We start from the raw sequence: 121896 nt of genomic DNA, 5'->3' as shown, positions 1-121896 counted from the left end.
CTTGTCATTTTTAAGGTAATGGTTCACTCACCTTTAAGTAAAATAGCTAACCACTTTTTCTTGTGTACTTAAAAAGTAAACGCTTTGAAACTTGAAACTGGTATACGCTGACTTCATTTGACTTATTCTGACATTTTGAAAAGGCTGATGTACAATGAACTAACATGAACAATGTGATTGTTGCTATTTTTAACAAAAATCTTATTGTATAATCTTTAAGTGAGCATTTGTTGACAGCAGATGCCATCTAAATATAAAAACCCAAGAAACAAACATACACCATTAAATATATAACATCAGCTTATTTTATTAAATCTTAATGTCTAACGATATATAATGTTGTGATATAACAACTGTAGGTACTGTAATATTACCGAATGAAACAATAAAATAATAAAAAAAAGTTTAAAATCTTTAAAAGAATTTCCATTTTTATACTGTAGATACAAATGTTGCAATGATTGATGTGTTATTAGTATTTTGCTTTATAAAAAATTGCATAAACCTTTATTAATAGCCAGTTGTCAGATATCACCACATGAATTATCTAAACAACACCCATTATCATATAGAAGATCTTTTGAAAATACAGACATTGTTAAAAAATAACTACTTCACTGTATTAAGCAATGTAAAACACTATAAATTGCAACAATAATCTGTTTCAGTTTGCTAGGAAGAGTTTAATAAAGCTCCATGTGCGTGGTTTGCTGACGTCTCAAACTAAATTTGCCTGATAAACTGGATTTCTATTCCAGTAGTTGTTCGTAACATATACACATTCCAATCACTGACTTTCTGCTTCACGTGAATTCACCTTGGCCAGACAGACAAATATTCAAGATTGATTGCGGGTATGATGGCTGAAGTGTGGCCTTTCCACACCTTTCTTTTTTATCTCTTTCTCTATCTTGCTCTCCCGTTCACACATATTTAGTTTTAACATGCAAACAATACGTCATTTTAGGGAATTATTTCCACTAAACTTTATCAGCTCACAGGTGGAACACAAGAGGAGTGTTAGTTTTAACATGCTGCACTGAACGAGAAAGGGATTACAGCACTCAGATTGAAGTATTGATCCAAAGCAGCTGCTTGTGAATGAAGGATAGAGAGAGAGAGAGAGAGAGAGAGAGAGAGAGAGAGAGAGATAGCGATGCTTTATTTTATCAGATTTCTTGAGGAGTGTTTTCCACTTTACTTAAAATAACCGCAATGGGGTTTTCTTGAACTTGGTAGAACTGTTGATCATGTGGACTAAGAAATGAAACACTTTTTAAATTCCAACAATGTTCATTTGAATCATAAATTACAGAGAAATTGTCAAATTTTTTGCAGCAGCATCATCTGATATATGCAATTATATTTTATGGAAAAACATCTTAATATAGTGGCTAACTTCTTTGTCTTTCTAAGACTGGCTATTAACTATTAATACCAAAAACTTTGGGATTTGGCTTTAAAAGATGCTTTGTCAAAAAATCCTCCATTGTTTGTTGTCATTTTCATTATTCTACATATTCCCTTTGACTCACAGACTCCCGATCTCAAATAACAATTATTAAACAATTATTAGGAATTGTGGTCAAGCTACTTCTGAGGGGATACACAGTATGCAAGCAAGCAAGCAAACCTAAACAAATGGATAATGTATTTTTTTTATACCTCATTTATTCATTTATTTTTTTTACTTAATTTATCCAGCATATGTTTACCACAGTGGATACCCTTCCAGCTGCATCCCATCACTGGGAAACACCCATACACACTCATTCACACACATACACTACGGCCAATTTAGCCTATCCAATTCACCTATAGCACGTCTTTGGACTTGTGGGGGAAAAAAACTGAGCACCCGGAGGAAACCCACACTAACACAGAGAGAACATGCAAACTTAATACTGAAATGCCAACTGACCCAGCCGAGGCTCGAACCAGCGAGCTTCTTGCTGTGGCACGATCGTGCTACCCACTGCGCCACCATGTCGCCCTACTTTGTTTATAGGAATTTTTAATACATTTGCACAAAACAGAAAAACAAGCAGCAACAACAACAACAAAAATAAAACACAAAAATACAAACAAACATCCCCAACACTAATTTCCCTATTGTGGCTTTAACAGAAGAGACACGTAGCTAACATCGAAGTCTTCAAGCGTTACACAAATGCACAGCAAGTTTAAGTGTGGGGTGCATACACAACTCCAATACAGTACAAACAAATAATAAATAAACATTCATTCATCCATTCATTTTCTTGTGGGCTTAGTCCCTTTATTAATCCGGGGTTGCCACAGCGGAATGAACCGCCAACTTATCCAGCAAGTTCTTACGCAGCGGAGGCCATTCCAGCCCCAACCCATCTCTGGAAAACATCCTCACACACATTCACACACACACACACACACACACTACAGACAATTTAGCCCACCCGATTCACCTGTACCACATGTCTTTGGACTGTGGGAGAAACCGGAGTACCCAGAGGAAACCCACGCAAACACAGGGAGAACTTGCAATCTCCACACAGAAATGCCAACTGAGCCGAGGCTCGAACCAGCAACCCAGCGACCTTCTTGCTGTGAGGCGACAGCACTACCTACTGCGCCACTGCTTCGGCCTAATAAATAAACAAATAATAAATAAATAAATAGATGTAAAAAAGAAAAATGCAAAACGATATACAATACACAAAATAAGCCAACCATTCAGAGTGTAATAGAAGTGAGGTTCTGTATAAAAAACATCTTTGGTTTCTTTCTTTGGACTTGTCTCTAGACAATTAAGTAGATGAAAAGCCAGAGAGCTCTATGATTTTATCTAAAATATCTGAATTTGTATTTTGAATTTGAAGATGAACAAAGATCAAAGGGAATTGAAATGAAACAAAATATATATATTTTTGGGTGCGCTAACCTTTTAACCCCAAGTTTAACCCTAAGTTGGCTTAGATCTTATTAAGTTATAAGCATGGCCAGACAGAATCTGTGGACATGTTTTGCTATTTCTGTGGAAGAAATTGTGAGAATTTTGTAAAAAAATAAAAATTAAAAAAAATAAAGTATCATAACTAAAACCTTAATATAAATAAAAAATAATACATTTTAAACTCTTATTTAATGTTACACTGCAAATCTAATTACATCCACTTATCTGGTAAACAAAGAAAGTCTCTCAAATATCTACTAAAAGACAGAAAATAAAAAAAATAATTTACAAACAGTATTGTAGATAAATCATATGAACATTGTCAAATCAAATCCCTTTTATTGTCACATCATCAGCAGCACGAGTGCTATGATGAGTGAAAAGCTTAGAGCATATAACTATTATTATATCATAATAATATTAGTGAAATCAATGTAAAATCTGAATAAATATAAATGTACACACATTTACACAAGTAAATACATAGACTCAATAATGGGCCAAAAATCTAAGAATTTCTGCTCGTGCAGATTCCATGTGGGCCAAGTTCTAAGTAAATGCTTAAGGGCAGTTTTATGTGGACTTCACAAGAAAATATTGTTCATTGTAAAAAAAAAAAAAAAAAAGGCATATATAAATGCCTAAAATTGAAGAGAAGCCCCCTTATCGAAATGAGGTTTATTTCATCTGGACACACAGAAGTTTTAATCGTTTGTGTTTGTGCGAATTTCAGAAAACCGTGAATGAATATCTCCAGTCGGATCTGTATCATCAGTCACACGAGTGTGGCCCACACAGATAGAAATACTCACCAAACACCAACACCACATTCTCCAGATATATATGAAAGAACGACATGAATGGGCTGCTTATCAGACTCAACCAAACAACACACATCAAAGAGCTCCGATAATAAACACACAATCAAAATCTCATGCAAGCCCATGAAGAAGCTCTCAGTATATGGAATACATAAGTAGATCCACTTCGCTTTTGACATATTTTCTTAAGCCCTTTCACACACACATACGCAGTTCTCCCAGACCCTGATGGGCAGGGCAAAGAAAACACACGCTCGGTATGATGTTTCCACACAGACATGCAGATTAGATCGTAATGATGGTAGATTGAGGTCAGACAGGTAGATAAGAAGCAAACCACACGCATGCACACAGGCTTTATGGCTTGAGTATTCACTGCTCCGGAAACACACACACACACACACACACACACACACATGAACAGCACTGTAGAGGAGACCTCCCACAAAGCAGACAGAGCCAAAACCACACAACAGACCCAACAAACAAACCAGAGCACAGCGTCAACACTGTGCCTAAGCAACACACTGCCTACCATTTCAATACCTTTAAACTACTTGTTGACTTCTCTACTAATCCACAAAATACTTTCATCCAACATGGGTTAAAAAGAAAATGATGCAAAAGAAAGTGACAATGGTGGTGGAGATTTAAGCCATCAGAAACATTTTATTACAGACAAAATGTGCAGTTTAAAGGATCATAGCTTTTTTGTATGAGACAAACATTCACAAACTCTTTTTAAAGAGTGCAAATGCATATACTGCAGTGTGGATCCAAAATAATACAGAACAAATAGTCATGATTAGATAGAAAATAATACTAAACTTGTAATAACTAGATACAGAACTCAAAAATATGTAAATTAAAGTAGAAAACAACTCTCCTGCCACACAGTGGTGCAGTTTTGCAATGCTCACACGCTGAATTGAGCTCATTACTACTGCCACACTGAGGATCACTTGTGATATGACCATTTAATCTTTCCCTTTTTAATTCCAAGGCATCTTTATAGATTACTGATTTTGTTAAAGGGCTTTTTGTGTGTGGACATTATTTTTAATATTCCAACAGAGATTGATCAGACAACACAATGGGTTCTCTTTTACTGAACCATGACATTCATTCCCTGCACTGACAACAGCATTTATGTCAGCATATATGCAAGCTAATAAATATTATTTAGTTAGTATGTTCCATGTAAGTTAAATAATCAAATTATGCAGGATAAAAACAATATGAATTTGTTATCAATACTGAGATGAAACTATGTAGCTACAACTTAATATAAAATGGGCATTGCTTAAGCAAACAATTATAATTATGAAAATAATCAAGCTATTTCTGAACAGCATTGATTTGATTAGCAACACAAAATCAAACCCTGTGTGTTTTCATTCATATATAATCATTATTAAGCTATTTGTGTTTACAGCATTTAAATTTGGCCATAAAAGTTTGAGCTTTGTATGCTTGATGCACAACCAACGTCTATCCTCGCATGTCAAGCAGAACGATCATCTTCCTCAACAACCAATGATGTTTTTTATCATGTGTCAAACTGTTATAGTTGAGCTTCTGTTTGCTGGTTGGCATTTATGTGTGACTAACAAAAAACAAAAATCAATTCTGCTCATAATAAAGTGATTATTTTTTCAGAGATGTGTAATAAACCACTTGGTTTATATGGATTTCATATGGATACCTTTTGATCTCTTTCTAAATGTTTTAAATTAGCAGAACTTTGGTTAAATATACTTAAAATGAAAGGAATTTTATTCAATGTTATCTTTAAATCTTGATAAAAATCAGCAAAAGTCTTATGTTATGGCAGTATTTTCAGTTAGGAGTGAAATGTGATCTCTTTGGTAGCTGTGCATCACAATGCACTAGCTGATCTTGACAAATACATATAATATTTTTGCACAGCAAGAGGTCTAACTAATGCTTATGTGTCAATCTATGCATCTGGATTGAAAGATCAGACATGAGCTTAGACTAAATAATGATTTTTGAAGCAGTTTTCAATTTAGTACTCAAACACAGTACTATAGCAGGCTATCCGCTCGTTAAGTCGTGATGTATTGGTGACATATTGAAAACTGTATCTGAGTCGAAGCCGCAACTCATTTGAATGGAGAAAATACTTGTTTATTACCCCTTTTTAGTCATATCACACATTAAAGTCTCTGGACTTAAAGCATCTCAGACACCAATATTTTAACTATTTAAAAAAAATCAATTTCAAAAAACAAAAAAATCACTTTCTGGCCATCTGATATTAGGCATGGATTTATACTGTATATATTAGTTTGTCGAAAGTATTACATTGCTTTGTAAACGTTTATTATTACCATTTGTTTAGTCTCCCTATTCATTTTGAGTGCTTGGACCCGGAAGCCGCTTCGTGTGACATTACACTTGACAAGCCGATATGACAGTCTGCATACAGGCAGTTTCTTTTACCTCTTTCATTCAGCCTTGTCTTTCTTCATTTGAGCTTCTTTCTTACTGTTTGTTGTGCATTTATTCCAGTACATCAGGATCTGTGCAAGAATCAACCAACTGCAACAGCAGGCCAATGTTTGCATCTGAGCTGAGAAAGAAAAACCTGTGTCCTTCAGAAAAAAAGAGGCACATTGTAAATTACAGATCAATTGTAACAGGTCATATAAACATAAACTAACATCTGTTCATGAAGACCAGAACAAGCTGGCACATATCCTTCAGGTTTGCCAAAAAAGAAAATAGATATAAACAATTCTAGTATTATTACCACTTAGAAAAAGATTGCAATAGTGTGCTTAATAATATTACCGGCCACTTTTTTAGGCACACTGCTTATCCAACTGCTTGTTAATGTAAATATCTAATCAGCCAATCACATGGCAACAAGTGTTTCAGTGTTAAAAAAAGCTGATCTACTGGTATTTTCACGCACAACCATCTCTAGGGTTTACAGAGAATGGTCTGAAAAAGAGAAAATATCCAGTGAGCGGCAATTCTGTGGGCACAAATGCCTTGTTGATGGCAGAGGTCAGAGGAGAATGGCCAGACTGGTTCGAGCTGATAGAAAGGCAACAGTAACTCAAACAACCACTCGTTACAACCAAGATATGCAGAAGAGCATCTCTGAACGCACAACACGTCCAACCTTGAGGCGCATGGGCTACATCAGCAGAAGACCACACCGGGTGCCTCTCTTGTCAGTTAAGAACAGAAAAACTGGGGCTACAATTTACAAAGGCTCACCAAAATTGGACAATAGGGTATATGCCGAGCTGGTGTTTTTTCCATACTGATAAACTTCTGGTGACCTGTTTTTGTGATTTTCTTTCCAATTTATACGGTTCCTTTTACAGCATCAATGTTGTAATGTAACTAAAATACATTCAGTTAAATAAACTTTGGCATTCGTTTAGTTGCTCAAACGTAAAACAAGACAAAAAGCCTTTTACTGGCAAGCACCCATCAGAATCGACAGGCTAGCGCAGAAGCTCTATTAAATATACTATGAGAAAATAAATGCTCATATTATAATGACATGGTGGGGAAATTGTAATTTAATGCAGTGCTTCTTGTACAATCTAAGACCCACTTTATACTGGATATCACTCAGCCAGTGGAGCTCGATGATGTTTGAAGAAAACTGACCTTAAATGTGCAGATTTTTGCATTGGCATACAGTTGATCGAAAGAAATTAACCCAGGTTACTGGCAAATTCAAAGTCCTATTAGCATGCTTCGGCATATACCCTTTAAAAGATTGGAAAAACGTTGGTTGTCTGATGAGTCTTGATTTCTGTGGCAACTTTTGGATGGTAGGGTCAGAATTTGGTGTCAGCAACATGAAAGCATGGCTCCATCCTGCCTTGTATTAATGCTCTAGACTGGTGGTTGGTGGTGTAATGGTGTAGGGGGTATTTTCTTGGCACACTTTGGGCCCATTAGTACCAACTGAGCATCGTGTCAATGCCACAGCCTAGCTGAGTATTGTTGCTGACCGTGTCCATCCCTTTATGACTTCCAGCAGTATAACGTGCAATCTCATAAAGCACAAACTATCTCAGACTGATTTCTTGAACTTGACAATGAGTTCACTGTGCTTAAAGGGCCTCAGTCCAATAGAGCACCTTTGTGATGTGGTGGACCAGGAGATTCGCATCATGGATGTGCAGCCGACAAATCTGCAGCAACTGCGTGATGCTATCATGTCAATATTAACCAAATTCTCTAAGGAATATTTACAGTCCTTGTTGAATCTATGTCACGAAGGACGAGGGCAGTACTGAAGGCAAAAGCGGGTCCAGACTTTTACTATTAAGATGTACCTAATAAAGTGGCCGGTGAGTGTAGTTCCTAAAAAAAACAAACTGCCTTGAAAATAGCAACTTTTCATTTTTCTTCTGTCTTAGTACATGAGGTCTCTACAGAAGGGTCTAGCTTTAAATAGGAACATTATTGAAATTCTTTGGTAATTTTTGAGCGAGATGCTAATGGTCTAATCTGATTCAATGATCTATGCTAAGCTAAGCTAAAAGTGCTGCCACCAGAACTCGGGAACGGCTAAATGAATTAAAAAATGATAAAACTTAACTGTTTAACTCTAGGAAAGTAGAAGAGAGAAGAGAGGAAAGTGTTCCTTTGATGACAGGGTAAATCTAACTATGAAAACCAGAATAAAGTCTGTAATTTAATAAATGATTTCTAATTAAATATCATCAGATGTGAGAGCGTGCATGGGTGTATGTGTTGTGCACCTGCAAGGAACTGAAGACTCGTCCTAGAGAGCCGAGAAACACCAGGAAAACAGAAAGTATAGATAACTGTCCCGTATGTCCACATCTGAAGTTACTGACTACCTGGAAAAACTGAACACACAACATTAAATAAGTAGTTTGTATTAATAAAAGATGTACCAATACACATCCTCTATACAGATTTTTGGGGGGCACAAAGTCCTGTCTCACCCTGCTAGCAACGACAAACAGCACATTCCATTCATACAGAGTCCAAACCACTGCCACAGGGGTCAAAGGTGAAGCCAAGAGGAACATAACGCCACAGAACAGAGCAAGCAAAAATATACCTGAAAAATAAACAAACATTTAATTATGGTCAGTAAAATTATGAAACGGGTATTCTATTCACATGAAACAAGCCTTTTCTCTTTTATCTTTTTCTAACCTTTTATGGTTTTGCCTTCATGGTGGTGGATAAGCAAAGCCAGGAGAGCAATCTGGATCACTGCAAACAAACTTTCCCCCCAGGCTCTACACACAAACACATTCATGTCTTAGCATGACTGCATACACATGCAGAGTACATTCCTCTTCGGTATCTACAATTAGTTGTAAAGCAAATGTTTTATCATTGTTTAATCCATTCAGCTGATCTATGTGTCTGATGTGAGCACTTTTAGCTTAGCTTAACTTAGCATAGATCATTAAACTGCATTAGACCATGATAATCTCGCTCAAAAGGTTTTAATAATTGTCCTATTTAAAGCTTGACTAATTTGTTGCTATATTCAGGGGTGGATTTAGTGATTTTGGGGCCCTAAGCAATTTCAGCCATAGGGCCCAAGTCCTGAAATGCACACTTTCTACTTTTATTTACTTTGTTTTTATATAGCAGCTTTTTTATATCACTCAGTCTTCTTTTCAACATTTTAAATGAATGCAATCTCTACATTTTAAATGAAACTGAGATCAACTAAAAATAATATATATATATATATATATATATATATATATATATATATATATATATATATATATATATATATATATATATATATATATATATATATATAATTTACTGCTGGGCGGCTCCATGATGTATATTACATTTTCTAATATGATTATTATTACATAACATTACATTATTATAATAATATTATATTTGATATTTAATTACGTTAAATTAGTATTTTTAACTCTCACTATACAAAATATGGTACAAAGCGAAGTTATATATAGTTTATAGGTATAATTTAAACCTCTAGATATTTATAAGGGGCCCCTAGATTTCCTGGGGCACCAAGTGGCCGCTTACTGGTTAAATCTGCCCCTGGCTATATCGTGTAATAAGGCTGTTAGAAAATGAAATGTTGCTATTTTCTTCCATACATTCCTCTTCAGTATGTACCATCAACTGTCAGTAAAGCAAAAGCTGTTTTACCCAATGGGAAAGTTTTGAGTGTAGCAGAAAGCTGCATGGGTGGAGATGGCCATCAGGTCCAGAAAAACCGAGGTCAGACACAGTCCGTATGAACTTCCACACCAAAGTATTTTGCAGATCTGGGGAAGTGGAGCTGTGGAAACAAGTGATATTTAATTATCTTTAAGATACATTTAAAGATATTACATTTTCGTTTCTCATTTAAGTTTTCGCGTATGTTCACTTGCTGTGATTTTAACATTTTTGTAGTTTTGTGAGATTAGGATTCTTTCAGTTTACCTAAATAGTTTATTACATTTTTATTTATTGTATTACATAAAATTAAACCAATCTAAATGAGAAATGCTGCCTTGATGACCAACATGTTAATGTATCTCTGGTAGACTTCATTCATTTTAAGTGACAGAAGTGTTTTTAATAGCTTTAGTTTTAGGTAATAGCTGTGGAAAGAAATGCATGCTCACATTCTTAAGCAACCTCATAATACAGACCTTGGAAAAATAATGCTTTGAATAATATATGAAACATGCAGGAATGATGCCAAAGAGTCTACTTACCAATTACAATTCCCATCAAAATAAATATTCCCATAGTCTTACTCAGGACAATCTTTAGGCAGGGTACTAAAGGAAAATACAGTCAGTAAATAACGATGAAGCACAAAAATGTTTTAGTTCAGAACTGACTAAAAGCTGAATGTAGATGCCTCAGATTACAACTGGAAAGTTACAACATGTAATTTGTGTGGTAAAGAAAGTATTAGTAAAACATTAGACACTATAATATGCAGAGGACATCTATTGACAAGTCAGTATTTTGATACTCATTGACATTGTCATGCGTTAAAAGCCATGAGATTAAAACCGTGTCTCACCGTGCATGAAGTTGAAGTAAAAGAAGAACTGGTCATAACATTTTTCTGGCATAAAAAATGTCAACAAAAATTCCTTTAGCGGAGGCATCATCGTCTCCTGGTCAGACGCGTCCATAGTTCAGGCACTTCTGTTGGTGGTCCTGTAGCAAAATAAACAAGTGACTTTTGTTCCTTTTTAACATTTAGTCAAAAATATTTATGCTTGCTATTCATAACAAGTGTCTTATTTAGTAAAATCCCTCTAAAACTGCCTCTGGTATGACGGAAAAGCAAGCTTCTCCAATGATAAGTGCGTTTTAAAGGGGCGTGTATGTTTTTTGGGGTTACAAACTCGTGTTGTCCTGTTTTTAGCGCTGTCAAATGAAAAGTTCTCCTGTGTCTGGAAGTGCAAATCTACGTAAAATTATCCGAAAACAGCACTTACATTTACAGTTTTGGGCACCATTTTTGAAAATTAATGTTTTTATAACGTGGCCTCGCCACGTTAGGCAAAGTGTTATCCTGCAGGGGGCGCTCGCTGCTCACACAGCACAGTCCCCTATTTTCTATCTATTAAATTGCGACCTTAAAAAAGCGTACTTTATAATAAATTGAGGTTTATGGTATACATCATATGAATGCTAAATAAATAAACTTTCCATTAATGTGTAGTTTGTTAGAACAGGATAATGGTTGACCAAGATACAACTACTGAAATATCTGGAATCTGGGGGCTCAAAAATATATAGTGTGTTGTCAAAATGAAGTTATTAATGCAAAATATTTTTTAGAACCAAAATTAGAACACGTTTTTATATATTTAGAATGGGGAATTTACATAACATCTTCATGGAGCATGATCTTTAATTATAATGAGTTTTTTTGTCAAAAAATAACAACCATATACATTGTATTTGTGGGTTTTGCCAAAAATCTACACATGCAACATAAGAAATTTTTTTTTTCTAGTCCAGGGTTAAGGGTTTTTATTATTTTAGATTTTTTTGTCAGGCCTATTTCAAAGTCAACCCATACTGTCTCTTAATTGGAAAAATCTCGGAAATTTCCAAATCTTGGAAAGAATCAGATGAGAGAGCTGTCAGTCATACAAACACTAATATGTTTTTGTGACAGAATATTTTTTAAAATAGTAAAGCATGGAAATAATAGAGCAATTGAATTTAAACTGTATTTCACTGTTAATACTGTAAAGGCCCATTACTTACGTTTTTTTTTTTTTACAGTTTGCCTCATGCAACAAACTACCTTTTGGACACCATCCCTTTGAATGTAAAATATATTATATTAACATATCAAAGGCATAATTTGTTTTATTTATATACTAAAACTGTGTGTTGTTTTACTTTTGTTTAGGCAGTAGCATTTTATTGGGGTAGTTCACCCAAAAATGAAAGTTGACCATTTACTCATCTCCTTGATATGGGTTTCATTTTCTGGGTTTCCTTTCCTTTTTTTTGAACACAAAAGTTAGAAAAATGTTAGAAACCTGTAACTATTGACTTTCATGGTAGGAAAACATGTACAAAATAACTTATTTTGTGTTCAACAGAAAAAAGAAACTCAAACTGGTTTTGTGACAATTGAAGGTGGAGCAAAATGTTTTTCAGTTTTAGGTAAACTATATACCTTTAATACCATCAACATCAATATCATCAAAAATTGGACATGTGCTGGGATGGATAAAGTGGACCATTTACTTTTAAACATCAATTAAATTCAATTCAATTAAATTCAATTCAGCTTTACTTGTATAGCGCTTTTACAATGTAGATTGTGTCAAAGCAGCTTCACATAAAAGATCATAGAAAATTGGAACAGGGTAGTTCAGTTTTTAGTGTTTAAGTTTAGTTCAGTTTAGCTCAGTTCAGTGTGGTTTAATAATCACTACTGAGGATCCAAACACTGAAGAGCAAATTCATCGATGCGCAGCTCTACTGATTCCAAACCATGCAAGCTAGAGGCGACAGCAGAGAGGGGAATAAACTTCACCAATTGGCGAAAGTGAAGAAAAAAAAACCTTGAGAGAAACCAGACTCAGTTGGGCACGACCATTTTAATTTCTCTGCTGGTCAAACGTCTTGTGCAGAGCTGCAGTCTCAGCGGTGGAGGTTGGAAGCTGGCCTCAACGAAGATTCGTCTGTCCCTGGAGCGTCACAGGAATCAGTCTCATGCTCTCCACTCCTCCATGACCAGCACAGCAGCTGCTCAGGATATGGAAACCTTGTGATCATCTCATCGCTGGTCTTGGATTGAATCAGTGACTGCATAGTCTGAGGGCCTCGGGAAGAGTATCCCCAGGTGGAAATGTAGAATAAAGAAAATAATTAACGTAACGGCTGTTCATAGTGTATGTAATCAAAAGAGTTTCTAACCAATCACAAACATCAAACAATAAAATAAACAAACTATTGCAATTAATACGTCATATACATTTCTGCTGGAGATATAGTAAACCCCATGTTGTCTTGAGACAATTAAGCAATATCTGCTTCAGGGGTTAACAAATCTGAAATATAAATAGGATCCCCAAGCTCCCAAAAATGCATGAAATATTAAAAATAAATGTTAATTTCAAAAAGGAATAAAGATTTAATATTTGTCATGTTTGCCTTTATTATATTTGATTCAATTTCAGGTTATTGGTTTATTTATGCAATTAAGAAATGAGGTCATGTGACACTTCTTTATGTTACTATATAGATTGTTGATAATGGTTTAAATAAGTAACTAAATATGCAAATTGTAATAAAACAGTTCCTTGTTTTTATTTTTGATACAAAGTTAAGAGTGAGAGAAGCTTAAGATGGCATAATTATCATGCATAATGTGATTGTTCAAATTTTTCTGTTGAAGCATTTCATTTGACAAACAATTTGTTCGTTTGAAGGAATACCGAGATAAGAGAGCAAGATAAGAGGGCTTTTATAATCTATAATGGGTCCATATACATTTAAGAGAAGTGTTATTGTTATTATTCATACTTTATATAAACCACCAATTAATCATATCTAAAAGCATCTGTTTTGAATGTTTTCTACATAAATATTATTTAAGTTCATTTTATAATGCTTTTATGAAAGTTTTTTTTTTTTCAATCCTTTGAGTGCCTGTAAGGGTGTGTCAGTCTATGTTTTAGTATACTATGTGGTTATTAAAATCATAAAAACCTGAACACCATTAACTAACACCATAGGAAAATCTGTTTTCTAAAATCTACACTGTAATAAATGCTGGGTTTCATGCAATTCCTTCATGTTGTCCCAACACAAATCGATTAAGTTTGCTTAATAGTTTTTACAAATTTAAGTGGATTGAACATTAAACTATTAAGTTGTCCCCCCAAAAAAACTCAATTTAGCTCATTTGAAATATGTAGTTTGAACAAGCGGCAAAAAATATTTTTTAAATGTACTAAATGTTTGCTTCTAACAAAAACCTACTGAAATATTAGTAGCAAAAAAAATATTTGTCGTTTCAAAAAACTCAACTATTAATAAAAGGAATAAAACAACAGCAGTATGCAGAGAGGTCAGGGGTTTACGCAACAGGAAAGCCTTTAAAGGAGAAATGTGTTCTGTCAATGTTTCCATGAGCCTTGGCTGCTCCACTTCTGAAACGTAAACTCTGGCGAACATCAAAAACTAACTCATACTGTGTGACAAACAAAATCTGTTCATTATCAGTCACTGCAAATTTGCTCAACTCCTTTAATGGAGATATTAACACAAAATGTTCAGAAGCGTAGGAGCTTAAAATACAACAGCTTCTTACAGGGCTATCAGCGTTAATATTTTTTACAACTAAACAAAGGCTGGACTGCAACTGTCATTTAACATTTAAGGAAATGACATGAATAGTTATATAGATAGCGTTATTTGTTTTACAGTGTCGCTGTCATGGTGTTTTTCTCTTTCTTCAGAATGAGTACAAAGTCCCACGGTGCATTTGCTTTATAGCACCCTGTGCAAACATAATTTGTTCGAGTGAATACAATCATCCCACACACACATTTTTTCACAGCTCAGAATTTCTTTCATGCCAGATTTGACTCCGGCTGCAGCTGGTTGATTAAAAATGTATTGTTTATGTGATTATTATGACAACCAGTTAACACTGATACATCTCAACACACACAATGTTAAATGCATTAATACAGTAATTGATATATCTGTCATACAGACCAAAGTTTTACATTTATTTTTGTTTTTTGAAAACAGTCTGTGTGAATTTCAGAGAGTTCCCAAGCTTAGGTTTCTTATTGTGTGCAAACAGTTGTTATCGCAATACATCACAAGCTTCTTCAATAAACAAGATGAACTGAATCGATATCATTTTATGTCTTGTGGTTATGTATAAAGTCATATGTATTTTAGACAAGGTGTGGTTGTAGAAACTGGAATCCAAGGGCTGGTCTTATCTTGACTCAATAACTGACCAGCAGTGCCTATAAAAACCTCCCCACTCCCCACACAGACATGAATTCAGGGTGTGTGTGTGTGAGACTCAGAGATCAAACTTTCTGCCAGGGTCTTTTATCAACACTGTAGAGATTACAGAGGTTATTCTCAGGCGTCAGGATTAAACCTATCTCACATCATGTGTACCGGAAAATGTGCATTTTGCGTCGGGACGAGCCTGTACCCGCTGGCGGTCATCTCCATAATCTGTAATATTATTCTGTTTTTTCCTGGCTGGGATGTTAAGTACTCGCAGAATGGACAACTTACTGAGGAGGTCAAGTACATGGGGGGACTGGTCGGAGGGGGAGTAATGGTGAGTCTGATTATGATTCATTCTAATGTTGAAATATACAGTGCACAGCATATACAAGTACACCCCTCACAAATTTCTCTTTTAAATTCATATTTTTACATTAGATTATTCAGTACTGAAGCCAAATCTGGAGCTTATCTAACAAAATAACATTCAATAATGGTCCAAAAAACTAGTAAATCCAATTTTTTTTGTTATAGAAAATTACTGAAAAAGAAATTTTAAAAAAAAGTGAAATCAAGAAGCAAAAAAATAATAATTAGTTGAAATTTAGAAGGTTGTATTTTTTGTTGCAATATTTTGCTTAAATTAAATTGTTTTTTCTTTCAATTTGTAAATATTTTTGGTGTCTAAAATATTGTTTAAATCTTTTTAATAAATCTTTTTTGTTTAAATTCACCAAAATACATAGCCTATATCCACTGAAAAATGGATACAAATATTCATTTTCAAAATGGGGTCTACTCAATTATGCTGAGCATTGTATATGTACAAATATGCATTTGATTTGAACATTATAGCATATTATAGTTTTCAGAATCTTTATTAGAATTCTAAACAACATACAGAATGTCAAATTTGTGTATAAAGTGTAGACTCAGAAATAAAGGTACCCAATTCCCCACAATTTTTCTCCTCAAGTGCAATTTAACAGAGATTAACACATTTTAAAAAATAGTTTAAATAAATAACTAAATAAATTAAATGACTAATTTCTATTAAATAACATCTTTTGTCTTTGTATTTAGCTTAAATTGCAACCAAAGGGCTTAATTAGGTTAATAATAGGTTAACTAGGGAAGGTTCATTAGTCAAGTCATTGAACATAATAATGAATATTATATTGAAAATAATATTGACTTTAAAAATTGTTTAGAATTTCTTACCTGATTTAATTCCAGCCAAATCAAAATAAATAGGCATTTCTCCAGAACAAAAATATTAATAATTTCGCCTTCAACTGAATGTAAGCATTTAAGCAGTTTGTCAATAGTTGCAAGTGTGACTGAACAAGGTGGAATGTTGCACAAAAAATTCATTAGGTGTTTCTTGTTATCGCAACAGCCCTAAGTGTGCTGATTTTCAGCATGTATGTTTTGGCTTGTATTGTCCTGCATGGTGGGAAGAGTCTTTCAGAGCGCTGCAAGCTGTTCTATGGCAGCAGGTCCTGTACAGCTATGAGGAGAGGAGCTTAGAAATTAGTTTGCTAAAACTATCATGTCTAAAAATGTGTTTTAAAATTCTCTTTGTTAAACAGCACTTCGGAAACAATTGAAAATAAATGACAATTTTATTGCGGGTCTAATAACTATTGCCTGTAACTGTATAGTCTAAAAATGACTGTAAGTTTAGTTTGGGGCTTTTTCGGTCACATGCTGTGAATAAGCTGGCCTTGTAAGAATACGCCAAGTTCTAATTTCATTTGGGAAAGGAATGTGCAAAATAATTTTGTCTTGTTTTGAAAGAGGAAATACTGATGCTTCAAGGGTATTTTCATGACTGGTTTTGCTTTGCTCTTGATAAGGTATTAGAGGTGTTGCACCAAATCCGAATCAACATGAACTGAGTGTGAACAGTGTGTAATCTTAAAATTAAATAAATGTACAAAATGCATTTATTGTGTGTGTAAGTCAACTCTAAATGTAACAAATCATAACATTAAATAAAAATCCAAATCAATTCTGTCAAATATAATTCCCTCTCTCTCCCCCAGGTGCTGATTCCAGCATTTCACATTCACCTGACTGGAAAACAAGGTTGCTGTGCTAATCGCTGTGGGGTGAGTGAGCCTTATTTTAGTCTTCAGTTTATAAATATCTACAATCCACTAGAAACGTAGTTATGAAAATGGACTTTTGCAAGCAGAGGATATGTTCTGTATTTGCCTTCTTTGAAATAGCATTAAACAAACACTTAAAATAAATCTGTTGAGGAGTAAAAATAGAAGAAATTTAGGAAAAAATAAGATTTTATTATTTGGAAACTCAGATTTAAACAAAATTTTAAACCCTTAGGAGCGGAGGACAGTTCTTGCAGTAAAAGGAAAACACAAGCAATTCTATGTTGTATGTGTATTGCAAAAAAAAATAAAAAATCATTTTTCAAATGTGGAAATCTGATGCTGTCCCTAGCTTTGAAATATGTTATACTTAGAATAACTGAGATTCAGGCTTGATCCTAGCTAAAAAAAAGTTATCCTTTGTTAACTTCTTTGTCCTTTGTTTTTGGAAGAAAAATGTTAGGCCTCTTTTTTCTGACTGGCTTCTCGGACTCCCCTCCACTTTACATTTGGAAAGAATAAGATATACCACCTCTAGGAACTCTGCGAAATTTGATAAAATGTGGGATACAGTCTTTTTTTTCTGAAACACCATAAAGACTAAGGGTGTCGTTTAATTTCTGAAGATTTGTAAGTTTTTTTTTCTCTCTACATCCATCGCTGTGTCTTTTTATAGTATGTTTTGTGTCGTCATTTTCGCTTGTTTCTTACTTTTTTTTACATTTTGCACAGATTATTGTTTATGATGGGTTTGTCTGTCTGTTTTTTGTTTTTCTGACTGCAAAAATTATAATAAAAAAAGAAGAACTGAGATTCACACCAAGTGACAAATTGTCCATTTGTAACATGATTTGGGAACCATTCATATTATTTTCGCATTTTTACAAGTCACTTTTTTTACATTCGATTTTTACAAGTCTATTGTATGTTAATTCATTTATTTTATTTCATTATTTATTTTATAATGTCTTTTTTGGTTTCATTGTTCTTGTACACCTTGCTTCAATCTTTAATTTTTGTCCCAGACAGTTCCATATTATGATTGCAAATGTTATTCATGTATGCCTTTTATTTTTTATCCACCTGCGACAAACATTTTGATCAATGTTAAAGTGGGAGATTTTGAGATCTTTTTGTAATAAGCTAAATTAACTGTGATGTACTCCCAAAAGAACTTTGATATACAGTTGAAATCAGAATTATTAAACCCCCTAAATAATTTTCCCCCCAATTTTTGTTTAATGAAGAGAAGATTTTTTTCAACATATTTCTAAACACAATAGTTTTACTAACTTAACTGATCTATTTTATCTTTGCCATGATGACAGTAAATAATATTTTACAGACATTTTTCAAGACACTTCTATTCAGCTTAAAGGGACATTTAAAGGCTTAACTAAGTTAATTAGGTTAACTAGGCAGGTTAGAGTAATAAGGCAAGTTATTGTATATCGATGGTTTGTTTTGCAGACATGGGAAAAATATATATTTTAAAGGGTCTAATAATTTTACCTTAAAATGGCTTTTAAAAAATTAAAAACTGCTTTTATTCTAGCCAAAATAAAACAAATAAGCCTTTCTCAAAAAAAAAATATTATCAGACATACTGTGAACATTGTATCCCATTATCATTTGGGAAATAAAAAAAAGTTTAAAAAAATTCAAAGAGGGGCTAATAATTCTGACTTCAACTGTATGCTTCATATATTTCTTGTAAAGATTTAGATGCTGCTGTATTTTTGAAGGTTTTTCATTGAAAATTAAACTAAAAAGAAATTTAAACCCAACATGCACGATGAAATATTTTGGAAATAAAATCTAGAGATGACAATTGACATCCGTGAACAATATGCATGCGCAAAATGACTGGCAAATGAAAATCAGATTTAGAACAAGATTTAGTATAAAAACTGAAATCTGAAAATACATAAATCTGTTTTATTTTTGTATCACCGCAATCATTGTTGTTTTAGTTAAATTGTAAAGTTTTAGTAATTTGGTTGTGCATTTTTTAAAAATCTGTCTGTTTATAATTATTATTCATTTTATTTTCTACTTCTGTTTAGTTGCTTTTGTTTTACTCAAAAAAAAGTGGAAAAAAAATCTTTAACAACAAGATTACATTTTTTTAAATTTTGTTTTGAGGATTTTCTAATGTTTATTTTGTTTAAAAATAGAAAATACAAAAAACAAATTTTAGTTTCATAGTTTTAGTTTTATACTTCTGTTTAAAAATATTATTATAGTTAAAATGAGAACCCAAATACCTGGGACAGTTCACCAAATGTTTTTTTTAACTTGTTTTCATTTACTCACCCTTTACTTTTTCCAAAACAGTTCTGTCGAACTAAAAAATATATTTAAAAAAAAGTTTCCAACATTCTTCAGATTATATTCTTTGTGTTCAACAGAACAAGAAGAAAGATGGAATAAGTAATGGGTGTATAAATGATAATAAATTTATTTTTGGTGACCTATCCCCATACTTCCCAACGTTTATCTCCAAAGTTTTAAGAGATAACAAAACGGGAGGGTGGTGGGAGATAGGTGTGAAATGTGGGAAACTCACAGGAAAAACGGGAGTGTTGGCAAGTATGACTGTCCTTTTAAACTTGGATAAATGAAAAGACACAATTAGAATGTGTTGTATGAACAGGGACGTACATCTCTCACAAAACCGTTATGATACAGAGACACAAAGAGCAGTTTCTAGATCTGTTGTAAATCAGTACCTTATCAGCACCTCCCCTTTACCGGGTTAAGGAAGTACTGTCATTAAACTGCTGTTGACAGAATCTCTCAAAACCCAACGACAAATAAATGCATTCAGAATGTAACTGAGTACATGTGATGTGACGAACACTTGTCATGTGCTGTTCAGACTATTGAACAGACCTGTTCAAAAACACACAGGCACTCCTCTGTTGTGAAAAATCTATAAAGATGTGACTCATGAGTCTGACGTGTCTTGAAAAATGTGTCCTCACCGCAACTCGCAAATATTTGCAGTTTGTGACTAATAAGAAAATCAACAGTTTTACAGGAATCACCAATGACAACCTCATTGAACAGTGACAGATTTGTATGAGTTCATTTTTTGGCCAAGTTGATGCATGTTTGGGAAATTGTTCTTCAAAGATAATTTATGTCAAACATTTGGGAACAATGATTTATGAAGTAAATGCTGTCTTCTACTTGTAAATGGTAAAACACTGAAGCATGCAAGGTAGATAACTGTTTTTGAAATATTAGTAAAATCTGGAATAATTAAAAATAATTTTAATTGCATTGAACTGCATTATGGGATATTGATTTCTGTATGGAAATCTTTTGATGTTGAATATTTATAAGTTTAACAATCATTTTATTAACATGTTTAGCAGTCTAGCTCCAGTTTCCCCCACAGTCCAATCACATGAGAAATATGTAAATTGGATAAACTAAATTGGCTGTAGTGTGTGATTGGGAGAGTGTGTGGGTGATTTTCAGCACTAGAGGTTGCCACTATAAGAGCATCCACCAGTCAAACAATTAACAAAGTAATTTGGTGGTTCATTCTGCTGTGGCGACCCTTGATAAAGCATGAAATAAGCTAAAGGAAAGAGAATGAGTGTGTGAGTAAAACAATATATTGTATACAAAATTATTTATAGATATAAATCTGTATTGGCAGTTCATTACCCATTTCTTTTACCATAATCTACATGACCAAGCTTGACATATCTTGTTTTAAACTTATAAAAATGTCTATAAATCTCCCTTTGTAAAACTTTTCAACACCAAAGGTTGTTGGAAACAAGATTAAGGTTGCATGTTTGAATTTTCAAAGCGGAAATAAACAGAAAACACCAATAAATCCCATAATGCATCTGTTTGTTAATATAGTATCTGTTAGTTAACAGATTGTAGTCGTCTTTCAAGTGTAACTGTAGAGTAATTGTATATCTCCTTTTTTATTAATTCGATGTATATGTTTGTGTTGCATTAATCAGATCATTCTAATTAAATATTTTCTTTTTCAGATGTTCCTGTCCATTTTATTTGCAGCAGTAGGCGTTGTTGGCGCTCTCTATAGTTTCATAGTAGCGCTGATGGGTCTAATTAATGGGCCATACTGTTTATCTAGCTTTAGTTGGACCACTCCCTTTAAAGACAGGTAAAGCCACGCACCTTAGTATTTGAATATATTTAAATATATACATTTCAAAAATTAAAAGAGAGCTAATAATTTTGATTTCAACTTTATATATATATATATATATATATATATATATATATATATATATATATATATTTTTTTTTTTTTTTTTTTTTAATTTGTATTATTATGAATTGTATGAATGTATGAATTGTATAAATACTGTATAATGAATATTTCCCAAATGATGTTTAACAGAGCAAGAAAATTTTCACAGCATGTCTGATAATATTTTTTTCTTTTGGAGAAATACTAATCTGTTTTATTTTGGCTAGAATAAAATCAGCTGTAAAAAAAAAAAAAAAACATTTTAAAGTGCATCTATGGTGAAAAATCTACTTTTCAAGCTGTTTGGACAGACATATGTGTAGGTATAGTGTATAGACCGTCATATTGGTGTGATATAAACACACCCAGTCCTTTTTTCAATTTAGCAACATAAAAATGGTATATATATTAAAAAACATTATTGTTTATATATATATATATATATATATATATATATATATATATATATATATATTGTTTGACTCTCTCAGGAACGAGAGTTACCTTAAGGACCGTGACTCATGGAAAGATTGCACCGAGCCGAAGAATGTGGTGGAGTTTAATGTGGGTCTGTTCTCCACACTACTGGTGACCAGTGCTGTGCAGCTCGTCCTTTGTGCAGTGCAGATGATCAACGGTCTTTTCGGCTGCCTCTGTGGAACCTGCAAAAAAGACAAGGGGGTGAGGAATTCAGATGAGAAACAAAAAGCATATTTAAAGTAATATATTACATTACTCAAACACTGTAAAATATACAGTGAAAGAGAACTGATTAGTATTTCGGTTTAGAGTTAGACACGGAGGAGATGATGTAAATGATTATGTTTTACCCCTCCCTATTGGTTTGAAGGGAGCTACGTTTTGTTTCTTATTCAAAACTTGTTGTAAAGTAGTGTGTTTACACACAAACAAAAAGACTTCCAATCTATTCCTGTTCAGTTTTAAAGGAGACAAATCCGACTTTTTTTTTGCACAATGCAATTTTAGTCCATTTAATAATCTTGCAAAAAATAAATTCTTTCTTTCCCTTATAATTTACTTTATTGCAGAAAAATATTTTAGATTTGAGTATGTTTGTAAACACTCAGCAGTAAGTAGGACACTATAGTGCAGTACAGTATATTGTAAACACTGTCAGCAGTACATTATCTGTATTAAAGTAAAATAATAATAATCAATAAAATTACCCCAGTGCATGTGATAATTATTTTTTATAGTCTAAAGCAGAGATGCCAAAACTAGGGCTGGTGGTAACCTGGTAGCTTTTAATTTGGCCCGCCTTCTCATCTGAGAAGAGAGGGAGAATAATGGGGATGGTTAAGAGACTGTCATTTCATATTTAATGTAACCTTTTCTTAGTTTGTTTTATTGTTAAGCTACACAAAAAAGCTAACTGAAAATAAACGTTTCAATTTAAATGGTTTAAATAAATCAGAATTAGTTTAAAATGTACATACTGTCACCTGACGGATAGAAGACAATGCAGAGACTTGTATTAAGCATTGAACTCTGCTGTTATACATGTGATTATGTTTTTATTGCATTTTATTGCAAATATATATATATTTTTTATTATTCTGCATTAGGTAATATAATTTAAAGTAATGTTTCTATTTATTTATAAATAAAATTGGCAACTTAAATGTAAAAATGTTTGGTATCTTTATCTTCGGCCCATGGCTCTCAATGATATTTGGCTTTTGGCTCTTCATACAAAAAAGTTTGGGCTAAAGTAATAATTAAGAAAATCTCAATTATGTCATTCATTTGTGTTCCAAACAAGGGCAACTTTTCTATTAAGGGACAAGAATTACATTCACAATGATTCTGCAAAACCTGTGCCTTAAGTTGTATATACAAGTAAAAACTTACAACATAAATTCACAGAGAAAGCATACGTTAGCATTATATTGAAACATCTGTTTATATTTTTATAAAACAACTCACCACAGAGTTAAGGGATCAGAAACTATCAATCTGTAAACATGCTTTGTACTTTAAATGAAGAAAATAAACATGCGTTATTGATGTGATGGAAAAAGTTAGCGAGTTTACAGTCTACAACATACTTTGTAGAAATTCTGTGTATTAAACTGCACAACCCAAAAGAAATAATGGTGATCAACAGGATGAGAGTCGGCTCTCTATAGAACAAAAATGACAAAAAAAAATGAATTATTTTATTTGACATTTTTTGCATTTATGAGGAAAAAGCTTCGTTATGGATGTGACAGATGTAAAATTGGCACTTGTGTGATTTTGGTAAATCAAATATAATAGCTTAAAGCCATCGACAGAGACATTTTGAATGGTTTTAAAGCACTGTAAAACACTTGCTCACACAAAAAGCGCAGAAACGTGAAAACTTAATTCTTTTCATAGCAAGGCATAAAATTGCTCATATTTCATTTAAATACATCGAACATATTCATTAAACTTATTTATGTTTTAGTGTTTAAATAGTAATATGAGCATATTCTGATCTACTGTAACCTCTGATTGGCTATTTCAGCAGATGAGTGATTTTAAGATGACCCATTTTTAAAAATTCTGACATTATTTTCCAATTTGTGTCCACTTTTCCAAACTTGTTTGAGTTTCTTTCTTCTGTTGAATACAAATAAACACTAACTAAAAACCAAAACGCCATCAACTTCCATATTTTTGCTATGGATGTTAATGGCTGCTTTTTCCCCAGCATTCTCTAGAATATTAGTTTAGAAGACAAAAGTGTGTAAGTAAATAGCGAGGACATTTTTATTTTTGTGTGAACTATCTCTTTAATATTTTATTGGAAATTTTAAAAATGCTAAGAAAATTGTGAATTTTGTGACAGGTAAAAAAACAACTTACAACTCTCCAATCCGATGACTGTGACTAACACAGAAATAGTTAATTTTAAACAAAGTGACTCAAAATCTAAATAAATTCGTTTTTATCTGTTGAAAACAAAAGATAATGGGAAGAATGAAGGTTACCTTAAATCAAAGTCAACGACTACCCTCAGCTGTTTAGTCCCTTCATCACCAGCGTCGTGCGAGTGCTGCAAATGTCCCTTCAGGAGTTCCGTAGTTTTACAATTGTTATCATTAAAAAAAATCATTGAAATTGCTGGTATTATACTCAGAAATTAGAGTAGGGTTAAGTGGTGAAAAAGCGGTAATTGTTTTCTTTGATTTATCTATCATGCTATTATTGTTGCTTTTTTTTAGCCGCTGTAACTCCTTACTGCTCCAAACGCCCGGGAGACCATATCCATCACACCTGCCACCCAGCCTCCCAATCAGCTACCGAGCGCCATCTTCTGGAAGATGTTGAAGAATTTAATGGAATGTGTTTGTACTTTGTGTGTGTACACGTAAATCTTTTCATATTTTGATGTTTATTGCTTACATTTTTTCTTACTACTGTTTTTTAAGTAAAGGCATATGCGTAATGACTTCTAGAGCCAATCATATTTTTTAAAGAAAGTTGCGTTAATTAATGGCATAACACTCGTTTTGTATGCATCTGTTTTTTATAGGTTAAAGATTAAATGAACATACTAAGAATAAAATCCAAACTGTTACACAATGTGTGGAATGTGTGACTTTTTAATATTACACAATATAATTCTTCCCAGAAATATGAGAATTTCTATCAAGTTAAATTAATATCTCTGTAAAACATTTAAAAGACAAAAATACACTGGTAAAAATACAATTTTTAAGATGAATCATGTAAAAGAATATGTACATTCAGTAACATTTCAAAAAAGTTCCGTCTGCCCACAGTGTGAGTGTTCTTTGGGACAACTATTATTTATTTGCGCAACACTCACATACAAGTATGATAGCCACATTGACAGCACTTAGAAACAGTTAAAACAATGCAGCATTTTACTAAAATATATTTCATCTACACTATTTGTAATAACAATTATTGAAAAAAAGCATTATGAAAAGGTTGCCTCTGGTTTTTGAAACCCACTGTATTTAACACTTTTACAGTCACATTTTAAGTTCACACTTGAAAATTATGTTACAGTGATCGGCATATATAACTAAACCTCTCATGAATCTATAAAATTCATGTTTTAAAAGGAAGCAGTACAATATTATATTTGTGCATATACATTAGTCAGTACTAAATCTGGAGCTACTCTAACAAGATAACTTACAATAACGGTCCAAAAACTATAGCTCTAAGTTATTCAGTATGTTATAGAAAAACATTAAATACAAATTTAAAAAAAAAAGAGAAGCAAAAAAGAGAATTTAGTTGAGATTTTGTAGGGTGTTTTTTTGTTTGTTTGTTTGTTTGTTTTATTTGCAATATTTTGCTTGAATTTAATTTTATTATCTCTCAATTTATAAATATGTTTGGTGACTAAAATATTATTTTAATAAATATATCTGTTTACTAAATCTGTTTTGTTTAAATTAACTAAATACATTGCCTATATTCACTGAGAAATGGGAAAAGACATTCGTTTTGAAAATGGGGTGCACTCAATTATGCTGAGCATTGTATATGCATTTTATTACTTATGGTTTATCAAGAGAAGATCAAGTTTAGACTAAATGCTAAATATGTACTGACAAATGTCCCACCTGTGCAATGGTTCCAGCTAGGGGGTTAAAAGCAAATTACAGAATTTTGTTTAATTAAGAATAAGCAAAAATACATTTCTGATTGAACAAAATTAATACAAGTTTCAAATGAACTGGGATTAGAAACAGATTAGAAACAGTTTTGATCCTATATGTTTATTTTACCTACTAGTGCTTTCAAGGCAACATCGGCTGCGTCCAAAAGTACGCAAATAGCTAGCACCAAAGCTCTCTGTATTTTGATGTACATACATTAAATAATCATTTTGTCTTAGAACCTTAAAAATCAATGGTGCAATACAAAAATATCCTTCATTGGAAATGTATTATACACACATCATCTTTTTGAAATCAACAGCATATATTGTTTGACTGCAGGTGAACTATGCATAAATACAATCCACAATGTACACAACTCTATAACTTTACTGATTTTGACTGTAATGCAATAGTGTGCAACATTTGTAGAGCTCAAATTAAAATTATTCATGAGATATACACTACCTGACAAAAGTCTTGTCGCCTATCCAAGTTTTAGAAACAACAAATAATAACTTGACTTCTAGTCGATCATTTGGTATTAGAAGTATCTTATATGAAAGGCAAAGGCCTCTAGATTACGCTTATCTTACCAAAATAAAATATGATCATGACAAAAGTCTTGTCACTAAACAGAAATAATATACAGTATAGAATATAAAGTCACGATGCAGTGGAAAAAGAATTAATATTGTGTTTGACTCCCATGAGCTTGGAGGACTGCATTCATACATCTCTGCACTGACTCAAATAACTTATTAATAAAGTCATCTGGAAGGGCAAAGAAGTATTCTTGCAGGACTCCCAGAGTTCATAAAGATTCTTTGGATTCATCTCCAATGCCTCCTCCTTCATCTTACCCCAGACATGCTCAATAATGTTCATTTCTGGTGACTGGGCTGGCCAATCCTGGAGAACCATGAATCCTGATGAATCTTCTGAAAACTTTACCCACTGTTCAGGCAAGTTATTATTTGTTGCTCTTACAACTGGAATCAACGACAAGACTTTTGTCAGGTAGTGTATACACTACAAATGAATGCGAGTTGAAATCAGTGGTGCCTTCATGTGCAATTGCTGCCAACAGAGTCACTGCCTGACAAGTCAGTAAAGCTTTCAATCGCAGTCATAATTTAAGCTGTTGGCACACAAGAGTACTGCACGTTACATGGAGTCATTAGTTACAGAAATCCAGGAATGCTAAGATGTTTTATATCTTTACTGCATAGCTACAATATATTTTACAAGACTTTGAGATTTTAATTATGAGCAAAAAATAAATAAGTAGACTAAAAATGTAGTATTTGTAAGATATAAGGTTACAAATAAAAATGATTGATATGAAGGAGTGATGAGACCAGTGTTAACAGTGCAATAAACAGATCACTTCTGCTGTGTCACAAAAAGTTCAGTCATCACTGAGAATACACTACGGTGCAATAAAGTTTTAAGACCCTCGGGCCAAGGTCTATCCAATTTAAAATGCTAATAAATGTGTATATATATATATATATATATATATATATATATATATAGTTCAGTATAATTATTTACTAATTTAGAATTTTTTTTTATATTTTGTGTTGTGTGGATTATGAACAAACACAAATTAGCAATGGCTAAAAACAGAATATTTATAAAGTAACAGTAACCTGGAGTATGTACTGCCTCAAAAAGTATTGTTCACTGATAGGTCATGATATATTTGATGTGTTAATTCAATTGAATCTTATTTTAAAGCGTTAAAATAAATAAAGCCTTGTTATAAAACTGACTGTTAGTGTGCGCACAAACCATGGCACAGTAAATACAAAACTGTTTAATGCTAATAAACGAGACTGGAAGGTCAGCTGTCAAACTGTGCCATCATGACTTTCCGACTGGCTTCATAACCTAAGAACAGTGCACCGTTTGCTGGAAATGTCCGAATCATAGTGGGAGTCAGACCAGAATATAGAGCTCTTACACCTGAAAATAAACAAGACATATTTAAATCTGGTTTCAGCAATTGTTATTGGGTAAATCATAATATCAATGCTCAGATCTTTGTCTTACCTTCGGTTCTGAAGATATGCATGAAAGTCTTGAAGAAGCCTGATTGTCTGCCTGTCATCGACATGACCTGTATCCTGGATTTAACACAGTCCATTGGGTAAACCACCAGCCAGAGACAAGCTCCACCAAAACCTCCACTGAACACGATGGGTGCGACACCTACAAAACACAAACACACGTCACAGCCGATAACACAGGACATCTTAGATCTAAGAGTATATACACCGACCGCAATCATGAGCAAAATGATGCAAAACAGAGAAACTGAAGTATTTCAAAACAACTAAAAACACTTTTTAAAATATTCTCTCTGCTCTCCAAGCCCACATTTATTTAGCAGAAATCATGAACATTTATTCAGTTTAAAGTGTAAATTAAATCAAATCAAATCAAACCATATAATTTTGTAAGCTCACATTGCTCATTTTGTGGTGATCAATTCATCTGTGTATGACATAAAAAAGTTTAATAACATAAAAGTTTAAATAAAAGTTTAAAATAAATAGTTTGCCCTCATTGTCTAAAATTTAAATCTTAAATTGCACTTCCTGTTAGTTTTTCGTTAAATTCTAAGATTTCGTCTGTCTGCAGTATTGGGGTGGCTAACATACTTAACCACTCCCCCAACAAATAGAAATGGTGAGGAGGAGGTGTCTGTTTGGTTATAAGAACTCTCCCTAAACCCTTTTCCCAATAGTTCCAAAACAAAACTTTACTACATCCAGTCAGCTCACAGCAGAAAAAACATGCCACACCCATTGTTTTCCCATTTAATACTCCATTTCTCTAGGACAGAGATGGCCAAACAAGGGCCTGTGGGCCAAAGTTGTAATCTTTGATTTGTTTGTTATATTGTTAAGCTACAAAAAAACTAAATGAAATTACATGTTTTAATTTAAATGCTGTAATTTACTTTAAAATGTACATACTGTCACCCAACAGAGAGAAGACAATGCAAAGACTGTGAGCAAATCAAGGCAAAGACAAACTGTGCTTGACTAGTGTATTCAGCGTTAAACTCCATTGTGCTTTGTCTATTTTTTAAAATATTATGAAATTACCTATGGCAGTTTTAATGTCAAATAGTTTGGTATATTTATCTTTGGCCCACAGCTATCAATGATATTTGCTTTTTGGCCTTTTATCCGAAAAAGTTTTTTTTCTTTTTTAATATAACAATCTATTAATTTAAATCAAATAAAATCTGTATCAAATTTCATTTGTGCCATTAAAATACTGGTTAAGGTATACAATGAGTGTTTATTTTTGTGATTGTAGTTAGGGATACATGTGATTTTGAATGTAATTGTGAGGTGAAACCAAGGACTAATTTTTACTTCTGGACAATATAGAAAGTCAAAATCTTTTGAAGTAATATAAAAGCTGTTTCAGGCAAAGCAGTGTCGCAGTAGGTAGTGCTGTCACTTCACAGCAAGAAGGTCGCTGGGTCGACCCTCGGCTGGGTCAGTTCAGTTGGCATTTCTGTGTGGAGTTTGCATGTTCTCCCTCCGTTTGCGTGGGTTTTCTTTGGTTTCCCCCACAGTCCAAAGACATGCGGTACAGGTGAATTGGGTAGGCTAAATTGTCCGAAGTGTATGAGTGTGTGTGTGTGTTTGTGTGTGTGTGTGTGTGTGTAAATGAGTGTGTGTGGATGTTTCCCAGAGTAAGGTTGCGGCTTGAAGGGCAATTCGCTGCGTAAAAACGTGCTGGAAAAGTTGGTGGTTCATTCCGCTGTGGCGATCCTGGATTAATAAGGGGACTAAGCCGAAAAGAAAATGAATGAATGAATAAAAGCTGTTTCTGTCACATTTACTGTAAATGCATCACCAGGAGCCACATGTATTTATTTTATTTTGTCTATATATATATATATATATATATATATATATATATATATATATATATATATATATATATATATATATATATATATATGTGTGTGTTTCTTTGAGTCTGAAAGTGACAGTTATCCACTAATTAGCATTTTATGAATAAGCAAGCACTTTGGGTTCTGCTAAAATTGTTGATGCACTGCTGAGAAAAATTAAAATTGCATAATGGATGCTCAGAGGGTAAGAAAATTAACTGCAAATGTTTATTATCACCCTTGCTGTATTCATTTATTCATTCATTTATTCATTCATTCATTTTCTGCGGCTTTTGCGGGCCGGGTCGTGGGGGCAGCTTGGGTAATGGTAGAGTCCACCCCTGAATCCTCAGTATCGGCTTCCTCAATAGAAGATATGTCGGTGGAGTTAAATAATTAAATAAAAAATACAATTAAATAAATTTAAATTCATATGGATATAATTATCCTAGACAAGGGTGACACGATGGCTCAGTGCATAGCACTGTCATCTCACAGCAAGAAGGTTTTAAGGCCTCGGCTGGGTCAGTTGATATTTCAGTGTGGAGTTTGCATGTTCTCCCCGTGTAGGTGTGTTTCCTCCAGGTGCTCTGGTTTCCCCAACAAGTCCAAAGACGTGGTATAGGTGAATTGGATAAGCTAAATTAGCCGTAGTGTGTGAGTGTGTTCGAGTGTGTATGGGTGTTTCCCAGTAATTGGATGCAGCTGGAAGGGCATCAGCTGTGTAGAGCATTTTAAAACATTCCGCTGTGGCGACCCCTGATGAATAAAGGGACTAAGCCGAAACAAAATTAAAGAATAAATAAATTTTATAAATAAATTAAATAAATTCTGTAATAAATAAATATAATAATAATATAATAAATAAATTCTATAATAAATAAACAAAGTATACTGGCAATTTTACCATTCATTTAGTATTTAGATTTCTTATTTATGTGAGGTACATTTGAAATTTTAATTATTTTCCAAATATTTTTCAAGTGCTTTTAAATTTAATAAAACAATTTTAAACACATTTTTAATCATAATACTTTTGATAACTTCTAATTTGTCTTGGCCATGATGACAGTGCATTATATTTTATTAGTTTTTTTTCAAGGTACTAGAATTCAGCTTAAAGTGCAATTTAATAGCTTAACTGGGTTTAATAGGTTAACTAGGCAAGTTAGTTTGATTACGCTAATCATTGGACAACAATGGTTTGTTCTGTAGTCAATCGAAAACAAATTTATTATTTATTTAATCTACAAAAGGATTAATATAATAATGGCTGAAACTTGCCCTTGTTTTGTTAAAAATCACTTATAAACATTTAAAAAAGACTTTAAATTTCACAGGAGGGCTAATAATTCTGTCTTCACCTGCATGTGCCTGTTTATTATCTCTGTCGCTATCAACAGGGTTAACAAGGGTCAGCTCTTTTTAAAAAAAACAAAGACTTCCTTGTTTACTGATTGACAATAATAAATGACTCAGGTTTGTCATTTCATTAAACACACACAAAAAAAACAGACCAATCAATACATGAGAATCTAAGTATGCTGTTAGTCATCATGCTGTCAATATTTCAGATAAGGTCATTATAATGATAAACTGTAGAAACTGTCCTTCTGAATGTTTCCATACCTATGTCATCCTTGCCACAGTGCATGTAGTCGGCAAAGAGAGAGCGGCAAAGCTCGTACGCTCCAAAAAAACAGAAATACCCAGGCACCTCACGGGCAATGGTTGTGGTCAAACCCTGGAAGAAACCTGCAGGACCATCATTATGCATAATGGACTTCATCACCGACCAAACTGTGCTGGAAAATACAGACAGTCAGACAGAATGAATCGGTAGTAATGCAAGCTCTCAAAAATAAAAATAATTATGTATAAAGTGTCTGCAGAGAGGCTTAAATATTAGTTCAATACTTACTTCTGGCTTTGGGTGATCTTGCCGGAGGATGCCATCTCATGCATTGCCTGCAGTCGACACTTCACCAGCTCAGTGGGACACAAGACCAGAGAGGAGAACACAGAGGCCACAGAGCCCGCGCACGCTTTCTGCATATCACTGAACACAAATAAACATACAGAGCAAAAATTAGCTCAACTGATATAGATTTTGATCTACTTGATTGTTGATTTTAAACAGATTTTTTTTACTATTTTAATTCTGCAGGGATTATATAAATTAATCAAAAAACAATTATATTGTTACAGAAATGTATATATTAATATACACTCACCGGCCACTATATTAGGTACACCTGTTTAACTGCTCGTTAATGCAAATTTCTAATTAGCCAATCACATGGCAGCAACTCAATGCATTTAGGCATGTAGACATGGTCAAGACGATATTCAGCAGTTCAAACCGAGCATCAGAATGGGGAAGAAGGGTGATTTAAGTGACTTTGGTCTGAAGGCACAAGGGTCTAATCCAGTACAAGTAAGGTGTACCTAATAAAGTGACCGGTGAGTGTACACATATTAATTTTTGTGAAATGTTTTTGTATTTATCTTAAAAAGTTGTTGTATTTATTTAGAAATTAATTATTGTTTTATCTTTGTAAACATGATTGTGGTTTATCTGTGTTTCTAAAATTGCATCCATTTTTATCACACATAAATTACAATATATTTGAGAAAACATTGTAAATGAAACTAAATATTTCACATATTAGTTATAGTTCAAATCATCCAAAGAAATGTATAGTTTGCCTTTTGGAAGAATAGACTAAAATAGCTAAATTCACGGATGTCATTCTTAACATAATAAATGTCTTTGTCAATGTCAATTTTACATTCTTTCCATTCAGAAAATGTATAAGATACATAAACGCAACCTTTTGTTCAGTATTAGTAATAAGAGCACATCTTTTTTGAACACATGATTTCTCAAAGCCTTTTGAAAGACTCCAGCTTCCATCTTAAGAAAACATTACAGTCAAATAACATTAAATTCAATCAGCAGATGTGAATTGTTGAATACTGACACAAATAGAAACATCACTTAAACTGAACGTGCCTCAGCTCAGCCCCTTTCCCCTGTCCAGAGACAAAGCGAACCACCTCCTGGCAAAAGCCGTAGCACATGAAGAGCACAGAGTTCTCTGCGATGTTGGCCATGAGGGCCGGTGTGGTGCCTTGATACAAGCCTCGAAGGCCCACCTGTCTGTATGTGGACACGAAGCAGTCCACAAAACCTCTGTACAATGTGGGAAACGTCTGCATTTTCACCTTCGCCGTGTCCAAAGGTTGACCACTAAATACACAAGCTGCACCCCCTAAAGAGGAAAGAAGTGCGGGAGAAAGAGTTTTTGTTGTTGTTAATAAAATGTATCGTAGATTGTAGGATTGTAACATTTTTAATCATCAATATATATATAAATCTTTTAGCACATTGTTCTTTTCATGGTTAGAAACTTTAATAAATTTAGTAATTGATACCAAGCACAATACATTTAACCCCACCATTTAAAATGATGGAGAAATGTTTTATTATGTTAAAGAATACTTCATTTATTAGGATATCAGTATTATGAAGCAATGATCTACAACTATTCCACAAACAGTAGCATACGCTAGATACTAGATCACACTCTTATCAACATGAATCTAAACAAGACAGATCGGGTCAGTGAGTTTGTGTGTGTGTGTGTGTGTGTGTGTGTGTGTGTGTGTGTGTGTGTGTGTGTGTGTGTGTGTGTGTTGTGGGGACTACTGAGACAATAGATCCAGACTGTGAAACCACATTGGTAAGCAAAAGCACAGCTCAAAGGTCACACAAGGACTGACAAAAGAAACGTTGCAATGCAAACTGTGCTGAAATCTCTATCATCACAGTGGTCTAAATTATGTTACTAATTTTCCCCTTAAATGACCCAGACAAGAAGTGAAGTTACCTATAGCGCCAGCAGAGAGGTCTATAACTGCCTGAACCACCGGATGTGGCGCCATCGTTAAAAATGTCCAACCGATCCAAGAAGTCTTAATTCAAAGATCTGTGCAAAAGATCAGACAGAGATAAAAATATATGTTAATCTATTTAAAACACTGATTTCATCATTGCAGATGCACACAGCAAAATAACAGATCAATCACTGCATAACCTACATAAACAAATGTTTTGAAAACAAATAGCATTAGATTGGGAGCCTTGTCTTATGTGAAAATGTTCCCTTGATTCAAACAGAACATTTATTTTCATATAATCAATTTTCATACAAAAAAAATAGCTAAACAGTTAAAAATATGATTAAATCATAAATAATCTCATATCATACCGTTCAATTTCTAAAAACAAGACTAACTTATTTTTCAATTTTGTTTCATTCATTAATTAATTTTCCTTCGGCTTAGTCTCCTTATTCATCAAGGGTGGCCACAACGGAATGAACTGCCAACTTATCCAGCATATGTTTTACACAGCAGATGCCCTTCCAGCTGCAACCTAGTACTAGGAAACATCCACACACAGTCATTCACTAGGGCCAATTTAGTTTATTCAATTGACCTGTACCGCATGTCTTTGGACAGTGGGGGAAACCGGAGCAACCCAGGGCTCGAACCAGTAACCTGCTTGCGACAGTGCTAACCACTGAGCCACCATGACACCCTTGCTTCATAAATTTAAGTAAATATATCTTTATTTAAAAATAAATTATTTATTATTGTTGTTTGCTGTGTGTTCAACATTTTTGAATGTAAGCCCTTTTCTTTTGATACAAAAAGGGTTTAAAGGTTTGAAATGTGAAAGGGTGATTTAAGACCCTCAGTTAAGTGTACTTTCCCCTCAAGATTCCTAGCTGAATTAGTTACAGCATGTTTGAAGAACAGGCTATCCTGGAGAGAACTGAACAATGTTACATAAGCAGAGCACAGAGCTGAATCTCAAGTTTCATGTGGCAACAAAGTTGAGGGCGCCGACTAGAGAAAGTCGCAAGCACATGACACCATGTGGCACTGAGGGAAACTCACACAAACCCTGACACAAGCCCACGCTCTTCGTTTATCTTCACTGTACACAGTGTCCTGATGCGCTATCTTTGATATTGTGTAACTGTCTATTGTGAGAGGCTAAATAAAACACCACAAACGGCTGCTTACAGACAGACAGACGAGTTTTGCATCACTGTGGATAGAGATGAACATCTGTGAAGTAAAACTGACAACGTGAATTTGACAATAAAACCCACCAAGCACGCTTACCTTATTTGACGAAAGCGCTTACAAAGGAAATATGTATCGCGGTGGTTTGATTCATGTTGTTAGCCTGCTGAACTGACACATATTGCGATCGATTGATAAATGACCTCTCGCCACAGATCCGTGTGTAAATGACAGAGGGATGTAGCGATATCTCGCGAAAGAATTGTTCAACTGTGTCGAATCTTTTCAAGGAATCGCTTAAAACAGCGGCCACGAGTCGGTCAGAGCGGTTCGTGAAACGACTCGTCTAAGACATCGAGTTTTTGGAAAAGTAGCAACAGAATTATGTAACTCCTGCATATTAAAAACGGGAAACACTAAGTGCATATGCAAACGTGACGACGTTTTCAATTCAAATCATGTCTAGATTGTTTTAAGACAAAATAATTCAAAGTAAATTCTTAATTTGTGACCATGACAATGTTAATATAATTACACAACAATACGCAGACAGGATAACACTTTTATAATTATTTGAGATCATTGTAGTTTAAAATTTGATTTAAAATTATAGTTACTATTAAAATAAATACATAAGCAAATAATTTATTATACTACGTGAGGTCATGACTTAAAGAATCAATTGAGTTGCTTTTTAACCACTCTGTTCAAAAGAACCAACTCGCATAAATGACTCGCTCGGGCTTCCCATCACTGAAGGGATGGAGGTTGACAGCAGCAACAGCAGACCCCTCCCCTGGACCACTTTATGAGTTTGTCCCTGTTCCGATTACGATCCAGTTTAATCGCATTGTATCTGTATCTAAAACAGACCAATTAAAAAAAATAAAGTCGCAAAATTGAAATACTTTTAAAAATGATAAATTAGTAAATTCACATTAGTGGATTCAAGAAAAAGCCCGGAACTTGTATACGTCTCCGGCGCCGGTCGGACAGTTGTCAGCGCTGCACAGGGAAACGTGCATGGACGACATTGAGGTCTTGTAAGAGGGGCAAATATGTACAGAAGATTGTTAATAAATATACATCAGGTTCGAAATGGATTAATTCATGCACAGAAGACACGAACACCCTCCGTAAAATGTAAAGAAAATGAGGGTTTTGCTCACACGTTTTGGTAAGTTGCAGATTTACGAAACTGACTGATGACAGATTTGATGGTCAGACTAGTATTTTATTTTGGTTATTGGTATCTGCAAATCTTAAAGTGATCTTAAAACTAAATAACGCACATATCAGAATTAAAAAGTGCTTGATTGACATGTATATTTTCATTGTATTGAACATGTTTATGTCATGTCTAATACGTGTATAAATGTTCATTTCAGCACATGTATTTATTTATATAAATATAAACAAACTGTTTTCAGGACCACAGGTTCAACAAGCCACAGGCCATTAGGAACCAGTAGCATCTGTTTTAGTGACAATAAAGAGAGCTCCACATCCCTGTCAGATGACAAAGAAAAGAGACGAGAAGAGAATGAGGCTAAAGCTGAAGTTGGCACTGATGGCCAGAGGAACACAGAAATTAAAAAGGGCCCGGATATATCAAATACAGCTTTGACATCAGAACTAGAGACTGAAGTAGAGTTGAAACCTAAGGAAATCAAGAAACCTGAAAAAGAGAAAACTGGGAAGGAGAGTCTTCTGGAGCTGCTTGGGGCAATGAAGGTGGATGTCACTACTGTGCGTAAAGTGAGACCCCCAAGGTTTCCTCGAATCAGTGAAAAACCCAGCACAGACCAAATGGAAAGCACACAGAGCATGTTTCAGGATGCCATGGCTGAGGGTTCGAAACAGCGGTGAGTTATACAAATACACATACAGTTGAAGTCAGAATTATTACCCCCTTTGACTTATTAGCCCCCCTGTTTATTTCTTTTTTCCAAATTTCTGTTTAATGGAGGGAAGATTGTTTCAACACATTTCTAAACATAATAGTTTTATTAACTCATCTCTAATAACTGATTTATTTTATCTTTGCCATGATGACAGTAAATAATATTTTATTTGATATTTTTCAAGGCACTTCTATACAGCTTAAAGTGACATTTAAAGGCTTAACTAGGTTAATTAGGTTAACTAGGCAGGTTAGGGTAATTAGGCAAGTTATTCTATAACGATGGTTTGTTCTGCAGATTATAAAAAAAAATGCTTAAAGGGGCTAATAATTTTGTCCCAAAATTGTTTTTTTTTTTAAATTTAAAACTGCTTTTATTCTAGCCGAAATAAAAAATAAGACTTTCTCTTGAAGAAAAAATATTATCAGACATACTGTGAAAATTTCCTTGCTCTGTTAAACATAATTTGGGAAATAAGAAAAAAAAGGGAAAAAAATCCAAAGGGGGCTAATAATTCTGACTTGAACTGTATGTGACCCTGGACCACAAAATTAAGTTTTGATATATTTACAGTAGAAAAAGTACAAAATGTCAGATTTTTTTTTACAAAGAAAAAAATATATTATTTTGACTCGTAAAATGTATTTTTTACTATTGCAACATAAAGGTTTGTGGTCGAGGGTCACATGTTACGGTATCATTTTTTTTTTGTTAAGGTAATTAATGAAGCTTTCATTATGATATGTAGCATTATTACAACTACTGCATTAACTAACCTATTTTGAACTAAGAAATAGCTTGAGAAATAGCTACATTTGTTAGGTATGTTATGTTAATGTGAGTTTAACAAAATATAACTCAACTCTAATAGTTATTAGTTTCATTAAACAAGACAGTTTGTTTAGATTTCTTAAAAATTACTATTATCTAAGAGTAATAAGTGCTTTACAAGTAGATTTATTATAATCAGCATTTCAGTTTAAAAACAAAAACCTTTATAGACCTTTTAATTAAAACATAACACTCTATAATGTACAACATGTATATATGTTTTATTTCATCAGTTTAGTTGCATTGCTTTATTTCATGACCTTCATTGTAAAGTGTGCTATAGCGAATCAGAATATTTTTAGTCAATATCTGGGGCATGCCGTTGAGAAAATTAAACATTTATTCGAAAAAATGACCAATTAAAGGGATAGTACACCCCAAACTGAATACCCTGTCATCATTTTCTCACCCTTCACTTGGTTCAGACCTGGTGGAGTTTTTTTTCGACTGTTAAACTTAAGAGAAGAAGTTTTGAAGAATGCTGAAAACCTGTAACCATTGACTTCCATAGGAGGAAAACAAATACTATGGAAGTCAGTGTTTACAGGTTTTCAGCATTCTTCATAGCTTCTTCTTTTGTGTTCAACAGAAGAAAAAAATGAGCGAGAGGGAGTAATCTTTCATTTTTAGGTGGACTATCCCTTTAAGTCTTAAAGCATTTGGTGCTGTGATGAATGTCACTGCCAATAAAACAGTTTGAATATTTTCAATTAGTGTTCTAAAAACCAGAATAATAAATAAAAATTGTAAAAAAAATAATTTGATGTGCCTATGATAACAATGTCATGCATGCTTTTTTAACTTGTTTTTTTTATTAAACTGTTTATAAACATAGTATACACAAAACATTTACTTACAATGTTTACATTCACAAAAAAATAATCAAATAAATAAAATTAATAGATCAATTATAATAATAAATAAATAAGAAGAAGAACTTGAAAAATGATTTAAAAAGTAGATAAATAACTAAATAAATAAACTCCAATATAAAGACAATAACTAAAACAATGCCCCATGGTAACATTTCAAAGTACAAATAAGTATGTTTCAATTAATGGCCAGGTCTGTTAAAAAATGTCTGATTTCAACTGCAAATCTGCAGTCATTTATTTATATGATTCAGCCTCTGTGTCCATTTTGTCAAAGTAGATCAGCGGGTCTTCATATCCAGTTCACTGTAATTATGTAGTACAAATAGGTAAGACATACTGAACTGATCAGAGGAAGCCATCAAGCAAAAAATAAAATAAAATAAAAATAATGGGTGCATTTTGTATTCCAAAACTTTTCTAATCTCCCTTTTAACCTCCTGCCAATACACTTATATTTTGGGACATTCCCAAAATATGTGAACATAATCTACAATCTCTCTAGCATTGTGATAATTGTAAAGATCTATAGAATTTGGCGACCACTAATGGGACTCTGAAGAACCTCATCTTCATCTTCCAGTATCATACATGCTTTATTTAGCAAGATCTGTTATATTGGAGTGTAAGCACTCACATATTTCATACACAAACGCTGAAGCAAAACGTCTGATAACGACACTTCCATGTGTGTATTCATTTATTAAGAGGTAAATAACTAGAATAAGTTTAGATTAGCTTTCAGTTTAGACATTATAAACATTTGTGATGTCTGAATAGCTCATTACCTCTGAAATTAAAGAGAAGGCTTTCTCTTTTTTTGCATGTATTTCAGCGAGACCTTGAATCCAGCGCTGGTTGCTGCAGCTTCTGCAGCTGCGTCCACGTTGCCAAACAGCCAACAGGTGGAGTCAGAGCTCCTCCAGCAGCTGAGGAAACATGAAGCAGAACCGGACGCTCAGAGAGCCGACAGACAGAACATAGGGTGGGTTATGAAAAGTCAACCTATTTTCTGAATGAATACTTTTATTGATCTTGAAATAAATGATTGTTTCTGGTGAATTACACTTGACTTTTCAAACAGTTATTTTTGTTTGACGGGATAGTTCACACAAAATTGAAATGCTGAAAACCTGTAACCATTGAATTCTGTAGGATTTGTTTTCCTTACCGAGGATCAATGGTTACAGGTTTTCTGTTTTCTTCAAAATATCTTTTTTTGCGTTCAACAGGAGAAATAAACATTCATGACCACTTGAGGATGAGTAAATGAGTAAATAATGAGTGAAATTTCATTTTTGTGAATTTTCAAACAAACATATACAGGCAAAACAAAACTAACACCCCTGGCTTCTGACGATATATTGCGGTCTTTTGAAGCGATTGATTTGTACGAGAAATTGACTGTTATTTAATGCATTATTATCTATAATGCTCCTTAAGACTTCATCTTCAGGTGCTATAGGAAGTAGTTTTGTTTGTGTGTATATTTTTTGAAACTTAAAGTGATATTTCACCCTAAAAATGAAAAAGACCTCATCATTGATTGAAACTCAAGTGTTTTTATAAAATTCCTTCTTCTGTTGCACACAAAGAAAGGTTTTCTGAAGAGCATTGGGTAAAAGCAGCCGCCACTCACATTTATGGAAGGAACAAAAATACCATTGAAGTCAATGGCTGTTTTTCCCAGAATTTTTCAGTATATTTTCTAGAGGTGTGAACCTACACTGGTCTTACGGTTTGGTTCGGTTATGATTATCATGTCATCGATTTGGTGCAATTTGATATCTTGATGCCTTGACGATGCTTCGCATACACAATTTGATATTTAATTTATATATATATATATATATATATATATATATATATATATATATATATATATATATATATATATATATATATATATATATATATATGTATATGTGTGTATATATATATATATGTATGTATATATGTATGTATGTATATATGTATGTATGTATATATGTATGTATGTATATATGTATGTATGTATGTATATATGTATGTATATATATATATGTATGTATATATATATGTATGTATATATGTATGTATATATATATATGTATGTATATATATATGTATGTATATATATATATATATATATATATATATATATATATATATATATATATATATATATGTATATATATGTATATATATATATATATATATATATATATATATATATATATATATATATATATATATATATATGTATGTATGTATGTGTATATATATATGTATGTATATATATGTATGTATATATATATATATATATATATATATATATATATATATATATATATATATATATATATATATATATATATATATATGTATATATGTATATATATATGTATATATGTATATATATATATATATATATATATATATATATATGTATATATATATATATATATATATGTATATATGTATATATATATGTATATATGTATATATATATGTATATATGTATATATATATATATATGTATATATATATGTATATATATATATATATATATATATATATATATATATATATATATATATATATATATATATATAATTTTGTCCTGTTTTGAACTGTACCTTTAAAAACTCAAGTACATGCACAGAACAACATGAGCATTTATAGTAAATAAACGAATGTAAATCTCCCGCTTGCTTTCTGAGCATTGTCGAGGGAGTTCTGACACCCCTATTATTGGTCACGTGCTTAACTTGCACTTGTATATTCAGAAGTATCACTGGAACAGCCAAGAGAAGAGGAAAAGTTACCTTACACCAGCAGGACAAAGGTCCACAGTGAGAGAGAGAGAGAACTAGAGTTTACTTTCATCTTCTCCTTAACAGTAAGCTGTATCTTTAGTGTCTGAGAAAGACTGTCCAGCAAACGCACACGCAGTGAATAGTTTCTGCGTTTTTAAGAAGTTGGAGTGTTTTAATTACTTGCGCTCGCCTCCCTCACCATAGTAAGCTACTGCAGTATAGCGTATATGTGATAAAGGACGTCAGTATGTAATAACTGGTTAGGATCTAATACTGAACCGATACCAAATTGTCTGCATCTGCATCGCGGTGCACTGAAGAAACAATTAATTTTGACACTCTCCTTTCTGTTCAGTAGAAGTAAGACAGTCGAACTGGTTTGGAACAAGTGGAGGATGAATAAAGGATGACAGAATTGTGTCATTTTTGAGTGAACTATCCCATTAAATCTGTGACAAAATATGGATAAAGAATTGCATTGGAAAAACATGAAGTAGGATTATATTTGTTGATAAAAATATATATATTCATATTTAAATGTATGAAATCTTTAAATAGGACAAAGTGAAATATTCATCCATTTGTTGAAGCTTTTATGTGATAATCTCAATCTTTACTTTCAGAGACATAATTGCTGATATGAAAGTTGGGAAAAGGCAGATGGGCAGATCAAACAGCAGGCCCAGCAATCAGATCCGCTTTGATGATGACGGACAGGGCTATACAGAAGACAGAAGCATTACCAGTGAACTGATGAATGGAATTCACAGAAGGTAATTAATAAAGTTATCTATACATGCACTCTGATGACAAAAACAGATTTTTGAAAAGAAATGGGGTAATGGCTGGCTTTCTCCACAACCACAATATAACTATTCATAATTTAACATTCATGTAATTATAGAGGTTATGGATCAGTAATTGAATTATATGCATTAATCTGAATAAGACAATACTATGATTAAGGTGTTTACATCATTACATCACCACGCTATCCACATTTCCTCTGGAGTTTCATGTAATTTAGGTGTTCGTTTTATTTGTTGACTTTAACTGCAGTTTGGCACTTTCACTTTCATTCCGCAACATTTCATGCCCTTCATTCGATTTCTATTTAGTTTTATTATGACCTTAATCTGATTTAGTTAATCAAAAATCACTGTTTACATGGTAGATTCTTAATTAGAGTATTGTCTTAATCATATTTAAATTAGATTATTGGTGTCCATATAAACATACTCATTGAGAGAATATGTTTGGCAACCTTGTATTTTATTAATTTTTTTGGTGAAGTTAATTTAAGATTTTTTATGTGTGTGTGTGTGTGTATATATTTGTATACATGTGTGTAGTGGAAAAAAAGCCACTTACTGTGTGTATTGCTTTGTTTCAAAGGAAGAACTCCTTCACTGGCAAGAGGTTAAACATCTTCTCTCCAGGTATGGAGCAAGAATCGTCAGAAATGGGTAAGACGTTCCGTTAATGGCATTAAACACATTAGTACTGACATATTTGTGTATGTATTTACTTATTTTGTCCTGCTCTGAACATTAGGCCCGACCCTTTGGGATATTGATTTAGCGAATCAAATTGTTCAGTCGACAAATCAGATGCCTCGTAATGGCTTTGAGGAGATGATGCAGTGGACCAAAGAGGGCAAACTCTGGCAATACCCAATCAACAATGAGGCTGGTGAGTTTCAGTTTAAGAACAGGCTCCAGCTCCCTGCACCCTAACTTTGGCTGCATCTTAGTCACCTCCCATGTTCAATGGTTAGGGCAATTATTGAGAAGTCAGCCGTTTTAAGGGCTGCCTCAAAAGCAACAATGTTTGAGTGCACTGAATGTTCATGGCTTAAAATGTCCCTCAATGTACCATGAAAATCAGGGCCCATTGATGCTCTGTATGGTCCCTTAGAAAAAGTTCAGACGCATGAAACATAAATTATGTAAACCACCCCATTCAACATAAACCGGAGAAGTTTTTCTAAAAAAAACCCTGCTATTTATTTATATTTAACCCGAACCAGCAGGTTAAGAACAATCTAGCAGAGATTGTGTAATTCTTGAAAAGGTTACTGGTGGATGAAGCAATCAAATAATTTTGATTTAATGTGCATACTCGTGTTGTTAATCATTTAACAGGTTTCTGCACACATCATATACACTAGAGATGTTCAAACATCAATGTTTCCCCATTAAGATTTATTTTTCAAAACATCCCTCTTTCCTGGGAGCTAGGCTAAACGAATAATCACTGTTATTGCACTCCTGACTGAAATCAGACCCTCAGTCACCCCACAGAGGTTCAAATCACAGAAATTGGCTGTTAATTTTACATTATTGTTGTGTCATACGCATAATACATTCTGCAAAACATTTCCTCAATCAGTTACAAATCACTAATACTCTAAATCATTAGTTAGGAACACGTTGTTGTTACTGTACTCTTAAACATACGCCACATTTACACTCTTCTCTCGATTTTCATGTAAATGATCACTCCTTTAACATCAATTACAGAACACATCAACTCATGCAGTTTTTGTTTGGACAGGCCGAAAATACATATGAGCAAGCAAATAGTCTTTTCATTCTCAAAAGGTCACCTAATTTTACTCTTAAATTGTTTACGGTTTTTCTATGTCCACATAGCTGTCGCTATCATCAAAGTCATAGTCTTTAGTCATAGTCTAAATCATCACCCATGTCAATGTTCATACCCCCTTCATACAGTCATTTTCACTATCTGATGTGATGTTGGCGCTGTAACTAGTCTATTTACTGATTATCATACAAATCGAAATATACACGGCCAACAGCATAATATCATTAGACTTATCCCCAGTACAGGTAACACTACAGTACAGGCCGAATAAATCCAATCTCCCCATTTGAATGACAAACCAGTCTAGCCATGAACTACTAGCTCGCTTAGGCACTTTTACGGCCATTCTCATCTAGGCTACAGTGTCAGAAATGGTTTACTGGAATCAGGTAAATTCTAGGTGACACTAGCAGCAATGCCAGTTTTGTTCTCCTCAGACCACATATTCCATGCACATGGAATGAATAGCAATGTAATTTCTCCTCCCTCTTCAGCTTTGATTTTCAAGCACAGCAATTCACCTCTCTTTTCTTGCTCCCTCTTTTGCCGGTCTGTGCTTCTGTTGGTGTTAAAAGTTGCAGCTTCACACACACACCTCTTGACTTTGTTGTTGTTTCTCCACAGCTGTGACCTTGTTCCACTCAGATAGCAGCCTGCTGTTTTCTTCATACAGTTTCAAAGCCTCCTTTTCTCTTCCACTCCTACGCTGTTTTCTCTTCAGGTGATGGAATTTTCCTGCCGTGTCCAGCATGAACCCACGTTGCCCGCTCTGTGACCTTCACCACTGTTTCAGTGGCCAGTAGCACTTGGAACAGACCCAACCAGCGCTTCGGTCTCCAGCTCCTCCTCCTTAGGTCTGGGATCACCATGAAATTGCCAGGCCTCAAACTGTGCAGCGGTCTCTCTGCAGCCTTTCCCTGTGCAGCCTTTAACTGTACACAAACATCGGACAACACATAAGACATTTTTTTACAATAATTCAACGTGTCATTCTCACACACATCTGCCGAGGGCAGCTACTGTTTTCCCCCATTCACACCTACATGCGGTGGTTTACCAAAGAGAATTTCAAACAGGCTCCAATTCATTTTTGTTCTTTTTCTCATTCTCATATACAGCAGGACAATGGGTAGAGCTTGAACCCATGTAAGTTCTGTGTCTTCACAACATTTTGCCAATTTGTTTTTCAGTGTACTATTTTCTCTTTCAACTGCTCCACCTGAAGCTGGATGGTAACTGCAATGTGTTCTCAAATCAATTCTCAAATACTGGCCCACTTGTTTGATTGCTTCATTAACAAAATGAGTACCATTATCTGAACTTATTTTTCGTGGAATTCCCCATCTTGGTAAAATTTCAGTCGGTAACGCTTTTGCTACCGCTGCTTAATCTTGTTTTGAGGTTGGAAAAACTTCAACCCATTTTGACCACGTCAACCATCACAAAACAATACCTCTTTCCATTAAATGGGGACAATTCAATGAAATCCATCATCAAATATTCATAGGGCCCTGTTGGAGGTGGGTGAGATGTCAGTGGAACTTTTATCGCTCTGGCCACATTATGTGTATTGCAAATTACACCTTGTCTACAAAAATTGCCTGCAAATGTGGTGAACCCCTTTGTGAACCACAGTTCTCTCATTTGCGTAACCATTCCTGTCTTTGACGCATGATCTTTACCTTGAGTCAATTTCGCAAAATGTTGGAAAAAATGTTTTGGTAAACAAGCCTTGCCCTCAGCACACTTCCACACATTATCTTTCATCACACAGCCAGACTGTCTCCATATGTTTTTCTCCAGTCCCTGTCGCAAATGTTTGCAAATCCTGTAAAAAAGAATAGACATCGTTGTTATTGTCAGCAGATAGCAAAGTAAATTCAGAACTCTCGTCACGGGACGCTGCCACTTTTGCTGCTTTCACTCTTTTTTCAGACAGAGATTTGCTTTGTGAGGTATGGACGTGCCCCAAAAATGTTACTTTTTATTTAACAAATTGTAGTTTTGCCAAACTGACCTTGTGGCCCTGCGCAGCTTAAGGATAGACACAGTGTCATTCACACATTTTCAGCACATATCAACAGGTCATCAACATACTGTAACAAAGCAGTTCCAGCTGTCAGGGCCAAAGGTTTCAAACTTTTTAACAACGCCTCATTGTACTGTCCTGGAGTTACTTACAGATAGAGAATCTTAGTTATTAGGATGCGATGCGTATTTACAAATAGCCACTTTATCAGTTAATAAAATTGAGTCCGGTAGTGCAGCCACTAAAGGAGCATGGAGTATTGATCGACTATCAGATTTTAGAAGTTTTCTGTTTCCACAGAGCCCCAAAATCATCAGCTACCCCAAACGCATATCTTGAATCAGTATAAATTGTGACTTCCTTTTCTGTCATCAGTTTACATGCTTCTGTCAACACCACAAGCTCTACGGCCTGTGCAAAATAATGCCCTGGTAATTTCCCAGAGGTCACCACAGCAAATTCAGTTGTCAAAGTGTAACCAACTTTATTCTGGCCTGTTTGTGGATTTTTAAATGCCGAACCATCCACAAAGAGGACATTGTCTCAATTTTCAAGTGATTCGTCCGAGAGGTCAGGTCGTGGTGTACACACCTGCTTGAGGGCTGTTAAACAACAATGATGCTCCTCCCCATCTTTCTCAGTAGGAAGAAGAGTAGCCGCATTAAACCCTGTACATTGTTTAACAGTCACATTTGGCATATCTAACAAGATAGTGTGATATCTCAGCCAGCGAGCTGTTGACAAAAGCGATATTTTTTGTACTTGGAGTGTCATGGACACTGCATGCGGCACCATCAGTATTTTTCCACAGCTGCCACTGCTCTTAAGCAACGTGGCAGGCCTACTAATACAGGGTCAAGTTTGCTTTAAAATTTAGGCCGCAGGTCGCAGCCTACCTCCATGGTCCTGTAAGAGTAATAACGTCATAAATCCACTCTTTTCATCTACCATCTGAACGAATGGTTTTGTTCAAACTGGTAAGACTAAAGTAGGCACCCCAGCCATTTGTATTTTCTTGTTTACAAATGCCTGTTCTGCCTCTGTTGTCCAGGTTAGCTTATCTGTAAATTTGATCCCCTTCCCTAAAGTTAGGGGCTCTCAGGGGCTGTTCAAAATTGCATAATTTGGAATAAATGTACGACAGTATGAGCACATTCCCAAAAAGGACAACATCTGTTTTTTTGTAAGTGGTTTTGGTACATTTTTTTTTATACCACTCACTCTTTTTTCAGACAGAGATTTGCTTTGTGAGGTATGGACGTGCCCCAAAAATGTTACTTTTTGTTTAACAAATTGTAGTTTTGCCAAACTGACCTTGTGGCCCTCCGCAGCTTAAGGATAGACACAGTGTCATTCACACATTTTCAGCACATATCAACAGGTCATCAACATACTGTAACAAAGCAGTTCCAGCTGTCAGGGCCAAAGGTTTCAAACTTTTTAACAACGCCTCATTGTACAAAGTTGGAAATGCTGTGAAACCCTGACACAAACGTGTAAAGGTGTAGCCTTTGCCATTGAAATTGATTGCAAACCAAAACTGGCTATCTTTGTCCGCTGGTACGCGGAAAAATGCATTTGCCAGATCAACCACTGAATAAAATTGGGATTTTTCGGGAATTTGTGACAAAATCGTGTACGGATTAGGAACTAATGGAGCATTTTGTTTGGCAGCTGCCATTCTGTCGGTATCCCTTATATTTTTTACAGGAAAAATAGGGGTGCGAACCTCAGAATTGTTACATGGCACGATAACACCCTGTTCCAGTAAAGCTTTAAATACTGGGGTAATGCCATCAATGGCTTCTTTTTCAAAGGATATTGTTGTTGGCAAGGTCTGTAATCAGATTTTGCAGTGATTGTCACTGGATCACAAGCTTTAATCAAACCAACATCATATTTGCTTTTACCCCCACAATTCATTTGGCATTTTTGCTAAAGCCGGTTGTATGTCTGCTGTGTTAAAGACTACCATGCAAGAATTCTTTACACAAAGTTTGTCAATAGCAGTCACAGTTCTTGAATTATCTATTTCATTTACACAGTCACACCTGAACGCTTTCAAGTGCTCGCTCCATTATACCCCACCCTCTCTGCTCTCACAGTCTCCGGCTTCAACGCATAATTTCACAAACTAGCCCGACTCCACACAGTGATACAGCCTGTTCTGACATAAGATAAAGTGGACGCTGCTTCTCAATCAGACACAGATATTACACACAAACTTTCTGTTCAGTACATCTTTTCTGAAGTTTTATTCACTTCTCTTAAACCAAGTTTTCTCAAATTCATCATCTGTAAATTACGACAATGACGTACAATGCAGTTCACCAGGAGACACTATATTAATGTCAAAAGTTTTTACTCGATCTTTAGCCAATTTGCAGATTAAATCAGCCCATTCATTGTTTTCAGTCAGCCATTCATAAGCCCACTGTTGTGTTTATGATTCAAATAGCAAACAACAAAACTCCTCTCCTTCTTCCACTCTCACAACTAAGGAGTCTGCTGTTAGAACTAAGTTTAATTTATACAAAATATCCCTTTCAAAAAGTGGTATGAGACATTTTGGCAAACAAACAAAATGCGTGGTTGAAAACGTTGCCCCCCTCTGTCTCACAAATCAGCGGAGCTGTAAATTGCTCAATCACTGTATGACCAGATGCAGACAGAGACTCGTGAAGTTTGTTTGTTAAAGGTATTTCACACTGTAGGTCACATGGTCGTATGCAAGATCTGCTAGCTCCACTATCAGCTAGAAACTCAACCAATGTACTTAATCATCATAGAGTATTTTGGCATATTTAAAAAGGCTTCGTTATTAAAGAACAATGCCATTTCATCAGAAAAATGATCAACTTTACTGTGATCAAAATTACAGTGGGAAATGCAAGCTTTGTCTTCATTGCAGAGAGCTAAAAGTATGTCAGTGTATGTGTATATGTGTGTATACAATGTGTCTGCATTTAAACTTGTTTGTAAAAAATGTTCACTTCCTTTTACCGCTTGGGCTGCTTGCCCAGACCCACTCCGTTCTGCTTTTCCCTCTCCACACATCAGCTCCTCGTTGTTGATTTGCGCCTTTCAGGTCAATTCTTGACCAAAAGTCCATCTAAGTGGCAAGTGCAGACATTTGGTACAGTTTTTCGTCACATGCACCACAGGCTCTGCAGGTTTCATCGCCATCCGTCACATTCCAGTTTCTCCATCTTCTGGTATCTTTCTCACCCTTGACACCTTTGTGGCCTTTGAACTTGCGATGTCTTAGGTTGTCAGGTCTTGGTTGGATCTTCGGCCACTTGTACCAGAGCCATGTGCAGCTCGCTGTCAGCTTGTCTTCAGCATGTTGAGCACACAACAGAATGTCTGTTAAACGTCCATTTCTCCAGTTCAAACAGATATCCTCCACTCGCTCGAGGTGGGAATTCGTTGGTGCGGTCGGAGGTCTTATGGGACAGTAGCAGTTGAGGTCTGGGTCAGTTCTCAGGCCTCGCAGCTCAGCCATGGGATAGTGATGGTACGGCGATACATGTATGGAAACAGATGTATAGAAAGGATTAGTAGCGCTAATTACTCTTTCATTCTCACTTTAACATTTTTCATTTGCTTTTTCCTTCACTTTATCTCCTTCATCCTTTTCCCAGCTGCCTCTGCAGCATTTTCCTCTTTGCCTCTTATCTGCCTTCCTGAGCCAACAATCAACAGTGTCTCCCCACGACGCACACACATGCCTTTCGCAACAACAATCTGCTTTTCCTTCTGCCTTCTGAATCAACTCTTTCATTATGTTTAACCTAATAACACTCAACATTTTCTTTCCCTCAGAAACTTGTGATACTTTAGTGGTTTTCCTATATCTTGCATGCCTTTTTTCCCTTCTTTTTCCATATAATTTTTTCCCATATTTCAAAATACGTGTATCATATTTTCTCACCTTAATTTTGGACTCCCCCATGCTGGCGATACCCCTCTCTTTTTACTTTTTTGGTACCTATTAATCTGTTGGACGTCTCCAACAGATTTCGACTTTTCACCTAAAATCAAAAGGTTAATCTATCCAGCTTTAATTGCGTGCCCCCCAATTTCAACCTCCTTTTAGAAGTAAATTGCACAGCCCCTGATTTCAACCCCCTTCTGGGAGTAAATTGCAGTTAGCTAGCCAAACATGTTAAAAAGGTCTTGATCTTAGTCAGGCGCCAGATCTCACTTACTTAAGGTCTTGATCTCAGCCAAACACCAGATCTCACTTTTAAAAAGGTCTTGATCCCTGCCTGATGTCAGATCTCAATTGCTTTAATCACGCTACTATCCCTCAGAGACAGAAGTACCAGCATAGTGATGGCCCAAATCACAGTGAAAATGTTTTGACTGCCCAAAAAAGGCCAAAAGCTACTCAAATCTCATTTATTAAACAAAGAATTTGTCTCTTACCAGAGAGTTCAGATGCCACTTGAGTTCTTTTTCCCAGATGTCAGTGGGGTTCCTCTCCGAGCCTGGTGGTCGGCCTCTCAACCGAGCGAGGCAGGGGTGTGACACGAAGTCCCAGGATGATCAGTCATCGTCCGCAGGGTCCGGAAAAGTTCCTCTAAGACATCCCGCTATTCTGACACCAAATTGTAGGGGCAATTTTCTTTAACGAGGCTCTCTCAGTGTTCAAGAAGACAAATTCTTACCCAAAGTGTCTTTTAAGCTTTTATTCTTTGCAAAGAAGGTCACAATCATACAGCAACGACAGTTTCTGCAGAATGGGACCCTGAAAACAGAGTGTGCTCTCCCTTATGTCTGGTTTCTCTCTTGTACTGCTTACGAGGTCACTTCTAATCAGGCCATACCATGTTTACGTTAGCTGTCTCTCCGCTCTGATCCATGCCACTTACAAACCATACCATGTTTACATCGGGTGTCTCAACCTTTCATGATACAAGCATAGGATGAAGGACAAAAACAGGGTAGTCACGCACAGTAAAGTTAAGCAATATAGAAAATGCATATAAATCTGAAAAATGAATATAAATGAATTTCCATTACACTAGTGAACCAAGCTCATCCCTACCAGTGCACAAATTCATGAAAACCAGGCATTGCCAAACTTTTCAGGCCGCGACCCCCAAAATAACAATTACCCCCAATTTCCTCTGAGGTGGTTATAAATACAGAAACCTTGCATGCAATGGCGCACACACACACACACACCAATGGACATCTATGTCAGTGCTGTAAATGGGCCATAAAGTTTAACTTGGTGTTATAAAATTAATCTGCTGCATCTGACGCTATTGCTGTGTCTTTAATATAATGTAATTACCCCAGGGGTCGCAATCCTATAGAACTAGTAACTATAAGCTACAATAGTAACTATATAGTATATGGCATAAACGACTAATTTCCTCTTCAGTAGGTTATGGATAAAAAATGGTTTAATAAAAATAAATAGATTTTTGGAAATCACCAGGCGACCCCTGATTGAGACGCACTTTTTGTCTTTTCACATATCATGCAATTTTCCTCAGGTCTGGATGAGGAGGCGAGCGTACCCTTCCATGAGCACGTGTTCCTGGAGAAGCACCTGGAATCGTTTCCCCGGCAGGGTCCAGTCAGGCACTTCATGGAGCTTGTAATCACAGGCCTCTCAAAGAATCATCACCTCACAGTTCAACAGAAACAGGAGCATATCGCCTGGTTTAGAGACTACTTCCAGCAGAAAGATGATGTAATGAAAGAGGCTCAAGCGTAACTTTACTGAAGATCAAAACCAGAGAGGAATAAAGTCCGTTAAGATGCTTACTGCAGTAATGACTAATAGAACTAAGCAACAATTGCATCCATAATCTGCTTAAGTCTCCATTGTTGTTGTTGTTGTTTCTTTTTGGTCAGATGGATTAAATATACAACCTGCTGCAGATTGTCTGAGTTTGTGTTATATTATTAAGACATATTAAATCTTTTTCATTAAATTGTATGCTGCTCGTTATTCAGTTCACTGGTATGTTTTATGTGTTGCTTTAAAGCAACATAAAGAATTTTACAAAATAATTGAGACAATTACTATTTTCCTTATTAACACCAACTTTCAAAGCTACAGGGCGTCTGTGGGCTCTTAAAAAGTATTAAAAGTTAAGTCAATGTAGAAAAAATTAAGACTCTTAAAAAGTATTAAAAAGTCTTAAATGCTATTTTGCAAGGTATTCAATTTTAGTTCAGTTTTGATCATGCAATCTGTGAATATCAGGATGCGGTGTAGTTTATGAAGTCTGACTAGACTTGACATCATGCTGCTTTGATCACGACATCAACCAAGGCAACCATCATTTCTGCAGTTCTAAAGGCGCCAACCTGCTGCATTAGCTACATTTAATAGATTTGTGTTCAGTATATAAATAATGTTTAGTTTTGGATTAGTGTCTTGCGTTAATATTTAGTAAATATACTGTAAATCATAGGTCTTAAACTCAATTCCTGGAGGGCCAAAGCTCTGTAGTTTTGTTCCAACCCTAATCAAACACAGCTGATCCAAATAAATGAGGTGTTCAAAAGTCATGAACACCTTCATAAGTTGGATCAGTTACATTTGATTAGGGTTGGAGCAAAACTGCAGAGCTGCAACCCTCCAGGAACTGAGTTTAAGACCTATGCTGTAAGTTCAAATATCACCAGTGTTTCCAGTTGAAACCTAAAGTAGTTAGAAGGTTTTAAAGTGTATGGAAAGAGCCTAAAAAGTATTGAATTTCACTCTCTGATTCCTGTATATACTCTGAGGTAGGGAATATAATTAAAAACCCTCATGTGCATTATTTAGCAACTGAAGCTGATGTATGCAAGTATTAAGCAAGTGTTAATGCATCTAATTTGTTGCGCAAAGCCTTACAGGGTTTTTAAATGACCACATAATTAATAATTTGCAACTAATATAAATTTAAGGAAATTTATGGAAAATCATGCTTGTCCAATTTAATATTAAACTTATTCTTAACATTTCTGTAATACTGCATAATGGAATTACAAACTCGTATTTGGAAGTCTTGTAAATACATGAAGGCTCATCTGTAATCCATTCATAGTGAGGAAATATATTCCCATTATACAGTATATGTGTTCTTCACTGCTTATTTATATTTTTTCGTTCATCACACACAATCCACCATAGCTCAAGGCTGTTAAATATGGACACATACACAACCAGTGTTGCCAATTTACCAATTTTGTTGCTAGATTTAGCAACTTTTCATATTTCCCTTGCAACTTTTATTCAAAAAGCACCTAGCAACAAATTTAGCTATTTTTAACATTCATTTGGCTACTTTTAGCAATTTTTAAACAGTGACTCAAAAGAGCAGTGGCTGCAGGCTTCACTCAGTAGAGAAAATCCCTAGCTCAGATTGTTTTTCATAACTGTTAATTTACTGATATTTGTTAACATGTATTATTGTTGGTAATTTAGGTTGCAATAAATACCAATAGTGCTATAATTGTCACTTTTGCAAATGTGTCAATTTCACAAGTTAAAAAAAAAAGAGTACATAAGCTGTGAATGTTTAAAATAATGTAAATGTTCATTATCAATTTTATATTTAAAAATAACAAATTCTTATCAAAGTGTTTGTATTACTTTTACAAATATTCAACTACATTTTTCATACAAATTTAAACTGACATTTTAAATGTTTTTGCTGAGATGGCCAGTCAGTTTGAGAAAACATTTATTTATTATATATATATATATATATATTACATAAAGTAACATGTTAATAGGAACCTATTTATTGTGCATCTGGATGTAATGTTTCAATAAAATATAATGCACAGTACCTCAGAGAGTAGAAACATGACGGGCTTAAGCTCGTCAGCAATATCCATTTAATAATGGTTAAAGGCAGGGGTGTCAAATTCTGTTCCTGGAGGGCCGCAAGCCCCGCACAGTTCCATCCCTGCTTCAACACACTCACCTGTAGGTTTTTACTCAATAAGTTTGATCAGGTGTTTAATCAAGGTTGGAACTAAACTGCGCAGAGCTGCAGCCCTCCAGAAAATGGATTTGACCTGTGGTTTAAGGCTTTAACATTATCACCTTCTAACATTCACAGGGTTGCTGCAGGTTCCAGCAAGTTAAATTTAGGACTTTAAGAGCATTATTAATTAAATTTTAAACTCATACAGGGATAAAACACTGAGTTTTTCAAATTGCCCTATTAAAAAAAGATTTTGCCCTATCAAACTTTAAATAATTTAATGCACTTAGAATATTTTAGTTCATTCTAAGCAAAATATTAAAATAAATAAATGGAGAACTGTTAAACAAGGGTTATTGTAGAACAAATAAATAAACCATTATGGTAAAAAGTTAAAATAGCATTCTTAAAAAGTTCAAAGTTTTATTTAGATGTTTTGTTGGTGATTGTATTGGCGTTTGCCTGATTGGATAGCTATAGATAACAAAGGAAAATTATGACCTGTTCAAAATAGATTTAAGACCTACAATATTTCAGTAAAATTAAGACTTTTTAAAGCCTAAAATTTTGTTTTTGAGATTTAAAACCCTGCAGATTCCCTGATACATGTGTACTTGGCCTTTCCCTATGAGTTCTGTAGAAATCCTGCCTATTAGGATAAGTCATGATCCTCAGAGAATTATCACCTTTACACAAAACTGGGGTGCCCAAGCCTGTTTTTCAGGAACTACATTCCCGCAAAGATCACTCCACCTTTGATCAAACAAACCTGAACCACATTAATGTTCAGAAATACTTGCTAATTACAGATCGGCATGTTTGAGCAGGGTTGGCACCTGATTCTGCACGAAAGGTAACTCTAGAAACAGGACAGAGCACTACTGTATTAAACACGAGAATAGCTACCATCACTGCTGTATAAAAAACCAGTTCGAGACTGCAGGATGTCTGAAATGCATGTGGCAGGCATATTTTGGTTAGTGTTTAAAATAATGATTTTGATTTGAAGGTATCTGACAACTCCAGTTTTATTCAAAGTATCTGATTACAAAGAATGTACAGGTGTTTTATGAGCTGCACAAACAAAACTCTTCAGGGACGTCATTTATCAGCACATGGAGCTCAACAAAAACTCTCAAAACTCTTCATCAAATGAAAGCTAGTCTTTGTACATCATTCAGCAGGGATCAGGTCGCATGATACGCGTCTTTTAACAGTCACTTTCAAAAAGCAGCTATTTAGACACTGATGTTTGAGCTACGACTACATGTGAAAAAAACACTATTCTAACCAAAGCTAAAAAATAATATTTTCACAAAATTATGGCAAAAAGTACATATATTTGTACAGGTTAAATTTAAATTACAAAAGAAAAAGCAACTAGTCTCTGTTTTTCCAAACTCTGATAAGACTAATGCACAAGTCGAGACGATTCAATTGACCTCTATAGCACGCCAACAAAACAAAAAACATTGCTACAGAAGAAACGAAAATACTTTGGTGATCTTTGTGGTTTTTACAGAGATTAGCTCAAACTATCATACAGCAAAAATGTCAGGTGAGGAAGATGGGCAGCTCTGGAGAGACGCTCAACTCTGGACACTCGCCTCACCTAATGAAATCTGCAAAAAAAAATATATATATGTATTATAATTATTAATAACGTTGAAAACACAAGTACACTAGCAGATTTGATGACTAGTTTGGATAATTTGGCAGTTAATAATGAAATTAATATAAAATTACTGATAAAGGAAAAAATATTTATATCGAAGTGTGTGATTTGGGACGAACCGTTCTGGATCACCACCGGCGATAGCTAGTGGCTTGACGCTGATGGGGCACTTTATGCCGCAGTGTCTGCAAGTTCTTGTATTTTGACATGATACTCTGACTCTTTTTGAAGACGGACTTCTGGTTGAAGGTTGGTCTTGGAATCAAAGTACTCTTAAATAACAAAAAATGTTTGATTTACTTGAAATGATTATCATCATTACTATCAGCATTTCAATTTGGGACTCAATGGAATTCACTTTAGTACCATCAAAGGTTTCCTGATAACTCCATCAGGTGCCGACGGCCTCTTCACTCCAACAGCTGGGCGGAAACCAGGCCTCTGTATACAAAAGTATTCATATAATCAAATAAAACAAGACATGCCATCAACTTATACAAGCACTCTCTAATTCCAAATCTCCTGAAATCTACAACTGAAGAATTCAGTCACCTGAAATGCAACCGGCTTCCGGGTTTTTGGTGGACTTCCAGAAGACCTATAAAAAATAAACAAGTAGATGGTTCAATCAAGTAAACTTTTTAGGTTCTGAGATCAGATCAAGCAGCAGGAAAGATTCTTATTTACCTTCTTTCTTTCTGTTCCTGTGAGGAGCTAGGAGGACTTTGCAGCTTGGTGAAACGTTCATTCAACGTCAAATTTCCACGAGATTCTGATTCCTCTGAAAGGAGAATATTTAGAACAAGAAAGGTTAGAAACTGAAACAATACCACTATTTACACCGGCCAGTGTCCTGGAGAGTTTAGCTCTAACCCTAATCAAACACACCTGAACCAGCTAATCAAGCTCTTACTACGTATACTAGAAACTTCCAGGCAGGTGTATTGAAGCAAGTAGGAGCTAAAGTCAGCAGGACACCGGCCCTCCAGGACCGACTTTGGACACCCCTGATTTACAGTTAAAATTATGACTCTTACCAGACTTGCTCCTGGATGCCTTATTCCTCCAAGGTGCACTGTTCCTGGGACTAGTACTGGGCTTGTGGCCTGCCTCCCAATGGGAAACCACAACAAGGTCACGTGAAAGTCGCCTGTCTATCGGTGAGGAGCTGAAAAGAAGTCAACAATGCGTGAACTATTGCTGCTTATGGTCTGGATGCAAAAGCATTGAATAAACAATCATCAAGCATTCAGAAAATGCAAAGGCATGCACAAATGTTATCTGATTTCAAAGTGGAATAGACTTGTGCCTTGTGTAACATTTTCTCTCCTCGGTTCACTTCAACTAAATTACTCAAACAGTCTTCATGAACCCAATTGTATTGCTGTAAATGCAGAAGGACCAATTTATGGATTAACTACATGGGTACTTACAGCAAAGCAAGCCCAACATCTCCATGGTTCAGTTTGAATTGGTAGAATAATTTTCCCTGATTCAACTTGGCCTTTAGCAGCCATCCTTTTGCTAATGTGAATAACAGACCTTGGCAGACTCAATGAGTGGACTGAAGGACGCCATGCAGGTTTTACGTTCCAAAAAGTGAATCAATTAGCAGGTGAGCGCTTCCTTTTTCTCCAGAGTTGACAAGCCAGATGCGTTCCTCTTGACCTATCCTCTCATATTGAAGACTGAAAATATTTTTTCCTGCTGGAACACTCATTTCTTGACTTAAATGGAGGTTTGCAGTTCTGTATTCGGCGTTGAGAGAATCTTCTGAACGTTGTTGATTTGTACCATTTTTGGCCAGTTCTCCTTGATGAAACTTCACACTGCTTGTGCATTGCTGGTGTTTCAATTATCTTCTCTGTATATGCATCTTCATGAATCTTCATATAAATCCTTAAGCAGATCTTCTGTTCCAAAACATCTATTGAGGGGACTACAAATGAATGGTTGGTATCTGGTAACCATATTTCACTAGACAAATCTGTATTGTGTCTTCAGCACAACCTCCATTTCAGTGAAGAGAGTTGTAGAGGTACAAGGGGTCTCTGCAAGTCATCAACATGGCAATTCAGAGCATATTTTGTGAAAGTTTAAAGATTTCATAAAAACCACCCATGTGATGACTGGTTCAGTGTGTTCCCATCTTTGTTGATCTGTCATGAATGCAAGTCTTCTTTCTCATCGTGGTTCTTACTTGAAGAGGTCTCTTGTTACAAAAAGTTACTATGATTATTGGGTATTCATTTTTGGAAAATGGTCATCTTATTAGATGCTGACAAAATCTTTCAACATCTATTAGGTAAATGTACATGCCTTTATAAAAGGAGTTATTTTTGTTCTTAATCTGATTTCCAGCCACAGAGTCAATCTGTTTCCTTCATCCAGCCAATCATGTCAATTCTTCAGAGGGTACAACTTGATAAGACACATCAGCAGTATTTCAATGTTGAAAATGCTCTGCTGTGTAAAATTCTTCTCCATTTAAGTCCATTGAAATATTTCCATTTTCCAAGAAATTCCTATGCACTGTCCATGCCCCACACTTGTGAGATTGATTTGTGCTTGCGTTACTGCAGTGAGCTGCATACTGCGGCAGAACATTGTAGGTATATCATGACAGACTTTCCTTCAGCAAAAACGTAAGAATAAGGATTAAAAACCATTTCCCTCACCGAAAGAAACTTTAATCATCCCTTTTGGATCAAAGTCGATGTGGAGGATGCATCATGGAACAAACTGCATGTGACTTTTGGTTAAAAAAAAAGACTTTTGAAAGAGCTTGCTTATCTCTTATCACATTCTCTTGTTGAGGACAGAAGTATTCTGGACAATGACAGGTTTAACATCATACTGTTGAAAATAATGAGGAAAACGGGCATGATTTTCTTTTTTTCTCTCATCCATTTCATCATTCAGGTGACACCCATTTGTTGAAAGTTGTGCCATTGTAAAACAGGAAGCTTGACCTTCTAAACATCACGCGCCCATTGCCACAATGTGAGGGGTGATACCATACCTGTGTGCGCTCTCAGAGCGACGGGATTCCACCTTTGATTCAGAGTCCCTCTCAGCAACTGCAGTCTTGGAGTCGGTGTTGGGGGATGACTCTCTAGAAGATGGCATCTTTTTGAGTGGCATCTTGCGTAGTGGCACTCCTGAAGAATCTTTGCCATTTTTTGGTGTTGTCTGAGGCTTGGGTTTCTGGACTCTGTCTGATAATCTTGGCCTTGGTGGTGGGAGTTTGAACTGCGTCACCGACTCTGCTCTGAACCTTCGTGCCTTAAGCAGTCGACTCTTATCAACAAGGGTCAAACCACGACCTCTGAAGCCCCGAAGAGGAAGAGGTCTCACAGACAGTTCCCTGCGGAAACGCTTTGGCGGCCCATGCTCCAAACTGCTAAGTGGAGGCGGCCGTCTGAAATCTTGATTCCTCCTCTTCATTGGTCGTCCAATCTGCCTGTCTTGTAGTCGCATAAGCGGATAAGGTCTGATCGACGAGCCAGGTGGGGGTGGGCCAGGTCTTCGTGCTGGTGATCTGTAAGGGGGCCGAGAGTGTGGACTGCCTCCTCCTCTGTGTGCAAATTCCATGCTGGGGCGCCGAACATCCCTTCTAAGGTCTCCATGCGGTGCACGTTGATCTCTCTCTGCAGACCACCTACATATCCATTACAAACAATACAAACATGTTGGTTATAATGCCAGTTTGTGCAGCTTGAGCTGTGTGGAAGCTCTTAACTTCTATTAATTTAGATCCAGCCCCAGGCTACTGAATGCCATATCACTTCTGTGGTGGTATTACTTTAAGTGGGAAATGCCTCAAATGGTTTTTACATTTTCTCCAGACAGACTGTTTGACTTTAGGGGCTTTATTATTAGATCCTGTGGTACTTTACAGTGACAAAAAGCTGAAGGCAGCTGGGATTTACTCTCACCACCCTGCAGTGTGTACTTGACTTCGCAAACTAACACATAATTGTATAATTAAATTACCCAGCTTGTACAGCTTCATTTGTGTACCTCTCTGGATATGAACTCCTTCCATGAAATTCTCTGGGCTTTCTGTGGGGTGGGCCAGGGAACCTCGAATCCCCACTGTGGGGATGAGGGTAACCTCCTGGGCCATTCCAGTGGTGCCCACCAAGTGCTGGTCGGCCAAAAGGCCTCTCCCGGGGAGTGGGACCCCAGCTCCTGTCATGATCCTGAGGGCTTGGGCGTCGCTGTGGACCCCTGAAGGAATTATGAGGTGAAGGAATCCGTCGATCTGATGGAGGGCCATGAAAAGATCCGTGTCTAGATGGAGATGTGTGTCTAGGGTGGTTTCCATGGAATACTGGTGCTCTGTGGCTAGGCGGTCCATGTATAGAGGTATGAGGGGATTGCCTGTGCTGTACTGGGGGAGGGCGACTTGAGCGGGGTGGTGATGGCCTCCTTCGGCCTCTCTGTGAATCCTGCGAGTTGGGATACGGATGGAAGTGATCCTGGTTCTGCATCCACTGTCCGTGTGGTCGCTCTCTGCGTTCACCCATGAGTGAGGAAGGCCTCTTGGGGTAGGGCTGGGATCCACTACTGTTGTGAACTCTCCAACTCGGAGGGGCTTTTCCAGGAGGCCCTCTGAAACCTCTTTGGCTTCTTGAAGGGGGGCCATATCGCCCTTCATGATTCATGCTATTGTAGTTGTCTGAGAAAGGCCTGTATGAGAATAAACAACATTTTAGTCTCACTTATAATGATAAACTTAGTTCAATCAGAATTAAATATTACATATCTAAATCAAACCTGTGTTTGGAACGAGGAGATCCTGATTGTGGTCTCACCATTTTTTCAGTTTTATCACCTATCTTCAAGTGAAATAAAAGACATTAAATATTAATCTTCCAGTTAAGGTAATGCAACATGCCTCACGTACAAAAAACAATAAAAATATAAATAATTGCGAAAAAATAAGAAATATTGACTTAAGGTTGTAGTATCTGAAAATAAAACAAAAAATTATAACACAAAGAAGTTCTTATAATTAATAACCAATAATACTTCACATAATTTTAAGTCCATACAAACAAATCCAAGCAATCAATCTTAACGTGTCAGTGCTTTGAAAATGTAACAAAAGTTAAAACGTTTCATGCTCCTCGGAGAGTGTGTGTGCTATTTAAAACGTTTGAGGACATGTAACGTTACCGTTTCTACAATGCATTTCAACCCCTTTTAAACAAACAATACAGTACGACACTGCAGGAAGTCGATACAAATAAAATCACTGAATGCGTTTGCCAGAGACGTGGTGGTTGGATGAAACAAACTAACATGCAAGTTTTAGTAGTTTTCCACGACCTTAATTAAATCATGTTAAAAGTCAAAAGTTGAACCGAGCTCGACGACACCACATTCCTGGCCTAATGTTACATGAACGCGTGTCTGGGCCGACAAGGCCGTGAGTCACATCCAAAATGCTAACTCGAAACAAATGTACCAGCACGACGTTTCACTAGTAACATTACACAGATAATGCAACAACACTTCTAAGACAATAGAAACAACATTAGCGGTACGTGTAAATGTAAAAACACATCGAACAAAACAACACTCCTTCGTTTATCGCGCTAATGCGAAACTACGACAAAGCGAAACCATTTTCACTACAGTGCTATGCAACAATATCAGTTATGCTAATAATTCGTTTAATCTTTTCACTGTTAAAGGTCTACGTTACTAAAATCCGACAAAGTTGACTGGCTGTGTTGTTTTGACATACCCGATGTAGCGCGATACTGAAAACAGATAGGCCGTGATAGCAAACAAACGTCTTCTGTTAAGCGTCGGTCCACATCTGACCAAAATAGAACCGTAAACGTTTCCAAAAAACAAACACTCCGTCGCTTTCGTCGTCACATCTAGGTTTCTCCGTCGAAAAAAACGAGTGGTCTCCGTGAAATTACATTCACACCGACTGAACAGCTGCAGCCGTGACGTCACCTGAATGGGGCGCGTTCACGACCAGACTGGGACAGGAACTGACTAGGATAGGATTATTATCGAATCCGCCCATATCGTTGCTTTGTTAGTATGTTATAATATTTTTAGCACGTATATTTAACAGTGTTAATCATTAATTCAGTATTAGATACTGGTTTGGGTAAAATGCATAAATCATATACAAAAATTATAAATTCTCAAAATAGACTGGGAATTAAAAATAGGCCTAACGTTACCAACATTTGCCCAGTGCTAAAACCTCAGCTGTTGTACCGTTTGTCTCTCTCTCTCTCTCCCTTTGTTACTCCAGACTATTACATAACTTGGTTTAAATAAGATAGCATGGACACTTTTAATTACGTTCACTTGTCCTATGCCTAGAAGTTGGTATTTGACTACACTGACTTCATTGCACTGAAGATATACTTTTCAAGTGATTGGAATAATGTGAATTGACAACATTAAAATACAAATTAGCATTCTTTTGTTCCTGCACAGCATTATATATAGGGGGTTTGTCAGGCACGTGCACACATAGGGCTCAACCTGTGAAGTGCACATGCCCTTTTTAGTCTTGGATAGAAAGTGCCCTTCCAAAGAGATCTGAAGTGCCCTAGCGCCCCCCAACCTTTACCCCCAATCTAATTTTCCCACCTTTAGCTGTTTCTGGGTCCTGCTGAACCCTATTTAAAAAAAAAAAAACATGATATGGAAGTCACTAGGGACCAGTCCAGCACAATTTCCAAAGTGTGTTTTTTATCTTATCTAATTTACACAGGTTTGTTGAGAGGCAGATCTATATCAGACCCTTATCATCAAACATGGTTTTATTAGGTAACTAATTTACTTTTTAGATTTTATTTTCTGTGGACCCATAACCAGATTACAGATGATCAAAGTTAATGTTAATCTACTGACCTCTGCTGGTTCACCACATAATCTCTTATACAGTACGTCCTCTTTCTTACAGCAATGGGAATGTTTTTCTTATGTTGGTAAAAATAGACATGTTATAATTCTTACTAAAGCTTCAAAGTATACCCACACATCATACTCATACAGTATTATACTATAATAAATGAGAAATCAGATAACATTGACACTTTTAACTCACACTTTCCATCGCCATATGTTCCATTGAGAGATAGATATGAATCATAATAATAACCCTGTGATCTTTAGTGCTGAACAGCTCACATGACATTTGTTTACCTAAATACTGGAGTCCTGCGATACAATAAAGCTTCAGCTCATCAGGCTGCATTTTCAGACATTGTTATTTTGACTTTTCACCACCTTGTCTTTTTCCCCTCACTTTTTCCGTAAATGACATGAGCATGTAGTTAAAAGGATGAGTTGCTTGTGTAGTCAAAAAGAGATGTGTTTGCATACAGTGTGTTTGCAGCAGATGTGAGATGCTGATGATTAGACTCCCCCTGCGGCTAAACATTTGGTTAATACACTTTTGTCCATCCAACCAAGAGCTTCACACAGTCAATGCCTCAATAACTGTTTGGCCTTTGTAAGTTACCGAGGGGTAAATAGCAGGAAGTTATGAGGCAAGTCAGTCAACTGTATATGCAGAAGAGGTGGTTGTTCAGGCAGCTGTTACATTTAAGAGCTGTCAGGAGCTGGACTGACATCAGCAAACACTGTTGCATTAAGGTAGGAAATTCATATTTCAGCATTTTGTGACTTTCTGTAAAAAAAAAATAATAATAAAAAAGAACTTTAAAATACATTCATACTAATATACATCATCGGTCAAAAGTTTGGGGTCAGTTTTATTTATTTGTTTTTTAAAGAAAATTTATTATTAAACGGTTAATATTTTTTACATTTTAAATAACTGCTTTCTTATTGTATATAGTTTCAAATGAATTTATTACTCTAGTCATTATTGCTTTTATTACTATTAATAATAATAATTAATATTAGAGTGACTTCTGAAAGATCATGTGACTCTGAAGACTGGAGTGATAAAGCTAAAAATTTGTCATTAAAAATCACTGGAATAAATGATAAATACTTTTGAACAGTTATTTTATAGTGCAATAACATTTCACAATTTTACAATTTGTGCTGTATTTTTGATTGAATAAACACAGCCTTGGTGAGCTGGAGAAACTTATTTTAAGACAGATTAAAATCCTACTGAGCCCAAACTTCTTACGGGTCGTGTATATTTATAAATATTATGACAGATCATATAGTATTATGACATGTGACACTTGACCACAAATTATGATGCAACGGTATTTTGCCAAAAACTATTAGAATATTATGAAAATATCTTGTACAATGATGATATTTCATAAATGTACAACTGTAAAATGTATCAAAACCTAATTTTTAATAGCAGCAAGCATTGATAAAAACTTCCTACAAATATTAAGTTTGTTTTTTTAACCATCAGATTCCAGATTTTGAGGTAGTTACATCTCAGGCAAATAAAGTCCTTTCTAATGTGTCATGGTTGGTTGCAAGAAAGCAAACCCAGCTGCAGCAATCAACAATATAAAAGGTGTTTGAGAGAATTAGGCACAAGTAGACAGACAAGGTACAAACAGTATAGGGGCAATAACACAGTGAAGCCAGTGGTAGAGACAAGATGGCACTAAATTGAACAGCCAGCCAGGGGAAGAGTGGTCAGAGCTAGATCCTGGAGCAAGCTATGTAAACTCACTGGCAGGCCAGGAAAGTCAGGACACAGGATAGGACTGGAGAAGTATAACACAGCAAATAGGCAGCAATAATATAGACAATTAAACTTCCTAAATATAAAAACTATGAAATTAAATATAAACTTTAGTAGAAAAAGAGAACTAGACTGACTCAGACAACTGGAAATAACAGAAACTGAAAAAGACTAGAATCTTAAAGAGAAATTTAATAATCAAAAAAAAAAAATCTAACAAAATTAATTAGAAATACAGGACTGGGATTGACAAAAAAAAGGATTAAACCCGAACAAAGATTAACACACAAAATTAGGTAAACACTAGGAACAAACAAAAGAAAGTTACAGCAACAAACAAACAGTAAGTAGACAAGACAACTAACAGGCAATACAAACCATTCAGTAAGGATATAAGACAAGCTCATACAGAACAAACCAGCAAAGAAATGAGAACACACAGCACAATATATATAGAACAAAGCACATGAGAGACAGGTGCAATCAGGATAACAAGGAAATAAGAGGGCGTCGGGGTAACTGAAACAAGGAGGAAAGACTTTTCAATCATCAGAGCACGCGTGCTGAGGATGATGTGACAATAAAAGTTATTTGATTTGATTTGACAAGAGCACATGGCCAACACAACTTAAGGCAAAGCAATGCAAGCAAGCACAGGGCAAACAAGGAATCATTAAACACAAGACTGTCAGGTAAGGACCATGACATGATTTCCAAAAATGGATTCTTATAACTGGTTGCCACATTAACATTAGTTTTTTTTTAACTTAAGTTTTTTCAGTAAACTTCTGATGACATTTTTTTTTTCAATTTAAATAATTAGAAAATAGGGTTAACAGTCCTGTTTTTAGAAGAGTTATAGAAGAAATAATTAACATGGTGGAATGACCCTGGTCATTTCTAAATCTTACCAATGTCACTTTCTAAAAAATGCTATGAATGACAATTTTTCAACAAACATTTTATTCAAACCCACGCCTAATAAATCCAATACGGAAACTAAAAATCTTCAAGTGTTCATTTTTTTTTGCATCCATTAGGTCACGGCTGCCCCTACAGTTTACAGTGGTGTACAGCACTTCTAAAACCCTGGCATTAGTGAATCTGAACGTGCAGCTGTTTTGATTCACTTTGATACTATATTTGAGGGAAGTGAAAGCAAGTGCTGTCAGCAGATATTTCTAAGCAAGTGTTAGACCGCTTCACTAATTCAAGAGAAAGCATAGATTGTCACCCCATACTCAAGATGGTTGATGTTGACTTGGGAACTGTTAAACATTCAGATATTAAAAATCATGTGAGACCAGTCAAAAGAATAAGAGTCACCCTTGTGTGGTTTATTTCTGTTTGTAACCTCACATCTGACCGCTTGATGCAATTAAGTAATCACTGTAAACGCAGTCACTGGGGGAGATCTCACTCTTTTGATCTGTCTATCTGCCTTTGGTGAACGTGGCTGGGTGTGTGTAAGCCCTGTGTCTTGTATGGCTGCGGAACAGTTGGCCTTATGAATTATTTGTGTGGTAAAATTGCATCTCATTTTACAGCTCTATTATATGTGATCTCTCTGCTCTCACCTCCCACCGTCCTTCCCATTGTGCATTTCTAATGAAGCATGCAATCCCATGCTCTGCTTCCATATCTGACCCCTAACCTTCAGGGTTCTCCGCCTCCACTGTCTGGATCAAGCGAACCTCATCATACCTGTCAGATCACACTGTCTGTTGCTGCTTCTCTCCCACCACTTCCCATATTTCCACTTTCTGTTCCTTTATTTTCCTTCCCCCCTTCCATATGCTATTTCTTTCTTTGCATTCTATGACTCTCATTATCATGTTAAATTATTCCATCATTTCTCTTCTCCAACTTTTTAATTTCTTTGCTTTATCAGAATCCATCTTATGAGGTCTGTACATACTTGATATTTTAGTTTCCCTCCTCTCTCCTTTTCCTTCTGCATCCATTCTCTTCTTTCTCTCATACACTCTCGCTTTCTCCTCGCTTCATTCCCCCTTTTCTTGTCCACCTCCTCCTCCTCTCCTTGCTTGTTTCCTTTCCCAGTGAAACCCCAAACCTCGTACACACTCTTTCTCCTCTTCCTCAGCAGGATGCTTAATCTGCGGGCAGCTCAGAGCCAGTTCACCCATGAAGTGCGAGAGCCTGGGCTATGGGTTTGGAGGGTGGAGAAGATGAAGGCTGTGCTCCTTGACCCTTCGCAGAGGGGGATCTTCTACAATGGAGATGCGTACATCGTGCTCAGCAACCGTGGAAAGGATGGAAGTGACCTGCACATGTGGATGGGTTTGTAGTAAAATTTAGTGTTCAATTAAATGAAACAGTACTGTAGTTTGGCATTTTTTTGTTTATTACTGCTGGATTTCTTATTTTGGTTAGGGGAAAAGTCTTCCCCGGATGAGCAGGGTGCTTGTGCCATGCTTGCCACTCAACTGGACAGCTTCTTGGGAGGAGAGCCAGTGCAACACAGACAGGTGCAGGGCTTCGAGTCACATGAATTCATGGGACTTTTTCCTAAAGGAGTCAGCTATAAGGTGAGTGTAAATGCACAACAGTGAAACAAGAAGCCCCTTTGTTTTCTCTTCCAAAATAATAAAAATAATAAGATCTTTCAAGCCATTTAAGGTTTGTTGTTGTAAAGAAGGAGCTGCGTTCCAACTCTCGTTCCAACTCTCGTTCCAACTCTCACCTATGGTCATGAGCTTTGGGTCATGACCGAAAGGACAACATCTTGGATACAAGCAGCTGAAATGAGTTTCTTTCACAGGGTGGCAGGGTGCAACCTTGTAGATAGAGTGAGGAGCTCTGTCACCTGGGAGGAGGAGCTCGGAGTAGAGAAGTCAGCTGAGGTGGCTCAGGCATCTATTTCGGATGCCTCCTGGATACCTACCTAGGGAGGTTTTCCAAACATATCCCACCGGGAGGAGGCCTCGGGGAAGACCCAGGACATGCTGGAGGGACTATGTCTCTCTGCTGGCCTGGGAATGCCTCAGGATCCCCCTGGAGCTAAAGGAAGTGTCTGGGAAGAGGGAAGTCTGGGGTTCTCTCCTAAGATTGCTAACCCTGCAACCCAGCCCTGTAAAAGCAGTTAAAAATTAATGAATTAATGAGTCGTTTAAGCTGTTTTTGCATCAATAAATCCTTAAATCACAGTTTTCAAAATAATCTATGTTGTATAAAATAAAAAAATGTTACGTAAAGGGTGACATAAAGGTTCACCAAAAAATTTTAATGGACCTTTGTGAGTTTCAGTAACCATTGATATCTATAATAGGAAAAACGAACACATTTGCTTTTAACTGCTTTAATGTTCAACAGAAAAAAAAAACTCAAACTTAAACGTTTATGATGAAAAAAAAATTATAACAGAATATTTAGTTTTGGTTTGATTATGGCATTTATGATTAAATTATGACTGATTAAGTGTCAAAACATTTTCATAGAATTATTGTTGGGGGACACATTCATGCACTCATTTTCCTTCGGCTTAATTTCTGATTTGTCAGCGGTCACCAAAGTGGAATTAACCACCAACTACTATGCCATATGTTTTACACAGTCAATGCCCATGAAAGGACACGTGCATTATAATATATAACTATGTAAAGATTGAATTTATGACAAAATTAGGAAAGAAATAACTAAATATGTAAAGTAATGTGTTTTGTATAGCGCATTTATCCTGTCATACACCTAAAGCACTTCACAATCATGAGCGGGGTCTCTCAACTCTACCACCAGTGTGCAGCATCCACTTGGATAATATTATGACAGCCACAGGACAATGGCACCAGTGTGCTCACCACACACTTGCTAGGGGGAGTGGAGAGACAGTGACAGCAGATTCGGTGGATGGGGATGATTGGGAGGCCATGATGGGTAAAGGCCGATGGAGGGAATTTGGCCATGACACTGGGGTTACACCCCTACTCTTCATGAGAAATGCCATGGGATTTTTTATTAACCACAGAGAGTCAAGACCTCAGTTTAAAGTCTCATCCGCAATAAATAAAATTAATATATATTTTTTTTACAATTTCCAAATATTTAGTTTCAACTATGTTTTTGAGTGTACTAAAGAATGTGCCTCTAAGAATCTATGGGTTCTCTGGTTTCTCCATCTTGTCTCAGGAGGGTGGGGTGGAGTCAGGCTTCAAGAGTGCCAGGTCTAGAATTGATCCTGTTAAATATCTGTACCAAGTCAAAGGAAAGAAAAACATCCGCGCAAGAGAGGTGGAGTTTAGCTGGGGGAGCTTCAACAAGGGGGACTGTTTCATACTGGACCTGGGAGAGGTTTGTAAATGTCTTTATATGCTATACATGCTTGTGTGTTGGTGAGCAACCTTTATGATCCTTTTATGATTGTGTGTTTATGCTCAGAATATAGTCGTATGGATTGGTTCCAAAGCCAACATGTTTGAGCGACAGAAGGTGCGTGAGATAGCAATGCTGATCAGAGACACCGAGAGGAATGGCAAAGCTCACATCATTGATGTTCGAGAGGGAGAGGAACCAGTAGAGATGGTCAAGGTGACAAACAACACGTCTATTCCTTTATTCCTTTAAAGATGCATAAAACAAATCATAAAACATGCCACATCACATGGCAATTAGGTTCAAATTAATTTGTTGTCCTTGGTGATTCATTAAAAACAAGGAATATGTATGTATGTGTGTGTTTATATATATATATATATATATATATATATATATATATATATATATATATATATATATATATATATATATATATATATATATATATTTGCAGGCAAAATGAATGACTTCTGTTGAAACACTGATGTCTTGAGCATGTTCAAAACAACCTGAATATGATGATCAACTCTCAGAATCTGAAAACTTAATCTTCCCAATAAAACATAATCATACTTTTTATATGTAAGCTGCAGCACCCAACATAAGAACAAATAAGTACCATTTTGTTAACAAATACAGGTAAATTAAAGATAATAATGTTGTAAGTAATGTTTGTATTTTGTACTCTAGTTTAAAGTTAACCCCAAGGAGTCAGAGATAGGCCTACAATTAATTAAAGGCAATTATTTACTGAAAAAAATAGTTAGCAGAAGCCAGCTTCCACACTCACAAAGAGTCCATAGGGCGCTCTCTGTGTTGAGTCTCAAATCCAGAGCAATTATACTTTTACAGAAGGTCACCAACTACGTCATGCTCTTAGGTAGGAAGATTCTGGTTGGTTGAAACAGAGATAACCTTAGATAATCTCCACATATGGACGTAAAATTCAAAGCATAACTTTCAATGACTATTTAGGTGACAAGCAAACAAAGGTCAGACTTAACAGGTCCTCCAGAAGGCTATTTTGAGAGTCAGAATGATCACAGAGATGAGATTCAGTCCTTAAGGAAGAGTTTAAGCAAGTGTCTTATCAGTATAGTATATTGCTGACAGTGTAAGAGCAGCATCTTACTGAGCATTAACAAAATACAAACTACAACAGAATTAACTTTATTTCTAACATGTAATATCAGTGTTGTCACTATTGTGGTTACAAACTTGGCATACAAAAAGAGCAACAAACACATTCAATTACAGTTTTCCTCAAAAGAGGGATGACACTATGACATGAAATAATGTAGGCAGTTATTATCAACTTTACTTATAATCATATCAAAGGAAAGATATATCCAAATATATGTATATGTTTGCCAGTTTTTGATTTAGTTTTTAGACTACTGTTTTAAAAAATGAATGCCAGTAAACCACTGAGTAGCATTGTATAAATCCCCAAGGACCATGGTTTCAGCAGAAATCGTCTTTAATGCTCTACTGAGGAAAAAATTAACCTACATCTTCAATGGCCTGAGGGAGAATAAATTAACAGCACATTTAAATTTGTTAGGTAAACTATCCCTTTAGGGCAAAAAAGAAAGACTAATTAAGGTATGATTAGTAAAATACCATCTCTATCATCACTTGTAAGGCACTTGGTCCAGTTCCAGCTCTGAAGGACAGCTCAACAGAGGAAGACTCTGAAGCAGATATCACCAATTCTGCTTCCCTTTACAAGGTCAGCCCTCTTTCTTTTACACTAAACGTCATATATTATAAAAAAAAATCAAAGTACCTAATCTAATCTTGTGGTCAGTCAATCTCCTTCAATGTTATAATGACACAATATTACAATTACAACTACAAAAAGGACACAATTAATATGATATTGTCACAATACTTTTGTCATGGGAAAATAAGTCTGCATAAACCAGATATTGCTGAGACCTTTATATCATTATGTTGATTTACTTCCAAGTTCCAACTGAAATGAAATATTGAGTAGAGAGTGGGGCTTTTTTGTGCATCATACCCTTAGCAAACTAACGGTAAGGAGGTTGTGGTTAAGAATATTGTGGCTGAAGCCGTCAAACAACTGCCACTCCAAAAATTGACCAAAACAGACTTTTTTAGTGCACAGATTAATTTTTCACCTAAAGAATAACAGTATGTGCCAGCAAAATTAACATTGTACATTTTTATTTTACATGGACTTTTAAGGGCACCTATGATGAAAATCATCTTTTGCAAGCTGTTTGCACAGAGAGATATGTGTAGGTATAGTGTGTCCACAGTCATTGATGTAAACACAATAAGTCTTTTTTTTTTTTTTAATTACTGACATTAAAATAGCACTTAAATCCCAGTGATTTCGAGGCCCACCGCAATGTGATGCAGGAGTGTGGTTTTCCCACCCACCAAATTGATTGACAGGTGCCATATCTCGATAATAACACGTATACACATTTCCACAAAACATTTTTTTTGCAAAGAAACTGAGATTAAATTTGTTACAACGCTCTGTGTTCAGCTGCACCTTAATAATTAATTTTATAAGTTTAAAACGTTTCTAAAACATAAAATAAAATTACTATTTAATTCTTAACTGTTATAATTACCATGGCCACATGATGTCAGTAAATGCGCACAAATGTGTGTGTGTGCGCGTATGTGCAAACGGCATTTCTCATCATTTCAGAAAGGCTTGAATAATCTCCACCACAAATACATGAAATGAAATTACTTGGTAATTCTGACGATGAGCTGCATTTCAGCTTCATCACATTCTAAAAAACCTTAAGTTATTTATTTAACCCAATAGTTGAGTTAAACATTTAGTGCTTTTGTTGGGTTATTTTTAACCTTTTTAAATTTATTTATTAATAACTCAACCAGTTGAGTTAAACATTTGGTGCTTTGTTGGGTTATTTTTAACCATTATTGGGTTATTTATTTAATAACTCAACCAGTTGAGTTAAAAATTTCAACAGTCAACTGATTTAACTGACACAAAATAGCTTTATTAATATGCATGTGTGATGTTGTTTTTGTGTTATAAAGTTTATTTAAGCTATAATGCAATATTGTTGTAATATCAAATATTTTATCAAATTACTTAGCCGTGTCGTGTTTTTTATATCTGTTTCACCATTCAAGAGCATCTTTTAGAAGCGTTGGGTTGTGGTTCAATGTAATGTACATTGTCGACACTGAGTGAAGCCTGCTGCAGCTGCTGGACAGCCTCTACAGCACATTCCTTATTTCTGTTCAATCAACACAAGGTTTTCTGCTTATAACTGTCTGTACTTTTTTCTGTTCTTCATTGTTTGTGATTCTTGATTTATTTTAACAAAAGTGTCTGGAACTAAAATGTTATGGAAATAAAGCATTTTTAATATTTTTGAAAACTGTATGCTATTTATTTACACAGCAACAATTAAAAAAAAAATAGTAGCACTAGTAATAGTTGCAATATTAATACTAGAGTGAAAAAAACAATTTAATCAAAATAACCCAATGGATTGGGTTTAAATAACCCATAGTTGGGAAGGTGCTATAATAACCTATAGTTGGGTATTATGTTGGGGTAATTTTAATCCAAATATTTTAATAGAGAGAGTCTGCCTCTGTCACTGTGGATTTATCTGATGTAAGGCATGATGAGAATGTCAGATATTGTTGTAGATATGCATGTCAGAGTGGTGGGTGGGAAGAAGCAGCTCATTTGCGTTTAAAGCCACAGGCTACAAAAACAGCTACATAGCCCTCACGTTTTGAGTTTGTGTATCTCACTTTAGTTTTATTGCTGGAGAGCAAAATGGGATTATCATGCTGACAAAATGACCAACACTTTAAAGAAAACCTCTTGAAAATGTTGTATTTTGTTGATGCCGCCATCTTTATTTGACATTAATTCTTTGTTTTATGTTTAAGATTTAAAACTCAGTGTTATAAATGACCAGCTCTGTAAAGTAATATATTTTATTATTACACCAAATAGTGTAATAAAATCTTGACTATATATCATATGGGCATCTGTGTATTGAATGGGCATCAAAGTATTGCCATGGAAAATATTTCTATACTCTGCTAAATAGGCATGGGATGATAATCGTTTTAAAGGTATACTGCGGTTTGGAAAAGTCAAGGTTTTAAAACCGTCAATTTTCTGCTATATCATTCCTTTGGTATATGTACGATTTTTTATTTACTTTTTTTTTTCAGTATCTCCAGCAGAAAAGATGATGAATCGTAATAAAATCTGTGTTCTTGAAGTCATTGATTCATTTTCATTATTTAGCCTAATGTTTACTGCTCCATAATATTATAAATGTTTCTCAAAAGGAAATATATTTTGTTGAAAGGGGAAAAAAGTTTTTTTTTTTACCCAGACATTTAAAAATAATTGATCTTAGAGCAGTAATCACAATACTGTGAAACCGTGATATTTTTATCCAATGTTATCATACCGTCAGAATCTTATACTGGCCCATGCCTACTGCTGAATCAATATATCCTCACTAATAATTCTCTTTCTCAGGTGTCTAATGCAACAGGCCAAATGACTTTAACAAAACTGTGTGACAAAGGACCTTTCGGTCAAGAGCTGCTGGAGAAAGACGACTGCTTCATACTGGACAATGGATCCAATGGGAAGATCTATGTTTGGAAAGGTGCTTATTCAATCCATGTGTGTCACGTAAAATCATAACTTTTTAATCATTACCTTTCATTGCGGACAAGCAGGGAATGGAGCTAATGCAGAGGAGAAGAGAGTCGCCTTGAAGGTAGCAGATGAGTTTATTACCGAGATGAATTACCCCAGGATGAGAACGCAGGTACAATAACCAGCAGTTCAAGCTTTCATTTTCACATCTGTGCAAAACTATGACCTCCAGTCATCCACTTTTATTACACCCTCAGGTGGAAATTCTCCCTCAGGGTCGTGAATCGGTGCTCTTCAAACAGTTCTTCAAGAGCTGGAGTTAAACATCAACACCAGCAGGATGTATGATACTCTTTTTGTATTATCGCACAGCATACTAGCCTTGAGTGGTGTAGAAGACTACCTGTTGAAACTCTTTGCTGTTAGCCAAAGGATTGCTTGTTTATTATGAACGGGACTGTTGTCATTTTTATTTAAAAAAAAATGCCTATTTAAGAATAATGTTTTTAAAAAGGCCATTTAAATTGTTCAATAATTGTCTGTCAAATGCAAAATTAAAAGTATAAAACATAACTCAAAGTTCTGGTATTATGTGAATTTGAAATTTCCGGGTTTCTCAGTAGCAGATTTAATCACAGCTGGGTAAACTTCGAGAGTAGTGAATGGCAGCGAGTGGGAGAGCGGGGCACAAAGTAACACTTTTTGGTTGTGGCCAAATAATGAACAAAGTAACGGGAATAGACAGGCCCGGATTGGCTAATCGGGAGGACCGGGAGAATTCCCGGTGGGCCGGTCCGTTTTTTGGCCGTGAGGGCCGGTGTCACTAGTTCCAGAATCGGTTGCTCTCAGCAGTCACACTTTTTAAAAATAATTTAATTATTTACTTGACCACAGCCTTCTTATTAATTATTTTACCGCAGCTCTGCTCTTTTTATCTATTTTCTCTTAGCCTCGTGAGCAGGATGCAGGTTAATGATGATATACTGTAACTAGATAAGTCACCATTAAACGTACAGCAGTTGTGGTACAGTGGTTAGTACGTTAGATTTTGAGGCGGCCAACCTGGGTTCGGTCCTTCTCTGAGTAACAATTTTTTTTTTTTTTTCATTTTTATTGTTAAGACATAATACTGTAAGGGTTGTTGAACATTTGAAGTTCTAAAAGTGCTGTTTTCTCAAAAAAAAAGACGTGATAGTGTAATTAGAAACTGAATTGGAAATAACCTTATTTTAATATAGTCAGTGGTGAACTGAGATGGGCCGGTCTGAGGCTTGAAACTCCAGGGCTGAAAAAGAGTCCCACTCCGGCCCTGGGAATAGACAAACCATTTTACCAACAAATAAGCCTCTCCTACAAATGAGCACTGGTTGTATGATCACCAGACCTATGGTTTCTGTGCAGTATTGCCAAAAGTGCCAGGAGTAATAACTGTACTATTTACTCCACCTCCGGGGCTAGTTGTAACAGAGGGTTAGTTGTAACATGTGCTCAAAAAAGTAAAATTTCACACAGTTAATTTAAATGTATTAATTTATTCATTTCTTTTCGGATTAGTCCCTTTATTAATCTGGGGTCGCCACAGCGGAATGAACCACCAACTTATCCAGCATATGTTTTATGCAGTGGATACCTTTCCAGCTGCAACCCATCACTGGAAAATCATTTAAATTCAGTTTATTTTAAATAGTATATTACCTCAGTAGTTGTGTCACACCCTCGTTACTGCAGCTCCAGTCAGCACTCTCCCTCACCATCCACCACTCACCACACCCGTAAACAATCATCTGATTACTAATCACCTGCATCTACAATCACCCATGCACCATATATACTCACTTCCTTCATTCACTCACTGGCTGGAATCGAAGTCAGATGGTTCTGTCATCGACTCTCCCTCTTGTACTCTTCCGTGGATGTCCTTCTTCTCCTGTGGATGTAAACACAACCGCTTAAGGGAGGTGACTAAGCTTTGATAGAGTAATCCGGAAGATCTAAAACTTACCATATTAACTGTGTGTGAGATCGCTCTCCCTCTGCTACACCCCTTACCTGCTTCATCTCTTAGCATCTGTTGCATAGCACTAATAAATACTCTTAAAGATTTATCCATCTGTATTCCTTGTGTGACTGTGACAAACGTGACTAAAATTATACTAAAATACAGCATGTTTATTTATTTGTCTATTAGAAAAACACATTTGGATTCATTTGCATTATTACCCATTATTTTACAATGCATTAATTTGCAGTATTAGCATTAAATTCTAATTAAAAACACTTATATAAAAAGTTCCCAACATTACACCCAAATTATTTTGTTAGTTTAATTGTTGTCCAACAGTGTGGGGCTATTTGTAACACCCTGTTAAAACTGTGTCGTGTTTCCTCAATTGGCTAGCAGTAACTGTGTCTTTTTTTACTTTTAAATGGTTCCATCTTTTAGCGCAGAAGACTGTATTTACAGCAATATAAGATTTTAGGTGCATACTTTTTAAATATTTATTTTTAAATAAAAAATATATATATATTGAGTATATAAAAAATACCTTTATGCTGAAAAAAAATGGTTTCTCCATTGTTTCTCATCCAAATTTTGCTGAACTTTTTAAATAATTGGCAGGAAGACATCTGCCAACACTGTGGTAAAAAACTCAAAGCATGCCATGGTTAACCCTGAGCAAATAGCTTTAAACCCCTATTTTACCCAACGTTACTTTGTCCCCTGCGCTTCCCTACAACAAATCAACTTTTTTGCAATCCCATTTGCTGAAATAATATTAGAAAAACTCCACAATGGTGTTATCAAGACTTACAGAAAAAGTTATACTTTTATTTACTTTGCTGCTTTTTATTTACAAATGCCTCACACAAGCGGTAATTTGTTGCAAAGACGATATATGTAAACATAAACACAAAAATGCCCATAAGTTCATTCATTCATTTTCCTTCAGCTTAGTCCCTTTTTAACAAGGGTCACCACAGCAGAATGAACTGGCAACTATTCCAGCATATGTTTTATGCAGCGGATGTCTTTCCAGCCGCAACCTAGTACTGAGAAACACCCATACACTTGCGCATTCATACACACTAATACAGTAAGGCCAATTTAGTTAATCCAATTCAATGTTCATACATTTTTTACAAATCTAAATGTTAAAAACTTTCAAGGATTTAAGATGCTGATGACTATACATAACAGCGTTGTGAATAGGGTCATGATGTGTGGTGATGACTGTTCTTCATATATTGAGGCTCACATTAACTCAATATCATACATGCACAAACAGACACCAAATAAACTACTAACGCTTATGTAATACATACGTGACCTTTAGTGTGATCAGAATTTATCTTGGACATGCACGCAAAGATAAAGGATGAATCTGTAAATTAATCTTAGGGCTGATCCTCCACACAACCAAGCCAAATCAGTGGAAAGGACAAACGACTGGACTTTTGGCTATGAAAATAAACACTACATAAATAAGAACTTTGCCAATAGCAGTTTCTCAGTTGAAAGCACACCGATGTTCTTCCATCTTCTGCCTTAAAAACTGCTTTAAATGTTGAAAAACAGGCCTACAAAAAAACGCTGTTTCAGTTTTAGTGAGCAAGGCTTTAATGTCTGTAACTGCATCTTTCATTTGAGATGCAGTTCTTCGGAGGGTCAAATAGTGACCATCTTTGTCATTGCATTGTTTCGACAACCTTATGCAATGAAAGAAGTTATTTCCATTAATTAGTTGCATTAATTTCTATGCCCAAGATCTTGTATTGGTAATGGGAACCCATCCACTATCTAACTGTGAGGTATACACCATCTGCTCCAGCACATCCCAGAGACATTTAGCAGGCTTTTTTTTTGTTTGTTTTTTTTTTTTTTTAACAATTTGTGCCTGATGAATTATGACATTGTTATGTGGTAATACAGTTATGTGAGACTTCACATCAGAAGCTACACACACCACATCAATAAGGTTTAAAGAATTGTTTACAAATCCATAACAAGACTGTAATCTATTAATCATTGCATTAAACTTACATCCATAGACTTTGATGATTACTCACCCTCAAGTGGTTCCAAAGCTTTAAGAGGTTCTATTTTCTGTTGAACACAAAAGAAGATATTTTGAAGAATGTTGAAAACCAGTAACCATTGACATCCATAGTAGGAAAAACAAATATGCAAGTCAATGATTACATTTCTAACATTTAAACAGATTTAAAAAATTAAAAATTCTCAAACTGGATTTAAACAAATGATTTGAGTAAATGAAAATCATGTTCATTTTTGAACATTCTGAAATATCTATTTAAATTAATAAATTAATGTATTAAGTTACTACTATAACTGTAGTTGCTAAGATATTTTCTATTTCATGCATGTTTCAGATGATTTTCCAATTAATCCACATTTCAGACCATTGAACAGCGTAACAAACAGTTTACTGCCTAAATATGGAGGTTAATAATTGCCACTTGAGTCATTTGAGAACTTGTGTAATGAGAGTGCTTCATCTTGAAATGACAACCAGGGAGCAATACCAGTTTCATTATGCCTGTTGATTTGATATTTTATAATACAAAAACACATAATCAGCATGTACTTATATGTCTATAGCCTACCAAACCAATGAATCATCAGGAAACAGTTTCGAGCTTTGGAGCAGGAAAGACCAACTTGGCCAAACACAGTGATAAAGTTTTGATTAAAAAAAAACTTCCTGTAGTTATAAAGTCACCCTTAGAACTTGGCTAGCTTGTAAGCTTTTGTGGTATAACAAATCTAGAATAGATTTATTTATTTAAAAATGTTTAGCATTCTTACTTAAAAACAAAATTAAAACAGTTTTGCATGCATGTTGTTTTATTTAAGTGAAGCATATAAGCACATGAAGCATCTACATCTGTTTCAATTCCACATAAATAGCAATGCTCTTCCTTCTCACAGTTAACAGAAGTTTGAACGAGTTGATAGGTGAGATATCATGTCTATGATAGGGCGGATTTAAAAATCAAAGGTCACTGTCTAGTCTATAGAGATGACATGATAGGACAGAATTGGAGTGCGCTGGTTCTGCAGGTGTGCACAACAGAGATCTCTTTAGCTGGCCTGTTACCGCGGTGGAGAAGGTAAGGGCTGGAAAATATGTAATATATGTGTTTAATGTTTTAATGCTTAGACATTGGGAACAGTTTGATTGCTTTCATAAAGGATAAATATGTTTTGGTTTTTAATATGTTTTACTACATCAGAATTGTACAAACCATGTACATAATTAAAAAGCTTAATAGCGGTCAGAAATTACAGTATTGGAAAATCTTTGGAAATGTTTGATTCAGTGCCCAAACAAAATCTGACAAATATTTTGAACACAAACTGTTTAGACTTCTGTCTTTGATTGTTTTTAGGTAACCTTATACAACAACGTTTAATTAGTTAATGTTATTGTATTTACTGATGAACTAAGAATGAACAATACTTAGTTATTAAGTTATACAGTAAAACTTCACACAGAATCTGCACGTGCAAAAATCCACAGATTTCCGCAGATTTTTAGCCCATAATTGAGTCTGTTTATTTACTTGTGTAAATGTGTGTACATTTATATTTATCCAGTTGTTAAATTCATGTTAAAATAATATGATTTGTTTACAATAAAATAAAGTTTGTAAAGTTATATTTTCTGTCTTTTGGTCGATATATTATATGAGAGACTTGCTTTCCCAGATAAGTGAATATAATTGGATTTGCATTGTAAACACTAAATAAAAGTTAAAAATGCATTATTTTTTATTTTATATATGAAGTTTTTAGTTATGATACTCCTAAAATCATCACACAAAATCCGCAGCTTTTTTACAAAAATCTCCACAGAAATTGCAAAAAATGTCTGAAGATCCTGTCTGGCCCTAATTATGACTACTTAATTATTTTTTAATAACTTATTTAGTATTAAGTTAGTTATACAGTATTTATTAATCATAGTTCAACCTTTACTATTGCATTATTAAAACCCAAAGTTGTGCTTAAATAGTTCATGGACTGTGAGTTAACATGAACTAACAATGGACAACTTTATTTTCATCAACTAACGTAACAAAGATGATTAAATTCTGCATTAAATGTATTGTTCATTTTTTGTTTGCGTTAATGAACACATAAACATTAACTAATGTAACATTATAGTGAAATGTTACCATTTTTTGCAGTTTTTGTGAAAAACCTAATTTAGAAAACATAGATTTTATATAATATTAAAATAGTGTTTATGTGTAATTTTCATAATAAAAAACTATTTTAATTTATAAGGTTTAAAATTCTATTTTCAACCCTTTTGTTAAGACATGGATTAAAACATACATTTTATTTTACAATCTTTCAAATATACAATTACTTTTTAAAAACATTATTGAACTGAAATATACTATGTTACACTGAAACAAAAACAAATGATCATTTCTAAATGAATATGAAAAACAATTACTCAAAATCAATTTGTAGCTTAGTTGGTTTATGTAAGTACATTTGGAATATGACTGTGTTTTAATCACTTCAGCCTGCTAACAATTTGTTGAAGTAAATGGCGTTTTGAACAATAAATATTCATATGTATTTTGTATTTGAAATGTTTCAAACATTTGACGAGCTGACAGTTTATGCTTTTCTTAAGGCTGAGGTCCTCAAAAGTGCAGCCACTATGAAGAAGAGTATCTTGAAAGCTAACCGTAAGTTCAGAGATTATGATTTCAAAAACAATTTATACCATGTCTTTAAAATGCAGAGAGTAAATATGTTTGTGTATAACAGGATATGAGGCGCCTGAAGCCGGTTTGAGTAACTCTATTGGAGCTGTAACCTGGACTCTTCCTGATGAAGGTCTTCAGGCTCACAGCTCAGTTCCCAGCAAGAGCAGCCAAAGCCCCAGACAAAAGGTAAACAGAGATAGATGGACGGACAGATGGATGGATAGATGGATATAGATAAATAAATCAGACAGACGGACAGAAAGACGGACAGAAAGACAGACTTTTGCTAATCTGTTGTATTGCAGGATTTGAAGGATCTCCGCAGCCTGCAGGAATGTGTGAAGTTTATCACTCAGTGGAAACAGCAGGTCGACCAAGTCTGCAAGGTAATGTGTCATTTATATACATGAATCGATTTTAAAAGTTACACTGTAAAAACTTACAAGCTTGCTTTAAACATTTACATTGAATCAAATTAACTTTGTGTGTCACTGATTCAATAAAAAAGAAGTTAAGGGGTTAGTTAAGCAGTTATTCCACCAGTTTGACTGTTTCTTTTACTGTTGAACACAAAAGAATATGTTTTTGAGGAATGTTGGAAACTATTACCCATTGGCTTTCATAAAAAAAAAAAACAAAGACTATGGGAGTCAGTGGTGACAGGTTTCTAAAATTCTTCAATATATCTAAATATCTTTTGGGTGAAAAAGAAATGTAAAAACCTTTAGAACAAGTTTAGTAAATGACAGCAGAATTTTCTTTTTTGGGTGAACTATCCCTTTAAAGGTCTGATGAAGTGCTTATAAATGTGCAGTTTTTATGTGATGTTTGATGTCATCTCAAATGAAAAATTAAGAGAGGGTGGCACAGAGTAGCTCCTCCCCTTTTCAAAACAGCCAATAGTGTTTCGTTTATATCACAGCTCTGCCAATGAGACGAGAGTGTATGAGATCAAGCACGTCAAATGAAAAGCAAATAAGAAGCGTCTTTAATGGGGCTGGGCATGTCAGACACTAGAGAGCATTCGATTGATTTGTCATGATTTGATGAGAAGCTGAAATATGAAGTGACATGAAAAAAAACCCGTTGATCCATTAAAGTGACAAACTGCAAGCTTGATGTTTATATAAGATGTTTATATAAGTTTTATATTTTCTAATGTGAATTTTGTCACTGTTTTGGAGCAATCTAGCAATACTTAATTAAAACTAACATCTAAAGTCTTTTATTTTAATTTCACAGGTCATTTTAAACTGTATTGTGGTTTCATTCCTGAATGAATCAAGGTGATTGATCAAATCAGTTAAATGACTGAAGGAGTGACTTGTTGCCTTGTATAGATGTAAACACCCCAACAAAAATGTTTCAAATTGCGCACAGTATGAGGGCGAGTAAATGAATATATGATTTTTTTTGGTAAACTGTCTCTTTAAATGTTTAAAAAAGCCCATAAAGGTTGCTTGGCAACATCTTAAACACAGTAATGGTTTATTGCATATTAATGTATCATAAAGTTATAAGTGATAAGACAGTAACTCTGGGAATATGATTGAACTATGCACAATGGAACGGTAAGGAATGATTATTGTGTTTCAAAGATGTTTGTTTTAGACTTTTTTTTTTTAAGAGTTGCATCACCTTTTGGATGCCTAGAGAGTGATGTCGATGCAGAAAGTAAAACACTTGGGTTAGTTCACCTAAAAAATGAAAATTCTGTTATTAATTATTCTCCCAATCCTTTGTGGCCTTTGCTTATTTTCTGAACACAAATTAGGATATTTTACATAAAATCGGAGAGCTCTCTCATCCTCCATGGACAGAATAGTCCCAAGACGTTCAAAGTCCAGTCAGTGGTTCAAAACAGCTGTCTTCTTTTCCTGTTTACAGGCAATATGAAACTTACATGTTGCACCGCTGACTACACTGAATTTTCATTTTGTGATGTGTGAACTGACCCTTTAATGTCTAAAAATGTCACAATAAACACTGACCGCTTAAATGTGTCTTCTAGCCTGGTGCCAATGCTGATGAAGGCCCGGGTGCTAGTGTGCTTGCAGAGCCACGCAGTCTGGAGCAATGCCGCAAACTCATCCTTGAGTGGGCACAGGAGCTCAGGAAGGTGGACAGTGTGAGTGCATGACTTAGAGACATTTTGACATATGCTGCATCCCAAATCGCATACTTATACTGCACCTTAAAAGTATGTACATTTTTTTTTTTGTGAAGGAAAAATATGTACTTTTGAGTGTGTAACTGAGAAATTGAAGAGTATGCAAGCTTTGGGAAGCCTACAACTTCCATGTTAACAGATCGTTGTTGCTTAGTTATGAGCCCTGTCAATCATCCACACATCATCCACATTTCTGTCAGATTTAATCTCCTACCTTATTAGAGAAGCAGCAGCAGCAGGTTAATCTCCCATTCACGAGTCTTTCCTGCAAATAAATCTCCTCAGATCTTTGGGTAATGCATCTAGACGTTAATGTCCAAATACGTCTTTATAAACGTTTAGTATTGTTGTTGCAGATGAAATATAACACAGAAAACGCGATTTAAATATTTTCCAGTTGGCAACATATTAATTAACAGTCATACAAACATCTTTACCGAAGTCTACTTGACGGTTGGTCTCGTGCATCCATCATGTTTGTTGTTTATTTACACTTTTCACCCGCGTTTGTCGTTCTAATCAAATTCACGTCCAACGATGCACTGTGGGCAATATTAGTGGTTAGAGTATGAACGCTTCTTTTTTTTTCTTTTTTTTTTTTTTTTTTGCAAAAAAACAGTTGACAAGTTTGTAGCAATATGTTTACAATGCAGAATATGAATTACATTGTCAATGAAAAAGAGATACGAGAGAGAAAGACAGAAGAAAAAAAGAATAAAGAACATGATATAAACTTGAGGGTAAGACATTTAAGAATAAAGAACAGTACATAAATTAAAGTCATTACAAAATGAAATAGTTCTGTTTGCTTTCTTATTTTTAGATAATGAAATTAATTGTATATAATGACTAAATTCTTGCAAAAACACAGGAAAATATGGTTTAGTATTAGTAAATTTGCATTTGTGGATATGGAATTTACAAAGAAAATATATTAAATTTATAACAAAACAAGCATTTCTCTTAGTAGGGGCAGATTCATAATAACCAAAAATAATTTCTTTAAAAGTAAGAGAAACATCTTGTTGTATATTATCATTAATAAATAATCCAATATGTTTCCAAAATTGTACAGCATAATTAAACTCCCAAAATAAATGAAAAACAGTTCCAGAATGAAATTGACAAAATGAACATTTTAGAGTATGAACGCTTCCAGTTCTACACTTAAATTTCTTTACCGGAAATAGTCAACCATCTAACAATAACCTTTGGCATACTCTTCTAAACATACTATGCTTTGGGACATACAAATTATATTTTCAAATACTGTTTAAGACGGATAGTTTGTTATTTGGGACGCAGCATTTTTGGAATTAACAATAATTTTTGCATAAGTTGAAGTACCTTTAATTTAGGTACTTCAAATGTCTAACATACTCCTAATATATTTGAAAGTGTAGTCCCCTCCTGCTGAACGCAAAAGAAGATGTTTTGAAAAATACTGGTTGCCGGCATCCATCTACTTCTATAGTAAGAAAAAAAATACTATGGAAGTCTTTTTTTTTGGCTTTGCGTTCAACAGCTCAATTTTCTTTTTGAAGGGTGAGTAACTGATGTCAGAATTTTTATTTTTGTGTGAACAATCCCTTAAAAAAATACACCAGAAACCTAAAAGTTCAGTGATCTCACTTTGCGATCACTATAAATTACCCATACAGTTAAAAAGACACCAAACATCTGTAAGCAAACAGACATCATGGACTGTTCTCATGAAGGTTATTGCAAATAATGATAAGTTTCTTTTCTCCTACCTCTAGTTGTTTAGTGAGGGTACATGGAGAAAAGAAAGAGACACCTCCTGGGAGCAGAAAGAGAGCCAGGCTGACTCTGCCAAGCATATGGAGCAGAAGATCATGGAATGGGCTAAAGAGCTGCAGGCCGTGTCAGAGGTGTGGACACTGAGTTTGACCTCATAAACATAATTGATAATGTATGTGTATTAGGCATGGGCCGGTATACAATTCTGACAGTATGATAACCTTGGATAAAATGATCAAGTTTGACAGTATTGTGATTACTGCTCTAATATATTCTTTTTAAATGTATGGGCTAAAAAATAAAAATAAAAATTCTCCTTTAAACACAATATATTTTATTTTGAGAAACATTTATAATATTTTACAGCAGTAAACAAGTCAGGTTAAATAATTCAAATGAATCATTGACTTATGCTAGTTTCAAAAACACTTTCATGGAATTTAAAATGACATCTTTGGATATCCTTTCTGCTGGAGATACTGTTGTCCTAAAAAACCTTGACTTATCCTTGAAATTGGTTATCGTCCCATGCTTAATTTGTATAAAGTGTGTATATTTATACCTGTGTGCAGCGCTGTGGGGTGATGAGACAAGAATTGGCCCAATTTCTCAAGCAGCTGGAACTGAAGAAGAGGAAAATCTTGACTCTGTTGCCGTTTCTGGAGTTCATAACTTGGTCTTTGCTGAAGCAGGACAGCCAGGTATGAAACAACAACATCTAGCTGGAGTCCATAGTTTACGACCATAAACTGAATCAACTATTTTATCAGGAGATATTATTATCGCTGCTTATGTAAACAGTTTGGCATAGTTTATGAACAGCTACAACACAGCTCTTGCAGTGCAGTGGTTATTCTATAATAATTGGTGCTTTGGGAAGTGTGTGTTTTGGGATACTCTTTACCAGTTATCAGTTTTACTCTTTAGAAAAAAAGTTGCTGAGACAGTTATTGATGAATTAGATAATCATTGACTTCATGTCATGATAAAAAAAACATTTAAAAGTTTTAAATATAGATTTAAATATTTAATAATAATAAAATTATAATATTCCAGTACAGGGTTGCAGCTGAATAGTGCATCAGCTGTGTAAAACATGTCAATACTTACCCCTTCAATACTATAATAATATTGGTATATAAAAAATGTAAGCAGTAAATATCACTCACTCACTTTTCTTTTCGGCTTACTCATCTTTTTCAGTGGTCGCCACAGTGAAATGAACCACTAATTACTCGAGCACATTTTATAACTGCATAGCAGTAGATTTACTTTTGAAATAATGTGTGTATTTTTATGTGTGTTTAAGGGTGTCGTTCCACAGCTATGGCTCCTCAGTAAACATCGTACTTGGAAAACAGGTGAATCTTTTATTTTCAACCTTCAATAGATTGAAATACAAATTAATTTACATTAAGTTCAAAAGTGATCATTTACACTTATGACTGGTCACAGTGTTCTTGATAATGAATAAGGCTACACATAAAGGTCTGGGTACAGATAAGGCGGTCATCAATCTTGCTCTCGTAATTATTCTGTATAACCGCAGCAGAAATAAAGATTTATTGACTCTGACAAAGACCAAATTGATTTGGAAAGGAGACTAGCATATGGTTTTTCTGAAATGGCAAGGCTTGTAAATTATTCCCAGTAAGCATGGGTGAGAATTTTCCTTCTTTGATCAAAGGAGCTGAATGTTGGGGGCCCAAGACTCATCATGGGCAACAATGGCTGTCTCGACACATCCAACCCAACAAATCTGCTGTGGCACAAGTCGCACTGATTTTACTGAATGTTATGGGAAGGACATAGCATAACTCCTTTCACAGCAAAACCGCCAAACATGGCCACAAACAAAAGTGTCTATAATGACCATGTGAGAGTCAAATTTGGGGTGCTTTCACATTCTGTGGTTCGGTTCATTTGGTCCAGACCAAAAGCAACAAATGATACACTGTCGTTTTTGGGTCCTTTTCACACTACACTGATTGCTTTAGTCCGAACCAGTTGAAAAGAACCAAAATGCAGTCATGTGACGTGATGTTATTGAACATATTTCCTAAACTGCTTTTCAATTTGTCAGAAATAACGTGCTTGAAAATGCCAATGGAACTCCCGCAAGTAAACAAACCGGCAGACACAAAATATACTATATAGTTTACATGCATCAATTAAAAAACATATACATTTCGAAAAATGAAGCGCAGCTGGAAAACAGTGTTTTAATGCATTGCAAATGGCGAAGGCGCATCACAAGTCACTTCAGGAGAAGGCGTGAATTAATTTAGCTAAACTGCGACAAGGTCATCTTCTGGACATATTACCAATGATCTATCAGGTAATGTTTTCCCCTCTCTCTCTCTGATTAAAATAGTTGGTTTAGCACTGCAAACAAATATTTTTCCTCCTCATCCCATCAGACTATGGCAACCTGATTAGTCCAAAAAGGCGCAGTACTTTTTGCGGTTGGGTCTGTTCTAGTTTGGATCATGCTCTCACCACAAATGAACCGCTCCACGTTTCGTTTGAAAGTGTACCGAGATCACCTCTTAAGGTGGTCTTGTTTTCCTTTTTTTGGTCCGGTTGCTACATTCACACCTGCCCAAGGAACCGCAAGAGGGAACACAAACTTTAGTGCGATTCAAACTAAATAAGGCAGGTGTGAAAACACCCTTAAACCTTGGAGCAATGGTAGGTGATCACCAGTCCAATGAGTCTGTCCTTGTGCACACTTTACATAGGTAAGCGATTAGGGCCTGGATGAACTGCAGTGTTCTTTTGAGAAATCCTGGGTCAGGTGGACGTAAATTTGACAAATTGTTGCATATCAGGAACATGCATTAATGATTTGTTTCACTGGTGAAAGTGTCAAGATAACAGACTTTCAGCAGGATAATGAACTTGGCCATACAGCACACATTATTCAAGAATGGTTTGAAGAATTTGGACTCCAAATTTCCCAGATCTCAATTTAATTGAGCATATGTGGGTTGTTTTGGATAAACTCCTTCAACCTACAGCACCTCCACCTCCCTACATACAGCACTTGAATGATCTCAGTGGCAGGTACCATGGGACATCTTCAAGGGTGGTTCATGCCTTTGAGAATCAGCACTGATTTGGCAAACACTAACACCTAACTACACTAGTGGTCATAAAAATGTACTATTAATGTAAATTATGATGTAATTTTTACAGTATTTACACTTTTTAATTCAGTACGCCTGATTTGTTTTGACAGAGACACCAAAGTACATTCCAAACTCAGGTACTGATTATCTTCATTGCATAACTTGACATGGTAACATCTAAAAATATAATTATGTTAATCATATCACTGCGGTAATAATGTTTATTACTGTTTTCCATAGTGTGGAGATGGATCCGCAGTGCTTCAGGTATCATTGACTCAGCTATTTACTGTGATTCACCTACCAGTTAGTTTTGGATGAAGCCTAACCTTCGCACTTGTTTCATTTTAACACATGCTCTGTTCAGTGGACATCTCACTGGACCCAATGACTAACCACCCATGGTTACAGCTCTCAGATGATAAGAAGAAGGTACAGGAAGCTCTGAGTGAAACTGAAGTGTCGTTCAGCAAGCAGCGCTTCGACAGCTGGCCGTGTGTCCTGGGTTGGGAAGGGCTCACCTCCGGTCGCTACTATTGGGAAGTAGATATTGCCAACAAGGGCTACTGGCGTATCGGAGTGACCACTGCCTCCTCTAAAAGGCACGGCAGGAGCCCTATGAACCCCTCTGAGGGCTTTTGGACAATATGGAAAAGCACAAGGCAGTTTTATGCATGCACCAAGCCGGAGACCGAGCTGCCTCTGACACTTGTTCCTAAGAAGCTGGGAGTCTACCTTGACTACGAGGAAGGACAGGTGTCTTTCTACAATGTAGAGACACGCACTCATATCTTCACATTTACTGCAAATTTCCGTGAAACATTGTTTCCACTTTTTGCACCGTTGGATGGACGCACACTTATCACACTGTCCACCGCTGAGGTCAATCCAGAAACGGCTTCTCTCTAAATATGCCATCTTTTAAGCTTGACTCCTGTCCTCTTAAGGTGTCAAGCGCAAATTTGAAAAGCACATGTGCACTACCTTTTGAGGTTTACATTCAATTAAAAACACAGGATCTAATCAGATAAGACATTCAGGAGAAAATAGCGTTTTCAATTCATTAACTTAAATTCGCCAGTGATTCCCACATAGACCTTACATGGGCAGGCCACCCAGGTATATTAACGGCTGCTCAAGAACATTTGGTGACACTTATTCTTTTATCCTTTTACACTTTTTTTTTATATCCGCCCAATATAATCGAACATCTGCGATAGATTACGTAGTGAAAAATCTTCTCTTGCTTACATGTTTTGTACTGCGCAAGATCTGTCAACACTCCCACAGAAGTCTCACGTGCTCTGCAGACCCACAGAGGCTTCCCTTTTTGAGATTTTGATGTTAAAGACCTTCTCAGAATATTTTTAGACCTCATCGCCACTTCAAGTTCTAATCAGTATTAAACCTTTACTTAATAAACAGCTGTGGTTAAATGAATCAATGGAGCACAACCATGAAACAGAACTCAAATAAGCTCGGAAGAAACAAAGCTCAAAATAATAAATTACGCAGTTGTTTTCAGCGACAGGATTCAGCCACTGTGTAAACTCGTCTTTCTCCAACCGGGAGTATACAAGCTTTCATTTTCCCATTTTGCCGTCTGTTTCGCTCTATGGTTTCGCTACATGTAGAGAGCGTCACATCATCTTTCTGCGTTTGTTGCAAATTACGTGACATCACCTGAACGAAGGAGGTTGGCCTTACACACCCTAGCCCAAACCAATGGGGTGGATCTAGCATGCCGTTAATATTAGAAGCCTAGGAGGAAAATAAATGTAATGCTTTTTTGGAGTCAAACACTTCGGACAACAGTTGAAAAAAAAACATGATTAGGACCTTTTAAACGCGTTACATTTTCTCATAATTGATTTATCAACTTTTAATACTTTTTAAGATCCCGCAAACACCCTGTAATACTCAGAGGATGAAATCTAAATTGGCTGCAAAATATTTGTACAGCATTAGAAATGATTCATCAACTCATTTTTAAATAATCTACACATTTTATTCTTGTAATTATTATACATTTTAAAGATATAGTCTGTTTTTATTCTTTTTTTCACTAATTTATTTCTCATTTGTTGTATATTTTATTAATTTGATGATGTCAATATATAGCATATCTTATACATCTAAATTGCTTGGCAATACTGTCAAAAATGTCATGCCAAAAAAGCAACCTGAATCTGAATGCAAAAGAGAGAGAAGCAGATTTTACCTGTCTGGGTGCATATGCGGTTCTGGAATACCATAAAAGAATTGGAGAAATAATGGATGTCTTTTTTAATTTATTTAATAGTATTCTTACTTTTACCCACTAAAAAGATACATTTTATAATTGTTTATTAATAAACAAAAATATTGTTAAAAATGTAATTATGTTATGTTTGTTGCATATAATTAACCGTTTATGTGATGTGGGTAAAAGGTGTTTTATCCGGCTACCACAGCAAGTATATTTCAAACCTGTGTGAAGCACTGTGTGCATTTTGGAATATCGCATGTTTGGATTAATTGTTCAAAACTTTAAAAAAGTGCATGAACTGAGTAGGATTTTTTTCTACAAGACAAAAATGCACAAGCTACAATATAAACATTTAACAAACCATGTGTGTCAAAAAATCTTTCAAAATTTTGTTTTAACAGATTACAAGATAACAAAAATGAACATGATGAGACAGCATTAATGGACAAACTAGATCACCGACCACATTAACATCTAAAATGCCTCAGCCAAAGTCTGGTCATCACATGGTTGAGCATTATTACTTACCAGAATTACCTTTTCAAAAGCTTTTCACCTTCATCTTAAGGCAGATGTCATTTAATGAAGAAAAAGACCTACAGTTACTCCTACCATGGCTAATTCCATTTTTATATATATATTTGTCAGTAAGCAACCACTTTGTTTTCTTTGACACATTGGAAACATAAATGGTCTACAAATGTTTTACGCAATACAGCTTTTCTGCATATAAATTTAATCTGCATCTTTGTAACAAACTAATCACAACTAATATTTTACCAGAACAATATGATCAAATTTACCAGCAGGGAGATCCTGTTTTGATCCTGTTTGTTCTTAACTCTCATTTGTCACACATTGTCTAATGATCCTGATTTCTATGTACAATAATTGTTGATTTTGGGCATTGTGCTTACAATGTACAGGTCAATTGGTTATTATGTAGCATGCTTGACAATAATTTGATTATTCAAAGATTGTTGACTTTGCTTCTGCTTTATGGTTTGCATCAATATGTAACATTTTAAAGTCAATTTATAAAAACAAATGTAGCTCACCTGATAAAGAAATTAAAATACATATTTGCTTCGCTTCTCTGAGCATTAACCAGTTATCACTTCCATAAACAGCAGATTTAAGGACTTTCTAAAGCACCATTTACTTTAAATCAAGCACCTTTGTACTTAATACCCCAGCATATGTAGCGCCATGAAAGTCCTTACTGTACTGAACATTTCTCTTTATGATTAAAATGTCATAGTAATGATAAACAGTCATGTTCGTTGAACCTTAATACAAATAGTTGAATAAAATACTTGTAATATTCAAATACTGTCTCTGAAATATTGATCAAATGTGCAACCTGTCCAGGTTTTTGTGCAAGATTAAAATTTAAGATTTTTAAATTAAGAATTTTTCTTTTTTTGTTCAGTTTTTCAAAGCAGAACAGAACAATTGTTAAAATAACACCCTACACTCTACATTTGTTTTAAAGTACTTTATAGGCCTGAAATTTCATGTCTGTGATTCAAGCATTTTCGAGAAATGTGGAGAACAGTTCCTTTGTATAATTAGCAGTTCTTGTGTGTGTTCCCTTTTGTTGAATCCCTGAATGCCTCAATAGTTAGTCACTTTGGACAAAAGCATCTGCTAAATGTAAATGTAAGAACCACCTAGTGTGGAAACTACACCTATAACAAGGGTGTCCAAACTCCGTCCTGGAGGGCCGGTGTTCAGCAGAGTTTAGCTCTAATCCTAATCAAACCGACCTGAACCAGCTAATCAAGCTCTTACTAAATATACTAGGATCGTCCTGGCAGGTGTGTTTAAGCAAGTTAGAGATAAACTCTCCAGGACATCAGGATTTAATTTGGACACCCCTGACCTATATAATTGGGTAATGTGAGAGACTTGAAGCCATTGTATTGTTTTATGAAATATTATTGATATTAAATTTGCTGCTTGCAGTACCAGCAATGTATACTTTGAAAAGTATCTATGAATTATACCTTTCCAGACAATGTGATTATCTACAAGCTCCAGAGAGCTGTAATAACTTTTGCTTTCATAAATCTTACATGCATCTTCAATATTTTAACAAGCCCCTATTATGGGTTTTTGAAAACGACCTTCCATGCAGTGTGCACCATGTTCAAAACTATTGATTCTTTAATAAAATAGTCAACTCTAGGGTCGAATAAATAAACAGTGTTGGGTTCGAATCTTTTGCTTGATCACGCCAACGTCGATATGGTACATCACCAAATATGAAGTGGCGGATCCAGTAAAACGTGAACGCGCCTTTTCCTTCAGACAATAGAGGAGCACGGAGGATTACGGGACTGATCATGACAAAGAGGACAATAACTAACAGATGGAGATTCGGCTGTGGAGAATAAACGGTTAAAGTTTATTGTCAGAATACCACAGTATAGCTGACCTAATGCTGTGTTTGTTCCTGTAATTTTTCTGATTTTTGATACAAGAACCTACACTGCAACGAGGGATTCGCCAGCCGTTTGTTACTAAAGGAAGAATCAGCAGAGATTATGTATGTGACTTTGTCAGTAACTTTTACAGTTCAAATAGCCCCTTTTCTTCTTCCTCCAGATCATAACATGCAAGTGTAATTAAAATTGTTGCCTTGTTCTCTGCAGTTTGCAAAAAAATTTTATTTCTGTGTTGTAATCACTCCACGCAGCTTGTAATCAGGTGTCTATTATAGATCAGTGCTTGTATTGTATCAGTTTAAATTTGTATGGAACGGTTCACATACTGTGTCCAAAACCACGTTGAAAACACGACGCATGTTTCTTCCTTTACCGATTTAAATGCGTTTCTGAACTCGCGATCCTCTGCCTTTTGCCTTTGCTATGGCCACCATCAGCTGTTCTTGCAGACATGCGTAGCCCAGTCAATTTTCAAAATAGTTCAACTTTTGCTCGTGTGGAGAAATTACTGAATGTGTGTGTCGTTGTTTTTACTTGTGGTTAGGGTTAAGAGTAGAGTAATATGCTGGTGTTTAACTGCATTGGGACTGGGTCATTGGATCAATCAGCATAGATTAGCTTCACGCAAAGGAGGGGTTTGGGAACCGCTGAACAAATAATATGGGAGTCGTTGGGATAATTAGGAAATAAATGCATATTATAAATGAACAATAATAATAAAAAAGCATATTATAAAGACAATAAAAGTGTTTTTTGACCTTGCATGCATATCAGCCTGTTATTGAGGACGCCCAAAACATGACCTTTCATAACGCATAATAGGGGTTCTTTAAGCTGTAAAAATATCACTGCTCTGTAAACACGACCCGACCCCCCCAAAAAAGAATTCAAGAAACAGTAAATGTTTTTTTTAAAGAGTGTATTTTAAAACATTTCTCTTAAAAAGAAAAATTATAAATGATTCAGCTAGCTACAAATAAATGCACGCTTATATATTTATAAAAGGCAAATGCGTGTAAACAGTAATAAGAAACAAAACCAGCATAAAATCTATAGCAGGTAAAACAGTAGAAGAGTTTTATCAAGATTTCCAGGAGGGACTTGTACATGCCCTGAGTATTTGACATTTCATTTGCTCATATTTAGACATCCAATCCATAACCATTTGCACAAGCACATGTCAAAACAGACTGGCCACTTATGAGCTTATCTGTGCCACATTACTCAACAACAATCACAAGAGTAAATCAACAACTACTTCAATTGAAAAAGAACAATGGTTGTACTAAATCTAAAAGCGTGTTATAAAGGGCAGCTTCTCTTATTAGCTAAAATACAAAAATAGGAACAGCAGTAATTAACATAAAAAAATATAAGATACAAAACGGTTTTGCTTTGGTATTTTTATTACATAATCGGCTTGCAACCAATTCCGATGGTTTGTTCCAATTAGTCTAATACTCATTTCTTTATAAAAATAAAAAAAAATGCTGCTTACAAAACAACCGAATACTGGCATTATTACAATTTACAAAAGTCACAGGTAAACTTCGTTCCTGAACGTTCATTTAACGGGTCTGTAAAACGTCAGGCTAGTCTTAGCCCTCGCCAGTGCTGGTAAAACACTGCAAAATCAGTGTCCAGCAACAAAGGTCCCAGTGGAGTGAACAAGAAGAAACATGACAAACAGGACTAATGGATCACATGTATCGCAGTTCCCCAAATGACCCCTGTGACAAGCTTTTTTTTTTGGTGTAATAAAAGCAAAAAAGGCAGTCCAAAAAGAGCAAAACTCCCAGTTTCTTTCTCTCTTAGCATCCCATCACCTTAATCAGAGTCGCTTCTTCCTTCGTCCTTCACCATCAGCTTCTTTCCCTGTTTGGGCTCAGATGATTCACGATTCTCTTTTTTGTTTTTTGTCATGCTGAAAGAAAAAGAATGAAAGAATTGTGAAGTTTGTAAATGTCAAATTAGCTCTGCTGACAGGTGTTGTATTAAATAAATTGGATAAATGGTTTGATTACACACACACAAATTGTACAGTGGAATTGAGAACTTACAATTTCTGACGATACTTTTCAGCATCTGAGGCAGGCACCACATCACTTAACTCCAGACTGTCGTTCAATTTCTTTAAAATTTCATAACGCTCCCTGCCCCTCACCTGAATGGAGAAACAAATGTTATGGTGATGCGTACACAAACCACTAGGGATTTATTAAAAGTCCAACAATATTTGCAGTCCACAATGTCAAGTTTAAAGTAAGAGCAGGGATGAGCAATAACACAAACGAAAACTTAAATTTGGCTTAGAAATAAAGTTAGAACTGCTAAATTTACTTCTTAGGTCATCTCAAATACTGAAGGTAATAAATAAATACATTTGCATTTTTAATTAACAGCAAAGGTTTTGTGAAGCCTCAAAATCTTTATTAATGCAAAAACAGTATTGCATAATGTGGAATTATGTCCTGCAGAACAAGCCTTCATAGAGTGTGCCATGCAAAAACAATCAGATGCACTTCTTATAATACGTCCAATAATACCACCTCCTGACCTTACCACTGGTGTATTGTGCACGTCTAAACTAGAGCTGCACGATTCTGGCTAAAATGAGAATAGCGATTTTTTTGCCTAAAATAAAGAGATCAGGATTTTCTCATGATTCAATAGATGTAAAATAAAGGTTAATTCGAGTAGGCTTTTATTATTGTTATTTCTCAAAGATATGGTAAAACAGCAATAGGCTTTGTGTAGGTCTACTGTTGGTTAAAATGCTACATGTTGTATAGACTTGGAATGGTGGACTTGAACGGACTTTAAATATGTCCTGGGGCCTCATGTACGAAGACTTGCGTGGAAATCTTACTAAAACATTGCGTACGCACAAAGCTGTAAATGTGCGTACGCAGAAAAAATTTCAGATGTATGAAACACTGCGTACGCCGAATCTCACGCATATTCTTTTGTACATCTGAATGAACGTGAAACTGAGCGCAACATGCACGAGCACAAAACCCCTCCCTGCCTCCTCCCCCGTATGAATATGCTAATGACTATGCTAATGGAAAACCCAACGGCAAAATCAAGCAAAAAGAGAAACTTTGAACAGAATGTGAATTGGAGGTGCAGCTTTCGGAGGTAGACCGGAGAAAAGCGGTGTTATTTGCAAGTTTGTTCTCCGGAATTAACAACAAAAGAAAAAAATAGAGTGGGAGAGTTTAGCTGATAGGGTTAACACAGTTGGGTCTGAACATCGCACTGAGTGCATTTAAAAAAGAAATAGTGTGGTTTATATCTGTAAAATGTTGCAGAACCTTTAGAAGTCTCAGTGGCGCACCTTATAAGAAGCATGTGATCATGTACTGTCACGTTCGAGCATAAACTCGGCTCGAATCCAGCGTCTGATGAATTCTTTTTTCTTTTTTTCCCCGCTACATATCAGATTTTGCCCACTATTTATCACGAGAAAGACAAGTAGGAATCATCAATAAGTTTGTGCATCATATTTTATTTGCACATTTATTGAATGTAAATGTTTCTGATTCACGCATGCAAATTCATCTTCAGATAGTGTCTTTATAGAAATGTGCGTGCAGTAGATAGCTCAGATTACATTGGGAAAACAGGCGACCGCTGCAAATTGTGCTTTAATGTTTAGCTGGTCAACTGTATGGTATGGAAATCTTACATACCTACCATATGAACCCGTCTCATACAGCTGCCATTGCAAGGCTCAGACACTTTGTAGAGAAGAATTTAACACAACTGCCTCTAGGAGTCGCCAATGGAAATAAAACAGACACGCACAAAAAATGTGCGTACGCCAGCCAGAAAGCTGCCGTGAACCTGCGCACATTCCCACGTTCAGTTCATTGTTAGTAAATCCAAACGTGAGCGATTCTGAGCGTGAAACCTGGCGTACGCAAAGTTTTTGTGCATACGCAGCGTTGATACATGAGGCCCCTGGTCATTATTGTACAGTAAAGTGATGACATCAGGATACAACTATTCATAATTCTGAGGTTGAATTACTGTTTAAGAAGTATGCTTGCAATCTGTCATTGACATTATTAGACCAATTATTGTACTGGTAAAATCAGACATGTATCATTATCAGATTCCCTCTTGCATTGTATTCAACATTATAGCCTATAGTAGTCATACTGAAACTGTTAAATATTTTTTTTCATACTTTACACTTTGTGTTCACTATGAACAAAAAAAACATCAAATGCTTGTCATAATCATAACTCTAAAATGCGAAATATGATTATTTAAATGTGTGCGTGCTTTCGGTTTCATTTTCAAGTGCGGTTATTTTACAACTGTATTACCTGTTATTCACAGCCTATGGAGGTTTTGTCCACTAAAATAGACTTCGTTCACAGGCGTGCACCCACCCTGTGGTGACAGCTGACGGTCAGCTCGCATCACATGTGATTTTGCGGCCGTGAATACATCATTACATATAGACAGAAACTACATATTTGAGGTTATTGAGGTGATTATATCTTATAAATACAGCATGTGACTCTTTCAAACCCATTTGGGGGTGTCCACGTTGCTGAACAACGTACGTAAAACAATGAAGACTTGTGCGGCCTTTGCTTTTCTCCTGAACTTGAAAATATTATTGACAGAATCGTAGAAATGCTGGATCAAGATCGCCTAGGGGGCTGAATCGAGATTGTGATCTTTTTTTCGATTAATTGTGCAGCTCTAGTCTAAACTGCAAATAAATTTTATTCAAAACAAATTTAAAAGCATTTAAATAATGTGTGGCTAAACACATATTTGTTGCTAAACCGTTTTAAAAAATAGTATTAATAAGACAATCACCTGCAGGGTAAAGATCTCCTCATCGCTGCTGGAGCCCTTGGCCTTTTTGCTCCCCTCAGGTCGTAATGTAGCTGAAGAAGATTCTTTCACCAAACCTGCCAGGTTAGATTCACATTACCCTCCTATTATAAGGCAAAATATTTTTCAGCAGTGTAGCAGCAAACTTACTACGTTTGGTCCCAGTGGTGGTTTTGGCCATGGTTTTGGTCTCTTGGTCTTTCTTGAAGTTGCTCTCCTCAGTTTTCCTGTCTCTGCCTGGACATGCACACACACGCACCTCAAAAGACCTCCGGCCCAGCAACTGACCTCTGTGGGACAAAAAAGCAGGATGTAACAATTGAGCATGAGCCAGATGAAAATGGATTCAAATGCGAGATGAGTCCAATTGATTGGTATGTTAAATCACGAGAGATGTTTTGAACTCCAGGAACCGTTTTGTTTACAGCAAAATCACTTAACATGAGTAACAGTGCCAAAAAAGTTGTAGCAGATGCTGATATAGAGGAAGATCTATCTTCATTCAGTCCAGAAGAGTGCCAGCCTGCAGAAGGCAAATGTCTGGCCTGCGACATCACACAGGAAATACAACATATGACTGTGTTTTTTGTCAACTGTCATCAATTACACATGATTCATCTCCGCTGGTTTTTACAAGCGAGTTAAAAGTGCACAGAACAGGAGAACCCTTCAAAGATAAGGTATGTCTATGTCTAATCATCTAAGAGCTCTCTCCCATCATGTTAATCTATGCTTTAAACAATCAACTCAGCCAGTTTATATTAGCTCAAAAACAATAAATGACAGAAAAAAGGCACAAATAAAGTGATCACGAAAAGCGATTTGAACATCTCTCCATTGATTTCTCAATTTGAATATTTCTTAATTTTTTGCAAACTTTCCTCTCTCTGACTTTAAGTGAGCATTTCCAGAGTTTTAATTGGAACTTTAAATAAATAATTATCTTTGTATATGATGCAAAGCAGCATCTAATATACATATATTGTGGGGTAAGAGTTGTCGTCTCGTCATTAAAGAAGAAAAGGTTTGCACATTTAATAAAATATGACTTACGTGAAAAGAAAGAATAAAATTAATCAACTAAAAGAAAGAACAATTAGTCCCTTAAAGGTGATGTCGGGTCTTCAGTTTTATGCTCAGGCACGTTTTGCACTCACACTAAAAGCATACCTCGCCAAAGCCCAATGGCATGCCTCTTCCAACAGGGCCATGGCAAGGCAACTGAACTGTTTCGGATAGCCTAGTGCGAGCACACTCTTATTTTGTTAAGAAAAATTATCGACAAATTTGTAGTGATTTAATATGAGAGCAGCATCATGAAGCATCAAAAAAATAAAAAATAAATTTAAAAAAGCAGTTCACAAGAGGAGGAATCAAATATGCAGTACTTACTCCTGAGTCTCCAGAGTGATGATTGTGAGGATGGGCCTGCGGTTCATCCCCCCCATGCAGCTGCTATTGCACATGTAGTTTAGTAGCACAGTTGTCCATTCAGCACCAAGCTGCAAAAACAGGAAAATGTGACTGTTAAACAGATGGACAGACACATACTCTGGCAATTTCATGTAAATAATAATAATAATAATAATAATAAAATAAAAATAAAAAAAGAGTTTGTAAATCACACTTTCCCTTAAAAAAAAAAAAAAGAATTACAACAGTAAAAAACAAACAAATAAGCAACAATAAACAATACATAAAAGATAAAAGTTAAAATCTAATGCTGGCCTTTGATATAATTCTACTACTTTTAAAAGATTAAAGACTTCAGACATTATTACAACTGAAATTAACATGCAACTATACTTCACTCATTGTACAAAACCAAACAGAATCCAAAAACATAAACAATTAGATCGATAACAGGACACTTGTGAATTTGGCAAAATTTGAACGAGTACATCAAAAATAGAGCTGTTCACATAGTGAAACCGATATGGGCTGGTGGTCTGTGAATATGAACAGCATGTAAATGAATGGCAGGGTTTACTACAGTCAAAATTGAGTTACACTATCCGTAGTCTCACTAAATGTAGAACTGCTTTGAGTCATTCACAACCATTTTATTATTATATGTGGAAAAAAAATGGTCATATCAAAAACAAAATATGCCATGAAAATTTGTTTCCTGTGAAGAAACTGATAAAAATATCACAGCAGAACAGACTTCTCAATGTAATAATGCATTCAAGTAATTTATACTCAACTGTTCTGAAATGTTAATTTTGACTGCAATAAAGGAAAAAGTTATGTTAAAGGTTACATTTTATACACTTACTACATTACTATGCACACTTACATTACTAAAATGTAGTTTGCATAAACATACATTTGGGAAAAACAACATTTTGGTAGGGTCCTACAAAAAGGCTGTGACATACCAAAGCAACTTCAATATCAACTTTAAACTTCCATGAAAATAAAATCAAAAGCATTAATGAGGTTCAACTAGTGGCTACAATACTGGTAGACTTTTTAACAGATCAAAATAGAGAGACTAACCTGTGGTGCTTCATATGGGACAAAAACACTATGCCTTAAAGTGATGTTATCTTCCCTGTAATTTGCTCGCTGATTGCCCTCCACTCTTATCAAATGACCAGCAGGCGCCAAGTCTGAGCAGGGAGAAAACAGACAAGATATTAACTTTCAGTGCAAAAAGTAAACACCTTATAATTGTTTAGCTTGTGTATTCCAGTGTAGGGCTGCACGATTTGAAAAAAAAAATCTAATTGCGATTTATCTGATCAAAATTGCAATTTAAAAATGCAATTTACTAATTTTTTAAGAGCTGCAGGTTTGATGTGGTGGCTTTAACAGCACCAAAAAAGACCAATCATAATCACAAAGTACACTATGCTACTGTTTATTTGAAACCACTTTTTATATAATACAATACAATAAAGTTGTCAGCCGTCATGACAAATTAAGAAAATAACTAAAGTATTTTAAATTTAACTAAAACTATATATAAAATTGTGCTCGTGTGCGTGTGTGGATCCACAAGAATCACTGTAACAGCCAAAACAAGAGAGTGAACGAGAGAAGCAGAGCAGAAATGAAGTTAGCAGCTTTCATTTCATCTCCACATATTGGTTTGGGGGTCTGCTGTAACGGTTGTTTGCTTTTTAACTAACATTAGTTGGATCGTTTTAATTACACACACTTGCCTCCCTCGCCATAGTAATAAACAAAATAATCACAGTTTCTGGCAAAAAACAACAAAAAAAAAACACACCTTTTCAAATCGTCATTTTGGTTTAAAATCAATTAATAGTGCAGGCCTAGAATGATGCAAGAATGGATATGGAAAAAAAAATGTCTGTACTATCTCCATCCGGGGTTCGCTCATGATGGGGGCATCTGCGGACCACTTCAGCCACATGCTCGGACTTCTTATAGATGGCAGTGGCTCGAACCACGGAGCCCTGTGGAGGGGCAACGTCCACCACCATTTGAACGGGGCAAGTTTTTGCCAGCTGACAGAAGAGTTTATTCAGGTCCGGTGAATACTGCAATTACAAAAAAATAAGTTTCACCCAGTTGTTATAGTTTAGCACTTAAAAAAAAAAGTTCAATAATCCATCCAAGCAGTTTTTATTAGTATCGGTAGAAACTAAACAAGTTAATGTAAGAATCATGACTAAAATTAATGAGAAAGCAGATTAAATATGAGATATTATTGACTGGGGTATTCCTTAGTACTGGTGCTTTAAAGAGATAGTTCACCCCAAAATTAAAATTTACTCAACCTCAAGTGGCTCCAACGTTGCTGTTTTTTGTTAACATAATAGATATTTTGAAGAAAGTTTAAAATTGGTGGCCACTGATATCCATAGTAAAAGAATACGAAAAATGACAATGGCCAGTATTTATTCATTTATTTATTTTAATTTTTGTGGTCTACAGAAGATATTCAAATAAGTTTAAACTGTAAGTGACGGTTGGGTAAAACCATTTTTAGGTTTTTGTCAACTTTCCCTTTAAAGTGAATAAAAATTTGTCTCATCAATAATGTATCATCAAAACATCAACACTGAAGCACTATCGGTCTCAAAGAATGTCGTGTCCAGAAGGCTGATTTTAATATGCATTTGCAAATCTTATTAACTCAATTAAAATGCAAGTATGTTAAAAAACACCCTAATGCGTCTTCACTAGCACAGAACAATAAACTAATAACACAAATATAATATTAAATAAAATAACAAAAGATTAGCAGGCATAAATCACTTGACAATATCATCACAAAGATTTACAAAATTACCAATTAATTTAATGAACTACAAAATAATTAACACATTTTAATCACACTTACATTCAAGCCTTTTAAATGTCTTTTCAAATGTCTTACCCTCCTGGTCTTGTAATGTCACACAGAATGTGAAGCACCAGCTTGACTGTCCAGCACTATTAACAATCCTAAAATGTATTACACTCCATCCTAAAAAATGCATAAAAAGACCAACATCTCCCTCCAAATGTTCGCCAGGATATTTTAAAAATGCGAAACACATCTCTGTTCTGAGTGTTTTAGTCTGCAGTTTGTGCTGTGGCAAAAGCAGACACTCCCCTCCCCCACTGCTCAATCAGGACAAGTTCAGACATGTTCAACCTCCACTGATTCTGCCTTAAACAATAAAACTCCACCTCAAATTAAAGGAAATCAAAAACTCTAATCAAAAACAAAGCACAAAAACTAAAATCAATAAGAAAGACAGATTATTGGACTTGATAAAATATAACATGTCAGATTAAATAAGACACACATAAGCTAGACTGCCTGAATGAGGTATATGACTAACTTCTAATATAACCGAATATGAAAGGGAAAGAGCTTTCTTGACCAATAACAAATGCTGCCATTTTATTTTTTTTTGTCATGCAGCCATCTTAGAGCAACACCTCTTTTCATAAAAGGTAGTCAAGAGAGCAGTTATTAAACTGTACAATTTAAAATAATAATCCTGGAATTGACTGTATGAATTTCACCATAATAAACAGCTTGTCCCTTTACTGCAAGTCGCTTTGACAAAATAAACAAAGTTTCTTGCTACATTAAAAAGTCAATAGTACAACTTTTCTCAACCTCTTTAAACAAACATATGACGTTTACTTTATCCATTCACCAATTCACCCATGTCGGTTGACAGAATGAACATCAGATCAGCTTGTCTTGGTAAGAACTTAATTTTTCCACATATCGTTGTAAAAAAACTCACTTGCCATAACATCTCCTGATAATTATCTATTAAACATCCAAAATAAATTAACAACATTTTTTGACTTAATTATCAAATCATTGATCCTAACCACAAATGAATGATCTCTCTTTAATTTCACTATTAAAGCAAATAAAATAGCCTCGGTTTTCAAAATTCAATTTAAACATCTAAAGTTTATTCCGCACCAATTCACTCATGTAGGGTGACAGGAGCTATTAGATTACAGAGTAAATATTTAGGCTAAAAAGTGAGCATTTAAAAAGTTCTAAACCAATAGTTCAACTGAAGAAAGAAAAAAAAAAAGGTTTGGTTGTGGGTGGTACGCTGTGCGACGTCACTTTTTTTTTTAACCCCACCACTACCGGATAACTTTTTGGCGCTGCACATGAGAACATGCCCATTCATGTCTTCAGACAATGCTGTAAGAAATAATCTTCTTATTTGCCCACACCTGATGTCAGACCAACGAGCTAAATGACTACAACAACCATCTCTGAAGTCAAGTGGTGAATATACAAAAGATAGGAGGCCTGAGATATCATTCAGCACAGGAGAGGAGGAGGGGAAGAATGAATGAATGAAGCCGTGTGGTATCCTCAGCATTCAGATTCAACGCTCACCAGTAAGAACAACCTGCATCTCTGCATGACTTCAGCTACATGTCCACATTTAGACTACTATATGCTACATACTGAAGTTAGCCATCTTACTACCATCATATAACCACTTTGCACATACACTTATACAGTATATTATCAGTCATATTTGTCACTAACCCTAATTTTATTTCTGAATAATTTACACAGATTATGAGCAAACCATGGCACATATGCAAACAGATTTCTACATACAGTTTTGTGATATTTTCATTATGGATTATGAATGTTTAATTTAAGATTACTAGATTGATCAACTATACTGAAATGTCTCTTTCCATTAAATTTGTGAAAGTATGTGTGTGTATGCGCTTTTGACTCACAGTGCAAGTTACAGATTTTGCTGTGCCAGACTGCGGGAACCTGAGCCTAAATCCATGATCGCCGGGATAGTCGCTTGTCTCCGGAACAGTGGATGTTGGTGGGAGAGTGGATGGCTGAGGCTGTTCTTCAAGCACATTTTCAAAAAAATTGGGGTCAAACGATCCCGGCAAGTACTCCTGGCAAACACAGAACAAACAAAAGTTCAACACTGAAAACCAAAAGAGGAAAATAGAGATTTCTGGGTGTTTGAGATTATTTTTTTAAATACCTCATCATTAATGATGTCCCAGCAAGAGCCACCACCTGGGGGCTGAATACTTCTGAGACAATTGAAAAGGAAGAGAGAGAAATTAGTATTAATCTGTTGAAGCTCATACAAAGAACTCCAGATAAACAATACGTTCGACAGATGCATCTTAAACAAGCAAACACCAAAAATATTAAGACAGGTACATTATAGCAACCTGACATGGCTGCTAACAAAAATACGGGGAAATTTAGAGAGGCAGGAAAAAGAGGAGCGTTGTGTATCAGGAGTGCGACCCTTGCGAACTTACATCAAATTCTTCTCCCAGAGCTCCGCGAACTCTTGGCTGTCGTTTTGCGCCATTGCTGTGAAATTATAAACACGAAAGTCATAAAAACCTGGGGGGAAATAATATATCACGACAACTAAAATTACTATAACGTTAAAATAAAAGTCGGGATGTTGTTTCTTATGCAAAGTGTGATATTTATATAACATGTACATTCACTTTAAATTTAAAAAACAGGCGATCGCTCAGAGTCGCAAAGATGCCGCTTAACGTTAGCTTATTAGCTTCACAGTTCTGTCGCGCAAGTAGATATAGCTAAAAATGAATAAAAATGCGCATACCTGTACATAAGATTTCTAAAAGTCACCTAAAGCTATTATACTGAAACTCTAAGTTTGCATTTTCGACAGCTAATGTTAGCTAGCTAACAGGCTTAGCGGCTAACGTTAACATCAACGTTTTAGTAACGTTTAAAGCGATGTCGGGCCTAAAGTTCGAAATACGAGTTTCACTCTTAATTCATTACCAGTTTTTATCGAATCGACGTCAGTTTGTTACAATAATACAACACACAAGCGGTCCAATGATGTTGCACACCAAATCCCGACTTTTACTTAATATACAAACAGCTGAATCTACAAACACTAGTTAACGTTAATAAATATGATCGATCAAACCACTAACGCTAGTCAATAAAAGTTTCGCTTTGTTACCTTTGCAAGAATTGATTTTGCCGACCTCCTCTCCACTAAACTACGATTATCGACTTTCGGATTGCCCGGATATGTAGTCGATCGACTTAAAGAATGACCAAAACAAGGAGGTTATTGGACATCCACAAAGCAAATCCGCGTGGAGTTTTGGGGATTCCCCTAGTTACAGGAGGAGCATGTGACGTCAGCGTCACCTGACGGACAGAGAATGAATTAATTGAAAGAAAAAAGAAAACGCTGCAGAAAAATATCGATTTTAATGCACGAATCGATGCTTCATTCCACTTTATATTTATAACTAACGTTGTCTGTTTTATGCCAATTAATTCGAGTGTTGCAAAAGGGCGGGATCTATTAAACGAGGAAGTTGTTTGTCCAGTGAACTTTCTGCATCCAGGTCGCGTAGACGATTTAAATCTGCAGCGTTTTTATATATTATATTGAACAATAGCACTTGTTGACCTTGCGTTTCGCAGAAATAGTAATATTGAAACAAAGAAAGGATCTGTAATGGTAGATAAACAGAGGGATGCGAGGCAGATGTGTCCTTGCTGTGATTTAAGAAATCACATGGAAGGCGTCAAATTGCAATCTACAGAACAAACTGAAAGTCGGTTATTAGTGGTTTACTGGATATTATAAAATAATGAGCTCCAAAGGCTTATTAAAATTACTGTGCTTTACATAGATTACAGCCACACAATGTCTGTGATTGGTCCGTCCGTAAAATCATTAGTGAAACCACTGACTGACTAGTTGTGTCCCCACATCATGGGAGAGGAAGACTGTCATGAGCACTTCATCACTCAGACTGAAAGTTTATGAAGTAAGTATCGCATTTCAGAAATTTCATTTCATTTTCTTGTCGGCTTAGTCCCTTTATTAATCCGGGGTCGCCACAGCGGAATAAACGCCAACTTATCCAGCAAGTTTTTACGCAGCGGATGCCCTTCCAGCCACAACCCATCTCTGGGAAACACCCACACACACATTCACACACACTAGGGACAATTTTAGCTTACCCAAGTCACCTGTACTGCATGTCTTTGGACTGTGGGGGAAACCGGAGCACCCGGAGGAAACCCACGGTCCCACGCGAAGGCAGGAAGAACATGCAAACTCCACACAGAAACGCCAACTGAGGCCGAGGTTCGAACCAGCGACCCAGCAACCTTCTTGCTGTGAGGCGACAGCACTAGCTTCTGCGCCACTGCCTCACCCCATTTCAGAAATGTAACTGTTATTGTCACCCACGTTTAGGATAATAAGCAGTTTATCTTACATACAATAGGCCTAAGGAAACTGCTTATAATATGAAACAGGTAGGCTTTGGTTTGATTTCAGTCAAGTATGTATAAAGAATAGGTGTCAGCAGTCATTTATGTTGTATAACATACACAAGAAATACAGCCTTCTGAAAAAACATTTCCTGGCATAAAAAGGATAAATCAGACATGAAACAATTACTTTAAGTAAGACTGTATGATCTTGAAAAAGCACCTTTTTAGGACAGAAGCAATTAATTTAATCTGATAAGTCACCCAGTTTGCGTTATTTTGAAATATTTGTGTGATTGACAACAATATGAGAAGAGAGTAAAAAGAGAGCGAATCAGAAGCAAAACCCCAAACATATATTTTATATTGTATTGTAAACATTCGCATGCATGGTGGAATAAGTCATATTTTTCGAGGGCATTATTAATTGACTGAGAAATATGCCTAGACCTATTATGTTTTGAAGACATGAAATATAATATTTTTTTACCTTCAAAGAATTATTGTGATGCCAAAGCCACTTTGTTTTAATACCTCTCAAATTTTTGTGTATTTAAAAAAAAAAAAAGATTCTCTAAAGACAATAGATGATCAGTGTTACATTTATATGATGACAATTCATAAACCAAAACTTTATTGCAATTTAAAAAACATTTCCTAGATGTAATCCTAGTGGCTATTAATCTTAAATAAAACTTATAATCAATTAATTATGATGTAAAAAAGCTTTAATCAACTTGAGTCTATCTGAACATCATCGTGCATGCGTGAGTTTGACTGAACATTCTGGAAAAGTTCTACAAGCTACAGCTAGAAATGGGCAGATTTAGATCTCTCCAAATCGTTGTTAAAAGAACAAATATACAAATTTCACAAAACACGTCTTGTTATGCTAGCTCTATTTTGACTTTTATTCAAGCAAACGTAAAACCACAAAGGTTTTGATGTCACAACAGACCTTTTCATCCCATTTTAAATCTGTTTTACAGATAAAATGCAACCAGAAACATACATTTACAGGAAACTTTTGTGTGAATTTGTGGTGATGTTATCATGTTTTCATAACAGCATTGACTATATGTTTTTTTACAGTTTATTTAGAATATCAAAAATTTATTATAGCCTCTATTATTTTTACAGTGATGCATTCAATTCATCCTAACATCAGTATTAGACATATAAATGCAAATTGTATTTCAAGTATGGTTACAACAAATTATAAACATTTACACCACATTAACATGAATGAATTTGTCCTCTAAAGTGCATTTCTTATATGTAGTCAACTAAATAGCACAAAATTACAAATTAAAGTCTGAATGACTTTAATAAATAAGAAAATAACCGATTCATAACATGCTTAAATCAAAATGAAATAGGAGGAAGTACCTGTTATATGACCACACGCATCCATGAACAACACACGTTTTACACATGCACATATAATGACCAATTTTTAAAAAGCTGATTTAAAAAACTGCTAAAAAATAATAATTCGGGGGTAAATCTGAGGATTTACTTGGTGTTTTTAGCGTTATCACAGCTCTAATCATGGCCACATGTTACTTAGCATTTAGCAAACAGGCATCTCTTGCCCAAACTGAGAACTATTTAAACTATTTTAAAAACACAACAAAACATCCCTAGAAATACATGTTCAATTTAAATAAATGCGAAATTTAAATATATTACACTGGATTTTTTCAAACAAAAACATTTCTGCAAAGCTTCTGCAGATCAGCTACCTTGTCACCCACCTGTTGTAAAAGGTTGTATTTTCAGTCCCATTACTAGAACTAAAACTCTTAAATCCCGAATTCGACGTCGAAGGATATGAAGGTTCCATCTTCAAATTAACGTACGATTTACGAAACGTGCATATTCTCAATTTTGCTCGGTTTGGGAAAGAAAGGCGGCTACATTAGTTTTTGCAGTAAAGTTGGCAAATAGGAGCCAAAAACGTCATAAAGGGGGGTAGAAGGACAACCAATAGTTTTTAGACGCCTTTTTGAACATACAGATGGACAGCATTCCTTCGAAACTATTCGAAAATAATAAAGGATTATATTTTTACCATTTTTTTAAACAATTGACTAACAACCTGTAACATTTTTACAACTCAATCCAAGACTGTCACAAAGCAATATTGAGTATTATGTTAAAATCGTCACTGATATTGTCACTTACTTGATTTACAGAAAGCAAGAACTCAAAAATAGCACTAGCATTGTATTTTTCTTCCAAGAGCCAAACCCATTCATTCGCTGCCACTGCACTTTCATGTTGACTCATTCAGTTTCAAAACAGGCACAAAAATAAATTTAAAAAAGGTTATAATAAGAAACGTCCCAAGAATTTGGATTATTTCACTTTCTATAAAGAAGCTTCATCTTCATGAGTCCATTAGAGGTTTTATCTGTCTCTGTCTCTGACTGTCTCTCTCTGCTGCTCTCCACCCTTGTCATACTGGCTTAAACTGCATCATCAAACTTCCGCCCTGCTGTCTCACCAGTGGCTGACCTGCATACAAAATCTCCAATCCATTTCACTGCCATTTCAAATTTCCATTCGAATATGACAGAGACCAAATGTGTTTTTATTGTAATGTCTTGTTTATACTTGATTTTCTTATTTTGCACCAAGCTTGCACTTCTGGGTTTTTTTTTTTTTTTTTTTTTGTCTTCCCGCTTGTTGTCACATGTTGCCTCCTACGTCACTGTCCAAATTTAAATAACTGACACAGCATCACACTTCACTTATTAAAAACATACACACACAATGCTGTGGTGATTTCACTTAATCTTTTGCTGAGTGTCATGGCTGATGAGTCAGCCGTTTCATTTTTGATTTAGTTTTGAAATGAGCATTGGGGAGATGAGTGAATGAGGAGTAAATGAGACCTTGATGTGTTTTTTTTAGCTTTTGATTATTAATATTACTTTTAAAGAAGAAGACACTTGGTTAATGTCTTCTACAGCTGTAAGTGCTGGCAGTTATATTTAACTGTTTAAAAATACAGAGGTTTAAGAAGGAAAACAGTTAGGAGACCACAGAACAAAGAAAACTGCCTTTAGGTGAATCATCGGCTAAATTTATCCTGCTCACTCACACACACACACACTCACACACACACACACACACACGTACTTTCCCGCTTTTTTTTTCTACTAAGCTCTTTTTCAACTCCCTTGTATTATAGTATAATTCAGTCTTTATTTAATCACTCATATCATTCTAAACCTGGCTTCTTTTGTGGGACAACATGAGAATGAGTGAATAATGATGCAAATTTTAAATTTTTATTTTTGGTTCAAGGTGCCGTAGAATGCACGATATGTAAAATATTTTACTATGTGTTGCAATATGTTGTTCTTGGAAATCCACATTGAATATCTGTGGCTTGGGTAAGAGCAAAAGATCTTCATAAGCAGTTATCCATGTTCATTTACAACTCAATAGGAATTGGTTTTGGAAATAAGATATCTGTTTGTTCCTTATTTAAATATTAATGAGCTCTGCTCTCATGCTCCTTGCTCTATTCAGTGGCTGCCTCTCACACCATGACGTACTCTAAAACAGACGTATGCAGATTTTTAATTAAATATATGTTTATAACAAAGATGAAAACTATTAAATGAGTGAATTCAAAATGTTTAGAGTATTTTCAGAATATCAACATTATATTTGCAGTGGTGTTCATAATAGCATTAAATGCCTGGAAACCTAATTGGTTAAAGGCCCTGGTATACTTAAAGTTCTTTGTTTAAGGGCAAAAAGATGATCGAAATGGATTATTGACTGTACACTGCTTTTTTTAGACACTCCCATGTTGCAGTATGTGTGGTTGTAGCTGTGTCACGCTGCTCACATGTAACCCTAAACACCACAATGATGGCTGAGAGAGCCACACTTTTGTTTTTTTGTCCACACTTTTATTACGTCATGGTTAGACTACTGCAATTCACTCTACTGTGGCATTTCAAAATCATAAGTTTCTCGCCATCAGTTGGTCCAAAATGCTGCTGCTAGATTTATTTGTAATAGGAAACAACATAATGACCACATTACCCCTATTTTAAGAGACCTCCATTGGCTCCATCTTCTTTTGGTTCCTCAGTCCAGGCCGAAACGTATAGGGAACAGAGCTTTCTCTGTGGTGGGTCCTCGGTTATGGAATAGTTTGCCTGTTGAGATTAAAATGGCTCTATCCATACGGATATTTAAATCGCTCTTAAAAATGTATCTATTTAGCTTGGCTTTTTAATATTATTTTATAGTCCTTTCTACAGCTTCATTTTTAAATGTATTCAGTCATTTCTCTTGGCTTTTTATTTTGTTATATTCTTTTTATTTTACTTTGACTTTTGTACAGCACTATGGTCAATCTTGTAACTGTTTTTAAATGTTCTCTATAATTAAATGAACTTGAACTTACAGCTTTCTCCATAAGGAGTGTTACCGCAGCACACCACATCTTTACATTGTTTTCTACTTGCAGTGCACAGAAATCAAATGGCACCGCTGGTGTGCAGAAACTCATAGAAACGATTTGCCATGATAAGTGCTTCTCATCCAGTGTATGACCCCATCTGAATCTTTAAAATCTCTGCAAGTGATCGTACATGTGTGGATACATCTGTACCAGCTCTTCTTCTCCACCACCCAGTGTGGGTAGTGGTGTTGTTTTGGATGTTGTTCTCCTGTTTGACCACATGGAATGAGAACCTAATCAGGTGGAAGAAATCGCATATTGAAGAAGGCTGATGTCCAGAACACACACATCCATTATGATTATAATTGCCATGAACCGGAGGTAGCTCATAAGTGTTTAGGAGGCAAAACAAACTCCCCCAGAAAGTTTATTTTGATGAGCTGTTTCAAACTACCAAAATGGACTGTAAATGAACTTTGCTATGGATGATTTTAGTTAAAAATTACATCAGTTTAGTTCATGCTTCAATTTCATTTGAAGTACTTAATAGGCTTGAATAGACCAAACACTGACATTTTTCACATGCTAATCAGGCCTATTACATGCTAAGGTATTGATAGAATATTCTATGATTCTTTATAGGGTTACTGTACATTAAAGCTTGTGCTGGATCATTTAATAATGAACGAAACCAGGATCCTCTCTTCACTATATTTCTTAGCTAGAGTTTGGTTTAGGACCATTTTGTATGATCTTTCAAGGAATAATTAGATTCTTACTTTACCACAAGGTAGCTTGATGGGTTCTGTGCATGAAGTCAATGTCTACTTCAGGAAGAATATTAATAAAAATACACTTTTATTATTAAAATAAATCTATTGAAAAGGATGAATAAAAACAAATACAAGATAAAAAAACGAAAATCCTTTACTTTATTCTCTGTTGAAAATAAAGGACCTAAGACTTAGAAAGAATGTACAGAAGTCTTGATTTAATAAAACTAAGGAGATGATAATTAGCAGAAATAAACTAGTCCTTAGTCAAGGGTTGAAACCTCTGGTCTTTGAAGGACATGAAATAGAGACAGTTGGCTGTTTTAAATATTTAGGGACATTTATTAATAGTGGATTAACATTTGCTGCAAGTGCAGAGTGCATTTTTAAAAAAGCAATGCAGAGATTATATCTAAGGAGGTTTAAACAATTTGGTGTAAGTCAAGATGTTCTGGAGATGGTATACAAGAACTAGGTTGAAAGTGATGTGAGTTTTAACTGGACAGCATGGTATGGACTGTTGCCAATTAAGGAAAAGCAAAAACTGTGTCGAGTAGTAAAAATTACCAGTGAAATTGTAGATAAAGCACAAAGACAACCAAATGAAATGTATTCAATGAGAATTAAACAGAAAGCACATGTCATAATTAAAGATTGTTCCCATCCCTTAAATCGAAAATTTCAGCTCTTGCCATCAAAAAGACGTTTTCGGCAACCTCAAGTAAAAGAAAAATGTGTCCTTTCTGCCAAATGCCATAAGAATTTTAAATACTGGGTTCTTAGTATGTATAGGGTTTAATTGAGTTTTTTAATGTGATATATGTGATGACATGTATTTTTGTTGCCTGTTTTTTTCTGTGATGTGTGTAATGTGAACGCTGATGTGGTTGTGTGGTGAAGCCAAAGATAAATTTCAATAAAGAAAGCATAACAATAAAGAAAGTAAAAGCTGCTGGTTTGTATGTTTCAGCCATTAATACAGTATTCAAGCCTTTGAATACAGGTGTGCCTTTAATGTTTTAAGCTATCAATGTTTTATATGTACTTGAGTCTATATTTTAAAAAAGTCAATACACAGAATAAATCCCTTTATATTCTGAGTAAAGACAGCAAAGCAATAATCAATGTTTGATATACTTGAATAGATCTCAAAAGTTTGATATACCTGATGTCTTAAAAGGGTGACATGGTGGCTCAGTGGTTAGCACTGTTGCCTCACAGCAAGAAGGTTAGAAACTAAATTGGCCATAGTGTGTGAATGGATGTTTCCCAGTACTGAGTGTCATTCGCTGTGTAAAACATATGCTGGATAAGTTGGCGGTTCATTCCGCTGTGACGACCCCTGATGAATAAAGGGACTAAGCTGAAGGATTGAATTATATCTTAAAAGTGCTAATACAGAGAAGAAATCCATTTTTGTTCATTAGAGCTAAGTAATTACTCTTTAGGGTTATACTGTACACTTGAACAAAAAACATAACAAAGCATTTATTCTATTACATCTGCATTCGGGCAGTCTTTCAGGGGTCTTGTCCTTCAAGGCCATAGCTCATAGTTAGCAAAGTATGTCTTCCTCTGAAGACAACGCTTTTAGGCTTTCGGTTGGTTAGAAATGTCACCTGGACCATTTCTTTCTTTATTGTCAGCAGAAAACTGACCCACTTCAGTACGTCATTCTTGACCTCTTTGAACTCTGTCAAAAGCATCTCATATAGCGGTTTTCCATCCGAATATGTAAGTAAAGTTTTGTGCTTTTTGCAATTAATGTGATTAAACCATCCAGACACTACAAACTCCAATATTAACATAGTAAATCTGGATTTGTCTCACTGTTGATTTTAATCCATTAACTAACACTCACTAATGAGACTTGATTATTGATAAAGTGTTACATATTGTACTTTAAAATCATTTTGCAATTTCATTCATTCATTCATTCATTTACCCTAAATGTGTATATAGAATAAAGCAGTACACTAAGTATTTTTGGTCATTAAACCAGTTAAGTAACTTTTTTCAGCTTAGGTCAATATTGTGATAATTGCATCAGCAATTAAATGATCATTTTATTTGCCATCAGACTTGTTTAAAATGATCGAGTTTAAAATGACAGAGATGCCTTTCAAATTATTCTTATGAATACAGATGGCTAAATGCTGCATAGGAAAAAGAAAATAAAGGGCAGCCTTCTTGACAATTGCCTCTATCATATCATTGTTAAACCTACGAGTAGCACCATGTAGTAATTTCACTGAAGCATTGGCATTACTGTACAAAGTTTGAATTGCATCATTAAAATATTAAGACCAAAAGTACTGCAGGATTTCAGAACAAAATGAAACTCACTGAAATCAAGAAAAGTCAAAAACTGTGATGTGGATTCAGCTCTTGAGTAATGCAAAACAAGAACAAGACATCCCAAGCTGGACAGTGATTTCCGCGACGTAGATAAAGGAGCGGAGGGGGTTGCGCGATGTCTTGCTTTGATGTAATGTACACATGCATCAGCCGCTGAATGGCTGTCCTGTTTTCAAAATAAGAGTCCCACATACAGTATGTAGAAAATATAGCAAGCTGTTTTAAAATGAATTTAAAACAGTTTTTAAAAATATTGTTTTTATCTAAACAAAGAAGAGTGGCCAATCAAAACCTGCTAGGATGTACATATTAATGATCCCAAATGTTATTTTACAGTGTGTTATGTTCTGATTAACCTATTTTTCTGTGATGTATGTTTAAACAAGATTTATCTATGGAGGTACACGGTATGACATTTTACATTTAAAGAACTCACCTTCCTCATTCTAATGCTCAGATTGAACTTCAGCAAATTATCTGGACAATATTTATGCCTAAATGCTCTGATTTGTGGTCATGCAATTGTCAGATTATAAAATTACAAAACCGAGCCTCAAAAACCATCAAGGATAATTCTGGTAACATATTCACATTGCTGCAATTTTGGGAAGTGCTTCCATACAGTCCGATGAGATTTTCTCACCCCAGGCCACTAAACTCTTAACATCTCCAACATATACAGGATTTCATTAACTTTTAGCTAACCCCACCCAATACTTGGCAATATCATGACACAGCACTTTTTTGCATTTTGTTGTTCGATGAGTTATTTTCAAATTCTTATTTAACTTGCATATCTCAGCAGATTCAGCACCTGTACATCCTGCTTTAATGTATTATAATTTGTAAAAACTTTACAATCTTCATTTAACAAAACTGTCTTTATTTTAATATTATTTTTGTCTATGGTTTATAAATATTGCACGATCTATGGAGTTGACCTTACATTTCACTGCTTGTTATATAGCATGTACTGTATATATATATATATATATATATATATATATATATATATATATATATATATATATATATATTAGGGGTGTCAAAATCAATTGTTTCTTCGGTGCACCGCGATGCAGATGTGGACAATTCGGTATCGATTCAGTAATAACCATAACCGGTTATTATGTAGTGACGTCATTTATCTCCTATGCACTCTGTCGCGAGGGAGGTGAGCGCCGTTATTTACAACACTCAGCCAACTCAGGGCCGGCCCATGGTTTTGTTTTCGATTTTCCTGACACACATTCAGTTATAGACGACAAGAACTCAAAAAACACTTACCCTAAAAAGATCTAAAGTGTGTTTCCTACAGAAAGACAAAGCTGGTTATGTTTCACAGCTGTCTTTCTTTTTTTCGCTCGACATTACGAGCACTGCTCCGTTTAAGCCCTCGCAGTCTGCGTTTACTTTGGCCAGCAGAGCTCGCGCTGAGAGGAGCTCTCTGTAAGGGACCTTCGGAAAAGTGCTTATTTTTTTCGTTTTTTTTTTTTTCCCGTTTTTCTGCTCCACTCAGCGCGAGCTCTCCCTGTTGCAAGGGCTTAAGTGTGTTTGTTTGTGTGTGTTTGCGTGTGTGTGTTCATTTGTTTGATGCTGTCTATGTTTGTGAATGTGTTTAAATGAGAGACAGTGTGTTGCTGTGTGTCTGTGTGTTTATACAGACAGCATGTTATAGCCTCCCCCCTAAAATATAACACTATATATGGAAAGCATCGTCAATGCACCGTGATGCACCGAGATATCGAATTGAATCGAATCGATGGCATGATAATCGTAACCGAACCGAACCGTGAGACCAGTATATGTTCACACTTCTAATATATATATATACAGTTGAAGGCAGAATTATTAGCCCATCTGAATTATTAGCCTCCGTTTATTTCCCCCCCAATTACTGTTTAACGGAGAGAAGATTTTTTCAGCACATTTCTTAACACAAGTTTTAATAACTCATTTCTAATAACTGATTTATTTTATCTTTGCCATGATAGACAGTAATTTTTTTACTAGATATATTTCAAGACACTTAAAGTGACAATTAAAGGCTTAATTATGTTAACTAGGCAGGTTAGGGTAATTAGGCAAGTTATTGTATAATGACGGTTTGTTCTGTAGACTATCAGAAAAAATCTATAGCTAAAAGGGGCTAAAAATTTTGAGCATAAAATTGTTTTATGCAAAATTAAAAACTGCTTTTATTCTAGCGGAAATAAAACAAGAAAATTTTACATACATACTGTTCTGACTTCAACCGTATATAAATACAATTTTAGCTATTAAAAATCTTAAATATTTGCATTAACATGCAGTGTGGGCAGTGAGTGTAAGTGTCTTTTAAATGATTGCTAAAACTCAGAAAAATACAAAATCAACAAAATTTTGGGATGTTCACCAGTACAAGGGACAGCCTACAAAATGAACATACAGTGCTCAGCATTAATAGAGTACACCCTATTTTGAAAATGAATATTATGTATTTTGGTGCATTTAAACAAAACAGATTTAATAAATAGATATAGTTAATATATAAAATTTTAGTCACCAAACATATTTATATATTTATATTTTTATACATATTTATTTTTATTTTTTTGCTTTTCTTGATTTTTCCTCTTTTTTTAAAATGTGTATTTAATTTTTTCTGTAACATGAATTTAGGTGTACTAGTTTTTGGACCGTTATTGTCAGTTATTTTGTTAGATTCACATTTGGCTTTAGTACTGATCAATTTAATGTATATGCACAAATATGATATTGTACAGCATCCTATTAAAAATAAGAATTTAAAAGATTTGTGAGGGGTGTACTCACATATGCTGATCACTGCATCTAAACTGAGCTAAAAAATATTTAAATTGAGTCGTTGCCGAGTTACTGACAGAACATATCAAATCTTATCCAATGTCAAGTCATACTATAACCATCATCCGATGTCAGGTCATACTATAACCATTCAATTAAGAGACTCCTCAAACAGACTACAAATATAAAAACGACAATCAAAAAAAACAAGTTTTCTACACAACCATTTAATACTATTTTAAGAAGCTCCTTTAACAGATTAATAAAATGTATATTTCATGTGCACTTTTGTGAAATTCAGTTGGTTGGCTTAAAACATTTACAAATTAAAATCATATGAAAATATTACTTTTCTGTGGCAGCTTTCCTCGGCATTCATCAATGTTAATGCAAGTTACAGATGGCCCTGAGTGGGAGTCCTTGTCAAATCAATATTTACAATGTTGGTTTTGTTAGCGCACGTTGTTATTCTTTAGGTGAACGATTAATTTAAAAAGTGTTTTGGTAATCTTCAAAATCGGAACATTTGCTTTAGTTTGACGGCTTCACACACATTATTCTTAACCACAGGCCTCTTACCGTTAGTTTGCTATGAGAGAATGATGTGCAAAATAATTCCCTAATCCATATTCCAGTTAAGTTAGAAGTACATCCACAAACTGAAATAAGTCTTAGCAACTTCCAGCTCTTGTAGACTTTCAAGAACTTGAAATTGTAATATCTGAACGCATTTCTGCATTGTTCAGTTCAGGTATAAAGCCAGATTTAACTTATGTTGTGGTAGTATTTAATACGACTAATGTTGGCACAGCTGTTGTCAAATGAATAAAAGAAACATTCAGACACATCTCACTGTAATGTTCAAATAAACCCGGTTACAAAGGCAGATCTAAGAAAGAGAAAAACGATTGGGACGTGACAGTAATAGTCATGTGTTTTATGTTGTAACACGATGCCAAGCGTTGTGGGCTGTGTAGCTTTAATCCAAAAGCCTGCGAATCTTTCCTTCTACCCCAACATTCTGCATTGAACTAAAACGAATGGCTATTTGCCATGGTGGTAAAACCTCTGCCCTGATTGGCTGTGAGAGAGGTAGGCGTGGCGAGGGGTTGCTTGAGAGGAGCTTTGAAACGTAGCCTGTAGAGCAAAAGGAGAAACAAAATAAAGTCACTTCAGTAGTTCCTAAAGATATGAAATATACTTGTGTTGGTGGCCGGATTAAAGCACACCATTTACCCGCATGACAAAAATATACTACAATATATGACAAAAAAATTAAGTTAACAACAATAATTGTATTTATAATGAGACGATTTCTTTTCGATGAGTGAAAAAAGACTGTTGGAATAAAAAAGAAATTCACCATTTCTCCTACATTTATGCTATTCAGGAGCCATGTGCACCCATTGGCGGGTAAAGTCTGCTTCTTTCAGGTTCAAAGTAAACTTGAATGGCAAAGCATTTTAGATATGTATATAGAATAGCCTATGTAATAGATTAACATAAAATAAATGAGAAATAAATGACAGAAAAGGGAATAAAAACAGACAATACTCTAAAAATAATCAAAATGACAAGATTAAAATATGTAGATTAACCAAATGTGTTGATTAATCATTACTAAAGGTGTTCATATATTTTGCAGCCAGATTAGAGCAGTCATTTCATCCTCTTTGAGTCTATAGGAAAGTTTTTCTGAGTCGCTTAGACTTTTAAAAATAAATTATTTAATGTTTCTCTCACGACAAGCCAAGCGAAAGTAGGCTTAAGTTAGAAGTTAATGCAAAAAGGCATACAAGTTTTCAAAAGCCAAATCAAAAGATGAATCCTGGACATTTTAGGAGATTTAGACGAATTTAAGTGCCAAAAAGGTGCGTCTTTATGGGTCTGCAGAGCACGTGAGACTGTCTGTGGGAGTGTTGACAGTTCACGCAAGTGAAGAAGATTTTCCAGTACTTAATTGATCGCAGATGTTTGGTTATGTTGCGCAGATACAAAAAAAAAAAAAAAAAAACGTATAAAAAGATCATAATAATAGTAAAAAAAATATGTGTCACTAGTTATACCTGGGCAGCCGCTCAAGTAAAGTTTGTGTGGGAAGCACTGCACTTTCTTTATACATACATACATACAGTGCTGTGCAAAAGTGTTAGGCCACTAGTATTTTCACCAAAAAAAAAAAAAAGGTTTAAAGTTGGTTATTTCTTTATTTTTCTGTCGCATGTCAGTTTGAAATATAAAGCTACCTGAAAAACTATGGGCAAGTGTATCAAGTGTTTTAAATGCAAAGTTTTGTCATACCAAATGTTAATTTGGTTAATTTACTAAAATATATTAATGCGTCCACCTTTAAAATGTGGTTGTCTCAAGTATATGCATTATTTCCACTTGGAAATGGAAATAGATTTTTCAAACTGACAAAAATATAGAAATAACTGACGTTAAACTTTTTTTTTTTTTTTTTTGTAAAAATACTAGAAGTCATTTGTTTCTATATTTTTGTCAGTTTGAAAAATCAATTTCCATTTCCAAATATTATTGTTTTCATGAATTGTATTTACACATGGAGAATATTGACTACACAAGGAGTCTGCTAAGAGTCAGTGCTCCACACAGAGATCTGATCTGATCATTATCCAGTCTGTCTTAAATGGCTTCCAGAGAAACAGAACAAACTAAGAGAAACTGAGTTCAGAAGAACTTTGGCAAGATCTCTAAGTTGCTCTAAGATTTTCACAAACAGTACATGTGTGTGAAAATACTGTAAAATGAGGATGCTTTCAAAAAATAATGCATAAGTACATTTTATCAATTAACTTAATTACTAAAGCATGACAAAACTTTGCATTTAAAACATTTGCCCATAGTTTTTCAGGTAGATTTTAAACCTTTTTTGTGGAAATACTAGTGGCCTAAAACTTTTGCACAGCTCTGTACATCACTGGAATACTAAATTCTTCCAGCAATTATTGGTTCATTAAAAAAAAACTATACATTTAGACTTTCTCAGTCAGATATCATACATACTATCATTCAAACTTGTGAGGTTGGTAATATTTTCAAGGTGTAGAGACAATGGGCAAAGTAAAAAAAAAAGTAAATAAAAGAGAGGTATATGTATATCGAAACATAAAAAAACAACAAGAACTGGAGTAATGCATACTTAAAATTCTGTTTAAACAGAATAGGAATAGTTTTATTCATTACATTTAAGTTTTAAAATGGAACCTTTTTTTAAAATAGTAATAAATTATTTCTTTAACCATTTGCTGTGACCTTGCTGAATCAAAATACCTCACTTATTCTATAAACAGTAGTGTATAAATATACATAAATACAAGATATAGTATAAAGAAACTTACTGCATGTGCTTGCTGTGAGGGCGTTCCATGGGAAAATGCACCTGGAGATGCTGGCCTTTGCGAATGTGTATAAGATATGCCAGACTATAAAAAAGAACAGAGCAAAGGTTTTTTTAAATGTTGAACAGGCCACAAAAGCAATACAAAGCATCCATTTTAATCATCTTTACATTAAAACAATTATAGTACAGCAAAGCCTAATATCTCCAATGCTGCAAAATCAAGACTGTGGCAATACAGATTTCATGCGGTGGTTGTGGCTCTGACCTTGCCAGGAGGAATCTGCACAGCAATAGGAGGAGTGGACAGCAAACTCGCAGCGCTGACATGAAGAGCCTGTGGGTGCATGGGCCTCAGGGGACTCTGAAAACATCAATGGGAATCATGCTTTAATTTAATTACACAAACACAGCTGAATCCCTCCACTGAGTTGACGTAGTTTGAAAGAAATGCACTTCCTGACCATCTCCACTTACAGAGTCTGTGAAGCCGGACTGCTGGTTAGCATGTTCCAGCTGTTTCTGAAGGGGAATCCCAGCGCTAGGGATGTAGCCTAGAAAAAGATGGAAAACAAAAGAGTTTGTGTAGCTATCTGCCAAAAAACTGACAGAGGAAATATTACCCCCTAAAAATACAGACTGACTGAGTTCCCCACCTACACCCATTTAACATTGTGTGTGTGTAAGAGAGAGAGAGAGAGGAGGGCTACTCCTATGACAACAGGATGCATATATACATAATATGTAAAAGTTTAGTGAGTGATATAACTCACGTGACCTAGTTTGTTTTGAATGACTAAGCAGATGACGCTCTGGCATGGCTGGAATTCTCAAACTTCAAACTCTCAAAACTTTGGCATTTGCTTGATTTTAGGTTTGCAGAGATTTTGGAATCACAAAATCCTGGAGGGTCTGGTTAACACTTAAAAAAAAAATCATAAAACAAACCAAAGTGACCTTAGATGTTTTAAATTGGGGGGTAGGTCCAGTTTTTGTTTTACTGCTTTCAATAAGCTTGCTAACTAAATAAAGATTGTAGATTATGATTTAAATCTTGCTGCTAAAATGTTGACATTAATGTCAAAAAATTTAACTGAGTGTAGAATTTTATTTTAGTCTTACGACATATTTTTCATTTCTAAAGTGATCTGCATACGCTTCATTTCATTAGTGTAGGTAACGTACCTAAAGCTGTAACTGCAACATTGAATATCATTTTACTTCAAACTAATATTTAAATAAACATTTGATTTCAAAAGAATTCTGTAGCGCAGGGTTTATAAACCTGTGGCACACATGCCACCATTTGCAGAATTACTGCCACATAAACAATAGAAACATTGATTGCAGTTTGTTAAAGGATTTAAAAGCTGTAAATGATGGATATTTTTGGAGCTGCTTTTTGTTTGTTGTTTTAGGCTATACTCACTCAGTTTAGCATTCAGTTTGTGTTAAAGTTCCAATATCTCTATTAAAGAGGTGGTCCAGAGTGTATTTTTAAGGCTTGGATGCATTTATAAAAATGCAAAGCAATGTGTGCTCATGCTTCATTTGTAGAAAATCACGTTACTTTTTCATATATCTTAATTTGATTATATACAGCTACTCAGCTAAAATGAAAACAACTGTCATATTTCCTAGCTCCTCCAAAAGGGCCGCCCTCAAGAGGCTCTGATTGGTCAGCTAATATAATGTGCTGTGATTCGTGTATCGGCTCCACGTCAACAGGAAAAGCGTCACACCTCTACAAGCACGCACTTTGCCTCAGCTGTGTAAATACTGTCCATCAGTTTGTGCCTGAATCAGTCAGAAAATGACACAGAGAAGACAGCTGAACCTCACACCTGCTCTCTAAAGTAAGATCTGACAAGTGTCTTTCACACATATTCAGATGTAGAACGCAGGGAAAGCACCGCATAGAAAGACACTGCAGCGCTGCTGAAAATTGTGGGTGTTTACAGCGGTTTGATGGAAAAATATGAATTTGTAGCTGAATAGTTAATAATGCCAAACAGCATTTCCTGTTGTTACATCCTTGTTTACGTTCTTGCTGTAACATACCCTTAACGCTTGAAACAATGCATATAATTGATCAATTTTAACAAATAAAAACACTTACAGGTTGTGGCTAACAATTCAAAGCAACCCACAAATGCTAGCTATATATTTTTTTAATTCTCTGGAACATAATTAAAATAAACTGTAAGAACTTCTCTCTTTGTGTCGTGTCCTTTAGTAGCCCAAATACAGGAACAGAACAAGCTGCCTGGTAAAGCAGTGTTTGGACGGCATTTTAGCTTTCTCTGCTATAACATTACAATGCCTTTGGCCACGTGCCTTCACTGCGCAGAGTGCAGTGGTGCGTAAACTGAAGTGTTTGTGATCTCACTAGCCTGGATGTATTTTTTGTAGTCCTCAAACTTTGTTCGCTGTAGGCTTTGCTAAGCTAACTCTGTAAAAGCCAATGTCTCCC

General features: G+C 35.3%; 9 protein-coding genes and 1 long non-coding RNA gene across 34 annotated transcripts in view; 4 read left to right on the top strand and 6 right to left on the bottom strand.

Annotated features, from left to right (window-relative positions):
- Positions 1 to 4402: 4402 nt before the first annotated feature.
- mpdu1a (mannose-P-dolichol utilization defect 1a) lies at positions 4403 to 16661 on the bottom strand. 2 transcript variants are annotated; one of them, XM_087251753.1, is made up of 9 exons: positions 16471 to 16661; positions 12828 to 13011; positions 10811 to 10950; positions 10494 to 10559; positions 9937 to 10069; positions 8941 to 9026; positions 8724 to 8842; positions 8514 to 8624; positions 4403 to 6371 (listed from the first exon to the last, which is right to left on the bottom strand). In XM_087251753.1, exons 3-9 carry the CDS (start codon positions 10923 to 10925, stop codon positions 6225 to 6227), a joined length of 777 nt encoding a protein of 258 aa, XP_087107879.1. In that variant the 5' UTR covers positions 10926 to 10950; positions 12828 to 13011; positions 16471 to 16661; the 3' UTR covers positions 4403 to 6224. The 2 variants fall into 2 exon arrangements, with proteins under 2 accessions (XP_087107879.1, NP_001004545.1); NM_001004545.1 differs by lacking the exons at positions 12828 to 13011; positions 16471 to 16661 and having other exon boundaries at positions 10811 to 11016.
- tm4sf21a (transmembrane 4 L six family member 21a) lies at positions 15367 to 25182 on the top strand. The gene is made up of 5 exons (NM_001105117.1): positions 15367 to 15583; positions 17298 to 17363; positions 21386 to 21519; positions 22101 to 22290; positions 24822 to 25182. The coding sequence occupies exons 1-5, from the start codon at positions 15407 to 15409 to the stop codon at positions 24828 to 24830; spliced, it is 576 nt and encodes a 191-aa protein (NP_001098587.1). The 5' UTR covers positions 15367 to 15406; the 3' UTR covers positions 24831 to 25182.
- A 1838-nt stretch (positions 25183 to 27020) lies between these two features.
- slc25a15b (solute carrier family 25 member 15b) lies at positions 27021 to 35494 on the bottom strand. 2 transcript variants are annotated; one of them, XM_087252479.1, is made up of 7 exons: positions 35362 to 35494; positions 34056 to 34154; positions 33179 to 33437; positions 32084 to 32221; positions 31792 to 31967; positions 28296 to 28454; positions 27021 to 28208 (listed from the first exon to the last, which is right to left on the bottom strand). In XM_087252479.1, the coding sequence occupies exons 2-7, from the start codon at positions 34108 to 34110 to the stop codon at positions 28087 to 28089; spliced, it is 909 nt and encodes a 302-aa protein (XP_087108605.1). In that variant the 5' UTR covers positions 34111 to 34154; positions 35362 to 35494; the 3' UTR covers positions 27021 to 28086. The 2 variants fall into 2 exon arrangements, with proteins under 2 accessions (XP_087108605.1, NP_001121816.1); NM_001128344.1 differs by lacking the exon at positions 35362 to 35494 and having other exon boundaries at positions 28087 to 28208; positions 33164 to 33437; positions 34056 to 34110.
- An 826-nt stretch (positions 35495 to 36320) lies between these two features.
- On the top strand, positions 36321 to 52037 carry mrps31 (mitochondrial ribosomal protein S31). The gene is made up of 7 exons (NM_001128328.1): positions 36321 to 36439; positions 36693 to 37127; positions 39705 to 39854; positions 42291 to 42440; positions 43063 to 43133; positions 43222 to 43359; positions 51814 to 52037. Exons 1-7 carry the CDS (start codon positions 36321 to 36323, stop codon positions 52035 to 52037), a joined length of 1287 nt encoding a protein of 428 aa, NP_001121800.1.
- A 3214-nt stretch (positions 52038 to 55251) lies between these two features.
- Positions 55252 to 61907, bottom strand: si:ch211-114c12.2. 2 transcript variants are annotated; one of them, XR_015489975.1, is made up of 10 exons: positions 61683 to 61905; positions 60707 to 60768; positions 59948 to 60619; positions 57358 to 59585; positions 56962 to 57092; positions 56612 to 56705; positions 56477 to 56522; positions 56291 to 56365; positions 56044 to 56196; positions 55252 to 55871 (listed from the first exon to the last, which is right to left on the bottom strand). XR_015489975.1 is itself a non-coding variant. In NM_001002300.1 (10 exon segments), coding segments are annotated over 8 exon segments (1842 nt in total). In that variant the 5' UTR covers positions 60748 to 60768; positions 61683 to 61907; the 3' UTR covers positions 55252 to 55871; positions 56044 to 56052.
- A 1562-nt stretch (positions 61908 to 63469) lies between these two features.
- Positions 63470 to 74166, top strand: capga (capping protein (actin filament), gelsolin-like a). 7 transcript variants are annotated; one of them, XM_087252493.1, is made up of 9 exons: positions 63470 to 63568; positions 66709 to 66902; positions 66996 to 67150; positions 67384 to 68909; positions 68997 to 69146; positions 70579 to 70665; positions 73468 to 73600; positions 73674 to 73765; positions 73851 to 74166. In XM_087252493.1, exons 4-9 carry the CDS (start codon positions 68676 to 68678, stop codon positions 73914 to 73916), a joined length of 762 nt encoding a protein of 253 aa, XP_087108619.1. In that variant the 5' UTR covers positions 63470 to 63568; positions 66709 to 66902; positions 66996 to 67150; positions 67384 to 68675; the 3' UTR covers positions 73917 to 74166. The 7 variants fall into 7 exon arrangements, with proteins under 7 accessions (XP_087108619.1, XP_087108616.1, NP_001275994.1 ...); XM_087252490.1 differs by having other exon boundaries at positions 66706 to 66902; positions 68748 to 68909; NM_001289065.1 differs by having other exon boundaries at positions 63505 to 63568; positions 68748 to 68909; positions 73851 to 74016.
- LOC141385808 (uncharacterized) lies at positions 64777 to 77698 on the bottom strand. The gene is made up of 3 exons (XR_015491182.1): positions 77662 to 77698; positions 75430 to 75520; positions 64777 to 67692 (listed from the first exon to the last, which is right to left on the bottom strand). It is a non-coding gene; the product is annotated as an uncharacterized LOC141385808 (long non-coding RNA).
- A 908-nt stretch (positions 77699 to 78606) lies between these two features.
- On the top strand, positions 78607 to 91066 carry si:ch211-114c12.5. The gene is made up of 11 exons (XM_087253479.1): positions 78607 to 78726; positions 80268 to 80322; positions 80405 to 80529; positions 80649 to 80729; positions 82355 to 82471; positions 84274 to 84405; positions 84847 to 84975; positions 85584 to 85635; positions 87516 to 87542; positions 87646 to 87672; positions 87773 to 91066. The coding sequence occupies exons 2-11, from the start codon at positions 80295 to 80297 to the stop codon at positions 88312 to 88314; spliced, it is 1260 nt and encodes a 419-aa protein (XP_087109605.1). The 5' UTR covers positions 78607 to 78726; positions 80268 to 80294; the 3' UTR covers positions 88315 to 91066.
- Positions 91067 to 93007: 1941 nt separating this feature from the next.
- tp53 (tumor protein p53) lies at positions 93008 to 104586 on the bottom strand. Of its 12 annotated transcripts, none has more exons than NM_001271820.1 (11): positions 104418 to 104586; positions 103726 to 103780; positions 103437 to 103488; positions 103168 to 103344; positions 100292 to 100475; positions 99466 to 99578; positions 98356 to 98465; positions 97114 to 97253; positions 96946 to 97040; positions 94164 to 94267; positions 93008 to 94027 (listed from the first exon to the last, which is right to left on the bottom strand). In NM_001271820.1, exons 2-11 carry the CDS (start codon positions 103776 to 103778, stop codon positions 93931 to 93933), a joined length of 1125 nt encoding a protein of 374 aa, NP_001258749.1. In that variant the 5' UTR covers positions 103779 to 103780; positions 104418 to 104586; the 3' UTR covers positions 93008 to 93930. The 12 variants fall into 12 exon arrangements, with proteins under 12 accessions (NP_001258749.1, NP_571402.1, NP_001315516.1 ...); NM_131327.2 differs by having other exon boundaries at positions 103437 to 103485; NM_001328587.1 differs by having other exon boundaries at positions 96946 to 97028; positions 103437 to 103485.
- Positions 104587 to 116273: 11687 nt separating this feature from the next.
- The window catches only part of gps2 (G protein pathway suppressor 2), a 12409-nt gene continuing 6786 nt past the window's right edge, over positions 116274 to 121896 (bottom strand). For 4 of the 5 annotated variants that reach the window (XM_087251526.1, NM_200973.4, NM_001431107.1 and 1 more), the window contains 4 exons: positions 119901 to 119977; positions 119692 to 119787; positions 119425 to 119508; positions 116274 to 117199 (listed from right to left, as the gene is read on the bottom strand). In XM_087251526.1, coding sequence (XP_087107652.1) covers positions 117107 to 117199; positions 119425 to 119508; positions 119692 to 119787; positions 119901 to 119977 — 350 coding nt within the window. In that variant the 3' untranslated portion in view covers positions 116274 to 117106. Of the gene's footprint in view, positions 118317 to 119051; positions 119509 to 119691; positions 119788 to 119900; positions 119978 to 121896 lie in introns of all 5 variants that reach the window. The other variant, XR_015489999.1, reaches the window with a different exon arrangement.

This window comes from Danio rerio, chromosome 5, assembly GCF_052040795.2.
Source record: "Danio rerio strain M-AB ecotype USA chromosome 5, GRCz13ab, whole genome shotgun sequence".
NCBI lineage: Eukaryota > Metazoa > Chordata > Actinopteri > Cypriniformes > Danionidae > Danio > Danio rerio.
This window is presented reverse-complemented; position numbering and strand designations above follow the sequence as displayed.

Excerpts from the sequence above, each read along its gene's own strand:
- capga (XM_087252488.1), top strand. Across the intron at positions 73,601-73,673 it reads GAAGATCTATGTTTGGAAAG|GGAATGGAGCTAATGCAGAG; the intron begins GTGCTTATTCAA and ends GCGGACAAGCAG. Across the intron at positions 73,766-73,850 it reads ACCCCAGGATGAGAACGCAG|GTGGAAATTCTCCCTCAGGG; the intron begins GTACAATAACCA and ends TTACACCCTCAG.
- slc25a15b (NM_001128344.1), bottom strand. The coding sequence starts at position 34,110 with ATGGCGCCACATCCGGTGGTTCAGGCAGTTATAGACCTCTCTGCTGGC. Across the intron at positions 32,222-33,163 it reads CTGAGGCACGTTCAGTTTAA|TGATATGCAGAAAGCGTGCG; the intron begins GTGATGTTTCTA and ends ATTTGTGTTCAG. Across the intron at positions 28,455-31,791 it reads CTGTGGCAAGGATGACATAG|GTGTCGCACCCATCGTGTTC; the intron begins GTATGGAAACAT and ends TGTGTTTTGTAG.
- tp53 (NM_001271820.1), bottom strand. The coding sequence starts at position 103,778 with ATGGCGCAAAACGACAGCCAAGAGTTCGCGGAGCTCTGGGAGAAGAAT. Across the intron at positions 99,579-100,291 it reads GCGAACCCCGGATGGAGATA|ACTTGGCGCCTGCTGGTCAT; the intron begins GTACAGACATTT and ends CTCCCTGCTCAG. Across the intron at positions 97,254-98,355 it reads ATCACTCTGGAGACTCAGGA|AGGTCAGTTGCTGGGCCGGA; the intron begins GTAAGTACTGCA and ends TTTGTCCCACAG.
- si:ch211-114c12.5 (XM_087253479.1), top strand. The coding sequence starts at position 80,295 with ATGAAGAAGAGTATCTTGAAAGCTAACC. Across the intron at positions 80,323-80,404 it reads GAGTATCTTGAAAGCTAACC|GATATGAGGCGCCTGAAGCC; the intron begins GTAAGTTCAGAG and ends TGTGTATAACAG. Across the intron at positions 87,543-87,645 it reads AAAGTACATTCCAAACTCAG|TGTGGAGATGGATCCGCAGT; the intron begins GTACTGATTATC and ends TGTTTTCCATAG.
- tm4sf21a (NM_001105117.1), top strand. The coding sequence starts at position 15,407 with ATGTGTACCGGAAAATGTGCATTTTGCGTCGGGACGAGCCTGTACCCG. Across the intron at positions 15,584-17,297 it reads TGGTCGGAGGGGGAGTAATG|GTGCTGATTCCAGCATTTCA; the intron begins GTGAGTCTGATT and ends TCTCTCCCCCAG. Across the intron at positions 21,520-22,100 it reads ACCACTCCCTTTAAAGACAG|GAACGAGAGTTACCTTAAGG; the intron begins GTAAAGCCACGC and ends TGACTCTCTCAG.
- mrps31 (NM_001128328.1), top strand. The coding sequence starts at position 36,321 with ATGTACAGAAGATTGTTAATAAATATACATCAGGTTCGAAATGGATTA. Across the intron at positions 37,128-39,704 it reads GCTGAGGGTTCGAAACAGCG|CGAGACCTTGAATCCAGCGC; the intron begins GTGAGTTATACA and ends CATGTATTTCAG. Across the intron at positions 42,441-43,062 it reads ATGAATGGAATTCACAGAAG|GAAGAACTCCTTCACTGGCA; the intron begins GTAATTAATAAA and ends TTTGTTTCAAAG.
- mpdu1a (XM_087251753.1), bottom strand. The coding sequence starts at position 10,925 with ATGGACGCGTCTGACCAGGAGACGATGATGCCTCCGCTAAAGGAATTT. Across the intron at positions 10,070-10,493 it reads TTTGATGGGAATTGTAATTG|CTCCACTTCCCCAGATCTGC; the intron begins GTAAGTAGACTC and ends TTGTTTCCACAG. Across the intron at positions 8,625-8,723 it reads TGTTTGTCGTTGCTAGCAGG|TTTTTCCAGGTAGTCAGTAA; the intron begins GTGAGACAGGAC and ends TTGTGTGTTCAG.